Source organism: Thunnus thynnus, chromosome 2 (genome assembly GCF_963924715.1).
Source record: "Thunnus thynnus chromosome 2, fThuThy2.1, whole genome shotgun sequence".
Taxonomy (NCBI): Eukaryota; Metazoa; Chordata; class Actinopteri; order Scombriformes; family Scombridae; genus Thunnus; species Thunnus thynnus.
In genome coordinates, this window is record NC_089518.1 from 36,820,877 (window position 1) to 36,942,772 (window position 121,896).

The 121,896-nt window shown below is 39.4% G+C and overlaps 1 protein-coding gene and 1 long non-coding RNA gene across 5 annotated transcripts; one reads left to right on the forward strand and one right to left on the reverse strand.

Annotated features, from left to right (window-relative positions):
- Positions 1-34,875: 34,875 nt before the first annotated feature.
- LOC137169617 (spermatid perinuclear RNA-binding protein-like) lies at positions 34,876-118,304 on the reverse strand. 4 transcript variants are annotated; one of them, XM_067572892.1, is made up of 18 exons: positions 117,963-118,304; positions 86,362-86,489; positions 82,836-83,065; positions 80,949-81,114; positions 77,085-77,229; positions 70,128-70,285; positions 65,205-65,300; positions 64,818-64,929; positions 62,367-62,464; positions 57,650-57,743; positions 57,201-57,269; positions 46,170-46,378; positions 43,613-43,762; positions 41,395-41,529; positions 39,720-39,860; positions 39,425-39,548; positions 37,632-37,682; positions 34,876-37,522 (listed from the first exon to the last, which is right to left on the reverse strand). In XM_067572892.1, the coding sequence occupies exons 2-18, from the start codon at positions 86,362-86,364 to the stop codon at positions 37,437-37,439; spliced, it is 2,067 nt and encodes a 688-aa protein (XP_067428993.1). In that variant the 5' UTR covers positions 86,365-86,489; positions 117,963-118,304; the 3' UTR covers positions 34,876-37,436. The 4 variants fall into 4 exon arrangements, with proteins under 4 accessions (XP_067428993.1, XP_067429001.1, XP_067429002.1 ...); XM_067572900.1 differs by lacking the exon at positions 117,963-118,304 and adding an exon at positions 90,594-90,695; XM_067572901.1 differs by lacking the exon at positions 117,963-118,304 and adding an exon at positions 90,587-90,665.
- Positions 43,771-44,405, forward strand: LOC137169654 (uncharacterized). The gene is made up of 2 exons (XR_010924505.1): positions 43,771-44,101; positions 44,210-44,405. It is a non-coding gene; the product is annotated as an uncharacterized lncRNA (long non-coding RNA).
- Positions 118,305-121,896: the final 3,592 nt, after the last annotated feature.

The window sequence follows — 121,896 nt, forward strand, 5'->3', positions numbered from 1 at the left end:
AATAAGTAGGTGTGGAAGCATTTTATGTGTATTTTATTTATTGTTGCATTGTTGTTACATTGGTACAAATGTTTGGACTATGAATATAATATGTCAATGTTATGTGTTATATCTTTTTGTGGGAAATGTATAAACTGAAGCTAAATTACACAAGCAGATATTAAAGGACCGTACAAGCGTGTAAGAAATGGACTTACTATGGTTATTTTTTGCAGTGTGTGTGTGTCCTGTGAGTGGCTGTATTGTGTGTGTGCGTGTGTATGCGTGTGTTTTAACGCAGCGTGTTTGGGAACCTGAGCGATAAGAAGGTGGAGGTCCTATCTGTAATCAGAGAGAAGGGGGGGCTGGGGGGGGGGGAGTGAAAACAGCCTGTTCATGCTGCTGGTTATTCTTAGTGCCGAGGAAATGAGCCTGGAGCCAGGACGACTCACCTGACTGCTCACACACACACACAAAACACACACAGTCATATATCCATCACTTCAGAGGACATTACACTGACTTACATTCATTTCCCGGAGACTTATCGACTTTTTGTCTAACCCTAAGCTTTACCCTAATCTTTACATAAGCCTAAACTTACATTTAAACCAAGTCTTCACTCTAATATTAATAATTTACATTAAGGGGACTTGCTTTTTGTCCCCACAACATGAGGAATACCTCGTCCACACACACACATGCAGACACATGTGGACACAGCCAGATATATATGCACAGATAGGCATACACCACAGACATAAAGGCTGCACTTATATAAACAGCTCTGAGAGGCAGAAATAATAATATGAGTTGAGTTTAAGTTCAGGAGTTGCAGCCAAAGAATCGCAGTTTTTCAGGCTGAAGTGACACCACCCAAAATCTATCTTGACTTGAAAAGTCTGTAGTTTAATCATTCAGGGGAACAGAGGCTGCAGTCAGCTTGGATTTATGTTGCTGTAATTATGAATAATTAGCACTTTTTTTTTTTACAGTGGAAAAACATATCTATATGTTCCAAGAAGTGTTTTAGTGAGTAACACTTACTGTAAACCTACAGTAGTTTGTTTACAAGAAAAAGCTGCAGGAAACCTTTAATCAGGCTCTTATTTTAACTCCAGTCTGTTCCTAAATCTAACTGGTCTTTAACTATAGCGTCGTCTCATGGAAGGCACAGAAAAATGTCTTCCTGCCAGTGAGGCTGGAATTATGCGTAGCTGAAGATACACGTATACACTGAACTGACGCAGAGAAGGGTGTTATGGGTAACAGCAGGGAAGCTTTTTCTGTGGGAATAAATCGCTTCACAAAGTACTGTGGGGCTTCAGGGGACGCTGGACTGACTGGTGCATTAAGTTGCAAGTGAAAGCGGTTATACTGACAAAGTGGCTCGCTGGCGTCTGTGGAGGAGAAAATAAAAGTTGCTATATTTATACAAACTCTCCCTACAAGGACAAATGAAATGCAGTTTGGTATAAAGTAGCACAAACTGAGAGGGAAAGTGGTCAGTTGTTTATTTACACAATGTGTGCTAAGAAATGCTAACAAGCTAAAAACATAGCTCATATATTATTGTGAGGCTAATATCTCCTCGTCCTTGTCAGGCGGTTTCAACTTAGAGCGACAGGTGAGTATTAACGTATAACGGAGGCGATTTGTTCCACTGTCCTTGTTGTAAAACAGTTACTTTGCTAAAAATTTCCCTGAGTTTCTGTACAAAATGTTGTAGATTTTCTGAAATGCAGATGCTTTATATACAGTACTGTGCAAAGGTTTCAGGCATGTTAGATGTTTAGATTCTTCTTCTCCATAATGCAACACCATCAGGGAGGCGTCTGATCGTCCCAAATTCATTCTGCAGCACGACGACGAGTCCAAACATCCAGCCGGAGTCATGAAGAAGTATCTTCATCAACAAGAAGAACAAGGAGTCCTGCAGCAGATGGTTTGGTCCCCACAGAGTCCTGATCTCAACATCACGGAGTCAGTCTGGGATTAACATGAAGAGACAGAAGCAGCTGAGACGCTGAAATCCACAGAAGAAGATGCAGGAACAACCGAGCTGCCGAGTACCTGAAACACTGAGGAGAACTGCTGCTGTTTTAAAGGCAAAGCTGCTCACAGCAAATATTGATTTACTTAAAATTTCTGCTGTTTTCTGAATTTTGTATGAAGCTAATTGATGAATAAAAACCATTCATGGCATTACTTTTAGTGCCTAAAACGTTTGCACAGTAGTGTACAGACTGTATGTCCATCTTCACACAAGTTTGTAACTCCACTTCTATACTAATGAGGCCACAGATTAAACACTACCCTATAATCAATCCTAGTTTTTATCCATAAAACTGTGTTAAACCCTCAATAACGCCTTTTTAAAAAATGAAGTCCTGACAAAACTTGTCACTCTCTAGGTCAACTTGGTCCTCAGAAACCAAGTTAAAGAACACACACAGAGTCATTTCTTTCCCAAACCTTTTACAGTTTGAGTGCCGAACACGCAGTCGACAAAAAAAGAATTCATTAATAGCAGCATGATGTAATCTGGGTCCTTGTATTTATATATGTGTGTGTGACCCTGATAACCAGAAATAGAGACAATATAAACACTGATGATTATCACGGCCAAAGAACACTGCGCTGCAAAAAATATCAACTGGTATTGTTAATGTAGCTCCGTAACAGCCATAAATCTTAAATCATTACCACCATCAGGTTTAGACAACATAATGAAAAACTAAGAACAACATCCTTAAGCAAATTACATATTGTATTCTGTAAATATTTGATCTTTCAGTGGTACTTTAATGGTGTTTTGAGTAGAGTTCTTTATTTAGAAGAAATCTACAAGGATCAGTGAAGGAAGCAAAATAAATGTGTTTTTTCCATCGCGAACAACTTTTAAATTTTACAGGCTAATTTGCACCGTTGACTAAATGTAAACCAATCAGACAGTGGAGAGGTTTATGGGAATTAAATGTAGGTCTAAAAAAGAGGTAGATCACTTAGAGAGTTTGACAGTTAAGTTGATTTACAGGAGGTTTTATTAACCTGAAAAGTCATTTTTAGCAGTGTAGGGTCTGGAGCTCCCCATGTGCTTTGTTGGGAACCTCTGATACAGAAAGCTGAAATTCCTCCGCTTCCCTCTCTGTTCATTATCCCCACTTCCTGTCATTCTTCTCCAGCTCTCTCACTTACACTCTACGTGTGCCTTTCTGAGTGTTTGAGCACTTTTGTAACCTAAGATTGATTATTTTATTGCAGTAAGCTGGCTAGTTTTTAGCCATGCTAGCAGGAAGTAGGGAAGGCAGTGTTGGTCTGTTGGTCTGTCTGCCACTTTGGTCCAGACTGAAATATCTCAACTATTGGATGGAGTGACATGAAATTTACAACATATATTCAAAGTCCATAAAGGATACGTTCTAACCACTTTGGTGATCCTCTGACTTTTCTTTTAGCTCCACCAGCAGGTCAAAGTTTTAATTTATGCTGTGATATATCTCAACACCTACCTGATGGAGTGGAAGATCTTTGAAGATCCTCTGATTTTTACTCTAGTGCCACCATGAGGTCGACTTTTTAGTTCTTTATTAAATATCTCAACAACTAAAGGATGGTTCTCCAGAGAATAAAAATTTTGATCTCCTGACTTTTCATCTAGCGCCATCATCTGGTCAAAATTTAATAGTGTCTAATACTTTGATTTAGGACCAAATACCTGCAAAACTCTCAACATTTCCATCAGCCTCAGCTGTACTTTGTGTTTGGTGCTAATGTTAGCATGCTAAAAAGCTAAAACAACATGAACATGGTAAACGTTATACATGTCAAACATCAACATGCTAGCATGATCATTGTGAGCACGTTAGCATGCTAATATCAGCATTTTACAGCCTCTTAATCTTGTTGTACACATGTATGTGCCTGTATTAAGTGTAGTAAAGTAAACTTGTACCTAAACAACAAATCTTGTGACAAAAGACAGCCGTTTGCATCTTGCACCTCCTGCAAGTAGCATTTGTGGGGCGTCATGGTGGCCTCATGGTCTAAGAAGTGTACTCTACCGTGCAACCGCAACATCTCGGTTCAGATCCAGACAGGGTTCTTTGTTGCTGCTCTCACTCTCTGCCCTCACATTTCCTGTCTGACTCTTTATTGTACCAAATCAAATTATGACAAAATGACCCCAAACAATCTTTAAAAAGAGTTTTTCTGACCACATCTGAGCCATCAACATGCTAGCAAATAGTGAAGAATGTCCATAACAATTTCACAATTTCTCAAAGCCTGAGATGACGCCTTTTTAATTTCTTGTTTTGTCCTACCAGCGTTTCAACTCTCAAAGAGATTCGGTTTGTTATCATAGAGCATGTTTACACACTCTTTAGCATCCTGGTTTTTATCATATTTGGGATATGATGTTTATATAGTACTAGAGAAACCTTGATATTCATAATACTATCCAAGTTTCTGATCATCTGTGTGTAGATTATTCCTCAACATCTCAGCCATTCATTCCTTTACCAACAAACAAACCTGCATACGGTGTTTACACTGTCAGAGAACTCTTAAGTCTCTCAATACACGGTTTAAACCTTGTGTAAGTTCCTGAAAACAGGATAAGATGTTAAATGTGAAACACACACCCCAAAAACCTCATTATAACCAGAATACTCTTGTGCATGGAAACACACCAAACCAGCAAATTTGGTAAAAAAAAAGAAAAGAAAAGCAAAATAGCTGCCAATTAAGTTTCAGTCTATCCACTAATCAGTTAAGCAGCTAATGATTTCAGCTCCAATTTTAGAGTATAAATGGTTATAGGAGCCACCATTCATGTCTGACTCTGACTTTGAGACTCTACTGTGACTTGTCTCCAAACATTAACTGTGGCTGTTTGAAAATGTTGTATCTGCAAAACGTAAAGAGTCTCTGGATGTGCTCCAATACAGACTTTGTGTGTGAATGCAAACAAACATGACTGTCGACCGTCACGTCAGGCTGAAGCAGACAGAGGAATGTCTGCTGGGAGGTGTTGGGAGACACTGATGGTGATTACATCAGCAGGAACTCTGTGACCAGATCTGAGGGTGACTGAGTTGATTTACTGTGGAGGGACTTTCTGAAGGAGATTACATTACTGGACAATTTAGGCTACAGAGTGAAAGAAATCCTTGTAATCACACACACATACACACACACACACACGTTTGTATTGTACTGCTATACTCAGGCTCTAGCTTACTGCAACATCTTTTTTGCCCCCCTCTGATCCATCCTTATTTCAAGTTTTATTTATAATGAAACTGGCATAAAGATGAAGGTGCAAATGAACTATGAACAAACAAGAAATTACACACAATTATCACTATAAAGATTAAAACAGAAAGCTTTCGGTTATCATCATCGACTTCCAAACTCTCACCTCCTAGATTTTTCAGAAGCAAAGTCATCAGTGATGTCATCATAGGACAGCTGCTGGCCAATCAAGTTTGATACTGATCATGGCGGGACCACTGAGGTGTTGGTGCACATACATATGCTCTGTCTCAAATCGCTTCACTTCTGTACTTACACTTAACATTTTGAGTGCGTAAGTGCGTTCACACTGAGAAGTATGGAAAAATGCACTGTGAGTACCCGGATGGTGCACTCAAAACGGTCAAAAAGTTGAGTGTGGAACTATGGACGCTTCTCACCCTCAATGGTCGCCATCTTGGCTACGTAGCGGAAGGGGAGGGACCACTTTTCAAACTGGAAATGGCGGCCGGGTACGTTGTAACTACGGTGAACATCGCCACATTATACAAACATGTGTTTTTTAGCACTAAGCACCACTTTACTGTTGTCGGATATAAGCCATCAGTATGTTTTTTGGGTTAATTTAGCAGTCTGTAATGATTTGGTTGTGCGAACACTGACGCGAATGCTAACGCTAGGTAATGCTAACTTGCGATCGGCATTTCCAGTAAGTGCACAACGGCTGTGTTTGATTTGAGGCAACACTACCCTGTCAAAATTTGCACACTACACCAGTAAGTACACAGTGTACACAGTGTACTACATGAAAGTGTACTAACAGAAGTGATTTGAGACACAGCTAACATCTGCATATAGCAAGAAACAGCATTGGCTATACTTATGAGGACCCACATACAGGACCAGATTAACTTGTGTGGACAAGAACGTGAACTGTTCCCCCATGTTGGGTTGGTTATAATTTTATTGAAAACAAATGTGTTTATAAATACATTTGTGCTTGGTCCTCACAAAGATGGAAGTACAAGGTCACTCACAGTTAGTGCTGAAACAATTAGTTGATTAATCAATTAATTGGCTATTTTGGTAATTAATTAGTAATTTACATCGTTTTCACTATTCTCTTGTTCCAGCTTCTCAAATATGAAGATCTGCTGCTTTTCTTTGTCTTATGTGATGGTAAATTTAATATCAGTCATTTTTGGACTGTTGGTCAGATAAAGCAAACAACATAAAGATGTCAGATCAGATTGCCAGATTAAGTGATAGTGGAAATACAAACAGTACGGCTAAACTTTGGTCCAGTTTTGGAGTTGACCAATGACCCAGCTGACCAAAATACCAGTAACATCAGTAACATTTAATTCCCCCAGCTCACATTTTCAACACACTGCGGCTGTTTTGAGCCTCCAATGAGTCCTGTCAGTTACCAAACAGAGGAAAGACTGAACAAAAAGTGAAGTTAGGTTTCCCTGAAAAGCTCTGTTAGCATTCTTAACATTCAGAGTTCCCACATGTAGCAGCAGCTGCTTCTGGCTTTTGGTTTAAATGAGGCGTGTTAACAACGCTAACAAGCCATTTTAGGAAAACCGAAGGATGAATGTAGAAACTTTTAATGTTTATGTGTCATAAAAATATTCCAAACATCTGAGTGCTGTTTGATTTGCAGTTTTTATCGGGGCTGTTAACCACATCAAAGTGTCCCCGCTTGAGTGCACATGACGGCAGCTTTAAAGAGACGACAGAGACAAAGTGTTTCTCCTTCACTTTTCCTGTCAGCTTTCCAGTCATTCGCCTGCTTATTATCAAACTCATATCTCCAACATATCATCTTTCCAGGAATAAATAAGCAATTTATGGTTTTTGCTTGATGGCAATGCATTTTTTTTTCATCTTATCTGCCTTTTTATGAAGTTCGTAGAATTTTATCAGCTCATGGATGAAACACAAACATGAAAATAGCTAAAATACTTCTGTTAAGAGTATGTTTAACCTCAGAATTGTCACTGTGTTTGGTTAGTTTAGAGATGCACTGTGAGGATACTTTAGAGCAGATAGACACTCTTCTACAGGTCAAACAACAGTAGTGATGCAAGTGTTCATGAAAGGATATGATGGGTCAGTCATCGGAAGAAGATGCAGCGACCAAAATCCAACTGAAACTGATCTTAGAAACATAAAAACATGGAAAAATGGCCACACTATATATTTCTGTACATTTCTGCACCCATGTTGTAGTTTGGTGTATTGGTATTTTCTTTGGGTCTAGTTATGCACCCTAAATTCACACTAACTTAAGCCGAAATTAAAAGTCCTATACTGTAGTAATTGTGCCTTTACATAATGTCATGTGACTCTCTGTTGGAGCATTTCAACAATGTGATGGACGTGAAACTATCGTGGTTGAAAAATCAGTACAAACGATAAGATATTGAGCCGAGTTTCCATCCGAATGTAGCACAAATTTTAACTGAATTTCCAGAAAATTGGCACAAGAATATTGGAATTAATGCACTACTACTGTTATGTGAAAATTAGGAGTTGGTTCATCAAGATAAACGGTTGGTGGCGCAAGTTAATTAATTGTTACTGCAATTTCTGCTTCATTATCCCTCCAAAATATTAAGTGAAAGGCTTTTTTTTTTTTTACTTTACTTACTGTGATAATTGTGTTTATGCAACCAGTGTATTATTTTTCCAGTAAACAAACAAAAAAATACTACGTCGTTAGTTGTATCATGACAATAGCAGAAATAAGAAATTAACGTGAGCATATTAAACCACTATGCAAAACATTTATTTATTAAGACCAACAGTCACTAAAAGTAGAAAGATGTATCAATCAGTCCTCGCCCGCACTGCTTAAAGGTTCAGCTTTTTGTGATTTTCTGTTATTTATATACTGTCATAATGTCAGATGTTGAACATGGTCAAAGGTACAAAACTTGAAGTGAATGTGTGTAAAATGCTGCCTGCAAGTCAAAAAGCAGGGCTGCTCTGAATGCTTCGTTTGCAAAGTGACCTCTACTTCCTCCATCTCATATTTCAGATCAGATTTGAGCTTTAACATATATGGATGTATTTGAGAAATGTCCATTTTGAGTATAGAACAAGAAAAGGCAGAGATAACCTACTACTATAGTAGGATATTGTTTACGTAGCCTCCTGACCCAGCAGAAGTTGGCCAATCAGAGCAGAGTGGGCTCATCAGGAGGCGGGGCCTTAAAGAGACAGGAGCTAAAACCAGCCAATCAGAGCAGAGTGGGCTCATCAGGAGGCGGGGCCTTAAAGAGACAAGAGCTAAACTAGCCAATCAGAGCAGAGTGGGCTCATCAGGAGGCAGGGCCTTAAAGAGACAGGAGCTAAAACGGCCTGTTTCAGACAGAGGCTGAACTGAGGGGCTGCATAACGGACCAGTATAAGATAAATAAGGAGTTTTAAACTGTAAATCATGCAAAGATATTCCAGTAGAGTCCCAGAATATAAATATAGAGCTGGAAATGTGCATGAAATGTGCCCTTTGAAGCAAACTAAACATTATCACACAGTACTGAGTAAGTTTTTAATATAGTTTAAGGTTGTAATGCTTCCCTTTTGATTGCTGGCAGCTGTTGTGGTGATATATAAAAGCTGAGAAGGTGGGAGAATGCGAGAGCTTTTGTCAGTGTTGGGCTGTGTCGCCCAAGTATAAAGCTATGATGAAACCAGTGAAACTTGTCACTCCCCCGCTGCCAAGTGTGATTTATATTTATTGAATTTAAATTCCAGCCTAAGTGGGCATGGGTTTTATTGGACACACTTCAATGTTCACAAGCTATTTGATTAGAGGCAAACTAGGCATGAATGGATACAGCATTAAAGTAAATTACAAAACACTCTAACAAACCAACTGCCTGGATGTTAGTGGAAAAAACAAACAGATAATAAGGATTCAATTAAGAGGAAGAGCAGCAACATGATCTTTCATTTGGAGTCGTGTTTCTGTCCACCTGGTGAATATAAATCCAATATTCACTCACTTTTAGCTCTGTTTTTGCAACTCCTGAGGGAAATATCTGGCTCTTTAGCTGCTAAATGCTCCACTATGTTCACCAGCTAGTCTACAGCTAACTGTGTCTGTTTGCCATTTGGTGCTGAGCAGGTAGTGTACAGTGGCTTTTTAGAGCTTTTTCTCTGACAACAGCTGCCTTCTGCAGCCAAAAACGACGCTACGGAGTGCTGAGAGTGAACTGGAACAGTAAAGTTGCAGCTAAACAATGAGCCGAAACTCGTTATAAAGCTCCGTAAAGCCGAGAGGAGCTGCAGAGTCGACCAACACATCACACACTGACAGTTTTGTTGGCGTGTAGTACTTTTAAATAATCCAAAGTGTTTGTAGTTTGCATATGATGCTTGAAATTGACTAACTGCTAACGTTACAGGTCTGGGCCTAGTTTTGTTAAATCATGCATTTACTACTTGCCCAAGTAAGAAAAAAATCTCTGGCGCTGCCTGTGTGCTTTGTCAGTTTGTTGTCAAGAAACCTTCACACTACTGCCAGGATATAGAAACCCATTTGATTACATTTCTAAAACCTTATAAGCTTCAGAAGTCACTTACATGACGGTGGATTTTGTCCCATGTTTCTTACAGTCAGTCAGAAAGGGATCACTGGAGCAGAGGCATGTTCACAGCAAACAATAACTCTCTGAATGTACATACTGTATGAGTATTATATCAAGATAGACAGACATAAATAGACTCAAACTCAATCTGACCTCAGCGCAGCTACATGGGGGAAGTCTGATAAACACTCATTGACTTGATTGGATAATACACTGCCAAGATACAAACTCTGCAAATTAACAACCTACCATGGTACTCACACAGCCAAAAATAGCCGAGACAACTGCCCTTTAAGGGTTTCTCCACAGTTCATAATGAGATTCTTTTCATCACGGTTAAACTCACATTCCTTCTGCCAAGCCCGACAAACGAGATTGTTGTGCAGCTTTGGCAGAAGAAGACCGCAGCTGTCATGTTAAAAAAGCTGTTTTCACTTTGAATTGATTTGAATAAATGTTGTAATAACACTCGGCAGCATCCAAGTTCACTTCACGCTGCTCTTTTCTGCAGTGAAACCACATGAATCGCTCTGCTGTTTTGTTTTCTTTTTCTGACTCGAGCTGGAGATTTACACGAGGATGTAAAGTTGCTGAATGATTTTCAAGAATTTTGAGACCTCGAAACCTTCGCTAACACTCTTCACGAGGATCTGACACCTCGAACGCGTTCAACAAATAATCTCATCCTCGTTTCTCATAACGCTTCATTTTTCTCTCCCTGATAGCTGCGTATCATGAAACACTCAGCTGCCTGTTTGCTGCAGCTCTGCAGATTGTGTAACAATAAACCATTTCCAACTCAAACATTTAGATTTTATTATCATTAAAAAAAAATAAAGTTGATACTTGACTTGAGTGGATTATAACCATAAAAGTAAAAATAAAGGTCTAAAACCAAATTTGTGCCAATTTTCACAAAGATTGTCAAAATTTTCTGTAAAGAAAAATCTTTTGCCCGTCAGAATAATTTCAAAGATGCCACATTAACACTAACACGTACACACCAGAGGATTCTGCTGGTTTTCTACTGGTTTACTGGTCTACTGGTTTTCTACACAGAGAAAATGTGTATATGAATGGAGAGAGGAGAGTGTGAGTGTTCCAGAAATATAAGATTCTGAGCATTAAGTATTAATATTAATGGAATTTGTCGCTCCTGTTCTTCTTTGTTACTTTTTGTTACTGATCATTCTCTCAGTGTTGGAACTACAGTTCCGATGATGCTTTGGGGAAGTAAACAGGAAGTAAATGGTTGCTCGCTATGGTTGGATTTAATGAGTTAGATGTGGGCGAGAATCAAGCCCCCAGGAGCAGCACTAGGCTGTGAAACCAATTTGACATAGTGGCCAAACTGTGTAATCACAACCTCCGGGTTCGTCACGTGACGCACACGCGCCCAAAAAAACATTTTTCATGCACAGACAATCATTGGAAAAAGAGGCAGCTGTAAAATGGTGAATACGTTGTCACAGCCTCCACATCATGACTCGTTTTACTATCAGATGATGAGATGTTTGATACACACAACATCACGACATGATGAGATCACACAAGAATCCATCTTGTCAGGCTTCTTGCCACCGGTGGTTCGGATCAATCGGCGTCCAAATGAGGATTCTTGCGTGAACTCGTGAATCCAGCTGCCTTGTAAGGTAAGACGGTGATAGACAGACGGTTCATCCAATCACCTGCCAAGTATTTTTTTGAAAGTTCCTGCCCTTTTCCAAAATGGTTTCCAAGGACGACTTCTCAGATGGTTCCCGTGTGACAAACCATCAGGTTGTGAGATGTAAGTCACGTAACTGCAGGTTGTTGCAGTTCAACTCAAGCAGCAGCCCTTTGTTGTATGTCATAGTGTCGCCTCCCAACAAGTATACTGAAAAAAAATTCAAGCAGAGATAGCAAAGTTTCTAAATATATCAGACATGTTTGACTGTTTCAGTTTAAACGAGCAGACAGAGTAACGGTACATGTGTGATAATCTCACAAAGTGTGAAAAGTGTTTTTCAAAATTTGCAGAAATGGTGAAATTCGATGGCTGAAGAGCAAAACCTCCTATCTGAAAAATGCACTTTTTTGAGAAAACTTGTTTAAAATAACTTGTTTTCTTGCAGAATGCTATTTGTGCTATTACTATATTATGTGGTGTTGATTACAGTATCTTTGTATGGTTATTACGGTATTGTTAACACATAATATAGTAATATAGTCCAAAAACAGTGTGTTATATATTGGGTATCCTTAACAAATAGCAAGAAAACAAGTTTTTTTTTAGTTTTCTCAAAAAAGTGCATTTTTCAGATGGGAGATTTTACTCTTTGGCCATCGAATTACAGAAAAAAATGAAAAATTTGGAGTTGAAACAGCTGATAAAACTGAAGGTATCCGTGCTAAAAATGTTAAATGTTGTTCTGCCACCAAATTAAAACACGAGATTCCAACTCGAGACCTTAATTCGACTGATAAATATTTTGACAGATGATTTAATATAAGACACCAACTGAATCAGATAAGAGTTCAGAGTTATGTCTAAGTTCTTATTGCTTTTTGATGCTATTTAGAGTTTGTTTACTTCAGTCGTATTTGAAAATGATACGGATAAACAGGTTTCAGTTGTGATCAAGTAAACAAGCTTATTTTACATCATTGGATCAAACGTTTAATTCTATATTCTGATATAACTGTATGTGATGAAAACACATTACTGATTTGACTCTTCACCATAAAACAAGTCTAAAAGTTTTAGATGCTAACAAATCTCAGGTGACAAGCCTCTAAAAAAAGGGAGATCATGGGTTGTGGAACGTAGCTGAGGATCCTCTTAAAACAAATTTGATTTCAGGAATGACGAGAGGTCACACGGTCAGGAATTATATGAAGGCAACGGGGGTGATTTAATTTGAAGCAGTGTTCTCCTGTGGGCAATTAAGCTCGCATATTTGTTTTCTGTTTTCATTGAAACGCTATGACTCATCAGGCGTAAATCACACCATCTGACATTGTTTGAAATTGATATTAAACAGCCTGACACGGATTGAAACCCAAGAGTTTATTAGACCCACCTGCAAGATTTCTGTTATCTTACAGACTAGAAAAACACTTTTTGGGAGGAAAAGACGATTCTGCCCGGATTACGTCTTTTCTTGCTTTAATGTCCCAACGGGGCAATTTGGATTACAGTCACAACTCTATAATAATAAATACAAAAAAAACTTTTAACAATGAGTAAAACGAAAGAATATACAAGTGCAAGAAGAAGTCAAAGAAACCAGACAACACTGTGTCAAAGAGGATGAACTGAGCTTCTGAACTTCATACAAATAACAAATATTTACATTTACACCAGTGACTTAAAGCATGCAGCTATAATCAATATTTTTATACAAACACTATGAGCTGATAGTGGCTCGTAGTGATGAACCTACAGTGAACTATCAGCGACTCTGCAGCTCCTCTCGGCTTTACGGAGCTTTATAGTGAGTTTCAGCTCATTGTTTATCTGTCTGGCTGCAACTTAACTGTTTTATTTCACTCTCAGAGCTCTCATAGCGTCGTTTTTTCAGAGTAAAAGCTCTAAAAAGCCGCTGTACACTACCTGCTCAGCACCAAACAGACACAGTTAGCTGTAGACTAGCTGGTGAACATAGTGGAGCATTTAGCAGCTAAAGAGCCAGATATTTCCCTCAGGAGTTGGTAGAGAGTAAAAACAGAGCTAAAAGAGAGTGAATATTGGACTTACATTTACCAGGTGGACAGAAACACGACTCCACATGAATGATAATGTTGCTCCGTAACTGCTGGATGTGGAAATAAACAACTGTTTGCTAACAAGTTCAACAAATCAACTTAAAAGGCATATATCGATGTTGTGTACTTGTTTCTACTAAAGAAAACAAGTTGGACAATCAGTTACTGCAGGTTAAACGGCACACATTCACAATTTGTCCCAGCAAGTTTTGTCACACTGAGATTAAAAAAAACCCACCGACTCAATGAAATAAGTATAAACGACTTTCAGCAGACGTGCTTGTGTCATACAGTTCTCAGAAATATAAGGAAGTCGTGCAGGGCAGATACTTGAACTCTTGAATGAACTTAATGATTCAATTTCAGAGATGTCTCCACTTCCTGAGGCACATATTTTAAATGTATGAAAGTATGCAGATATAAATCAGTGACCTTAGCCTCCGGAGATCCTGTGCTTTCTGTGAGCTACTGCTGATAATATAAGAAAGGGTTACATTGTTGAAAGTGAAAGAAGATCCTTTGTGCCCTTACAGTTATCTAACCCGGAGTACATTAATGTATTTACACTACAGTATGTGTCACCTGAGGCTAAGATTGATCAGTGACACACACAAGTCCCATAACAGAAAGCTGTATACATACTGAAGCTCTGTGGACTCTTTAAGCTGTTTTAGTTGTGTGATAAAACTGATCATTTATCTTCAGACAGCTTTGACAAGCAACTACATTTAAAATCATCTCTCTGTCCAGTAAAAATGTTTGTTTTTGAAAAAATTGTTAATAGTTTTGTATTATGAGAATGAAGAAAAAAGGTCTTTGGGGGGTTTCAGTATCTGTGTTTGAATTACATTAGGTGGGGGGACGTGCTGGTGTCAGCGTTTGATTAACAGCAGATGGGGGACGTGTCTGTGTCTCTGTTTGATTGAAAGCAGCTGGTTGAGCGTGTCAGTGTAGGTGTTTGATAAACAGCAGCTGGAGGGGCATGTTGGTGTTTGATCAACAGCAGAAGGGGGTGTCTGTTTGATTGACAGGAGCTGGGGGGCGTGTCGGTGTCTGTGTTTGATTGACAGCACCTCGGGAGCGTGTCAGTGTCTGTGTTTGATTGACAGCAGCTGGGGGGCGTGTCGGTGTCTGTGTTTGATTAACAGCACCTTGGGAGCGTGTCAGTGTCTGTGTTTGATTAACAGCACCTTGGGAGCGTGTCAGTGTCTGTGTTTGATTAACAGCACCTCAGGAGTGTGTCGGCGTCTGTGTTTGATTGACAGCAGCTGGGGGACGTTTTCTCTGGACCCTCCATCCATCCCGACCTGCTCCCTGCGTCTTCAACATGATATATAAATGTGGCACTTCATCATATTCGGAAAAAACATCACTTGTCAACATAATCCAGGCAGCGAATGAGTTTGCCAACACAAGTCAGGTGGGAAAACAGTTTAGTTGAATATGAACATAATTTCTTGGAGACTCAGCTTTCACTGTCAGTGTAAATGAGTTCAGTTTGATTCTAACACTGCAGTAATGACAGCAGCGTTTGAGAACGCAACACATAAATCAGTCGCTGGATTCGCCTATAGAGGGAACATCACCTTTCCTTCGTCCGTTCCTAACTTGCTTCCTAGCTTCCTTCCTTCCCTCCTTCCAACCCGAGCCACCCCCTCTCTCACTCCCCTCCCTCCCCAAAAGCAGCAGCAGAGTCGGGGTTCAATCTATTATTCAGCGCTGCTTCTCTGCTGCACACAAACACGGCATCAATAATTGAACCAGAAGCTAATTAATCATTGAAAACAGCAGGAGTGTAATCTATGGACCACTATGGAGAATATGCAGTGTGTGTGTGTGTGTGTGTGTGTGTGTGTGTGTGTGTGTGTGTGTGGGTGCACTATATTTATCATGTTGTGGGGACAAAAATCTGTTCAGTTATTGTGGTGACAAGAAGCCGGCCTTAAGAGGGTATTTTAGGGTTAAGACTAGTGTGTGTGTGTGTGTGTGTGTGTGTGTGTTTGTGAAGGCAGGAGGGATTGGGGGGGGGTATTGGGGTGGGGGGTGGTGGGTGGTGGGGGGGGGGGGTTTGCGTGGGAGGCAGCTCTGCTTCCTGATGTTATAATCATCACATCACCATCTCCTCTCCTGCTGATGGAATGAGTCGGCTAAAACCATGTTTCTCCACATTAAGTAATTTTTTACATTTTCTGTTTCTGTTCAGCTCTGATTTAAAGCGACTATAATCAATATTTTCACCAAATGATTACCTGTATGTGAAAGGTGTCGCTTGTTCTGTTGAATCCACAGAGAGTTTTATCACCTTAATCTGCAGTTCCCTCAACTCTACAGAGCTTTTTAGCCTCTTTTTTACTAATTTCCTCGTCATAAAATCCTCACGCTACACAACCTGTCCAGCATCGAACGGCAACGTTAGACTAGCTGTTGAACACAGTGGAGCACCAGAGCTGGTGGAGACCAAACCAGAGCTAAAAGAGAGTGAATATTGGCCAGAAACACAACTTCAAATAAATGCTAATGTTGCTCCGTATCTTCCTGCACCGATATACACACTGTACTGTGTGCAGCCGAACTGAAAGATACTCTCACATTGTGTGAACACGTTCAGTGCTTGAAGGCTGCTGCTTGTGATGTGAAAGATGGGAGGGAATAAGATCTGTTTCTCAACATATCTATACAGTTAAAAAAAAAAACATTTAAAAAACATCAAACGAAATATCAGCAATTTTAGCTTATTTCCTCATAGATGATGTTGTATTTTCTACTTTTACCTTTTTACTGTCTTGTCTTTGACTGATCAATTCAATCAATTTCTAGATTTTTAGGACAATATAAACTGTAAATAAATAGAAATATTAACCTTCAAAAAAAAGCTGAAGGTCCTTTTTTCAGTCAGTCTGCAGATATTCCTTATACATACAGACAGAAACCTTCAGCAATAACGTAGAGCAGCCTGTATAAAACCTGAGAGTCAAAACTCAGGGCAAAAAAAGTCAGTGATACTTAATGTAGCACTCGCTGCTGATTGTTAAGCTAATTGCTGAGTTGATGTGGATTATGGTTGCAGGACAGTAAAAGAACAACTTTTACAAAAATCAACCAGGTTTATAACTTTAACTTTAGTGATTCACGGCCACTAACAGAAACATTCACATTAAAGTATATCGTAAAGAATGAAACACTGTCTTCTTCCAACCGTACAACTATTGTGCAGTCGACCTTCACATCTGTCCTCGACGGTGGAGATATTCTGTGTTGTTCAGCAGTTGTGTATCATAGAGCGTCACACTTTATCACAGATGATGACTCATCTCGTACTCATCATTGTTCTCTGTATCTCAAGGTTGGATTTTCTTACAGTGAAGAAGAAAAGAACATCTCATGTTATTCATCTATAAAAGTCGAAGCTTTCAAACTTCCTCACATAACTACTGAAGCTCAGATATCCTTCACTAACGTTGGCAGAATAGGTTTCAGGTATTTTGCACCTTTTAAATGAGTCTTACTTTCCTCTTAGAGATTTTAAAGCTTTATTATCTGATGTTTTTTTTAGGATTCTTGCAACTGTTTTTATTCATTTCTTATTGTGTAGTTGTGTCGTTTCTATCTGCTGACTGTGTTCTTGTCTTGTCTTGTTTCTCTCGGACAAGAGATCTGAATCTTAACGAGGCTGCTTATTAAATAAAGATTAAATAAAAAAACAGCTCATTGGTCATTGCAAAGGTCAGTTGATCTGATTACTTTTATGTTATAAAACTCGCAAATAACTAAGTTAAAGCTATTTTCTGTTTGTGATTCGCTGCCTCCTCCTCCTAAGGATCCTGTGCTGCCTCATGTAGTAGCTTGTTTTTCTGCTATAATGTGAAAGTAAATAACAACAGGAAACAGCTATTTACGCTAAGATAGCAACACATCATGCATACGCTGATGTTGTCCACTCCTTGCTTTGTAAACCCTTTAAAAATTAACAAAATTCACATTGAGTGCAGAGATACAATACAGCAGACTTTACTTCAGTGTGTCTGAAATGCAGATAAACTGTTGCCTCTTTGTCTACCTCCGTTGCCTTCTACTCTCTTATTGACATTTGTGCAATCAATCTCTCAGGAGGGAGTGAGAACGGGGCTGAAGTCTGTGTTACAGTCTGAAAATTCAATCATATTTCCCGACCGTTAATGAAATCAAACTGTTAAAGCTCCTGTACAGTGTTAGAGGCTCTCGGCTCCGAGGTTGCATTAATATTTCAGGCTGCAGGCTTCAGTTCTGGGTCGAATAGTGTGAAATGCATTTTTAATGTGTTGAATTTAGTCTCTATACACACACACACACACACACACACACACACACACACACACACACTTCAGCTTCCATTGACTGCGTTCGTTCCCTGGTGATGAACTAACCTGAGCGTTACCCCGAACACAACCCGGGACGACTCATCACCAGTTCATATCAAAGAGTTCAGATAACTGCTCTTTTATTTCTGTATTTCTAATTTACATTTCTCCTCCCTCTCAAACGAAAGCTACGGAGGCCCCCTGCAGTCATGTGATAGGACATAAATATTGACGAGGAAATCTGTGTGAACGGATTAATAAACTGTTCTCACGGATTAGTAAAATGTGCACGTCGGTACGCCGTTCAGGTTCCTGCTGCTCTCAGTGATCACCGACGCCGTGTTTTAATGAGGCCAAATTCATGATACAGTTGTTCTCATTTATATATTTTTCTGTTTCTGTTGTCAGAAAACGGAACAAGTATGAAATTTGATCAAAATCGTTACCAAGCTTCTGATTAACATTTAAAATGTAAACAGCATAAATACACATTTTCAGTTAATTTATGGTTATGTGGCAACAGCACAACTGCTGTCATTAGTTTGTATTTTAGTTTATTTTGTCTGACAAGGTTCTGATCATGAAATTACAATTAGAGCTGCAACTATTAACCGATTAGTCGATCGAAAGTAAATTACTATTTTGAGTAGTTTTGAGCAATTTTTTCAGAAAAAATGCCAAAATTTGTTGATTCCAGCTACTTAAATGTGAATATTTTCTGCTTTCTTAAAGCATTTTGATAATAAACTGAATATTTTTGGGTTGTAGACTGTTGGTCGGGACAAAACAAGACATTTTAAGTTTCATTATGGGTTTTGGGAAACAATGATCGTCATTTTTGACAATTTTTTTGATATTTTATAGACCAAATAACTTTGATTAATCGAGAAAGTCATTGATAGACAAATCAATAATGAATATAATTGTTAGTTTCAGCTCTAATTATCATCTTATCAGCAGCTTGGTAATGACTGCTGGTTAACATACAGTATTTATGAGCCGTGTTCAGATTTGACACTCGTTCCGTTATCTGACAACGGAAACAGAAAAATATGTAAATGTAAATAACTATATTGTGGATTTGGCCTCATTAAATCACAGTTCATGTATTCACAGAGAGCAGGAGAGGACAGAGTCTGCTCCCTTGGTTTATTAATCCGTTATCACTTCTGTTAGATTTCCATGTCAATATTTTATACGACCACACGACCCCTGGACGGCTCCATGAAAAGCTAAAATTCCTTCATGTTGAGCTTCGCCTGCTGTCGGTTCCAGTGGTGTTAAAATCCTTTGTGTTCAGTAGTATCAGCCTGACTCCAGACCTCTGAATTACTGCACTGCATCTTCTGTTTTTTAAGTGAAAATACATCTGCAATTCAGTCTGATTGTCAGGTTACAAAAGTACGTTTACACTGAAAAAATGCTAAGAAACAAAGTCCAACATGTCTGTTGGCACATAACTTTTGTCAGCACAAAATGTTCCTGTTCTGCTTTCTACAAGATCAATAAAATTAATAGTGAAATAGTATTATTGTGAATTTTATAGAAGTACTAAATTACAACAGTAAACATTTAAAACTCTTTCTAAAAGACGTTTCTCTTTCCTGTTTTATAATAATTCAGAACATATTAAATAGTTGTTATAGTCGTCTTTTTGGTCCATGACTTTTTTATTTTCACTCCTCCGGAGCTTCTCCAGGGGAGTCGGGATGATTTTGGACTCCGGATGGATCGATTAGCCTCTGGCTGCTTCACTACAATACGGCCCAGTGTTGAGGAGAGAGACAGCGGCTCTGTTATCAGTCTGGTCTCATGATCCGCAGGTGCAGCAGCCGCGCTGCAAAAAAAAAACACAAAGCGGACACACAGTCGGGCTGCGTTCACACTGCAGCTGATCTTTATATCAAGACTCAAGTCAGATTTAATGTTTTATGCTTTCTATTGGTGAGAAAAAGCAAAATATGTCACTAATACTTCAATCAAGAGTTTATTTATAGAGTTTGAACTCCAGTATTTGTCAGTTGGGGTTTTATTCTTATACCAGCTACTGTGTGCGAGCTCAAACCTCCTACAGCTTCCACTAATTAAAACTTCAGTTGAACACAAATCATCTCAGAAACTCCTCTGAGTCTGATTCACTCTGAGCCCTGCGTCTAGACTAAAACAGTTTTTTCATAGTTTCCAGAGTGTTTAAACTTTAAACTTGCTGACTCAGTGTTTCAGCTTGTAAAGGTGAGTCAGAGCTTTTGAGATGATGATGATGATGATGAAGGTGAAGGAGGGAGGTTAAAGGACGGGTTCACAGTTGTTCAAGTGTGTCTTAAACCAGCAGTCAGGTGTCCGTATGAACAGTGAAAGAGGTTTTCCTCGCTGTAATCATTCCTCCTGTTCATACTGGATATTAAAAGATCCTTCAAATGTGCTTTCAATGGAAGTGATGGAGGACAAAACCCACAATGTGTCCACACAGTCATTTAAAAGTTGATATGAAGCTTATATTCAGCTTCATCAGTCTGAGTTAGTCATATCAAGTGGATATCTGACACATTTACAGTCTTTTTAAGCATCAAATTCCCTCTTTGTGTTTCCTCAGACAGTGTTTCCCTGTTGAGCTGCAGGTGGAAGTATAGTAACAAAAAGAGGAACTTTGGCACTAAAAAGACTGTAACGTTGAAAGATATCTACTTGATTTAAAGCTTCAGATAAACTTTTAAATACACCCCCCCCCCAGTCAGGTGCCCAAAGTGCATTAAGGCTCCTGACTTGTTTTAAGACAGACTTGAAAAACTGTGAACTCGTCCTTTAAGCAGGGATTAACGTCGCCTTGAATCTTCTCTGTTCATTTAAAATGTCAACACAGTCAAACACGTAGCACAGTTTGATTTGATTTTGTCAGATGACTTTGCAACCATAAAATAATGATTGATGCAGTTTTGTTGTTTATCAACTGGAAAAAAAAGACAATGAAGAAGAGATTTGATCATTTTATGATGTCCAGGTGTTTGACGGTGGACAGAAGTCTCAAACTGAAACAACTGGTGCAGATAAAAATCATTTTCATACAAAAAAACTATTTTAAAAATGAGACGTAGTTTTTTTTTTTTTAAGGGAAAATGTCAAAAGTTTGCTTGTTGCAGACTCTCAGATGTGAGGACTTGAAGCTTTTATGTGTCATATATGGTAGTAAACTGAATATCAGACAGAAGACGACATTTCTGACATGTTTTGAACAGTAATCAATCAGCTGAGAACATAGTCGTCAGATTTATTGATAATCAAAGTAACTGTTCATTCCTTTGCTATGAAAGATGTTAAATTCAGTGTATTTGAAACATCTTTCAGGCCACCGTGACCTCGGATATGAATTATATCTTGTTATGTCGCTTTGATGAATGTCATCGGGGGTTTCGCAGAAAAGGAACATTTAAAAAAAACAACAAAAAAAACAAACAAAAACGGACTAAACAAATTTTTATCAGGCTCCTCGTGATGAACATGCAGAGCTGTTTACTGCTGGAGGTTAAACGCTGCAGCCTGAAGAGTTCACTGATACACTGAGGCTGTGATCAAAATAAAATAAAAAATAAAAAACCCCTGTGATAACGGCCTGTATGAAGTCAAATATCTGGCAGAGACAATAACATGTTTTGTTCATTTCAGAGTTTGTTCATTGTCTGATGCAGAAACACAAAGCAGCCAGTGTTTGTGATGTGAGTTCAGACTGACAGACGCCATCTAGTGGCTCAAAGTCTCCTAACAGCATCAAATATAATAAAAACTCTTCATTCATGACTTTATCATTCAGAACAGAGCTGCAGCAATTAGTTGACTGACAGCTAATCAATCTAAATGCTGATAAATTTGTGTTTTTTTTTTCTCCTGTGTGATTAAATGGAGTATTTGGAGGTTTTGAGAAGTCGCTGTGTGACACTTTTCACCATTTCCTGACATTTTATACACCAAACAACTCATGAATTGATTAGAAAAATAATCTGGAGATTAATGATTAGTTGCAGCCTGTATTTATAACTCATTATAATGTAATTGGAAGCAGATATAAGGACATTTCTAAGTGTTTATTGATGTATTTTTTCCCCAAAATTCTAACTTATGAAGCATCTATAACTGGTGTATGAACAGTTGATAAATTGTATTTGTTTGTACATCAGAAACACTTTTTGTCTTCATCTTTTACACAAACACACTCACATATTAAAGAACCCAAAGTTTTACCTGCATATATTCAGCTGAACTTTAAATCAAAGTGAACAAACGTTCATGCAGGAGACGAAGGAAACAAAAACTTCTCCTTAAAAAACTCAAACAGAAGTGTTAAAAGTCACCAGTGTTTGTTTAAGTCAACGTGAAAACAGCCTCTAAATGAAAATGTAACATAAAGACTGTCTAGTAAAATATGAAATAATGAAAAATAATGAAAAGTCTGAGGTACCAGTGAGCACTGAAATATATATATATATATTTGTAATAAATATACAAGTTTGCTGTTTATTGATACTGAAGATAGTGATGGTTGAAGCTTTTAATTGATTGCAAGAAGACTAGATTGATCAATTAGATGTGATTTTTTTCTAATAATATCAAGAGATCTCATTGTTTTGTCTGTAAAAACAAATATATGATTGCACAAATGATTTAACAATTTATACAGATGCATCGATCAGTCAGTCACAGCTGGATTTAAAACTGCTGATACATGTGTATAAAGAGCTTGAAGTTTCATTCTTGACCTTTTGAAATAGTAGTTTGATGAAACTCAAGGTCCACTTACTAGATTTCCTGCTGTCTGCAAAGTAGAAAATGTGCAAAGTGCTTCATTATTTAAAAAAAGGCTCCGTGTGTGTAAATGAAGCTGCTGCTGGTTTTCTAGACGTCACCTCGGGGGGGAAAGTTCACCAGCAGAGGAGGCTGTAAGCTCACTGCAGACACTCTGACAGCATCTCATCACACTGACTGAGCTTCACTTTAACAAAACCCTTTAACATCATCTTCTCACTGAAACCACTGAAACAACCTCACAGCTGGTTTATCTTCCTGCTGAACTTTGACTTTTAATTTGCTGCTGGAATGAAAAGTTCTGTTTGTTGTTTTTGTGTATTTTACTTTGCTTTATATATATTTTTTAAACATGACTACCTGATATTTTGATGCATCGTTTAGTATCTAAGTCTCCTTTTGTTATGTTGTTTAACTTAATTATGTGTATTTCAAGCTTTAAGTTCCACTATAATATCAAGGTGACACTTCACTGACTGTGATTTTTGATTTACAGTTAAAACATTCAGATTCGCCTTCAGAAAAGAACTTTAGGAGAAAAAAAAAAAGACTAGATGAGTATTTTATAAAGTAAATAAAGTCAAATATTTTTCGGTACGAGTCAAACACATCAGTGAAAAAGATGAAAAAAGTGTTTATTAATGTATTTGTCATCAACTGTAAAGGCTGCTGTATAAACAGATAATAAATGACAATGTAGTATAACACAGCTGTAATTATATAAAATATGTCTTCATATTAGAAGAAGTACTTAAAATAAAGTATTATAAACCATTTAAATGTTTGTATACTGCTTGTAAAAGGACTTAATTGTTAATTGTTACTGATGAATTATTGGATTTGTTCACTCATGGACGTCGCTTCACAAACAAAAGAAAAAAATACAAATAAAACAGAAAAAGCAAAATTACAGCAAATAAGGAAAATTACACTGAAAAAAGATTTATGGATTAAAGCTACAACTTTCATCTTCATCATTTAATTTACTGGGTTATATAACTGTTGTTAACGTCTGATGATGCTCCTGATTCTTCTGGGATGGATCCGCTGCTGCTTTGTGTCTTAGCAACAATAATAAATACGCACTAATACTACTACTAACAATAATACTCATGTAAAATAAACAGAATTGCGTGATATAAACAGTTTCCTCCTCCGTAACTCAGCATCCTCGCTGTTTGATGTCAGCGGTGTTTCTAAAAAGGTGAATAAAGTGCAGCTGAAGTGCGTCTCGGCTGCACTGCATCATGGTCCTGAGTGCTGATATAAGATGACAAACTGCCATCAGTGAGGGCGGCATGTGCCCGCGTTGCGTAATCCAACACCTTCTGGCTTCTCTCTCGACGCTAAAAATACCAGCAGGATCTGGACCTCCATCTGATACGATCCTCGCTGTCGGCGCTCGCATGTTTCTCCCTCACAGAAACACAAAACATCCCTACCGCTGATTTCATCTTACACAGAGGCGCCAGATTGTCTATTTTTTTTTTTTTTTTTCCAAAACAAGCGACAGAATAGTCTGCCAACAGAGTGAGGGAACTATAACTTTCCCAGACAGTTTCCCTCCAGCAACATCAAGAAGATGCTGCTTAGAGTTAGAAATATCTAAACAACAACTGGAAACAAATAATGATCTCTCCGTCGTCTGCAGGCCCGCTCAGGTCTGATGATGCCACCAGACTGCAGGATGCCATCGCAGGTCAGCAGCGGGACACACTGGAGGGGGGGGGTTGACGGGGGGGGGGTTTAAGAAGCAGCACTCAGACTGCTGACTGGATGTAAACAGCAGTATATAACCCTGTATCCACTGTCCAAACACTGCAGTCACTTTCAACACTGTCAACACCATAAACTGCTGTTGATGGACAAAAAAAACCAAAACATTTAGGCTCATAAAACTCTAAAAGGCAGCTGGGTAACGTCTAAATGGATCAACAATAAGCTGAAAATGAAGATATAAAGATACATTTAGTTTAACCTAAAAGACACAAAATGTTCTGTTCACTCTCAGTGATGAAAATGAGGAAAACATGAGTTTGTCTTGTTTTTAAGATGTAATATGATTGAAAACAGGAAAAGAGATGAAGTACAGCAGAGCAACTCTACTGTAGCTCTACTGACACTGTGACCAAACAGTAAATGAGCCATAAAAACAAAACTTCAATAAGCTAAAATAAGAATCAGATTTTTTTTTGTAAATGCTCATAAACCAAAACCACTGGTTGGGAACCACTCGTCGTTAAATAACCAGCTTCACTGGGATAGGATTACTCCAGTGTTAATCATTCGGGATGTTTTTACCCCCAGAGGTCTCCTCCTCTCCAGAACAAACGGCCCCGGAGATTACAGGTAAAAACACTGAATAAAGCTGTTTCACCTAAAAAAATCAATATTTCTCCGATGAAGTTTGGTGACCACCAGACTTCCTGGAGGGGCTGTTAGCCGAGCTGCTGCTAACGTTTGTCCAGTTTATTTCTCTGATAACTTAAGATCCAGACGTCCAATGACTAAAATCCTTCTTCTGGCTAAAAGATATAGTTAAAAGCGACCTAAATTTATCATGAAAATGTGGTTTAAAACTGAATAAAAGTCCATTTATAACAGTTTCTGTGGAACAACCACAACGCCGATGTATTATCTTGTATGTGTGTAAGTTACTCTTTGGTAGACGCCATTGTAGCAGACAAACACAGCACCGCTGTATGCATCTTGTGTGTGTTTACTCTTTGGTAGAGGAGGTATGACGCCATTGACATGCGACCAAATGAAACGGTCCGTTACTTTGATTAAATTACAGATTTCTCTGGGTTTGAAAATTGTTGGAAACATCTTGGATAATTTAAGTACACAACTCAACAACATATATAACATAGGTCTAGTTGTTTTTAGACATTTTAATGTGGAATTATTACATATTATACCTTTAAGGCCCGCCCCTGTGTTCTGATTGGTTGAATCCTGCTGGGTCGGAAGGCTGCGTAAACAAACAGTAGCAGGATTTCACTTCTTTTTTTTTCATTATTTACTTGAAACGGAAATTTCTCAAATCCAACCGTTCACATTTGAGTTGAAATCTGATCCGACTCGAGATTGGACGACGTGAACAACACATGGAAACACCTTAGCAACAACCTTAGCAACAAGGGCTACGAAACAGACGGCCATTCGTAGGCATGCAACAATCTGATGTCATCTGATGTAGAACAAACGGGCAGGTTGAAGCCCTGGGTTTTGTCTTACAGGCAGCATTTTTACATACGTTCACCTCAAGTTTTGGACCTTTGATCATGTTTAACATCTGACTTCATAACAGTATAAAAATAACAGATAATTACAAAAAGCTGAATATGTCCCCTTTAAAGTCACAGTGAAACAATAATCATATGACATATTTCTGATGGAAACAGAATATGCTGGCGGGGTTAAATTAGCAGAAAGATTTAAATAAACTCAGACAGGTGTGACATATGACTCAGAAGTGGGCGTGGTTTAGTGAATATGATGTCATACTTATGCCTCCCTCACCTGTGTTGTTAAATCAGGACAGAGAGGTTGATGATAAGAGAGGAATGAACACATTACCATATTCTTTTAAAATTTTTGCCAGCTTTTTATATGAAAGGCAGCGTTAATTAGTCTCCTCAAATCACATTTGATTAGATAATTTTATGCGAGATAAAAATGATCATCAAAATTATTTTTACTTTTTACAGGAAGAGAAACGAGAGGGATTTAGATATAAAAAACTCACATAATTATTTTTTTTGACATTTATTCAGCGTCTAACGAGATAAATGAACAATCAACACAGGATCAGAACCTGGAAAATGTATTTTTCACTCCACCTGTTCTTTAACAACGCGCCTCGTGCAAGAATCACTCATTCAAACAGATTAGTTCTGAAGCGACACGTTCGAGTGATTTAAGAGAATCATTCGTTTATTTTTCTCAAACGTACTCTGAGCTTCAGACAAAAAATCCACAAGTTCAGACGTGTCCTACGTCATGTCTTCATGAGGGCAGAAACACTCATTTGATCTGAGAACATAATGTCTTAATCTGAATGGATTTGGAGCATAAATATGAACCAATATTTGCTTCTGAATCACAGTGGAGTAGAAGTAGATGGTAGTAGTGTGCTTCAGTAAAGTACTTGAGTAAATGTTCTTATTTTCATGATTTTATTCAACATTTTTCATGGTTCAGACTAGGGCTGTAGAGAAAACCTTGGTCGACTGAAATTGTACATAATCTTCAACTAATCGATTAGTCGTGGGGGGGTCGGCTGTAACAGGAGAGAGTGCCTTTCCTGCCGCTCACTCTTTCCCGCTCGCTACGCAAATGTACTACGCAATACCATATTCTCCTACTGCGGAGTTACGCTACCAATAGTTTCCCAGACAACGACACAGAGGTTGACTCACGTACCGGAACAGCGCTGCACAGACACTCCCAAACACTATTGATTTCTGAATCAATGGATATTATAATGGATATTTTTTTGGCCTGGCGGGAGTTCTTGTTGTTATAATTATAGGAGAAACACTGATTCAGCAAACGTTCAGTAAACGTTGAGTACAGTTAGACCCAGCAGTCTCCATTAGGTTGGGCGAGTTCAAAGTTGTGAAAACAACGGGGGTGTTTTGAATACACCCCCGTTGTTTTCACAGGTAATTTGTTGGTCTGTCCCTCCCGCCGCAGGAAATAATGGATTAATCCTGGAAGGCTGTTGATGTCGCACTTTTCTCCTTCTGAAAGTAACACGGAGATTATTCAACCAATGAGAATTTAGTCGGATGAGAGCATATCGACCAACTAATCAACCAGTCGACCAGCAGACTACAGCTCTAGTTTCCACAAACTCCTGATCCAGAAAACCTTTAAAACATGTTTTTACCCCAAAAGAGAAACTGGTGACTGAAGTGTTGTAAAAAAAACTACTCAGGCCAAACGAACCGCTGCCTTAGAAGAAGTGAATGTTTATTTAACAGACATGAAGATTACAGTCATAAACCAACAGGTAAAAAACACTTAATCATGATGCAGTTTGAACAAATTTCTCTTGATGAAAAAACAAGCAACAATATGTGTTACTGGTTTCCCTCCAGTGGAAAATAATGTGTGTGTTACTTGTCATGTAGCAGTGAGGTGGGATTCTGGAGACAGAAGGAGCCTTTTTGCAGTGTTATAAACAGCCCTGCTTCACACATTTCTTCTTATTAAGTGCTACGGCTTGTCATATAAACAGCTGGTTGAAATGTCTTGTTTTGGGGCTGTTATTTGATTCTCTCTGAATGAAATGACACATTTCTGTCACTCTTTTTTTTTTTTTTGTTTGCTCAGAGATAATTAGCTCCGCAGCAGCTGAGCGTGACTGTAGGAAACACTCTGCAATGATGAAGAGAAGGCTAGCAACAAACACCAGGCACATTCTTACATTTTCTATTCCTGTTACACTTTTTTTTTTTTTTTTTAAAGCTTTGCATGACTGTCAGGGGACCGTTACAAATGACTAAAGCATTTCTGATTTCACACAGTAAAGAGAAGAATCCTGGTTTTGTTGCAGGAAACTGAATCCAATAGTTGAAGAGATCGGAGACGCTGTGCAGCATCGTCGGTACGGAAGTTCAGAAGTGTCAAAAATACTGAGTGAGAACAAAATAAATGTAAGCAGTAATCAATCTGCAACTTAATCTTCCTCTGCTCATGACTGTGTCTTCAGCTTCCTCGCTCTGTGTTTCAGGCCATATGAGGATATAAACCATTAAGTTATTCAGATGTGTCACTACTGCGTTTATGGTTGTTTTAGATCATTGAAGACAAAGTTACGAATCAGTGAGCGAGACAGTTTTTTCTTAACATCAGATTTACAGGATTTTAGCACCAATATGATGCAGAAAAGAGCTACAATTGTCAGATACGTAATTCAAAGGATTATCTCCTAAAAACAGACACGAGGGAGGCTGAGTGGACTAGCAGAGAAGACGAGCCTTTTAGAGGACTTCAGAGAGCGCACCGCTGGCTGTTCACATAGACGAGTACAACAGCACACTGCTGTCATTAGTCACTGATGGGTTGTAACCCACTAACTATGTGCAAAAACTACACAGACTGTCTTTTATGTGTGTTTGTGGGCTGCAGACGCCGTGGTGTTTATGCTGCTTATAGATCAAAGTGTTGTCGTCCATGGTGATGATTTATTTTGGTTATTATTCTCATAGAAGTGTCTTGATTTATGTATTTATACATATAGAGTTGTACAGTCTGAAGGGCTGCTGGTCCTGGAAATGTTTTTCTTTAAACAACAAGATATTTTCAATATTACTGAACATAGAAACTCTCGTGGATAACGTAACGATCCTGCAGGTTTATATTATGACCATAAGATTCAATGATTTCAACTTTGTTTCTGAGAAATAATAGTTTGTTTGTCTGTTTTGAGTGGACGGCTAAGAATACTAAACTCTTGTTTCATGTAAAATCCAATAGAGAATTTGTTTTATTATGACAAAACCTAGTTGCAGATTGATTACAGTTTTGAAGAATAAGGCTGGTGTTATTGTATATTTTTCTTACCGTCAATAATCTCCACAAAAGACCAAAACCAATAATATGTTAGTCCATCTGTCAATACTTTCTGACTCTGTATATGACTCAGCTCCAGGCACACTGGTTCCCACTGAAGACGTAAATCTTTAAAAAAAAAAAAAAAAGCTCACAAATATATAGTTAAGTTTAAAAATGCTCAGCAGTTTAGTGTTGTGAGCTCATGGTGATGAATGTGATGTTGTCATGTGTTTTTAATATTAATATTTTGTCTACAGCACAGAGGAATAAGATATACCAGGCTTTGGATAAACACACAATACTTGTTAGTAGATCAATTAATTGCTACTTTTGATCTTTTTTATGGGATTTGTGGACAAAAAGAAAAAAATCTGAATAATGCCAGACTTAAACTTTTACTTAAGTTTGTTTTGCGCTCACTTGATCGTTCTGCCATTGATTAATTTCCATATATTGAGAGGCTTAAAACCATAATTATTAAAATTATCATTTATTTTAGGTCCATGTTTTTCCACTGGAATGAATTGTCTGTAAAGCATTTAAACAGAAATTGGACCCTAAAATTTTCATTTAATTTACTAAAGAAAATTCAAAAAAAAAAGAACAAACTGTATGTCGGACTCTACGACTCTAAACGTCCTCACTCTGCACCTCCTGAGGCTTTATAATATTTGGCCCTGGTTTAGCTTATGCAGAAGCAGTATAATGTGGTTATACTGTACATTCAACCAGAGACATTCGTTAACAGTTTAAGGTTTTACATTGGTTATTTTAAATATCACATTCTATTAAATCATCTACAGAAGCAGCTTACACACGTTTTCTTTTCTTCCACTTGTTTGTCTGCACATCGTGTATGAGATTAAGTTTCCCGCCATGTGGTTTTTATGGTTTGAAGGTTCCTGAGTGGAATATTGCTTCAGACGTTTGTGCTTCCAGTCAGGCTGTGACGAGGAATAATTCATCAAAAAAAACATCTCAACAGGTCATTTAATCTGAATCTGGTGTCGCTTCATCAAACTTAATCATTGCTTTGAATCAAATATTTTATTTTACCTTTTTTTTTTTTTAAGGGCTGTCCTGTGTGAAGTGATGTACTAATGCTACTAATGCTTTATTTCAACAGTATCTGTTTTACATTACATGTAAAACTTACATTAATAAATTTTACATTTGTATATTTATACATTTATAAATGTTACATTTGTAAATTTTACATTTTACATTTGTAAAATTTACATTTATACATTTTACAATTATAAAGTTTGTTAATTGATAAATTAAGCTTGATAAATTGTTTTTATAATAATTTCCCATAAAGAAAAAACCCACTGATTTTTTCCAAACAGGCTAATTTAAGCAATTTTTCTTTTCTAATATTAATTTTCAGTCGTTTTGTGAGTTTAGCATCAGTGGCTGAAAATCTGAAAATGATGAAAACGTAAGACTTATGAAAAGCTACTCAACCTCCAAGCTAGCCTCTGTTCTACTAGCATCTTTCACTTCATTTACATACTGTAGCTGAAACATGATACTCAGGTTTTCTGTCCATATTCTAAGATAAATAAATACAGAACAGTAAAATCTGAGCACCTTGTCATTTTAACCAAGAGAAAATTATTATTTTGTTAGCATTCAACTACTACAGGTCACATTAGTATTAAATGTACTATATGTAAATGTGCTGTAGTTCTTGAATGCTAAAAAGGAAATCTGCTTACAGTAAATGTTCGTAGAGATATAAATCTTATTCAACTTCCATATTAGTATTACTAACAAATAAAAAAAACTACTGGCTGTGGATAAAATGTTAACATGGATGTGGTGTTATGACAATACATACATTGAGATGATATACATTTGTCAGCTGATTTTTGCATGTAGTTTATAACAAGATATCCATCCCTTTAATATCTCTGCGTGTATTAGACCGTTGTTAGCAAATATTGCAAATACAATCAGCAGAACTGCTTTGTCGCAATATTGTAATGTTGGTTTTTTATGATTTTTGCATCAGTGTAATGAAATGACTGACTCGTCAGGTGTTTATTCAGCTAAATCGGGCAAAAACAAACATTCCTGTCTCTTTAAAAAAATCTATTTACTATATCACTCTATATATTGAGATATTACGATATAAAATATACCGTGATAAAGGATTTCATCCATAAATAGGATAAAAGTTGTTATATTTCTTAATTAGGATTGCTAACAAGCCTGTCCTCCCAAGAAAAACGACAGGATCAGTCATTAATGCAAGTTCCCCCGAAACGACATGTGACAGCGTCCTCTAGTGGTCGTTATGACGGGAACGAAGGAGGAAATCAGGTGTCGCTCTAAGTTATTATAGAACGACCACATAGGGAGGAGGTCGGGGTGGACGGATGGCTCAACAGAACATTGGACTTTAATATGGGAGATCAATTTTGATTTTCCATTTCCAACAGCGGATCAACACCGTTTCTTAAAAAACCATGATCCAAGACGGTCCCCTAACCATAAACATGCCCTTATTATTGTAACCTTGACAACAAAGGTCCCCTAACCTTAAGGAAGTAGTAAATTGAACCCGAACCACAATGTTTCCTAAACCTTAACAAAATTGCTTATTGTGACCTCAAACCATCATCTTTTCCTAAAACTAACCATGTAGTTTTCAACCAGTGATTTTTACTGGTTTTAGAAGGCACAGACAAATGATGTCAGGTCATTCTGGAGTTCATGGACCAATGACATATTTTGTCGTTTAATTTGGAGGACTCGTTCTAAAACCCTGCACCTGGTCTTTGATAAACATCCACAACCATTTAAACCAGTGGTTCCCAACCTTTTGAAATGAAGACATGACTTGTTATATTTGAACAATTTTTGAGGTAAAATTATCCAGTAATTCACCAGGAAAACGATTGGATGGAAGTATCTCGTGGCTGGTCGGGAACTACTGATTTAAACCAAAAAAAAAAGACATTTAACAGCAAGAGAGTTTACAACAGATGATGATAAACTTCAAATTAAAGAGCTTGGACGAGTTGGACAACAATTAATTTGAAATAATTTTTTCAAATTACTGTCTGGTGTTTGTTTTGGTGCTTTGGATTGTAAAATTACTACTTAGTCTACGATATGTGATAATGTTTAATTAGGGATTATATATCATCAACATACCAATACAGTGTTATAGACAATCTGTAAAATGTAACTCTTAATATTTATAGATAGCATATCTGAGAGTGCTTTAAATACAAAGCTACTTCAGTTACTGATGTATTTACATTCAGAGATATATTATAAATATCTTTACCCGTCGTTGGGTTTAACATAATCAAACCTATTAACATGTATATATTTAAAACTCACACACATCCATATATACAGATAGTAAATATCATATTTACATACAGTAGGTCACATTGTCGTGAATGTGACGGCGCTGATGGTCTGTTTGAATTAAGCAACTTCACTGACAAAGTGTTTCAACCTCCAGTCGAGTCGCTTCAGAATATGAAATTTCCGAAGGCAGAAGAAGTATTGCTTTGTGTTTTATTGACATATTCTGAGCGAACTGGGTGAAACAGAAAAGACACAGCCGCTGCCTCTTCTTCTGTTCCCAACTACAACCCAACCTGGTGTGGCGGAGCGTCGCCCCGAGGTGCTTCCTCCTCCATATTGCTTTCAATATTGCTGCTGTGCCTCGTGTGGAAGGAGAAACCCGGGGGGAGCGCTGCTGCAGCGGTAATTGAGAGGCGCTGACAGAGTTTAATAAGGGTGAGGGATTAAACAGGAGGTTGAGTCTGTTGCCGAGTGTGGTCCTGCGGTTCCTCGGCGGGGTCAGAAAAGATCCTGAGGGCCCAGGTGGATGATGATAGGTGTGGCTATGGTCTGCGGCTGGTAATAGGCACTGTCAATGTACAGGCCGCCTACAGACAAGAGACACGAGCAGCCAGGGTTAAAAGGAGCAGAAACCATTATCAGTTAATAATATAGCATCTCCTTTCTCTTTACTCTGAAGTGATAAACAGGAATGGATGTGGGACGTGATTTCAGTGCTCGCTCCATGTGTGTGATGACTGAGAACCAGTTTGAAGCCATTCTATCGATTTGTCCGTTTGCTAAACCCCCTTCACCCTCGTTACTGTTGATACATCTGTGAAGCTTTCTCATCTCCCACAGCACAGATGTAGTTTTATAATGATGAAATTCATAGTAATTTTTTAAACAATAGGTTTGTGATTTCAGTTAGAAGCAAACTTATGATTCAGCTGTCACTGGCACCGTCTGTTTGAAACCAAAACCTTGTAAAGGGGTCTTAAATATTTACTTGATAGTTAGATAGATCACATTGTACTGAAAACTGAGGCAAAAGCTGCATGTGTAACAAACTGTTGATGATTGTTGGCTTTGGAAGTAACGCTTGGTTACTTCTGTAGGTAGTTCGCTAGTTAGCTGGGCATGCTAACAATTGCATGATGTGTCAGTACATATAAACACAGCTTGATCCAGTCCTTACACTGTTGTTCATGTGTGTTTTGGTTTTGGAAAAAAAGACACCACCCTCTAAAGCTACAGTGCCTAGTTATGGTTGTTTAACTGTAATTGGATAATCACTGTTTGGGGGAGGGGTTTAGCTAACAGTCAGTTATTATAACCTCTCACTCCAGAAACATGTGCAACATCGCTGAAAAGTCAGACAGGGCAACAAATACAAGCAGTCAGATAATCAGACAGGTTGTAAACAAACCAACCACTAAAACTGAATGAGTGCAAATGTCAGTAATAATCCCTCATTGTGCAGGAAAACTGTGTTCACACAACTACAGGAAGTACAGTAGGTCAAAGCTGAAGCACATTTGGCTAACCTGTTTTTATAACCTGATCTGTTTGTGTTTCTTGACTTCTTTATAGTCATGTTGCCACATTCCCAAACACAATGTTATTATTATTGATACAAATTATGGCCAAAGCATAAGTGTGTGTATATTTATGCATGTTTACGTGTACATATTTGCACTACGTGTCTGACTATTGATTGGTTCCAACTGACAAAGCCTTTTTGTTTTCACACGTTTAATAATTTTATTTATTTATTCTCTCTAATTTGTTTATTTTTTGGGTGTCCAGGGAGGATGGGGGATGTGCTTTAATGTAGTTTAGTCTTTCAAGTGTCATTGTAAATAAGAAACTGTTGTTAATGTCTTGCCTGACAAGATAAAGGTAAAATGCTTTGAGAGCTTTCAGTGGAAACATGAATCTTTTCAATACTGACAACTAAAATCTGAGTGATGAATCAGGGCTGATTAATGTTTAAATGACTAATAACAGGAAGTGGAACAGAAGAAGACTTGATGGGTGACTGACAGCGGTTCAGGTTATAGAAACAACCTCATATTACACAGATTATGGCTGGCACTTTATCTAGGATCTGAAAGTACAAAGATTACTGAGGTCAAGTAATGTAAAATACTATTTTATGATAAGAGGTAATAAAATTTCTTTTGGAAAATTAAGTAACTGCACATCTGCACTTACCTGAATGTGTAGATAAAATTCAAGAAGCATGAAAACATTACGAATGACAAGTTACTCAGCTGTTGACAAAAATATTCATTTATTTAAAAAGAATATTACTTACAAACAGGTCAAAATAAAACCTCTCTGAAAAGACAGCATTTTAACTCAACACAAAATGGCTCATACTCAACAGTAACTGTAATAATGTAAACTCGGACATTCAAAATCCAAAGAGAAGGAAAAGGTTTCTCAGTGCAACCGATTATTGTAAACCTGTTTTTTCTCTCTCCACAGGAACTTAAAACATTAGAAAACAAGAGAAATTAAAATACAAAACAACGTTCACATCCATCAGTGACCGTTAAAGGAATAATTAACTTTTTGACAATGAAGCTGTCTGATCTGTTACCGTAAGTCTCTATGTCATCAGTTTTCTATCTGCATATTTGGTGTATATTTAGTTCCCTGCACTGGCTTTTGCTTTAGTTCCCTAAAGAAGATATTTTCCTCCTTACAGTGGATAATTATTTAATTCCCAGTTGGTTATTTAGTAGTCAGTGTTTGGTTGGTGGTGTATTTTGTTCCCTATAGTGGCTGTTTCTCAAGTTCCCAACAGAGGATGTTACGTCCTTACAGTGGATATTTAGTAGTTGTGTTTTTAGTTCCCTACAATAACTTTTAACCACTGTAGGGAACTCATTATCCACCACAGTGAAGTAAATAAAAATACCACTGTAGGGAACTAAAGAAATTGTAGGGTTAAGTTGCTTATGTTCTCAAAAGAGTATGTTCATTTCTTTACAGTGTCTAATTTTTTTAGTTCGCTCTGGTGAATATGCAGTTAGCCACCACAGGGAACTAATTATCCAAATACAAGAAAACAACTGTACACCAAGTACTAAATATCCACATTAAGGTTCTAACAAAACTGTAGAGGAATCATTTATTTTAGTTCCTTGCAGATGATGTTTGATTGGTGGTGGGGTTTTTTGTTCCCTATTATGGCTGTTTATTTAGTTAGCTGCGTTGAACGTTTAGTTCCCTACAGTCGATATTTAGTAGTTGTTGTATTGTAAAGTTGTTTGATCCTTCCTTTTTTGTTTTTCTTTGTAGAAGTAACTATTGTAAGGGATCCTAATAAATATAACAGTATAACATATATATATATATTTTTAGTAGTTGTAATTTTAATTTAGTTTTCTTTGGTGGATTTTTAGTTAGCCACTGTAGGGAATGAAAAGCAAACTCGGTAAACCTAAATATTCAATGTAGGGGACTAAATAAATATCCACTGTAAGGAACTGACCATCCTCTGGGGAACTTATAAAAACAGCCACTGTATAAGTCGTTACTTTAGTTTGAAACAGAGGTAAGTTTCCTACATGGGATATGTTCTTGTTTTTGTACTTAAGTGGCTTTTTTTGTTCCCTACAGTGACTGTATATTTAGTTCTCTATGGTGGATGTTTAGTTCCCTTAATAGTTGGTCTACAGTTGATGATTCTTTACTTCTCTTTAGCTCCTTGCAGTTTATTTAGTTCACTACTTTGTATATTTAGTGTTTGTGTATGGTTGGTGGTCTTGTTAGTTCCATACACAAGATGTTACACTTATTACAAGTTTATATTTATTTTGTTCCCTGTATTTTATATTACTAGTTGGTGTATGGTAGGCCTTTCTTTAGTTCCCAAAAGAGTATGTTAAGTTTCTTAGAGTGGATATTATTTTCTCTTCCCTACAATTGCTGTTAATTTAGTTTGCTATGATGGCTGTTTCTTTAGTTCCCTTACAGAGGATGACTTTCACTGTAAGGAACTAAACATCCCATTGGGAACTAAAACAGCCACTGTAGGGGAACCGTTCCTTTAGTTCCTATCAGAGTATAGTCCTATTATTTAGTAGTTGGCGTACAGTTGATGTTTTCTTTTAGTTCCCTATAGTGACTATCTATTTTGCTTGCTTAATCCGCTACAGTGGATGTTGAGTTAGTTCCCTGACACAGTATGTTTATTTACTCACAGCAGATATTTAGTAGTCAGTGTATTGGTTGGCGCTTTTTGGAGTTCATTTCAGTGTTTCTTCTTGTTTTTTTGGGGGGGAGGGGTGTTACTATGGGGGGTGGTTAATTAGTTCCCTACAGTAGATTTTCATTTAGTTCCTTATACAGTAGGTAATGTTTATTCAGTCTCCTACAGTAGATGATCAGCTCCCTGGTGTAATATTAACCTGAGCAGTCTTTCACACACTGCAGCTCACTAAACGCTGAAGTCAGTTTTTCAATGTATAACGGTTTGATGATCAAAGAGCTTATTTGTCAAACTGTGTTCACACAGCTTGTAGCAACATAGACGCACAACTTTCTAATGGCCAATTTAATCTAGCTGGTTGCTGTCCAGAGGGAACATGCTATGATTTGATGCTAATGGGGGAGTTAGGTTAGGCTAAACTGATATCCATCCTTTATATCTGACTCGGTAAGACTAGGAAAGATTTCCCTATTTATAGAAACACACAGTAAGGCTATATGTTGGTTTTACTATTTGAAGCTTGTGTCGTGAACACACAGTCAAAGTCAGGATATTCCTTTAACAAGTGATTTTCCTGCGAGGTGAGGAGGGTGAGGTGAGGGAGAGTAGGAGGTCCTAATAGGGGTAGAGGTGGGTGACGGGGTATGTTGTGGGGACTCTGATGACTGGGACAACTACTGAGGGCAATCTGGAGGGAAAACCTGAGGAAGAACAAAGAAAAAACAAAAAAAAAGAACTCAAATGTTGGGATGTGGTGATGAGCAAATCAAATGGATGGATTATTGATCAGATACAGTGACTGCAACTTACCATAGGCAGGTAGGGCGCCTGCAGGGCTGTAACCATAAGGAGCACCAAAACCTGCCAGGAAAAAAGAAAGTATTATAAGCTGTAATTACTGCTTAGAATATTTACACCGTGTTAATATCTGAAGGATTTTATTTTACAATACTATTTTTGGTTTTAACATATATGGAAAAAGTTGGTTCGTGTGATTAGACAGTAAAGGTGCTTTCAGACGAGGAGCGGTAGGCCGCCACAGCTGCCGGCTACCTTCAGTCCTACCAGCCTGTACTCTACGGCCCTGTTTACACCTGGCACTAACATCTGTCTACGGTGATCCGATCACAAGTGGACAGCTCTAAATACAGGTGTAAACGCACCCAAGACGCATTGAGGACGGATTGAGATCCAATCACTCAGACCACATTCGGAGGTGGTCTGGGCCGCATGTGGCCACATTCTTTCCGTAGTGTAAACGCAACGAGTCCTGGACCACATTGAAGGACCGTCTACTCAACTGACGTCCTCTATTTTCCGGCAAATTAGACACAGGACCCTCCGTCCAAAGCTGTTCAACTTGTCTGATAACAGGATAAACAAGTTATTTAGTTTGTCATGTGAATTAAAAACATAATCCACCTCCCGTTTTTGTCGTTTCCCTCTTCAAATCAACACTTAGAATAGAAATTAAATCATTAATTTTTCACTTGTCCGTCTAAAAAGATATTTCACAAGTTTAGATTTGTTGAGCTGCGAAACATAATGGGCTCAGGATTTATCAGGAGGACGACTGCTTTACTCCAAACAGTTGTACTGTATGTAACAGCTGATCTGTTGGATGTGTAGAACAACACAAAACATTGATTAACATTAGACCAACCCCCCCCCCCCCCCGGAGATTTAAATAATCAATGAAGTTATGCTCAAATGTGCACGGTTCTCTCTCTCTCTGTCTGTCTCGATGCGGCATATTTATTTATATCCTGAATATTTATCCTGTTATCAAACAAGTTGAACACAGCTTTAGACGAATAACGAACGAATTTGGTTTTTGAAAACAGAAATGATGTTCGTGTTTATTTGCATAAAGAGCGGGGAAGTGAGATCTGATCACATGTGGTCACTGAGGACGCATGTAAAGACGCATGTTAACACCAGGTGTGAACGGGGCCTCCATCAGACTGCTGCTATCCACCTATGTAGTATAATCTCATCACACCTAAACAGAACAGGTTGTAGTCTAACATAGAGGATGTGCTGAGCAATATAAAGTATGTTTTACCAACTACTATCATTAACGTTTATTGTGTCAGACCAGATAATCAGACTTTGATGTAGCTCCAGCACAGTTTCTCTTCACGGATGTGTCTGTTCCCTGCTGGTGGAGAGACGAATCATTCAGGAAACTCAGACATCAGTAAACTCCTGCATCGTTTCCCCTCACTGTGGTTTCTGTGGTTGCCATGGTCACATGATGAGCACCACAGCATCAAACTGAAAAACCGACCTCTGCTGTCGTGTTTACATTGAAAACAACGCAGGTGGTAACGGCGACCGCTCGCCGTCTGAAAGCTGTTTGAAAACGTTGCTTACAGATGAATCTAACGGTAATATCCACCGCTTTTATGATTCAAGTTTATGTTTTCAGTTCTGCTTGTTAGTTATCTAAACACACTGAGACACAATATAAGTTGTTTCCTCGCCAATATTGTGCTAATAAATCATGTAGAAAGAAAAAGACTTGCTGATGTGTTTTTTTATATGATATTTGGAGCTGCAATGTGAGATGTGTGCAGGTAGATTAGTGTCATGTGACTCACCTGGGGGGATGTATCCATGTGTGGGCGGGGTGCTGATGTAAGGAGCTCTGGGGATGACGGGGACTCGTGGAGGTCTGGCAGCGAGAGCCGGGAGCGTCAGCACCGAGGCCACGGGTCGCTTCGGCTGCACAAAAACACAGAAGTACACACAAATACACGGAGGGATGTTCAGAGTCTGTGGGAAATCTGATCCTCACATCAATCAGTTCTGACCCTCCAAAGTCGTCCATATCATAGAAATACACATCACCGCACTACAGCGTGTCAGTCAGTCGTATCCCGGGTCTTTACTCACCGGAGGATTGGGTCGTTTCTTCTTGTTGGTCGTGGATTTGGAGCCGGAGAACAGGCTGTTCAGGGCGGCCAGTGCAGCGCTGGCTTTAGCTACTTTCTTATTGGGACCAGTCCCCCGAAAAACCTGCTTGTCCACCTCCACCTGTTACACAGCACAAAACACAGGACTGAGTACTTCAATAGGTATATAAGTTGTATATGTATTTGTCTTCCTTTTTTTTCTTTTTTTTTAGCAGGATTACTGTCAGAATCAGATTACACAGTATTATCGGGTGATCATGAAGTCATCAAACTCCAGCTGTGACTTGGCTGAGAGACATGGCAGACTACCAATCACAGCTCGCCTTGATCAATGAGGTGCCAATAAACTTCACTGTTCCACCTGACAGCACCGACATCATCATTCCTCCTTCGCTCTGCTATGTGTACAGTTGTGTGTGGTGTTGTGCTGCTGTTGGTTAACATCACTGAACACGTCATAGAAGAGACGTCACATCTTACACTCTGTCTACTAGGGATGTGCCCGAATTCAAATACATTATTCGGCAAAGCACAAATAGTGGGTTTTATATGAATAAAAAAAAAAAAAAGTGCTCCCAACAGACTCTCCATAACCTGTTGTTCCACTTCTCCTTTCCACAAAGTTAGGTTGTAAAAACTAAGCAATAAATGAAAAGTACAAAGCAATAATCGCCTTTGAAGTTCCTTCTACACGTTACATGCTGTGCTGTCTGTGTGTTATGGGTGTATAAATAGGTAGAGGTCTGTCTGCAATGAGGTGATGAGTAAAGTTTTATCTCAGTAATCAGTTGTCTATGATCTGGGAGACTCCAGTTCAAGACCCAGTGTGGGGACCTCCTTCATAAAGTAGTTTATTCACGAACACTTCTTGTAACACTTACAGATACAAATAATTTTGCTGCCTCAACAAATACAAATACAAACACAAATACAGGATCTCTGCACATCCCTGCTGTCTACACAGGAGACATTTTCAGTCGTCTGTATCTCACGGACAGATTTGTTATTGAAATCAATTCCAAATTTTTATTATAATCTGATCGGTTTGCTCTTCAACTCTTTTTCAAGTCTATTTTTTCTGGGTTTTTTTGCTCTAACTGCAGTGACTTTGTACTGAGCTCTGATCGCTGCCCAAACGCAGGTGAACACACGGCGGGACTGTGATTAAAGCCTCCATGTTGGACTGAAGCTGCTGTTTTCACTTCACAGCTTGTGAAGAGACGACGTTACTGCACCTCCCAGATGTTCAAGAAAAAGGCTTCTTACTCTTTCTATAAATACACAGTTCTTATTTAAACTAGAAACCCTCCACACGCAATGTGTTGACATTTATCATCATGATTATTACAGGAAAATAATCCTCAAAGAAAACATTGATCTTAGTTCATTATGCTGCTGTGACATTTCCTGTGAAACAACACAGAAAACAAACTGCTTCTGTCTGATTTCATGGGATGAAATTGGTTTCATGTTCAGCTTTATTTCCTGGTGTTTTTGAGAAGTGTGAAGATGTTTTGATATGGAGGAAGCGTCCGACATCAAACATCTTCCCTCTCTCATCAATTCCTAATAAAAGCCTCTGAAAGGAAGACAGGAAATCTATAAAATGGAGTAGTGTGTACGAGTGTGTGTGTGTGTGTGTGTGCTTTGGTAACCTCTATGATGAAGCGTTTGTCGTAGCTGCTGCCGCTCTCTGATATCAGCTCGTATTTGAGGCCGCGGCGTTTCTCATTCAGCTCCATCACCGGGTTTTTACCTCCCGCCGTCAGGATGGGACCCGGAGCTCTGGACTACAGACAGACAGAGGGAGAGAGAGAGAGGAGAGAAAATACATTTATCATATATTCCTTTCATGTTTCCCCCAAAGTAGGACAAGCCTGTAACATCATTTATTCCTCCTGCATGTTGGAGGTCAGGAAACAGAGAGACAATCTGACAGAATAGGACCTTCCATCCCATCATACAGAATGAGTACAGACTGCATCGATGCTGGCAGTAAACTTATTATCAATATTACAATATGTACTGCAGATATCTTCACACTGTCCACACTAGTATAAACATCGATGCTGCTGGATGTCTGACCGTCCTTATCGACAGAATGAATCTGACAGAACGTGAATCACTGATTGATACTTGAACTGTTAGTTTGTCTGCAAAATTAGCAGCAGCCACCAGTCAGACGCTGGTAAAATATAAACATTTATTAGCTGTTTGGCACCTTGTTAATCTGTATTAAAGCTGCTGATAACCAGCATTCAATATACAGTACATCCAGGTGATATAAGCAAGCAATTATATAGAATTCAATAACAATACATGTATAAAAAAGGCACATAAATATCATTTTAATGACTATCAGGGCTCTTTACAGCTACATGTCTGCATTGACACTGAAGCTCAATCAATACAAACTATCAAGAGTTTATTTTAGAGAGATATCAAACATTTTGATGAGGATCCCTTATATTTTATTTAAGACGTACTGAGCAACATTTTACAGTGTAAAAGTCGACTCAACTGTATTTATTGTTACTTGCAGGTCAACATGTAGAAATACAGATCTATCTGCTGACATCAGCTGATAATATTGATCTAATTTACAGTCTCTGATTGGCTGAAAGATCATTTTATAAACATATTAAACTATCAAAGTTTCACCAGTTAGAACAAAGAAGAACAAAGTGACCCCAGTTTCATCACACTGGTTCCCAGTCTGTAAAACTGATTTTAAAATACTTTTAAAAAGGTTCCCAACATGGGGTTCTGGGCCCCAAAAAGGGGTCTTGAGATTAATCTAAAGAGTCATCAGATCTCTATAAATAATACATAAAAACAAAACAATTCTGCTACACAAAACTGTTTATTTTTTGGGCTTCATAGTGTTTCTCCTATTGTGTATTTATCCTATTTTTATATATGTTTTATTTATAGAATTATGTTGTATTATGCATTACTTTTTGACCAGTTTGTAAACTTATTTTTCTTTATAAGTTCTATACACTTTATAAGTTCTATACACAAAAGGAGTTATTATATTATTATAATAATATAGTATTATTATTATTAACTTCTTCAACCAAATATACTGACATGAGCAGGATTATATTGGTCAGTGGACATTATTGTTTTCAGTTTATTTAATACTTTATTTATTGATTTATCACTGATAACACACATCAATCAATCAGTATGTTGGATCATCAGCGGTCACTGTGCAGGTTGATGTTAAATATTAAAAGAAACGAAGAAGACGAACAAAAAGCAGAAAAAACAACATCAGAGTGAATGTAAGAGGAGATTATGTTCTTCTTCTTGTTCTTTGAAGTTGGGTGTTTGTTCTTCTTCTCTGTTTCTCTGAGTTCACCTTAAATCTCAGTTTAACATGAGTTTACCTACGAGCAGGATTTGTGACATCACAACCAGTCTGGAGCCAATCGTGGTCCAGTATGTAACTTATACAAGTGTGATGTGGAAACTTGAAGCTTCCAGTTCACAAACACTGAGAATGAACTTTACAGTGAAGGAGGAGACATCTGGTGTCCAGCAGGAGAATTTGTGAAATAAAAAAAATGTCAATAAGGGAGAAGAAGATGTATTTAAGGATTCCTGCTGAATATTATAATATTATATTTTACATTAACTTGCTTTACTGGATAATTTTGAATTGACCTCACTGACGAGTTTACTGAAGTCTTTATCACATCGCAGGTTGGAAACACTGACGTTTCACAAAAGGCTGCTGTCCGTCTGTGCATCAGTCTAGACCTCATGTGTACTTGTTATGAATCCAACTGTTTTTCTGTGTGTGTGTGTGTGTGTGATTGTGATTGTGTGTGTGTGTGTGTGTGTGTGTGTGTGTGTGTTCCCCACCTCCTGTGTGTCTGTGGAGGAGGTGATGGAGGTGGAGCTGGAGCTGGTGGACATCCTGTCATTCTTGCCTTCGCCATCTGACTTCTCGTCAGCGCTCAGCGAGTCCACGTCTCCGTCGCTGCCGAGCACGTAGCCCAGAGCCTGCAGCGCCTGAGGAGACGAGACACACACACACACACACACACACACACACACACACACACACACACACACACAGAATCCATTTAATTAACATTTCAATAAGCTCTAAAGGTTTCAAACAATCTGGATTTGACTACGTCTAATATTGAAAGTAACAAACGTTCTCTCATCTAAAGTTCCCTGATGGTCCCTGAACGCCTCACAGGAAGTGAATCACATCTATGAGTCTTGAGGAGGACTGTCAACCCGACCGACTGCTGCTGAAAGTGGCCAACGACACCAACAACACCACAGACTGGGCTGAACTGGGCAGCTCCTAAGTGTGAACGTGTCGATGAATGAATAAACGTGTGTGAAGTTGGATAAAAACTGTCACAAAAAGAACATTTATTGTTCTCTGATCGACGACGTGAGAAGAGTTGGATGATTTCATTTGTCTTCTTTTGTCTGCTTCAGTGTTCAGATCTGACTCTGTGAGAACAGACAGTGAAGAAACAGGACGACTGCTGACGTGGGTGTTTTTAACTCTTTGAACCCTCAGCTGTTCAGTTTTTTTTTCCTCCTTTCATTTACAGGCTCATGACACAGTCGGTACATGTTGTAGTGAAGCCTGCCGTATATTTATATCGTCAGTAATGACCTGTCGGAGGAGCTCAGCGTCGCCATTCATCTTCTTATTTGACATTTTTATCTTAAGTCTGTTTTATGATTGTTTTTTATTCCCGCTTTATATTTTTGTTTGTTTTTGTGTAAAGCATTTTGTAGTGACATACAAATAAACTTTACTATTATTATTATTATTATTATCATTATTATCAATGCCATTAGTTAGCACTTTATGTCCTAGAAGAATGAAAAAAAACAGACAATTTGAAATCGTATTTTTGCCTGTATATCTGAAGGGTTTTAATACAGATAATATGTATATAAGTACTGTATATGTACTGTGCAAAAGTTTTAGTTTAGATGTTTAGATTCTTCTCAATAATGCAGCGACATCAGGGAGGCGTCCCATCATCTGCAGCACGACAACGAGCCCAAACATGCATCCAGAGTCATAAAGAACTATCTTCATCAACAGGAAGATCAAGGAGACCTGCAGCAGATGGTCTCTGATCTCAACATCATGGAGTCAGTCTGAGATTAACATAAAGAGACAGAAACAGCAGAAGAAGAAACTGCGGCAACTTCTCCGAGATGCAGGAACAACCGACCTGCTGAGAACCTGAAACACTGAGAACTGCTGCTGGTTTAAAGGTAAAACTGCTCACAGCAACATATTGATTTACTTTAACTTTCTGCTGTTTATTGAACTTTGTATCATGTTTATAGATAAAAACTATTCATGGTGTTGTTTTTTAAATCATCCTCACTTTATTTTCAGTGTTTAAAACCTTTGTACAGTACATTAAATGCATATGAGCCTCAGTGATGTCAAAACATGTGCTGACAGGAAACAGATCAGCTGATTTTCATGTATTTTATCCAAGCGGCAACCTCCGGGGCTGTAAAATGAATCCAATGTGGAAGTGCCAAAAACTGCAGTTCCTTGAATGACCACTTGAGGCTCCAAACGCGAGTCAATCCCCATAGACCCCCATGTTAAAATGCCCAACTTTACAGCAGAAATAAACATGTTTACAGCCTGGTACAAACAACGGTTTAGGTCTCTGTAGCTAATTTCCTCTTTCATGACAACTGTACGGGGGGTGAATGTTTTTATAACTCACCCGTTCAAGTTTTATTAAGCCGTAAAGTTCTGAATAATGAAGGACATGGCTGCTTTGAGTGACAGGTCCGCCAGCCGCTAGGTGGCTTGTTTCAGCCATTCGGCCCGCCTCTTTGCCCATTTTTGATTGGCTGGGAGTTAGGCAGCATCACGCACTGCCAAGATGGCGACGACCGGAGCGGCTCACTTTGAGCCTCAAAACCGCTCTTCAGAAACCAACGGGTGACGTCACGGTAACTACGTCCATATTATTATACAGTCTATGGTTTTATCACTGTTATTTATTTTTTTTAATAACACAAAAGTAGCTGTTTCCAAATTCCATATAACAGTAATACTAAGCAACTTGTGATTATTTTTTATTATCGATTGATCTGCTGATTATTTTCTTGATTAATCGATTAGTTTGTCAATAAAATGTCAGAACATGGTGAAAAATGTTGATCACATATTTCCCAAAGATCAAGGTGATGTTCTCGAACAGTCCACAACCCAAAGATATTCAGTTTACTGTCATAAACGACTAAAGAAACCAGAAAATATTCACTTTGAGAAGCTGGAATCAGAGAATTTGGACTTTTTCTTCTTAAAAAATGACTAACCGATTAATCAACTAATGGTTGCAGCTCTAGTTTTGAGTATGTGGTGTGTTCACACTTGAAGAGGTGACTAGTTCTGTTTAAATACCTTGAGGGCTACTTGCAGCTTGGCGGTTCTCTTGGAGTTCCCGGTGGCCTGGTAGGTGGTTCCCTGGATGTCTACAGACATGGTGAAGACCGGAGCGTGGACCGGGCCGGACTGGGACAGCAGGCGGTACTGGAGCCCCGGCTGGATCTGGTTCAGACGCATCAGGGCGTTCATGGGGTGATTGGGATCCGTCATCCTCCAGTCCAAGACTAAAAAAAGAGGGAGGAGGGACATACTGGTTTCTGCTGTGGTCACTGTTTATCATATTTCATGTAGGCGAGATCATCAGAATTCAATAAGTTAGTAGTTTAATTTTCCCTCATCGACACATTAATCAACAACAACAACAACAAAAACCTGATATGTTTACCCACCAGCCTACATACAACTAAACTAAACACATGCACACAGTTCTGCAAGTATAAATACAACACAAATTCATACAAACTTCACCCAAACAAAACCAAATCTACATTTATGCATCAGTTCATGTCAGTAGAAACATTGTATGTCTGATTTAGTTCCTGGATAAATAGATCATCACAGATCCCCTCATCTTCATCTTCATCCTACAGTTATCGCCAACATGTTTTTCTTTCTTTAAATAAATAATCAAAGTTCTCAGTTTTGTCTCTTGTTTGTTTGCGTTTAGTTCTGACATCGTCTCTGAACTCTTTCGCCTACACATTTGTTTTCTGTAGATAATTTTCCTCGAGTCCACATTTCTGTAATAAATCCAACAATTCAGATGTTCATACACCTCCGACGGATACAATCCCAGTAAGATATTTTACTGGTAAACCTACTGGTAGCTCACCACGCTGTGAGAAAGAGCTGCACAGACGTCTTTCCTCTGGACAGATTAAGGTTAAAGGAACAACTGTTTTGGACACATATAAAGAAATAAATCACTGAATACTTTGTGCTTACATAAACTCTGCAGCATCACAGTGTGAACGCAATAAAGACACAATCTGAGATGAATTTCAGTCAGGTCACATACGCTCACTTGCCAGTTTATTAGATACACCCACATAAAAATAAGGCAGTATAATAACTTCATGAAGGTTAAAATGTTTTTTTATTTCATCTTTTTTAGAGAGATGTTGATTTATTTCATGGAGGCTGTAGTTTGTGGTGCTGTTGAAGTAAACTGGGGCTTTTATGGAGAGGTTCTTGTACAATATTTTAGATATAAAGTAGCCAAAATATTAGTATTTTATTTCCTTAACCCTCCTGTTGTCCTCGGGTCAAATTTGACCCGTTTTTATATCAGAAATATGGATTTATTTCATCTAATTGCCTGAAAATCACATGGATGGTTTCACACACACTTTGCGAGTACAAGTAATGATTTTCATTCAATTCTGGATGTTTTATTTAAATTTATAGCATCTGTGGACTTTTGTCCTCTCGGGTCAAAATTGACCCGGGAGGATAAAAGCTGCACGGTCGACGGGAAGACAACAAGAGGGTTAAAAAGTTTGATTGTTTGATTGAAACTTACTAGTTTGGCTCAAACTGCAGGTTGCTTTTACACACTTTAGAAATGTATAATTGTTTTATAACCTCTCAACAAATTAACGTAATATTTCAGTCACATACCACTCGCTATTTAATTTAAACTCATGAACTTGGATGATTTGAAGGACAGCAACGTTCAGGAGCGGTCTAAAGTCAGTGTTGACCAAAAGAGCACAAGCTGTTCACAGTGATCACACAGTCTTCTGTAAAGTAGAAATTCATAAAAACAACAACTAATGTTCCTGCTATTTAAGATTTTTCAAGACCTGCAGAGAAACCTGTGAAGTCATCACTTCAAACCTAAAACAAACAGCCTGAGCTCTGGTACACATGTACTCCGTCGACGGTTAGTTTCCATCAGAGTAATGAGTATTAAGACAGATTGCTCACTTCACACATGATTACAGAACCAGGAAGTCTCAGAGGCCGTTTCATTTGCTCTCGCTGTTAATAGGCAGTTGATGGGATTGAGATCCGGCTTCCTCTGGTGTTACACTGACGACACACTCAAGAGTCGAAGCCACTTCACACCTCCAGACTGAGCGGAGATGAGGAGGACTCGCTCTGCTTCCCTTGAGCTTCTGAGCAGTAATATCTCACAGATGAATTGAAATGAAACCGTGACATTTGGCGACTTCTATTATGACAAAACTGCCGACTGTCTCCATAATAAATGCTTTTTTTCTCCCCCCGTTTGCATTAAGTCCAACTTTGTCAACTGTGCTTTCAAGCTACAAAGGATTCGCTTCACTTTAGAAAAACAAACAGGGGAAATGAATTAAAACGAGCCCTGATAGCTGCCGACAGTCCTCGCCTTCCTCTTCCTTTAACTAAACTGGATAAACCAGATTTTTGCTTCCAGAGACTTATTTAAGCTTCAAAGGTCAAATGTTGTATAAGCCTTCTGTTGCTGCTGTGAGGTTAAAGGTTAATGGATATCAGACGTTACTGCTAATCCTTTGTATGTTTTATTTAACATAATTATTTAGTAGAAAGGGGGTTGTCCATGCATCTTCCGAGCTGTACGCGGCTGAATCAGGAGCTTCTCGGGTCAGGGACAGCAAAGTTCAAATGAGAAAAGAGCACACTGATTGATTTGCAGCCTTTAATAGTGCAAATTGCTCTGCAGCCTCATTAAAGTTCAAGGGAACAGAGAAAATAGAAAAGATTTCCCGCTCATCTAGAGGTGGTGAAATAGTTAAGTCATATTGGATTCATGGTCTCAACACAGTTGAACCCTTTGGCCTCAATGAACAGCTGAGTCGTCTTTTTTCTGTCTTGTTTTTGATGTATAGCTCTTCACCTTTGTATTTATTATCCAATAGGGTTGAATTCTTGTTCCACCTTCAACCCAATGACAAACCAACACATATCCTTGGTTGACTACATACTTTATGTGTTTGTCCTCTTTGACTCTAACGTTGGTCTGTTTTCTCTCCTTTGTACAGCAGACAGAACAGAAATGTTTTCTTATAATTTCCTAGATATGTGACTGTAAATTCACAGGAACAAACTATGTAATTTGGTACCAATTAATAGAAAAAAATGGAGGTCATGTTCCATTGGTGCACTTCCAATTAATTAATTTCATTCATTGCCGCCATAATCTAGTCAGTCAGTGTCTGCAGGCAGTTGAACATCTACTGTATGAAAAATTATTCTTCCAACAATTAATGAATAGTGAATTAATGTTTGTGTGAGTTTAAATGGAGCACTTCTTTCAAGGATATTTCTCTGGAAATCAACAACCGCTTAGGAGAATTTCTAGGAAATTATGAAAAAAGGGGAAATAAATGTCAAATAAACCTTTATTTTTATTTAATTTTGTGTTATTTTATAATCCCCCAGAGAGAGAGAAACCTGTCCATGAGGGGTTAACTGTCCTTGTACACTCACTGGTTTTGTGATTTCATTACATTTAAACTCTACTATCAGTTTCAGAACTTTGTCTCTATTTCATTGTAATTTGTACCAAATCTTTGGAAATGATTTGGAAAGTAATAATAAAGCGTTACCACACTGTGGAGGAACACGAGGTCACTGTCAAAACTGAACATACTGTACAGCAGAAATGTTTCATCTCCTTCTCTTTCAATACTTTCTGTTACACTGATGTGGGAAAAAAACACACAAACACAAAGAATTGTATTATTCTGCTTATTCTCCTTGAGATGTGTTCAGCTTTAATAGGTTTGCTGAACTCGAGGCCTTTGAAACATGCAAACAGGAGAATAAATTTTGTGGACAACAAGCTTCCAACAGTACGACTATGTTCCTCTGTGAATCATGTAGAGAGTATTTTGAAGATTTCAAAGAGGGAAGGGTTTACAATTATTCAAACCTGTCTTAAAACAACTGTCAGGAGCCCAAATGAACATTGAAACATGTTTTTCTTGCTGTTATCATTCCTCCTGTTCATACTGACCATTAGAAGACAATAATGCTTCATAATGCACTTACAATGTAAGAGAGGTAACCAAGAACTAAATGGTCACGCTGGCTGAGCTCCAGAGATCCTGTGAGGAGATGTGAGAAACTTCCAGAAGGACAAACATCACTGCAACGCTGCACTGATCTGGGTTTTCTGGCCAGACGGAGGCCTCTCCTAGCACCTAAAGGACTCTCAGACTGTGAGAAACAAGATTCTCTGGTCTGATGAAATCAAGCGTCTATTCTAAGCGTCATGTCTGCTCATCACCTGCCCAGTATCATCCCGACGGTGGAGCCTGGTGGTGGCAGCATCAGCGTCAGGGACTGGGAGACTGGTCAGGGTTGAGGGAAAGCTGAACGAAGCGAAGTACAGAGATATCCTCAATGAAAACCTGGTTCAGAGAGCTCAGGACCTCAGACTGGGCCGAAGGTTCACCTTGACCCTAAACACACAGCTTAGGGTCAACTCTGTGAATGTTCTTGAGCGACCGAGCCAAAGCTCTGACTTGAACCCAAGCAGCAACCTCTGGGGCTGTAAAATGAAGCCAATGCGGAAGTGCCAAAAACTGCAGTTCCTTGAATGGCCACTAGAGGCTCCAAAAACGAGTCAATCCCCATAGACCCCCATGTTAAAATGCCCAACTTTACAGCAGAAATAAACATGTTTACAGCCTGGTACAAACAACGGTTTTGGTCTCTGTAGCTAATTTCCTCTTTCATGACAACTGTACGGGGGTGAATGTTTTTATAACTCACCCGTTTAAGTTTTATTAAGCCGTAAAGTTATGCATAATGAAGGACATGGCTGCTTTGAGTGACAGGTCCGCCAGCCGCTAGGTGGCTTGTTTCAGCCATTCGGCCCCGCCTCTTCGCCCATTTTTGATTGGCTGGGAGTTAGGCAGCGTCACGCACTGCCAAGATGGTGACGGCCGGAGCGGCTCGCTTTGAGCTTCAAAACCACTCTTCAGAAACCGACGGGTGACGTCACGGTAACTACGTCCATATTTTTATACAGTCTATGCTTGAACCAACAGTCCCCATCCAACCTGACAGAGGCAGGAAATCTCTGAACGCAGATGTGCAAAGCTTGTCGCGTCGTGCCCGAGAAGACTCGAGGCTGCACGGGTGCTTCAACTAAGTACAGCTTTTACTTTTTAATGAATTTGCAAAAAAATCTAAAGTCCTGTTTTGGCTTTATCATTTTGGGGTATTGAGTGTAGATTGATGAGGGAAAAAAATGAATTTAAATGATTTTAGCTTAAGGCTGCAACAAAACTGAAGGTGTCTGACAACTTTCTGAATGTTCTGTACCTAAATAATACTGTGATAATTACCTTAATATTGATTCTGTTCATATTACCACCCACAGATATCACCGATTACATAACCGATGTCACTGAAGGAATACTTTACTTCCTGCTTGTCAAGTGTACAGCAGCTCCTTCACACACTCGTCTTTTGACCTGCGGTGACAGCGTGTAATGACTGCGAGGCTCTGACAGCCACTTCAAGTGCAGTTCAGTATGAATATGGATGGAGAACCTATGAGATGAGATACGAATGTGAAGATGCTGATGGACAGGTGCAGGGAGGAAGAGAGGGGGAGTTGTTAATGCACTCTGTTTGTGTGTGTTTGTGTGTGTGTGTGTGTGTGTGTGTGTGTGTGTGTGTGTGTGTGTGTGTGGTGAGAGGTGGTGAGATAATTGCGTGGCAGCAGCCTGCAGTATTAATCCCTCTCTATCTCTGCCTCCCGTCACCTCCTTTGAACTGGAAGCAGATGAGAGTTGCCGGGGACGATCGTCCCAGTGAGGGCAGATTTAATTACTGTGACACCGACAGACAGGACGGAGAGAGAGAGAGAGAGAGAGAGAGAGAGAGAGAGAGAGAGAGAGGAGTAAAGGCTAGTTTATGGTCAATCAGAGCTGCTTCATACGTTGGAAATTAAGTGTTTACAGCTGTTCCTAATGGCTACACTGGAAGGCAGACAGAAAAGCCAGCGGTCGTAGAGAGGGGGGAGATGTGATATCATTTAAACTGTGCATATTTTTAGACAACTGCTGTGTCTCAAATCACATACTTGTGTACTTACACTTAACATTTTGAGTGCATAAGTGCACATAAATGCAGTGCACTGTGAGAACCCGGATGGTGCACTCAATCGGTCAAAAAGTTGAGTGTGGAACTATGGACACTTCTCGCCCTCAATGGTCGCCATCTTGGCTATGTAGCAGAAGGGGAGGGACCACTTTTCAAACTGGAAATGGCGGCCGGGTAAGTTGTAACTACGGTGAACATCACCACATTATACAAATGTAAGTTATACATGTGTTTTTTAGCACTAATCACCACTATACTGTTGTCGGATATAAGCCATCAGTATGTTTTTTGGGTTAATTTAGCAGTCTGTAATGATTTGGTAGGGCGAACGATAACGCGAATGCTAACGCTAGCTAATGCTAATTAGCGATCGTCATTTCCGGTAAGTACACAACGGCTGTGTTTGATTTGAGACAACACTACCCTGTAGAAATTCACGCACTATGCCAGTAATATATAGTGTACACAGTGTACTACATGAAAGTGTACTAACAGAAGTGATTTGAGACACAGCTAACGTCTTTCCCGGAAGATATTCATAGTGTTGCACGCAGCTGTTCACATTACAGGATATGTTTGTGTTTTTTCAAGTTAAAGGATAAGTCTGGCGATTTTCTATATTTTTCTTATTGTCGACAAATCTCAGAGCCAAACCAACAATGAACTGATCTACTAACGAGTATTGTGTGTGTAGCCTGATCTTATCTTATTCCTCCGTTGTCGTCTAAAAACTGTTAAAAACACTTCAGTGAGTCACATCGCTGCACTGGGTGACATGTTCCTTCATTATGAAGAGTTTGGTCGCTTTAGTTTGTTTGTTTGTGTTTGTTTAGAAACGGCTCCAAAGACTAATAACAGCGGTTTTCAGTCTCAGGAGAGTAGTTCTGTGTGAGGCAGACACCACTGAGCATGTGCAGGGATGCGATTCGTTTACAGCTTCACTAGCTTGTTGTAAAACACTTTAGCAAACACTATATTTATGTCCATTCTGACTGTGTTAGCCACAACTCGCTCCTTTTGAGCATTTGCTCATCGCTCGTCTCTTTCAGAACACCACATAAATACAGACTGAAATATATTTCATGTCTTATTAGACACAGAGGCAGAGCGAGTCGAGGAGGTCTGGAGTTCAAAAACAACAGCTGAAAACACAAGACTGCAAAAATACTCAAATCTGCAAAGAATAAAATCCACTTTGAAGTTCCCTCTGAGTCTCGAGTGGTAAAAGCCGGATAACGGAAACAAAAAGAGGGAATTTTGTACTAAACAGACTGAAAATCGAGGGCTGCCGATTTTATCCCCTATTTCTTACAGTGTAGTCGCGTTCAGAGAGAACAGCTTAAGAGTCCGTACGGAGAGCAGGAAGTGTTTAACGTACATACCGGCATGTCAGATAAAACATTCATACGTGTATTTTGCCGACCAGGAAGTAGATATCAAAATCCAATCCTAGTTGTCCACTGCACAAAATATTAAAAAGGACAGACTGTGCTGAATCTTTATTATTAAAGAGGAGTGTAATGCAACAGAAAAAAACATTCAAATATAGCCTCCCAACTGGAGCAGCCTCACTACTTTTACCTCACACTCGTTCTGAATTTCACAGAGAGAGAGAGAGAGAGAGAGAGAGAGAGAGAGAGAGAGAGAGAGAGAGAGAGAGAGAGAGAGAGAGAGAGAGAGAGAGAGAGAGCCGGGATAACAAAGCCTCCTCCAGCGCGGCTGATCTGTAGCATCGGATAAGATTTATCAAGTTTTGATCAGACTCCTCTGTTCTGTTGTGAGACATCAGTGAAAAAAAAAAAAAGATGAAAATGATCTGTTTCTGTTTCTTCTAAAGTTTTGATGATCTCTTCAATCTCTTCAATCCTCATACAGCAGGACTCTAAAAGTGGAAGATGGATACTGAGAGAATAAATAAACAAAAGTTCACTGCTCTCTCGGCGTCTGTATATATATATATATGAGATGTATTATCATCATCGTTTGGGTCTGAACTCCTGCAACCGGCAGACAAAACATCTCTACAGAGCAGCAACTTGTGAGATAATCAGCTGAAGATGAATGAACGCTGAGGGCACTCAGAGACCAGCAGAGACTTGCTGATTTGAAGAGGAGGGAGGAGGAGGGGGGGGGGGGCGAGGAAGATGCCTACGTGTCCTGGAGAGACGTGAAATTTAAAGGGAAACTTCTCATCTGAGTACGATCAATGTTTCAGCATCAATACATGTATTTCGGAGGAGAAAGGAAGCCAGTATTCAGCTTTACTTTCTCACATGTGATCACTTTTTCTCCTCCAATAGGAATCTTTCATCACTGGGCAAAAACATAAATGTTACCTGACGACGTTACGACCTGGAGAAACCTTCTCTGTCGTGTCCTGATGAAGCTGGACGGTGAGCGGACAGTTTGATGTTCACAGTTACTGACTGGTGAATCTCGCTGACATTAAGACGCTGACTCGCAGACCTTTTTCTAACCCGAACGCAGGGGCAGAAAGATTCCAGATATCCTCCTTTTATGTTTCTTTCAGCTCCGGCGGCTTTGTTTTTTCCACCTTCTTTCAGTCTGTTTAGAAAATCTGATAACTTTTACACAATTTTCTGCTTCAAGGATACATTTCACTTAAAAAATCTGGCACCTCAACGGCTCCTTTTTTAACCTGTTCCTGTTGCATTTGATACAGGCCGAGCTGGTGACACAATTCAATGCGCTAAATTGGATTCCTGATACGATCCTGCGGAGGATTCAGACGTGACGGCTGAATTTCAAACACTGGCCGACAAAGGATCACATCCAGGCGGGGGTCAGGGTATCTCCTCTCCTTTGATACAAAGATTGAAAACAGTCTGACAGCAGGTTTCCTTTTGTAGAAAAAAAAAAAAACCTGACAGGCCGTTTTTTTTTTTTTTGATCCTTCAGAGCTTCTGGATTTCTAAGAAAAGCTTCACTTCTTTCAGATTCGCTTTTCCACCTTTTACACAAATCCTGTCAGGAACCGCTGTGTTTACACCGGCGAGCATCAGAACTCTTTATCATTAACTACGAATGAGCAACAAAGTCCTCAATCAATATCCACTTATCTGCTGTTGTGAGAGAAACACTGACTCCGTCTTCTCATGGCCGACCGACACAGGTTTCTAATATTTTGCACCTTATATTTGATATTAATGCATCTCTGTGATAAAATGTCTCCAGAACTTAAAGTTTTTACTCTCATCATGATGGACGGACGTCTTAAAGAGCTTCTACAGGAACACAAAAGATGTGTTCAGACTGAACAAGAAGCTAAATTCTCACCTTGTATTATTTAAATGAGACCAGTGGTTTGTTGTTTCAGTCCATGTTCATTCACCGGGTGTCAACGTAGCTTAAAGGTTAACATCTGCACAATGAACCACTACTACTACTATTATCTGTAATAAAGGCTAAAAATACACAAAGAATACGACACGTCCATGTTTATTTGCCTCCAACAGCCAAAACACACAGTACACACTGTGCTATTAGCTGTTAGCTAGCTAGCTGACTGTGTGTGTTTGTGTTCTGACAGCTCAGACTCAACTTTTCTTCAGATTTCTCTCTTTTTTTCTCGTCTCTGGATGTCCGTAGAGGTAAAGTCATAAAGCCTTGAGTTAAGTGTAAATTTGTTGTAACAGTAGAAGCGTTTTAAACTCATGAGGTCTTCGCCTCGGTTCGCACCGTCCAGGATGAATTCCACGCGTGTCTTTGCTCTGACATTACATGCGGCCGCTCAAATTCACTTCACGTTCGATGCAGTTTAGTTTAGTTTAGCAGCTGAGCTAAAACACACTGCGTGATGCAACTGATGTCTTGAATTTTGCAGCTTTTGAATTTATTTTCTCGTATTTGTGGTGAGTTTGTAAGAAATCTTCCATTCAAACCATCCAGAAACACTAAGTGCACTGGTCCTTTATATTATGAAACTACAACAGAAACTTCCATATCATCTCCAACATGGATACGAGAATCATGCAGATACACTGGTAACTCTGACCTTATATAACGTTAGAGCTGAAACGGATATCAGCCCCTCAGATGCAGAGTGGATTCAGACAGGACTCATGATGGGCTGTAAACTGATCGTATGTGAATGGAAAGCCTGAGAGTCAGCCTCTGTCAACCGCTGGTCCAGTCAGATCGGTCACTTGGCAGCTTTGGAGAAACTGACGTTCAGACTTATGAATAAAGGAGACGTTTATATGTTGAAATGGAATAAATGGAAAACCCACATCGAGGGCTCGGACGGAGGATCAACTCATGCGTAACTCTTATCCCCAACCTTACTGTTTATCATTAGTGTTATTTTATTTATTTTATGTTTCTCGCTGTTTTTTGTCTTTTTCGTTGCTGCTGTTTTGTTTTTGTTCTGTCTTTTCTCTTTCGGTTACATTCAGTCCTGCCTGAGTTCATTTGATGCATTATTTCTGTCTCACTGTTCATGTTTGTCTTTATGATGTGTTGATGAAGATGAAAATAAAACTATAAATCTCAAAAAAACCCAAAACAAAACAAAACATTAGAGCTGAAATGATTAGTTGAATAATTAATTGGTCCATTGACAGATAATATATTGGCAAATATTTTAATAATAAGTTGAATCATTGAAGTCATTTCTTAAGCAGAAATGCCAAATATTATTCAGCTACAGATGTCAAATATGAGGATTTGTTGTTTATATTTGTTTTATATTGTTATAAACTGTCATATTCTTGGGTTTCTCTCTGCTGTGATGACATTTTACTGTAATTATTAAGAAAATCATCATGACTTTCAGCCCTGATCAGGTTCTTTTAATCATACAGCCCTCCACAAAGGACTGAATTGAAATCAATACTTTGCCTTTCGCTCCTCCACCGTAGTGTTTCATGTGTTTCAGAGGTGAGAGGAAGAGAAGGAGGAGGAGGAAGAGGAGGATAATCTGAGAAACCCTGAAAGAAGGTAGTTGATGGTCAAAGTCACCTTTCATCCTCTTGATGAAGTCTCTGTCATCTGACCCGACGTCCTCCCGATGCCTCTTCTGACAGCCGCCTGCAGAGCGGGAACAAAAAAAACACACACATCACACATCCTACACAGACTCACAGAGGAGAACACACGAGTCAAACATATTATTATCATTACTTTTATTATTATTATTATGTTTCTCTATATTGTATCAAGAAAGAAGAGTATGCAAACTGTTTTATGAGGAGGCAGAAAAACAATAACAGTCAAATATAGCTGAGAGATAAAAATAAACCAAACACAGACGACAACAGACAAAACACACAAATAAACACACAAACACACACACACACACACACAAATAAACACACAAACACACACACACACACACACACACACAAATAAACACACACACACACACACACACACAAACACAATTTACAGACATGCATGAACACACACACCTTCTAACAGCCCTGCTGAGGGCTTGCTGGCGGGGAGAGGATCCATATTCAAGACCTTGTAAAGCTGTCCAAAGGCTAAGAGGCGTAACGCGTGCTGAAAACACACACACAATAACACACACACACACACACACACACACACACACACACACACACACACACACACACACACACACACAGCAGACAGAATAAGGGCACATCAGTGTATCAGAGAGAAGAGAGAAAAGAAACACACATTTATTTTCTGATCAATAGGATTTAATTATTGAGGGACTGTGAGCAGACTGACGTTTATGTAAAACCGACTGACTCTTCTGGGAGAAACTTCATGCATAAACACTCTGTGGGCAACAAACGATGCAGGAAAAAGAAAAGAAAAATAATCCCAGACTGTAATTTGGGTATTTTTCATCTAACTCCAGCCACCAAAACAAAAAAATTGAAGATGTCTTCATATTTCTCAGCGCTGAGCCTTCATTTTCCGCCCCGGGGGCAGTTTTTGTTGTTTCATGTGCGTTGCAGCAGCAGCAGCGGCGGCGGCGGCGGCAGCGGTGGTGTTAGTGGTGGTGGTGTTAGTGGTAGCGTTGATGTGGGTGTAAAACAGGGAAGAGTGTTCCCACGCTCATTAGGTGGCTAATTAGGCTGCCAGTTCGTCAAGCCTCCGCAGCACTGAGGGGCTGCTTAACGGAGGTCAGCGTCCGGCCTTCAGTAGCCACTCAGCTATTTATAGTGCTGATGTGAGCTTCGTGGCGGCGATGGCGGCTTTAAATAACCCTCCTTCGATCAGCGTCGCAGGAGGGAGCGTTGTTACTCGTCAGGTTTCCTGGATGAAACGCTGACTCCGGTGCAGCGGGGGCGGTGTGGAGGAACACCCTGGTGGGATGTTTCAAGGTCTCAGGAGTTGTTTTTTTTTTGATTTTCCAGCCGAGTTAATGATTACGCCGAGTTAAGTAAGCGTCTGCAGCAGCTGAGTTTACTGCAGGAAAACAGGAAGAGAAGTTTTATAAACGCTCTGAGGGATACGTGTGAAGACGACGCCCAGCCTAAAGTAAATATTTAACCTCAATCATCTACAAACCCGCTCTTCATCACGATAAATGCTCTGACATTTAAGAAAAAAACTATTATTGAAGACGAATGAAAAACTTCACTGTATCATAACAAAGGGAGTTAATGTATCGAACAACTGTAGTGAAGAAAAACTAATCTTTAACAATAATATTGAACAGATTATAGAATGAATGAACACAGAGGTGGCTTGTGTTGTGTTGTTTTTGTTTGTTGTTATTGTTATATTTATTCTCTTGTGTTGTTTTGAATGTTTTTTGGCTTCGACTTGATCGATAAAGTATAAAAAACAAAAAGGGAGGGGGTTCTTTACTTCATCCTTCGCCCTTTTCGAACATTGAAAGGTTATTATTTGTGTTGTTTACTAAAAGTTCGCTGCCTCAATATATTATTTTGTTATTTTAACATGTTTGAAATAAAACTAATGTAATCTAATCTACTTTGTCTGCACTCTGACCTTAATAACATAATGTTAGAGCTGAAACAAGACTTTTGTTAATCAGTTGAATCATTTCTGAAGCAAAAACATCAAACATGACTTAGTTCCAGACGTCATTCAGGAGGATTTGTTGTTTTTCTGTTTTATATCATTATTAATTGTCATTTCTTTGGGTTTTAAATTGCTGGACATTTCATGACCTGGTCTGTGGGAAACTGTAAAAGGTATTTTAGACTATTTTCTGACATTTTAAAGACCAAATGCATAACTGATTAATCACTAATGATATTAATCATGAGTTTCTGTCCTAATAATGAACTGTTAACCATACAGCCCTCCACAAAGTACTGAATTAAAGTCAATAACTTTAGTTCTCAGTCTTCTAACACCATCACTGTTCTGACTGTAGTGTTTCCTGTAGTTGTGTTGACTTACTGTTGTTATAGAGAAAACACACTGCAGACTTTGCACTTTGGATGAACTCACATCGTATAAACTTGGACATGTAGCCACTTCACATGTATGGTCATTATTGTTCTTCTTGTGTTAGTGGGGAGCAGCTTCGCCTTCAACATGTAATCAGTTCCTCTTGACAGGCTGAAAGCTTTGATGACACATGAACCACACACACACACACACCCCGACGCTGCCTCCCCGTCTATAAAACACATATATACACTCTGTAACCGACATCAGTCTGTAATTACACTCTGTTGAGACTGTAGACTGATGACTTGCAAGGTTCTCATTAAAAGACAACTTGGTTATTTGTCAGATTTCCACCACGCTGTCTTTATCACTTTATGAACTATCATAAGTCTAAAATCAGAACTCTGATGGTTTAAAAGCATCGACTCTCCTCCAGGGAGCAGCTCTGCTTCTAAACCACATTCAGTAGAGTCTGGATCATAACGATCTCTGAAACTTGTCTTTCAATCTCAGATCACATAAGAACTCTCTTAATGACTTTTCACACAGGTTGAATTTATCTTTTCACAAATCTTTCTTCTGTTTACTAGAAGCCAAAGTTTTAAAGTCGTTTTTCTCCCAGAACTGATTGAATTCAGGTCGACTTTCTATTCGCTGTGTTGACTGCCTTCATCACATTTGGGGACAGTTAAAACCTGGGCAGCTTTGGCCCAGAGGTTGTAGACAAGGGCCTGTTAATGGAAGCTTTTAAGGTTCATGTCCCTGGAGCGGACGGGATAATGTGGACGGGAAATGTTCCTATCTTTGGTAACAGCTACTTACAAAGTGCCCTTGAGCAGAGCATTAAACCTTCGACTGCTCCGGTGGGACGCACGTAAATGTGAGAGTGCCTTTTACACCTGAATAAAAAAAGAGGCAGTTTTTACTGGAACATTGTTCTCGCTACGTTCAACTCACTTATTGTTGTGCAACTGCTGAAATAGTTGGAGGAGGAGCTAAACTACGTCAGCATGACAAACTGATATTCACTCAGTTCCTCGTTCTGCCGCCGCCGCAGTAATACTAACAAACAAGACCATCATTAGTACTATATATTGTTGTATTGTTATTATTATCATTATTATAATATTATTAGTGCTCTCACTTTTATTCACTCTCCCCCCTTCCCTTTTCCCTATCACCTATAATCAAACCATATTGCTTAGTTGCTCTTTATGTTTATTATCTTTTTCGTTGTAATATGATGATGTCATTGTTGTTGTTTGTTTGTTTATTTGCTTGATTTGTCTTTTATTTATTATTATTTTTTTCCTTTCCACTATGTCTTGTTCACAGTATCACCGATTAAAAAAACCCCCCCAAAAAAACATGAAAACTTTCAAGTCAAGTTGCATTGTGGGTAATGTAGTTGCCAACAGAGCAAGGTCTACTTTAAAGCTAACCGACCCAACCAACCAGTAGGACTGGGTGTAGGACATCAATACAGTTTTAGTACAGTCTTGATAACTGTCAGGTACAAATAAAAGTCACTGGTGCAGCGTCAAAAACGTGATCCCTAACTGGCTTCCCATCAATGGCCAGTTGTGTTTGATGGGAGGCACAACTGTGCTGGAAGTATCACCATCAGTAACAGAACCTAAAGTCTCTGCTGCTGTTCACTGTCAATTATGTGATATAAGTCGGTGATGTGAGTTAGCTTCATGCTACTAATGACTAACACTTAATATTTTGAGTTCATAAGTGCGTTCACACTTAGAAGTATGGAAAAATGCACTGTGAGAACCCGAATGGTGCACTCAAAACGGTCAAAAAGTTGAGTGTGAAATTACTTCTCGTCCTCAATGGTCGCCATCTTGGCTACGTAGCGGAAGGGGAGGGACCACTTTTCAAACTGGAAATGGCGGCCGAGTACGTTGTAACTACGGTGAACATCGTCACATTATACAAATGTAAGTTATACATGTGTTTTTTTAGCACTGAGCATCACTATACTGTTGTTGGATATCAGCCATCAGTATGTTTTTTGGGTTAATTTAGCAGTCTGATGATGATTTGGTAGCGCGAACGATAACGCGAATGCTAACGCTAGCTAATGCTAATTTGCGATCGTCATTTCCGGTAAGTGCACAATGGCTGTGTTTGATTTGAGACAACACTGCCCTGTCAAAATTCGAGCACTACACCAGTAAGTACATAGTGTACACAGTGTACTACATGAAAGTGTACTAACAGAAGTGATTTGAGACACAGCTAACGTCTATATTTTTATTCTGTGTTTTAGCTCCTGTCTCTTTAAGGTCTCCTTCCGATGAGGCTCATTTTAGACTTCAAATGTCAACTTCTCAAATACATTCGTACATGTTAGAGGCCAAATCAGATCTGAAATATGAGAGTGGAGAATGAGAACAACCTCAGCTGCAAAGATTACGGAAAAGACGGCTGTTTATGGAGCTAGCATCATCTCATCGGGGAAGTAAAAAAGCATTTTCACACAAATTCACCTCAAGTTTTGGAAGTTTGACCGTGTTTAACATCCAACGTCATAACAGTATCTACTGTAAATAACAGAAAATCACAAAAAGCCTGATATGTCCTGTTTAGAGACTAACTGATTGAGAAAATGATCGTCAGATTAAGCAATAATGAAGATGATCGTTAGTTGCTGCCCTCGTATTGTGTAACATTAGTGATGTAAATGCTGACAGAACCAAAAATTCATATTCAATTGTCTTCTGGTTGAAGATTTACGTGACTGCAGAAGAAGAAGTCAAGCGGACCAACCTGTGCGCTGTGTGTGACGGCGTCGGCCTGCTGGGCGTTGAGGTCGGACAGGGCGTCCGTAGGTTCCCTCTCACAGGGGTCGTGAACTCCTGGACCTCCTGTAAAGAAAAAAACCGCGTCAGACACAAGAGGCCTCCAAACAGGAACAAACACTTTGAACTCAGCTTTATTTCCCTCGACGGGAAAACATACACAAAAATAATCTACTGGCTCCTGCTGTTTATAATCTGAATGCACCAGTAACTCATCAATGATTCAGGGCGTACGGGGAACAACCTGCCATTTCAATGCTGACAAAACTATACCATTTTATTTAAAAAATCCAATCATATCATCAGGCTGCTGCTCTGCATTGATCAAATGATGGAGGCAAAGGTTTCCTATATAAAAGAAAAGGAAACTGATTCATTTTTCTCTGAATATAAACGGTTACGTGATCTAGAAAACCTGTGAAAGTGGTGAAAGTTATAATATTCTACCAACAACTTTTACTGACTGAATTACAAATTATAATCAAAATAAATCCCCTTTTATGTGGCTTCAAACCCAGTGGGGCTCCCTTAAAAACTCCAAATTGAATTTGAATTCTAATTTTGGGTTTTAGTAACACTACAATATATCACAATTGACACTACACAGTCTGTTAGATGTTAGACATGCCGTGAATCTTAAGGACGCCCTTTGTGTAGAAAGGTTATAGCCAGAAAACAGAGTTTTCTTAAAATACATTCATTAAACCATTTATAAAAGTTTCTTCTGACAGAATACATAAAATTAAAACTGTTCCCAGTCTATCTGCTTGCTTAGTTTTAAGATCGTTTCCAATCCCTGAGCTGATTTGCATTTTAAACATTACAAATATGCTTTTTCTTTGATATGAGGGGGATGTAAGTGTTGCAGAGTGAACATGGAAGAAGGAGTAGAGGTGCCTCATGTTGCCCTCAAACAGGAGACGTCTTTTGTGGTCTCTTTCACTCCAATGTGAGTGAAAAAGCACAATTTCTACAAGTCAACTGCCAAGAATGCAACTGAATATCAGGAAACACTTACTGCATTTTACTCTTTGGACTTTGACTGAAGATGGTTGGAAATGCAAACATCCAGAAACAAGACCAAGAGTCTGTATTTGAGCTAAACGCTAGCATCAGCATGCTAACATGCTCCCAATGATGAACGTTAACATGCTGATGTTTAGCAGGTAACGTTTACAATGTTCACCATCTCAGCATGTTAACATGTGGTTGCAAGCCAAGCCTGCTCCTTTAAGAAGGTGGCTTTGTGGGTAATGTGTGTGCGTGTGACGTAGTAGTGTAAGCGGCGGTAGTCTGAAGTATGTGTGTGTCTAGCCGCAGCCACGGAGAATAAGTGTATGCCAGTAGAAGAGAAATAAGTTACCACTGTTAGTGAAGCAAGAGTCAAATGCATCACAGAGAGGCTGTGTATGAAGTCGCTGCTATGCTGGAATAAAGTTCCCCGTCCTCCCCCGCGGAGTTGGTCCAGACTACGAGCCAGGCTAAGCTAAGTGAGCTAGCGTCATACCAGTGGGCGCCCAACTACGGTTCGGGGCCTGGGACTGGAGAGGTAACAATTTGCTAACTGGTACTAAACATGAAGTGCAGCAGTTGTTTGGTCATAAACCATTAAGTATCGGACAAATCTGAAATTTGACCTGATGGTGGCGCTAGAGGAGAAGGTCAAAGGATCATCATAGTTATTACAGATCATCCTGAGAAGGACATGAATGTCTGAACCGTATCTCATAGCAATCCATCCAATATCTAATATATAATAGAGGTAAATATTTCAGTCTGGACCGAAGAGTCAACAGAGAGCAAGTTTTCTTAAACGGTTCAACTGCTGCTGCTCCACTTCAGGAATAAACAAACAAACATGTTGTATTTCTTTGGCAAAGTGATCTTGAAGTAAAGACGCACTGATCAATCAGTCACAGATCACAATCACTGGATAATCGTATTAAATGTTCAGTCAAATCACAATCCTACAAACAACAGAAGACGCCATGTTGTTGTTCTTCAAGTGTCCTTCTTTCTAATTTCAATTCACTTCTCTCTGATTACTGGATTCAATCACTTGGATCGATTTTTACCACTGACCGCTCACATGTTGTAACGTCTGGCTGAACGAATTTCATCATCTACAAGATTAAAACTTTTTTTTATTTTATTATATATTGGACAGAGGGCAGAGCTGCCATACTAATATTACTGATTAAGAGTCAAAGAAAATGACTCTTAACCTGCTTAACTTGAAAAATGTTCATATTCACCTCTGTTCATCTCTCTAGAAACTCTGTCTGTGTACGAGCTGTCTTTAAACAACGTTAAGCTAGCCCCGTATGTTCTGCAGCCTCGTGTTTAGAAGACAAAAATAAATATAAGTGTAAAATGCAAACAACAGCTGTGAGGTTGCTGTGAAGGACTGATCACTGACCTGGCAGGAGAATCCCTGAGGCGACGCACTCCATGACGCGACGCAGCGCCTCACCTGGCCCCAGCGGCCGGTTACAGGTGGCGATGGCCTTTTCACAGATCAGCTCCAGAGGCTGGAGAGGGTGGAGAGAGAGAGCACACTCAACACAGCATAAACTATAACCCTCTAAGTCATGATTCTGATCCTAGAACAGAGTTTAATACACATCCAGCAAAGAAATCAGTTTTAAAGTCTAGGACATAAACTTAAAATAGCTGTTTTCTATTCTGTCTGAGAGTACAACCAATACTTTACTATTTATTTTCTTCCATTGAATGTGCAGTCTTGTCCCTGTACGATGCACATGCAGAGAAAACAAGCTATTCTGATTCTGTGGCTGTCACCTACCCATCCTTTGAGAGGCTGCCACACAGGCAGTCTGTTGCACATGTCTCTGAGAATCCTCAAGACGATGACGCAGGACTTGAGATCTGTGACTCTGGCCTGAGGGGACAGACAGGCAGAACTTACTGACTGCATGAGGAGCATTTCAACAAGACAGCAGTCTGCCTGAGCAGCAGAAATGCCAAAAATATATACAGATGGGGGTGGAGGAAAAACATAACAAATGCAGATGCTTCCACGCAGGTGCGTCGCATGGTACAATTAAGTAATTAACATCCAATCATTCTCTGTATAACTAGCCGCCGCGTAGTTGTGTGCCAACCAGTCAAGTTGCAGTTTACATCCATGTCTGTCCAGACTCATACAGATGTTGCTGCACAGATCCTACAAATACTAAGACGTGGATGTTTCACACACATCTTCGACTCAGCAGCACAGTAGATCTTTACAATCACCACAGTTTCAAGGTGGGAACCAAGATTAGTGTCACCGATTCAGCATCCGACCAAATGTGAAATATGGTCACAATCTTCTGTTCCTGAGTTATGGTGTTGAATAACGGCCAGAAACGTGTTTTTGCAGAACATTGTGATGTCACAGTGAAGTTGACCTTTCGGATATGAAATGTTATCACCTCATTGTTTTATCCTATTTGACGTTTGTGTGAAACTTTGATATAATTAGTTATGAATTCTTGAGTTAAGGCCAAAAACGGGTTTTGTGAGGTGACATTTGACATTTGACCACCAAATTCTAATCAGTTCATCCTTGAGTCAGATTGGATGTTTGCGCCAGATGTAATGAAACTGCCTCCAGGCGTTTCTGAGACACTGCGTTCACGAGAATGGGACTGACGTGAGGTGACCTTGACCTTTGACCACCAAATTCTAATTAGTTCATCATTGAGTCCAAGTGGACGTTTGTGCCAAATTTGAAGAAATTCCCTGAAGGCGTTCCTGGGATATCACGTTCCTGAGAACGGGACGGGCGGATGGACGGAAGGACAACTCGAAAACATAACGCCTCCGGCCACAGCTGTCGCTGGCGTAGAGGCGTGAAAATGCTGAGCAGTTGATTGTGATTTTGTATCAAGATGGCAAGAGGAAAAGATCTCAGTGACTTTGAAAGAGGGTTGATTGTTGGGACACGGATGACTGCTCAACTGGCTGCTGTTTCAATGGGAATAATGACTAAAGTGACATCTGTATTTAGATCTATGGCAGTAAGTAAATAGAGTCGGAAATTGCGGTCGACAGCGCACATTTGATGACCGCGGTGCTCGTGCATTAGTGCGATATTAAAGGAAACACATAAGAGCGACTCTTGTCGATGCAAGGACGTGACCGGACTGTGTCAGCGAGAACGGTCCGTCGACAATTACATAGCGAGGGATATTATAGTAGGGTGGCAGTGCATAAACCCCTCATTACAAAGATGAATGCACATTTGAGAGTTCAGCGGTGCAAAAACCACAAGCACTGGTCTGCAGAGATGTGGAAAAAGTGATAAGGTCAGATGAGTCATCCTTCTTCGCCATGTTCTCGACAAGTGGGCGAGTGTTTGAGTGGCGTTCGCCGAGAGAACGGTACAGGCCTGAATGCTTGACCCCTACAGTGAGGGGGATCCGGTGGCTCTGTTATGCTTTTAGGGGTATTTTGCTGGCATGGTTTGAGTCCCCTTAGAGGGAAGGATCACTGCAAATCAATACAAAGTAGTTGAAATTGAACAATTGGGAGATTTTGGTCCGACGTGTTAGACAGCGCTCTCCACCACCATCATCAAAACACCAAATAAGGGAATATCTTTTTGAAGAATGGCGTTCTGGTGGCCCAACTCATTACTAAGACACTTTTTCCTTCAATTTGTCACCCATCAGTGTGTCCCTATGATACTTTCCAGTCTCAGAGATGTGGGATCTTCAGCAGTAAGTAGAGGCATTTTCATGAGCCCAGAAATTTAAATATGCTGCTAATACAATCATGAGAGAATGATGCTGATATTTAACTCGATTAATGTTCAATTCTGTTCCATAATTTCATCTGCAGGCAGAAGTTCTCGTTAACTTTAGACTCTCAGGGAGATAAATATGCAGTCTGGGACAGTTAAAGTGATATTCCATCCAAAATATTTTTCTTGAGAATTGAATATTAGTGCCAAGAACATCATCTAACTGAAGACAATGAAAGACAAGTTCTCTCAGACATCAGTGTAGTTTTACTCAGGTTACTGATACATATGTTGCCTTGTTCTCTGTTAATTGATGTCAATCGACAGGAAATTAAGTGCCGACAATTATCATAATCAATTATCCTTTAAAGTGCCTGGTGGAGTTTTCTTGAAAACAAATAAAAGTCATGTTTAGATTCAGTCTGTGAGTTGTGTGTGTATCCTTGAGCTCTAACAAAAATGGTTAAATGCATTTTCTTCCTCGTGAAACATCTTCAAAGCCAACTTTCTGGAACATTTTCAGTCCTGCACTGTTTACTGAAATTCCAAATATTTACTAAGTTTCTAAAATGTGAAGATTCGGCTATTTTCTCTGTTTTATACCACTATAAATGGATAAAACAAGCAATTTGTGGGCGTCACCTCGGGTTCTGGGAAGTTGTCATGGGTGCTTTAAACAATTAATAATGAAAATAATGATTATTAGTATCTGATATCAATGGATCTTCCATGACTGTGTATTGTTTTGTGTATGTTTCATGTATGTTTGGATTATGCATGTCTTAAGTATTGTTTCTGTCTTTTGAGTTCATGTATAGTAATTACATAACATTTGTGATGTACAGTGTAAAATGTATTTACTGTATTAATTCCCCCTTTGTGAAAACAGCAATTTCTAAAGTCATGACACTAGTACTCCTCTGCTTTTAGTGAAATAAATATGCATGACTTAACAAAACCAGCAGTGAATTTAACAAATGTTGTTTACAACCTTCCTCTCGATGTTCTGCCAAAGTTAAAACAAAGTGCTGGAGGAACGTAGAAGGAGAAACTGGATGTCTAGAAGAACATGATGATGAAATTACACCAAAAACAAATTATACTGGAGATTATTGACGTTTCAATTTGCAGAGGATGACTATTCACAAGATAAAGCGGGTAATTTAATTCAGCTGCTTACATTTACACCTTACAGACATGGAAGAGCGTCACTAATTGTATCTGTGGTTATTACAAATCAGTGGAGGGTCATATTAACCTTGTCTAAATACCATGAAAAAAAAAAAAAATCCTTCCTGCACTGCTTCACCTGCAGTCCACAGTGCAGCACTTCACTCTGATACTACTTGGCATTAAGCTTTCCTTCCCTGAGGGAAGCTGCTCAGTGCTTCACCTGACCTTGACTCTCTGCTCAGCGGTGGAATAACTCTCTCGCTTCAGTCAGGACGACAGAGTTGCAGCTCATCTGAAAACTGATTTGGTGCAGGATCTCTTCATGACCCTGCATCCTTCAGAGTTATCCCACTCTGCCTTGTTTTTCGTCTTTTTGCTCTGTTTATTCTTTCCCTAATGTTTTTCTAAGCCCAGTGGAGTGTCCGTTCAAAACGACGTGCCTGTTCGGAACGGGCCAGATGCTTATTATTTCTAAAGAACTGCATATATATGTATAAACTGACAAACGTATCGATTAAAATGATGGTGAATTAATAAATTAAATGGTTTTAATCCAGACAGAAACTTCACCTGTGAGACTAAATTGAACCATAGAAGCAGTTTACAGCCTTCCATTGTTTGATTCTGCTGCCAATCAAACGTTTCTGCGCTCCTATTGGCCGCATGCCTTTGCTCGTTTTTTATTAAAAGTTTAACGTGTCGCGTGTCCAAACAACTTCACACTCGACACTGAACTTCCTTGGGTCCTCAGCAGAACACCCGCCAACTATGAAGTCAAGTCAGAGTCCCGAAGCACGAGCTGAAGTCTCTTAAACTCTTTCAAGTCATTAAGACTACGGTTGTAATCTCTTCTCCGACTACAATGTATGTTGCCATAGCAGAGTTGAGCTGGCTGTATTTCTGCTCATTGGCTCTACAGTAACGTGGTTTATGAGGTATTTGTATATATTTCTCGAGAATCTCTCATCCAAACAACTTCACACTACACTCCACTGGGTCACCAGCCACACACCCGCCAAGTCTGGAGTTGATCGGATGAACATTTCTTGAGATATGCAAAGGACATACATACATACATACAGAGATTCATCCTTCCTTTAGTAGAGAGATAAACCATCATTCAACTATGTGGTTTTAATTCTGGCACAGCTTATTACTGGATGTTTGTGATGTTGACAAAGTTATTCTTATCCTGTCCAGCTAAACATTATGTCTATATATGACTCAAAGATTTAACGAAATACGTTTTGAATGAAACGTATACTGGCAACGTTGTTTCCAGTCCAGGAAGTTTTACATTCTTGTACCAAGAAGGACTCACAGGGACATGATTGAGGTGGATGGTTGAGATACAAAAGCAGGACTTTGATAGCGAGTTTTGACAAGAGTTTAGGCTACTAAAGCACTTTGGTTAAAGTTGGGGAAGGATTGTAGTTTTGTTTAAATATTAAAACATAAATACCTCCTTTTTTGTGCTTTAAGTCACTGTTCCAACACCACAATCCTTCAGTAAACTTAAACCATTTCTGAAGTGATGATAAAAATGTTTACCATGCTCTAGCTGCTGAAAGAGGAAACTAGGGAAGACATGCAAAACGTCACTGAAGTTTCTGCAGTTATGTAGACTATGAAGAAGCGACTGCAGGTTCATTAAAAATGTTCTTTCATTATGTTCCAGGCAGGATTATTAAGTTTCTTTGACAGACATTAAACATGACATGACAAATGAACATAATGTAGGAGACACAGTTCATAGTACGACTGGCTGCCAGACTGTAAAAGTGTCATCAGCCCAGCTGTGCTCACCTGGAACCACTTGGCGTGTCGGAGCGAAGCCAGCGCAGCCTGGCACTTCTGCCTGTCCAAGACATCCTCCTCCTCCTCCCCCTCCTCCTCCTCCTCCTCCTCCTCCTCATCTCGTTTGTCCTCCTGTCTCTCCTTGTCGTCCTCCTGCTCGCCCTCCTCTGGAGAGAGGGACAGGATGAGATGGGACAGACTGAGCGTGAGCGCACTGACCTCACACACTCACACACAGACACACAGGCAGCAGGGTTGGTTGGACGGCTAATTATTAGGCAAACCCACTGATCTGACCGAATGAGCTAGGGGGGGGGGGGGGAATTTGAGAGATTCCGTGATTTTTTTTTCTGGGAGAAGGGAGTTTCTCATGCACAAGGCAGGATCTTTCACAACATTGACAGGAGGAACCGGAGTAGATGTGAGCGCATGCGTCTTGCTGCCCGGCCGGAGTCTCACTCTAGATGCAGATCAGTGGCTGAAGGCGATGGAACACGCCAGATTAGTGTGTTATCAATTACAACGCAGGACGAAAATGAGAGCATGGCAATGACTCAGGACCAAAAAGCCAGATTAGAGATTTAAATCTTTAAAAACTTTATATACAAGGAAAAAATAAATACTGGCTCAGGAATGCCTGAGATTGCAGTAAGGCGGAGAACAGTGCAGACACATTAGCAATTCTATTTCAATAAAAAAGTCATCCCAGCTTGCTCTGCAGTTTTCTGGGGTGCCATGCTAGTATTTTCACTCTTGCGGGGTTGGTCAGATGTTTATGTTTGACTGAAACAGTCTCTCCACACCGGGTTCCTGTGGGGAGCACTCCTGCCATGACTGGAGGCCGAGCCATGGGAGAACGACAGCAGAAGAAGAGTGACAGCAGATGACAACGACAACATAAACATCTGAGAGTGAGAACGCCACCCTGGAAAGAAAGTGAAGGCTGTTTGTTCTCAGGAGCAGCTAAGGGGTGCCCACTGTGGGACAGTCAAGCAGACGAACAAAAAAAAGGGGGGAGAGAGGGGGGAACAGACTGCAGACCACACTGCAGTGCTCACAGGTTATCATATGATCTCACTGAGGAATTAAGATAGGGACTGCAACTTGAAAACGTTATCTTTATTCTCCAGCTTGCCAAGTTGCAAATATTAGACCTTGATAAATGCCCCATCACACTGGAATCAGCGCTATTATGGTGCAAAGATCTCGTCCAATGAGCAACAGCGGCCAGCAGAGATTAAATCATAGTTCTTTTCCACAAAGCTGACAGTAATGCTGACACGGAGCATCAAAAAAAAAAAAAAAAAAAAGCTGCTGGAGTTAACAGTGTAGTCTCCAATTCTGCAGTATTCAAATTCCAATTTATTGGCCTGCGTGTGAAACATCCACAGTAACGTGAGCTGCAGAGCGACGTGTGTGGTTTAGCAGTCTGTTGCTGTAGAGACCGCAGTGAAAGCTTGAACAGGATGGAAGAGGTGGAAGACAAATGAAAGGAGCTGATGAGAGACACAGGGCTCGTCCCGTGTCGCTCCTCCTCGAAGACCAAGGACTGAGGACCTTCATGTTCTGCCTCAGGGACTTCTGGGTAATGTGGTACTCTGACAGGGAAAACTGCAGCTAATTGAAGGATTTATCAAAGTGAGCTGCAGGTGTTCGACTTTATTAATCCGGCACTTTTGGGTTTTGCTTGCTTGGTGCACCTGGAGACCTCTAAACAAATGAAAATGGGAATTGAAGTGAAACCTGACAAAAAGCTATTAAATGATTTTTCTTTCTATTAAAAAAATTCATAGTGGCTTGAAACTATAGTAACACTAATAAGTACAGAAGTGATTCCTGGGATCACTTGTTATTTAAAGACACTGACGGTCCTACGGATTAATAATAATGATAATAATAATAATAATAATAATAATAATAATAATAATAATAATAAGGATGCACTCATACTAATGCAACATTAAGCATATTTTCATGTGCTGTCATACCTGAAAATTTTTTCCAATATGATAAACACAAACTATCAGGGGATTATATATTGAAAAAAATAACACAATTCTGTAAGTGAAATGTACGGAGTCTCAAGTGTGCCGCAATAATAATTTTTTTAGTGTTTAATAATAATCAAATAACAAACCGAAACACTTAAAAACACAATTATAATAATAAAAATCTGCATCTAAGCTATGTGAGGAATTTAAAATAATTTAAAAAATATAAAATCTAAATTTTATATTATTATCATTATATTAAATCATTAACACAATAATAATTTCTTCAGTGTTTAATAATAATCAAATAATAAACTGAAACACTTAAAAATGCAATTAAATTTTTTTTTAAAATCTGCATTTAAGCTACGTGAGGAATTTAAAATGATTTAAAAAAATAAATAAATAAAATAAAATAATGAATAAAAAGATCATTATATTTGCCAGATTTCCTCATTCTGTCATTAAATAATTAATTAATTAGAAAGTTCTCTACTTAATTACTGTAGTATTGCACTTTCATAAAGTTACGAGAGACAAGTCCCCAAAACGCTAGATACTACACTTCCCATAATGCAACTCATAGTGTCTTTCATTAGACCCTCCCTGTCTGCTTGTGACTTTCAAACACTCATAACACTGATGACATCATCAGAGCCACAGAAGACTTTATATTATTTCTTTTTACAGACTGAGTCGTACTTTTCATAGCAAAACCACTAAACTTGATGTGTAAAATCAATGAGAGTGCCCCTTTAATAATAATAAAATGTTTAATGGAATCGTAAAAACAATTTTAAAAGAGGATATTAATTTTACATTTCTTATTTTATTCCATCTCACAATTAATTTGTCTCCCGCCTTAACATTTAATGTTAATGCACAGCTCGCTTTAATTTTAAGACGTAGTTAAAATTTAAAAATCTGTGTGTAAATATCTAATAATTCTGGTGGCACACTGCAGCCTCCATAGAAATATCCCGTACAAAAAATATTAACTGGGACAAAAAAATACATGAAACAAGAAAGTTTTTCTCAGCTCTTGTGTGAAAGACCCAGAATTTAGCGTGAAGTTATTGTATCGTCATGTCTTTAATTCCCAGAAGTCTTCCCAGTTTTCCTGCTTTTGTCCGGATGGATCGTGGAACCGGTTTCCCAGAGGCAGACCATGAAGGAACCATCACTCACAGGTCAAGACCACATACAGATAAGGACAACCCCCACTTAAATTCTCCTTGACATCATCAGCTTAGGGGAATTTTGATTAGAGACCAGGACATCAGATCAATTCAATTAACACAGTTTTTACAACATGAAATTATGGATGAATGTCATTGTGAGCCAATAAAAACTGATCAACAGAGAGGGGTCAGCCCTGTTAATTACAGCGCTGAAGCACCTGGACATAGACTGCTGGGTACTGTAGTCGTTTTGTCCTTTTAGTCTGTGTGCTCGGCAGTAAGACATGGACCAGAATTTCATGGTGACCCAGAGAGAAGTCCAGTCAACAGAGGGAGGAAGGGGGGGGGAGGGGAGGAGGAGGGGTAGAGGAGCATGTCTGAGGCAGAGAGTGAGTGGGTTGGTTTGATTTGGTTGGTCGGGGAAGCCCCTTGTACCCGGGGTTTCCTGCTGCTGGGTGGGGGGGCGCCTCGTCGGCAGCGGGGGCCGCAGAGATGTGTCAATCCACACAGCGTGCTGACCTGCGGAGCTACGGCAACAAAACCAACAGTCAGTGAGCAGAGGACGAGGTTAAAAAACTCTAAAAACCAGGGGTGTCTAAGATCCAACCAGGTTACTCACCAGTTAAATACACCTCAACAGCTTCCTTGAAGAACCCTCATATGCAACACGTTCACTGACAGGGTTGAGCTTTGACAGCATTAAATACACCTGTTCAATCTGCATTGATCTGGATCTATTCAAATCTCATTAGCTTTCTATATTTGTAAGTAACTTAAAGGGGATATACTGTGATTTATACACGGTTATGATGTCGGATATCTTTGCTAAACATGGACAAAGCTCCTAAACTTTGTCGGAATAAATCTTTGGATCTCAGTTGAGAAAAAGTTTCAGATCAGCTCAAGGACAAAACTTTTCTTTGATGTTGAAAAAAGGACGAATCATCAGGAGTCAGAGTTCTGAGCAGCAAAAAAGGAGAACAATATAAAGGCTCATCACATATGTTCCTAGCCTTAGGCCGTGGTCTTTTATACCATTTGGGTCTCCATGGGTCACACCTTTTGTCCAACCTCTTTATACCATTGCACCATTATAATGTCTTCACATCATCTGTTGCAGACCCAAAATCTCTAAACTAGGTTTTGGTTCTATCCAGTCACTCTTTTCCTTTTTTATAACTGTTTAGGGTCACTTTACACCATCATGGCTTATTACTCTTGCCATTTTACACCCTTATTTCTTGATCCTTTCTTGAGGTTTTTTTTGTTTTTTTAAAAGTGAAGTTTAATACAAAAGGTGACGTTAAATATAAACACACTTATATTTTGTCCGGTGCTCTTGGTGTCATTACTTTTAACATATTCTTTGCCCATATATTAATCACAAGTTTTTCTGTGATGTATACATACAATATAATAATAATAATTCAACACACTTCTACTTAATGCTTATCATCTTAACAGTAATCATTTGCATTGTGTCTTTCTCTCAGCACATTATAGGTCTTGAGGTGAACGTATATGTTCCCTGCAAGTCAAAATCCAGGGCTTCAACATGTTCTGAATGAGTTTTTTTGTGCAGACAAGCTGACATCAGATTGTCATGCATGCCCATAAACAGCTGTCTGTTCTGTAGCCTTTGTCGCTAAGGTTGTTGCTAAGGTGAAGGTATTTCTGATCATATGTTGTCTCGGACATGTACGGATGTATTTGAGAAGTAAAGGCCCATTATGGAGATACATAAGGAGTTTTTTTGAGCTGTAAATCAAGCAAAAAATATTCCAGTGGAGCCCCAGATGAAAAATATAGACCTGTAAATGTGCAGAATATAAAGAATAAATAAATACAACTGAAATATTCAGTTGAGATGGTGACTGAGGTATGTGGACAGGTATGTAAAAGAAAAGACATTCCTGAAGAGCCGCGTTTGTGTTTTCTGTGCTGAGTTTCAATTCATTTACAGTGAAGGAATGTACCGCTGAACAATCTGTTAATTGGAAGAAGAAATGTAAAAAAGAAGATCCTGATTGGTTCTGGTTGTCTGAACGTTGAGGAGAACATTCTTGTTTTGGTGAGATGAACAGGAAATGCCTTTGTGGGGTTTCTGCAATGTTTTATTTTGAAATTCTGTACATAATAATTATCATGTGATCATCTCAGCTGTTGTTGCTGTCTAGTGTCGATCAGTCTGAAAGCCTGAGACGCTACAGTTTATAGAGGAAGATTAAAATGCTAAAAAACATCTTTCTAAAGTTCTCCATGAGTAATATGAAGGCGGTCGAGGGATGAGACAGTCAGTGAGATATTAGAGGAGAGAATATTACAGCCTACAGTAGGCGACGACTGAAATATAGAAGCTGCTGCACCAAAATATAAATCATAAAATCTAAAAAAAAAACAACCTCTCAGCCATAATTATGGTGATACGTTGAACTGACTATTCATTTTGGATTACTGTAAATTACATATCTGTCTCATATTTAAAACAACAAAGTCATTCAGATTATATATTTCAGCCAAACAAATGTTTCTCCTCTTGTGAAGGAAGGCGAGACTTTATGTTTATTAATCATACGACGGGTCTAAAATCACTGGTACGAGCCGGTTTGCAGAGGACGTATTAACTAGACAAGAGTTCCAACATCTGGGCGTTCGGACGAGTTGCAGAACATTAATTAGTGAGAATTAAATGAGAAGCTGCTGTCTGAGTGTTTAATTCATTGCTAAGTACAGATTCAAGACTTAATTAGATATTCCTTTAATGAATGTGGGTATTTTTCCAACCTGGAAGTGAATCCAGTGTTACGAGAGGATTCTTCAAGGAACCGATCCTAAAAAATCTGAATAATCCATTTATTTTGACTCTTGTTTTGTGTAAGTATACAGGAGAGAGTTGTTTATGGGATTTCACACTGTCAATGAGACAAAAACACACCTTCCTGTCCTTGTTTCTGCTGACAGGATGTTAAACCTTCTTTGTTGTGACTCTTCACTCAACAGCTGCTCTCCTGTTTTTCGGCAGAATCCGTTTCTCTACCTCTTTTATGACGGCTCGACTCAATCTCTCTCTCTCTCCGGGGACCACGATTGGGACTCGCTGTTCCTGTAATGGCGGCTCTTTACTTCTGACTCTTAAATTTCGTTCCCGTTTGAGGGAATGAAAACAAAACACGGTAGAAGCGCTGATGCTGAACGTTGCCCTCTTGACTTAAATCGATGTTTGGTCAATCGAGGTCAAAAAGTGATAAAATAAGCTCATTGGTTTGAGGGATTACTTTAAATAAACTACATCTCTTCATGTGAAGGGGATTAAATTCCTGAAAAATAGATCTATTTCTTAACAAGTCAAGCCAAAAGGAACAGCTTCTCTACTCTAATTTTGGATCGCTGAATCCTTTCTTGCAGGATGATACAAAAAAGACACCTGATTTTTTTTTTTTTCGTAAATCCCCAAACTCAACACGTCCCCCTGTGGAAATCATCCTTCACTGGCCATCTGCTATTTTCACCACACTTGACCCAGATCCATATCATCCCTGCTACTTGTTTTTTACCCTCTCAGCTTTCAGCCTTCCTCTCGGTGTATCATCCTTCCCATTTCCCCCCCCAGATTGTCTCCAGTTTCTAGCTCAGATTTCATTCTACTTCCTGTCCTCTTCTTCCTCTCTCTCCGCCTTCTGTTGTTTGCATAAAAAGGTCAAATAAAAACAAGGGGAAGCATCCTCTCAGGTAGGAGGCGCAGGAGGAAAAGGGGGTTGGAGGAAGAGGAGGAGGAGTAAGAGAGGTGGTAATACCTTCTTCTGTGGTGCTGTGCTCCTCCCTCATGGCTAAGGAGGAGAGGGTGATCTTCAGCGTGAGTCGGGGGTCTTTGGTGCTGCAGACCTGGATGGCTGCCTCGGGCACGCACGACCGCACCTCGTATTTGTCCTCCGTCATTGTCTGCAAGGCAGGAGCTGCACCATTAATTAAAAATCGAATATCACAGTCGCCACACTGACTGTTGCTGCTGTGCTACATTATTGGGAAAATGTGTTGAGGACAAAACTCTGTGAACAACATGAAGAATCACACAATACACAAATCATATGAATCAGAGCTCAGAGCTCAAATATATTTAAATAGATGTCATTTATTTACCCTCACAGGCTTTCATTCTTTGTTTTCTTTGTGTTTAGATCTGAAACTAACAATTATTTTCATTATTGATCAGTCTGACAATCATTTTCTTGATTAATCGATTCGTTTTTTTGGCCTATACAACATCAGAAAATGGGGAAAAAGCCCAAGATGCAACCTGAAACCCAAAAGATATTCAGTTTACTGTCATAGAAGATTAAAGAAACCAAAGAAAAATGATCAAAATAGTTGCCAATTAACTTTCAGTCATTCTACTAATGGTCTAGTTGTTGCAGCTCTACTTGTTTTAGAGATATGTTTCCTCATAGTTTAGTAAGAAGCGTCCATGTTGTCTGATCTGCTGGTTGAATATGTAACATCGACGGCTTCATCGGGCTGTTAGGATGATGTTTATTTGACTTTCCTGTTCCTTGTTTAGACATGACAGGACAGATTTTGCAGCTTGTGCGCGAGAGGAAGCTCTATTACTGCTGGAAAACTGACATGAGTTGAAAATAAATATAATATGAAGGAAGAAATACAGCAGAAATACTTCGTTAACGATGCTCACCTCCACTTCTCTCTCACCTGTTTCATCATTTATTAGATACAGTTAGTACAGACAGAACCGCTTTTATTTCCTTTGAGGTGGGAGATGATGAGACGTGTGTGTTAGTTCTCTCTGTACGTTTAACCTTTTACTGCTGCTGCTGTTATATTCACATTAATCTCACACAATTCAGTGTCGAAAAGCGTTACGGGAATGTTTCAGGTACGACGAAGTACTGATCCCTCCCTTTCCTGGAGGGATTTTAATTTGAAATGTAAACAGGAAGTGCTGCATTTTTGGACAATAGCCTAACATTAATAAATTGGAGATAATTAAGGACTGAGAATCTGTTGTACTGGCATCAGTTTTATCAGTATATGAGTCATTATAGTGCAGGTAATCAGCCTTTATTTGTTTAGCACATTATTAATTGAGACTCGCTTTTATTTGAGAAGTTCCAGTTTGCTTACAAAAATCATGTTTTTTAGCTGTTGAGAGAAATAATGACAAAAACTGCGTTTTCTTGCCACTAGTAAACAAGCCTATCATAACAACAAGCGGCACCGACACTTTGTGTTTACATGCAGCTTTCCTCCACATCTCATTCAGAGTTTCTCCCCCCTCCGTGTTGTTATTGCCAGCCAATTCCCAGCACGCCAAACTCTCTTGTTTTTTTTTTTTCCCCCCCTCAAGATTCGTTGTTGCCTTCAGTGACATGTTTTCGAGTGCGTTCTCTCTCTCTCTATCTCATCCCCTGCGAGAAATGACCCCATCCATCAGCACTCTGCCTGTCAATCTCTCCCAGTTTGGTCCAGGAAATGAGAGCTTCAAACGCTTTCCTCCCTTGATGATGAAGCACGCGCAGCAGCTATGGCAGGTAATTAACTGAGATGGTGAGGTGGGGGGGGGGCACAGGAAGCACATTTAGGCTCTGTGTATGCCGGCACTGCTTTGTTCGTTAGCTAGATGCTTTAGGGAGGTTGTGCGGGGGGGGGACTGTGGAAACCCATTTGAAGGCTTCGATAAAAATTGACATGTTTGTACGACTGTGGAACTGGGAATGTGGGATTTAAAAAGAAAAGCCTGGGTGTTGTTGGGATGCATCATCTCCAGTGGAAATAAGGAAGAAAGAAAGAATCCCAGCAGTTAGAAGTCTGGCTGTGAAGATTATTCTGCAGTCTGGAGCTTTAGACATCTCAAGGAGACACGACGGCAGAGATAAATGGAGTATTGTCTCAGCAGCACAGGCTACTTCCTTCTCATATCATATCCACTTCACATCACCCCCCCCCCACTAAAAATAATCCTTTCATCTGGTTTAAGAAGGAAAAAACACTCCCTGCCCCTTGAGAAATTACTTATTTCCCCCAAACATTTCTATAAAACATCATAATTCTGAGGATAAATTAATGTTTTTCCCCATTCAGGTTTTCTGTACTGGTTTGTACTGGTAATTATCATCTGATCTTCTTGGAGTATTTTATCTCCACTCAATGAGTTTGTTAATCAGTCCTGGACAAAATATCATAGACTGTATAAAAATATGGACGTAGTTACCGTGACGTCACGCGTTGGTTTCTGAAGAGCGGTTTTGAAGCTCAAAGTGAGCCACCTAGCGGCTGGTGGACCTGTCACTCAAAGCAGCCATGTCCTTTATTACGCAGAACTTTAAGGCTTAATAAAGTTTAAAGGGGTGAGTTATATAAAATTCACCCCCCGTACAGTTGTCATGAAAGAGGAAATTAGCTACAGAGACCAAAACCGTTGTTTGTACCAGGCTGTAAACATGTTTATTTCTGCTGTAAAGTTGGACATTTTAACATGGGGGTCTATGGGGATTGACTCGCTTTTGGAGCCTCAAGTGGTCGTTCAAGGAACTGCAGTTTTTGGCTTCATTTTTCAGCCCTGGAGGTTGCCGCTTGTAAAATATCAATAAATGAATATATATGTGTGCAATAGTTTTACTGGAGATGAAACAGGAAGTGTCATATATGTGGTATATTAGACTAGACTAGATGCTGAGTGTAGGAAGCGTCCGATCATGAGTGCACTCATCGCTCTTCCACTGCTAAGTGATGGCAGCTGTTAATGGGAACCAGTTCATAACTGGGAGAGAAAAACCAGGTGGATTTGATTTTCTAAATCTGTCATTTCTTTACATACATGTTATATATTGTTATTGCTTCATATGTGATGTTATGATCTGCAGCTCTGAATACTTTAACTGTATTTCAAACTAGAGCTGCAACAACTAGTCACTTAATCGATTATATGATTGACAAAATTATGATTGTCAATTACTTTGTGGTTTATTCATCATTTTAGCATTTTTTTTTTAAAGCAAAAGCACCAAAAATATGTTGATTCCAGCTTTTCAAATGTGAGAATTTGATGCTTTTATATGTGCAGTTATGTATGAATCTTTTTAACTGTTGGTCGAATAAAATGCAATTTGAACACCTGCATTTATTAGCTTATTGATTTTTGAGGATTTTTTATTTTGTCTACACATTTGTCAGAATTTCAACTGTATAACTGACATGTTGATATCTGATGGCTACTGAGAGTAAATTATGATTCTGATTGAAAAATGTCTTTTAATTAAGACGCACCGTGTGTTTTAAACTTTTTCAAATTTCTTTTTAATTCAAAGGTCAATGTATATAAAATGCAAAATTCTGAATGTGCTGTATATATAATATATTATCTGTATTTAAATACTGTCCACTACTTCTATTATTATTATTATGATGTTCTGCTTGACTTCAGGGTGTCAGCACGTCTCTTCTCAATGTCACAAACTTTTATCTCTCATATGAAGCTCCTCTAGTCGTGCTCTCTGTGGACGAGAGTCTCTACTGAAGCTCAGATCACATAGATGTTTTTTTTAATGCCTCCCCACCCCGAGGTTGCTTCCTCAGCGGTGCTTTCATGGCTCATTCTGGATGCAGAGTGCTGAACGCCGCAGTGCTGGAGGTGTGGCTCACTGTACCTGGATCTGCAGGGGGAGGTTGGCGCTGATGGTGTACAGCAGCAGCTTGGTGGGTTTCTCTCTACACATCAGCACCAGTTCCAGGTCCATGTCCCCTTTGATCAGCAGGCCTTTGGCCACCAGGCCGACACGCGTCACCCCGCACAGCACCGACGTCCCGTCCGGCCTGCGGGGAGCAGACCAATGAGAGGCGGCGTCAGAGAGATCAGAGGAGGTTAAACACACACACAGGTCCTCAGATACTCAGATACTGGACAGCAGCGTCTGTCAACGGTTCAGATCAGTCTGTCAGGATTCACATGACATATGTACTGTACACTGACAGACTTACTGGTTCCAGTAATGAACTCTCCTGTCTATACTGGCTGTGAAGTGATTCCTTCCTAATGCATAGACACTGTCAGACATGATGCAGAATCCACAGTCTTTGTTCTGTGCAGAAACACATTTTAAAGTTCAGCTGAAGCAAATATGACGTCTCAGCTGTTGGTTGTGCAAAAGTTGTTTTTTAAGATTATCTTTTGCAACACAGATCCCTCGGCCAGTAGTTGAACCGTGGGCGTCGTGGTTATGTGGTGTGTGCTTTAACCGTCAGGCCATCAGGGCATGTAAAAGTTTAACCAGAAGGTCAACTGGACTCGTCTTCAAGAGCGAGAAAACAATTTCTCAAAGATGACGTTGATGTCTGAGAATCTGCACAGATGTTCAAAGTTTATTGCTCATATTTTTTCACACCGACAAACTTTTATGTGCCTCTCCAAACACCTCCCTGAGAGACACACATTAGTAAAAAAGATTTGGCAAACTGCCGCAGCTTCAGCTGAACTCTGGGACAAGGACTGTGGATTTTGTCCCCTTTTTCTTACACTGAAGACAAGTTATGAAGAGATGAGAGTAGTTAGTGATCTAACATAGCAAAGGTTACTGTCACATCCTCGTAGTCCGTCTATCTGATCTGTAGTTCTACACCTCTACTGGTATCTAATCATACAGATGAGTTTTGGTTTTATTTTTCCCGGTTTGGAGATTCTCTCTCATTTCTGTCTCCACTACAGTACATCTGAAAGTACTGAAAACTTTCAACAGCAGCATCATCTTTCAGGAAAGTGTTTGTGTTGCTCCAGATGAAACCTCGCTGTCAACATTTTTTCACTCAAACTACTTTCTACTAAAGAAACAGTGTCTTTAACACCTGTTGACAGCGAGGTCTGCGGGGACTCGGTTCCTGGGAAGACACGCTGCTGTTGAATTGTTTATATCCAAAAATTTTCCGCTCTGAGGAGCAAAAAGCTGAATTCTGCTCACATCCGTCGTGCTGTAGTGGAAACAGAAATCTCACAGACGGACATGTCTTTAAAACTATCTGCGCAGAGAAACTACAAGATGTGAATGAAAACCTTGATATGCTGCTAAATGGACTGACGGTGCACTCGGCTCTGTTTATACGCTGACGTGTTCACATGTGACCGTTTAATCGACTGATCCTCGCAGCTCCAGTCTCGACCTTCACCCACAAATCAACAGTATGCATTCTCTTCTTCAGTCCTGCTCGTGTGCGCTAGCAGCTCCTCCCTGAACCACCACAAGAGATGTCTTGTTAATACACAGATGTTTGGGCCAGCAGCCAAATGTTGGCGATTTATGAGTGTTTGTTGAGCGAGTTTAATCATCCAATCATCACATGAATTGTCCCCGATGAAGATATACTGCAGAACCTGGTTTTTATGGAGGGAAACGATCTGGCAGCAGAGTCTGAAACTAAACTGGAACAAGCAATAAATTCACTTCATCTTATATTTTTCCCTATAAGCTTAAAACGCCCACTGAGCAGTGAGATGAAAAACTGAAGTGTTTGTATGAAAAGGATGAAAAGCAGCAGGGACCTACTTTGTATCGGCGGCGTCTTCCTCTGCTTTGTCATCGGCAGCTTCGCTGTTGGTCGAGGTCTTCCCTGAGGGTTTGTTGAGGCCGTCCATCCAATCGGAGACTTTCTTCAGGGCACCCTCCACGGTGGACACCAGCGCCTGGACGGCCTCCAGCTCCTCCGGCGTCGGATAAACGCCGGCGTGCTTGGCCATGACGTGGCGGTCGTCGTTTGCGAACGATCGGAACGACCTCTGGTTTCAGACGAGTGGGGAGAAAAGAGAGAGAGAGACGTTATTGTTTTTATTTTAGTCAGCTGATCCTCACATCCAGCGTGAATCAGAGCAGACGGAGAGTCAGAGAGGAAACACAGCTGCTGATGGACGTTAACGGGCCTCTGAAGGAATCAAACCTGTGACCTTTGACACAGTCTGTCTGCATCATCATTGTATTAATGAATGACTGATGTTTCTTATATTAAAGCAGCCTGGTTTCAAATCAAGTATTTCTCTGTAATATCAAACATTTTTGATTAAGAAAAGAAACTATTCTGAAGTGATAAATTAATAGTTTACCACCTAAAAACTTTATCAGAGTAGTTTGATCAGAGTTGATTGAGAGCAGCGTTTCCCTTCCAACATCAACAAACCGTCCAAAAACTGTCATCAGATTCTTTGATTCTTTGGTCGTTTTCATGAAACATTTTAAGGCTGAAAGGAAAGTGGCACCAAACTGGGTGAGCCAGGATAAATGTCTAAAAATAGGGTGAATGTCAGTCACAACTTTAAGACTCTTAAGATTTTGATCTTGAATAATTTAATAATTTATGAAGCATTTTAGCACTAAAAGTAACTTGTGATGTCTGAGAGAAGTTAGATGACGTCCAGAGGACTCCGAAGTCTGGAAAACCTGCTCACAGTCATGTCCTCATCTCATTAGAGGTCAAAACACTGGAAATCAAGCTTTTCATCACTTCTGCAGCGCTGAAGTCAACATTGTTCTACAGTTCAGTATAAGGACGTGAATGTCCACATACTGCAGTGTTCTTGACTGAGGCTGTTTATCATGGTTCTTAATGCTAACATACAGCATACAGTTAGAATTTAAACTTCCCAGTTTGGTGTGGAAGAACTTGACTGGTCTGGTCCAACACCTTTAGGATGAACTGGATCTAAAGATACTTCTCATCTTCTACGATTCTCAATTGATTCACAAATTGCAAACTTACTAAACTGACTAAAGTTATGTTGACAGAATGAAAAACAAAATTTATATTTAAAAAAAAAAAAGGATTATCATTGTCATCAAAGCAGCTGGCTCTGGGTAATTATAGACAAACTAATCTAGAAATGTTGACTGTTAACTTGCTGGAGGAAGCTGAATAAATTCACAGCAAAATAAAATGTCTTTGAACTTAAACAAACTGTTTTTAATTCGGCGTCTGGTGTTTTTCCCTTCATCATCATCCTCCTCTTCCTCCTCCTCAGACGGGTCAGTGAGAACTCAGGAGCTTTATTTTTTTTTTTTTTTGGCGTTGGCCGGCTCTGGTGTCAGAAACACCCGTCACAGTCTGTGCGGTGACAGCAAAACCTGAAGCGACCTGAGCTGCTGCCAATCTGTGCGTGACCTAGTTACAGCCGCCGTTACTTAACATTAACATTTATGACATGTACTTAGGGATGGAGCCCGTCTCTCTGAGGCGAGAGAGAGAGAGAGAGAGAGAGAGAAGAAAAAAGGGCTGATGTGCAAAATTAGCTCGGTGCTCGTTTTTACCAAGCCTGAGCGCGTCCGTCCGCCGGGCCCGGCATCACGCCGAGCATCAGTCCAAGGTCAAACTGCTATCTCTCTCTCAATCATCTCTTCCTCCTCAGCTACCAAACCTCTCTTCCCTCTCTCTCTCTCTCTCTCTCTCCCTCCCTCCTGCCTGCAGCGTGTAAGCACCCCTCATTACGTTGAGTTATTTATGATGGTGCTTTAATAATTCATGGCCACGAGTCTTGGGGGCTTGTGCTGGAGTTGTGAGGGTCATTCATCACGACCTAGCTAATCTCTCGCTGAACTGCCGGGAGGGGAAAGGGGGGGAGGTGAGGGGTGGGGGGGGCATCCGAGGTTGTGTAGCAGCAAGTGTGGGCAGCGTCAACAACCGTAAACACACAAACGTACACACAAACATTAACAAGATCTAAATGAAAGATTACGACTTTCACAGCGAGGATCCTGGATGCGTGCCCGGCCCGGTATCAGGCTGGCTCTTTTTATTTGTTACCTACAAGACAGCTGGGAGTTCGGCTACGTGCCGCAATTAGAAGATAATGACATTCGCTGCTTTAATTAATTGCACTGCAGGGTTTTGACGGTGGATGCCGTTTACTTACATCTGACGCACACGTCAGAAACGATTCCTTTAACGTTTTGGTTTCTATGTGATATAACTCTGGAGGATGACACATCTGACACATGCAGGGTTGATGAAGACTAGCGAGCATCTGTGAAGCCCTTCTCTAAAGAATATTGATCTCTACCTGTGATTGACAGTCTGTTATTGAGTGAAAACAGTTTCTATAATAAACTAACTGCTCCAAACACTTCTACACACTGAGATAGATAATCATTAGTGTTGTTATGACTGGCTGTGTTTTCATGATACATTGATTTAGTCTCAAAAAACCTTTTCAGCTAACTGTGTGTGTTTGCTGTTTGGTGTTGAGCAGGTAGTGTACGGTGGAGCTTCTTCTCTGAAAACAGCTGCCTGCTGCAACCAAAACAACGCTATGAGAGCAATGAGAGTGAACAAAACAGTAAAGTCGCAGCCGGACAGATAAACAATGAGCTGAAACTCACTATAAAGCTCCGTAAAGCCGAGAGGAGCTGCAGAGTCTCTGTAGGTTCATCACTACGAGCCACGACCAACATATTACACACTGACATGTATGAATATGTTGATAATTAACAGTTAGCTGTAGCTGAAAAACTGTTTGTAAGTCTCTAAAAGCCCAGAGTGATGTCATCAAATTGCCTGTTTTGTTCAACCAACTGTCCAAATTCCAGATATATTGAATTTATTATCATAAAAAGACCAAAAACTGCAGCAAATCCTCACAAATAACAAGCTGGAAGTGGGAAACATTTGGCACCTTCTGCTTTAAAAATGACTGAAACAATTAACCGACAATAAAAATAGTTTGATTATTTTTCTGCTGATCGACTCATCAGTTGACTAACTGTTGCAGCTCTACTAAAGTTCAACATATCATCATAAAAGGTGATGATACTTCAGTGTTATGCTCACAATTTATCTTCACTGCCCTCAAGTGGCTTTACTTTATAAAAACAGTCAGCAGGATTTATCCTCCCTCACAGCGTTTAAATGATTAATAAGATGCGAAAGCTATCAGCGGGTTCCCTCACGCCCACAACGCTCATTAATTAAGACCGCTCTCCCTCCTCTGTGCACCAGGTATCACCGAGAGGAACATTAAAGTCTCCATCACTGCAACGGATAAAAGAAGTCGGCATTGTTACAGGAGTGAAACGACGTGAACAGACTCACCATGTCCAGGCGGTGTGGAGGTGGTGGGAGGGGTCTAAGAGAGGACCAGGGTCCCGTCACTCAACCTCTTCATGCAGTCCGACGTCTCTCGGCTGTCGGCCCCTCGCTCCAGTGTCTTCACAGTCTTACTGCAGGAAGAAAAAATATATATATATAACATATAATTCCAACCAGCTGACATTCCTGTTATACAAACAAACAAACAGAGGACACAAGTTTCTCCATCTGATGCCTCAGAGATGCAGCTTTAACCCTTGTATTGTGCTATTTGTTACTTATAATGTGGGTGATCCAGGATTTACAGCTTATTCTAAGCTGCTCTGAAAAAAGGCATCAGCTAAATGCTTCAAATGAAGGGCTGCATTATCAAAGCTGAAATGATAATCCCAAATGTCATATTTCTAACCGCTGTGCTCCATATGTGACGACTATTAATAACAAAACATTTTTTTTTTATCAACATCTGCATAACAACTTTGGATTTAAAAAAAAAAACTCAAGAAACCAAAACTGATAAATTATTCAGAAATATTAGATTTGGGCTTAAATGGCTTTCAGCAGACTGAAGGAGTTGAACTTTTTTCCTTGTTTAAACTTAAAACTTTCTGCTACATCAGATCCATACTGATTCTACAGAAACTCTTCTGGTTGCAGGTGGAGCTGCAATGATCAGTCCATTAATTTATTAGTTGATCGACAGATTGACAAATGTGATGATTACAGGCTTTACTTTGTCACACATGATATCAAACTGAATGTTTGGATTTTGGACTGTTGATCAAACACAACAAGACATTTGAAATGTAATAAAACGAGCATTTTTCACTATTTTCTGATATTTTATAGACAAAACAATAATTGATAATGAAACCTAAAGTTATCTGCAGCTCTAGTTTCAGACTTTCTACTAGATGTTGGAACCTGACTGAAGGGATTTCCTCCCATTCAGACACAAGAGCATTAGTGAGTTTTGGGTGATACCATCTGGCTCACATTCTAGTTCCAGTTCATCCTAAAGGTGTTGGACCAGACCAGTCAAGTTCTTCCACACTAAACTGGGAAAATAATTACTTTATGGAGCTGGATCTGTGCACAGTGGGCTTTGTCATGTTGAAACAGGAAAGGGATGAACACAAACTCTAAAGTCTAAATTCTAACTGTATGCTGTGTGTTAGCATTAAGAACCATGATAAACAGCTTCAGACAAGAACACTGCAGTATGTGGACACACGCGTCCTTATAATGAACTGTAGAACAATGTTGACTTCAGCGCTGCAGAAGTGATGAAAAGCTTGATTTCCAGTGTTTTGACCTCTAATGAGATGAGGACATGACTGTGAGCAGGTTTTCCAGACTTTGGAGTCGTCTGGACGTCATCTAACTTCTCTGAGACATCACAAGTTACTTTTAGTGCTAAAATGCTTCATAAATTATTAAATTATTCAAGATCAAAATCTTAAGAGTCTTAAAGTTGTGACTGACATTCACCCTATTTTTAGACATTTATCCTGGCTCACCCAGTTTGGTGCCACTTTCCTTTCAGCTTTAAAATGTTTCTTGAAAACGACAAAAGAAAGAATCAAAGAATCTGATGACAGTTGTTGGACGGTTTGTTGATGTTGGAAGGGAAACGCTGCTCTCAATCAACTCTGATCAAACTACTCTGATAAAGTTTTTAGGTGGTAAACTATTAATTTATCCCTCAAGAATAGTTTCTTTTCTTGTCCAAAAATGTTTGATATTACAGAGAAATACTTGATTTGAAACCAGGCTGCTTTAATATAAGAAACATCAGTCATTCATTAATACGATGATGATGCAGATACTGTAAACTGTGTCAAAGGTCACGAGTTATAAAAGTTTTTCCACACAAAACTGGAGCTTTGTCATGTTGAAACAGGAAAGGGACAAAAACAAGCTGTTGACACAAAGATGGAGATAAAACTATTGTCTAACATATTATTGTATATTATAGCATTAAGGTTTCTCTTCATTAGAACTACGAGGACCAAACTGAACGTATGTGGAAGGATGTTTCCACTTTATGACTTTATATTACAGAAAAAACCATCAAAAGACAGCAGTGATGCAGGCTGTATCTACTTCACGCAGCAGAAAACATTTACATAACTTTAATAGTTTCACTGCAGTACTATACTGATAAGTGCGGCTGTATTATGTATGAAAAAAATAATGATATAGAGAATAAATATCAGGGTGTTGGAGACTAGTTCATGTCTGATACATTTGTTCCACAAAAAAGTGGAAAATTCTCTCGTTAAGAATTCTTAAAACTACATCTCCTCCTTCTCCCTCGTGTAAAGATCCAGAATCTATGAATATGTAAATATATTTAATTTGTAACTGCTGGATACAAGATGTCTCCTACTTCACTGTAAAGTTCATTCACAGTGTTTGTGCACTGGAGGCTTCAAGTCTCCGCATCACACTTGTATAAGTTGCATACTGGACCACGATTGGCTCCAAACTAGCTGTGATGTCACAGATCCTGCTCGTAGGATCATGTGTTAAACTGAGATTTAAGGTGAGAAACTTTCCTCCTTCAGCAGATGAATGTGAACATACATCATTCAGCACAGAGAGAACATCCAACTGTATGAACAAGAAAAAGACTTAAAGAGTCACTCGGACTCATAACTGCACTCTCATATTTTAATACAGTGCATTTCTACCTCACAAAACAACTATTTAAACCAAACAGTTTCTTTCTGATGTCCTCAGTTATGTTAAAATGTTCCTGCAGCTTTTCTTCTTCTTGTCATCTACAGCACACGGTGTCATCTGGCCCAGACTGCAAAGGTTTCCAGTAAAACCAGTCGATTTATTTACACTGAATAAACTTCCCTCCTGCCTCTGGTACACATCTCCTGCATTAAAGTGGATCTGTCACCATTAGGATGACTATTTATGCTCTTCTGTGATGAGTTCATGGTTTTACAGAACAGATGATTCATATTTAATATGGTAAACTCTAAAAACTTGCTTGTTATTATGATTAAAAATAAACTGGCCTTTAACAATAGTTTTTTTTTTTAATTCTGATACTGTTGTGCAATTGTTTTAATTTCATCTGGCCACAGACTCAAACTAACACATTAATTAAATTAAGCAGAATATTTTCTCACCACTAAATGTATTAGGTGAAGCTGCAGCTTTGCCCACGCGGTCAAACACTAATGAGATGTGAGCTGAAGCCTGTGGTGTAGCCATGTGGTGGGGAGAGAGAGAGAGAGAGAGAGAGAGAGAGAGAGAGAGAGAGAGAGAGAGAGAGAGAGAGAGAGAGAGAGAGAGAGAGAGAGAGAGAGAGAGAGAGAGAGAGAGAGAGAGAGAGAGAGAGTGAGCACTGCTGCTGCTGCTGCTGCTGTATAACCTCTCGGGGGGAATCAGTGGGGTCGAGCCGAGCGTCAATTAGATTCTCCGTCACCTTGACCTTGTTTTCAATGACGGAGCAGAGCAAGCTGACGATGTTCACTGCTACAGCTCTGCCTTTACTCACTGAAAGTCTCTTTTTTGTAGTAGGGTCGTTTTAACCACAAAATAAACAGACTACTATTGTCTGAAGAGAAATATCAGTAAAAGGGGATATCGATCGATACCACACAACAATTACTCTGCGAGCTGCTGAGATTTTCTGCCTTTGAAAAGCCGCACGTTCCAGCTCATTTTGGAACAAAAACTCCCCAAACACCCAAAACTTCAAAGCATTTACAACTGCTCAATAATGGAGGACGCTGGTGTGAGAGCAGGAACGCAACACATGAATGCAAACAAGTCTTATTCTCACTATGAGAACGAGAAGAGAAAGAATACACAGTCGTGTTTCTTCCACACGGTTCAGTTCGATAATAAATCACCTCTTCACTCCACATTTCTGCTGCATCAACACACTAAGCTGGTTAAGACGTCTCTGATGAGAACATGTAACTTAATTGACTGTTGATGACAGGTGATGGGGAGGAGGACGAAGGAGAGATGATGTATTTACTAGGGCGGGGGTCAGCTGTAACGGGAGAGAGAGCACAGTGAACTCTGCAGTCACACATTTCTCCGCGTCGGTTAGGCTAACCCATTGTTGCTAACTTTGGAGCTAATCCCCTTCACTTTTCCAGCACTTGAGGAAACAACAGACTTGACTTTTTAGCATTTATTAACTGTTACACACTGGAGTCTGTACTGTACATTTACTGCCAGACTGACAACTTACTGCTAACCTTTTCCTCTGCTCCGCTCGTATCCACCGTCACTTTCCTGCCGCTCACTCTTTCCCGCTTGCTACGCAAACGTACTACGTACTACAATACCGTATTCCTTAACGGAGTTACGCTACCAATAGTTTCCCAGGCAACGACACAGAGGTTGACTCACGTACCGGAACAACGCTGCACAGACACTCCCAAACACTATTGATTTCCGAATCAATAGATATTTGGCGTTATTTTTGACATTAAAAAATATTTTTTTTGGCCTGGCGGGAGTTCTTGTTGTTATGATTATAGGAGAAACACTGATTCAGTAAACGTTGAGTACAGTTAGACCCAGCAGTCTCCATTAGGTTGGGCGAGTTCAAAGTTGTGAAAACAACGGGGGTGTTTTCAGGTAATTTGTTAGTCTGTCCCTCCCCCCGCAGGAAATAATGGATTAATCCTGGAAGGCTGTTGATGTCGCACTTTTCTCCTTATGAAAGTAACACGGAGATTATTCGACCAATGAGAATTTGGTCGGACGAGAGCATATCGACCAACTAATCGACCAGGACACTACAGCCCTAGTATTTACAACTACTTCCGGTGGCAGATATTTCATAGATTATACCAATTCGAGTGACCAGTTTAGATGCAAAACAATTCAGAAATTATAAATTGTGAACTAAGTTGTAGGTAAAATGTATGAAATGTCACTTGTACATCAACAGAATATCAATGTTGTGTATGTAAAGGACTTTTTAACTTTTTATTCCTGTAGAATCTGTTAACTGTTGAAAATATTGTGCTGTTAAAATCAAGGTTAAACACTGACTGCACTGTGCCGTTATCAGCTGCTCCAACAATCAACTTCAGCTTTGGGGGGAAAAAAAGCAAAATCTGCAAACCCTCTGTTCAATGCATTCAATTTTACTTTAATTAATCTCCATTAAATCCTCATGTACTGTGTTAAATGTTTGCATTCTCAGCAGCATTCTGACAAAGGAGCAACCAGGGATCTGGTCTGCCTACACACGGCCGATGATGAGCCACTAGATATGTTTCATGGCTGAAATTCCAATTTCACGTTTCACATTTTTCTCAAATGATGAATTTAATCTGATTACAATGCAGGAAATCATGTTTTTTTGATTTATAGTCAGATGCTAGCATGTAGAGCCGATGGGTTACAGACTGTCAATGTTGGACAAAAGTGGTATTTTTTTCCAAAGCTTGTGTCATAACCATTTCACACTAGAGATCCAGACTTGTTTTTAACATAGGGAGAAAGAGAAGGGAATGAAATGCTGGCTGAGGAAACTCTTCAACAGATTAGACTTCAACAATACTTAAACGCTCCCTGTTTCTGTTCTGGGTTAAACACAATGTTTTGTATCTTCTTGCAAATCTTTAGAACAAGATGTGGAAGTTGTCAGGCTTGCACCGTCATCCAAAATCTATCACAGACCAGACGTAATTTAGGTGGAAAGTGCAAACAATCAGAACATGATGAGCAGGGAGAACAGGAGAAAGTAATTTAGACATAATACTGCCAGACAAACACCAGACAGTTGAGTGTGGACACGACGACGGCACCTGATCTCACATTTCAGCCAAAATTTCATAAAAAAAACAGTAAGTACTGACACATATGGCACAAGAACAACAGCAACTACAGTAGCGTCCATGCTTCTATATACTAGCATACAGTATTCTGCTGCAGTTTTAATACATTCCCCACGCAGGCTCATTTTCTAATAACCTTTCATCTCCCTGAAGAGGGGATGTGATTAAACGAAGATAATTAAGAATACAGCAATGACTTTTTAAGGACGTTGACAGTGCTGCAGTAGCGGCAGATGGTGAGCTCAGCATGTGACAAAAAGACAATGCTGATTAAAAAAAAAAAAAAAAAAAAGCAGGCCAGAGAGAGAGAGAGAGAGAGCACATGTAATCAAAAGGACTTTCCTACACAACTCTTAGAGTAGTACTCACATGATTTACATAAATAAAATCCAGCACAGCGAACGATTAAAAACACTGGGTGCTTTAAACACATCTACTCCCTATGTGTCAAGTTTATTTGCATAACCCTTAATAACAGTTACAGTCTCAAAGGGCTTCACAACGCCCACACTATGAAACAATAAATGAAAACGACACACTCCAACCTCAGATCTTCAATGGAGAACAAAAACCCTGCGAGATTTTATTTTTTACTAAACTGCAATTGACATCATTAAACTCCAGTTAAAGACAAATGTTTGCAATGATTATGCGATGAGAGCTGAATTAGGTTCATGGTGTAGTGATATGTTACAAATGTAGTGGTTGTTAATGTAGAACTGAAGGGGGGGTTGAGCCGGGCACCGACTCTGCTACGATTAAAAGGTTGAATTTCAAGAGAGAGAAAAGCCAATTTCACGCAGGGCTTTCTGGTGGGGATGTGTTCTGATTCCTGGTCCAGTTCCAGGTTGGCAAAATAGCCGGATTCGTTAAAGGATAAGGCTGGCGCTTTTCTATATATATATATATATATATATATATATATATATATTTTTTTTTTTTTATTGTCGATGAATCTCATGTGCAGAGCCAAACCAACAATGAATTGATCTAGTAACAAGTGTTGTGTGTGTATCCAAAGCCTGATATATCTTATTCCTCTGTGCTGTAAACCTCAGTTCAAGGGTTCCTTCATATGAAGAGTTTGGTCACATTAGTTTGTTTGGAACGACTCCAAAGACTAATAACAGCGATCATGTTTTGAGTCTCTGGAGAGTAGAGCTGCATCTCAAATCACATACAATAACACTAATGCTAACGCTAGCTAATGCTAATTTGCGATCGTCATTTCCGGTAAGTGCACAACGGCTGCGTTTGATTTGAGACAACACTACCCTGTAGAAATTCACACACTACGCCAGTAAGTACATAGTGTACACAGTGTACTACATGAAAGTGTACTAACAGAAGCATGTGATTTGAGACACAGCTTTACATTTGTATAATGCGGTGATGTTCACCGTAGTTACAACGTATTCGGCCGCCATTTCCAGTTTGAAAAGTGGTCCCTCCCCTTCCGCTACGTAGCCAAGATGGCGACCATTGAGGGCGAGAAGTGTCCATAGTTTCACACTCAACTTTTTTCTCAGTGTGAACGCACTTATGAACTCAAAATGTTAAGTGTAAGTACAGAAGTATGCGATTTGAGACACAGCATTGTTCTCATTAGTTCATTTGTCCATCTTTCACTTTATTATTTAGTGTATAGTTCTCATTTTCAAAGGTGACTTTTTTTTTGTCTTGTTTTCGTCGGGGAAAAACAAATATTTTTCGTCATAATTTTCATTTGCAGTAAGACAAAATCATTTTCAGGAATACTGGTTTCATTCCCAGTGAGACTCTGTGACAGAGTCGGAGGTCAGACTGCACCTTTGCTAAAAATGCAACCACTCATGCCGCTGTAATGCACTATGGACAAAAACATCCACCAAATGGCAGCGCTCTGGTACTCCAAACCATCACATCCCTCAGGTATTCTCTCCCTAATGCCTCCTCCAGCCTCTCCTGTTCCCCCGTTCCTCCATTTTGAGGGAGGTTAGATGAACCCGGGGAAGGGGATTATTTTAGGGCTGTGTTTATTTAGGTCGTTTTCACTGCGGGGAACTTTTATGAGCAGGCTTTTATGTTCACACAAGACTTCAAATAATATCCTGTGCAATCCTGCGAGCTTGCAGCAGGCGGGAGGGGAAGTTAAAAAAAAAAAAAAAAAAAATAGCAGCCTTGTTCTCTCATACAAAGCTTTTGTGACTAACATTTGATCTGACAACAAAAGGCAAGACAGACTCTCTCATAATAATCCAAGTGCTGGGATCACACATTCTCCAACACTTGGGAGAGTTTTGTTCCAAAATTATCTATCCAAACTAAAAGTACGACTGCACCAAATCCCCAAAACTAATGAAGACAAAACAATAATGTATTAGTAGGAGTATATGAAATCGAAAGTTGTAAATAGGACAGTATGTAAGAGGAGATCCTCTCAGTATGACCTTCAGGTAATGAGATCTTCTTTTCCCGAAATGGACACACATTTTTGTAAATTACCTAATTTATTTGCAGTATGAAGCCTCGCCTCACACATTAAGGCTTTACGTTACGTTGTGTAGGAACATGAACGCTGGCCTTTATGAATGTTAACAGCAGAGAACATTTTCCATTGTGTGTGCAGATCTGGTAAATTAGATTTCGATGCTGTTTAGAGCAGGATGTGTGTCATATTGCTGCAGAGCCGGGATGTTGTACAGTGTTTGGTAACTGATTTTACTTTACGACATTTCGCTTCTGTAATCCTTTGTTTTCATTAAATTAATTTAACGGACTCTTATAAAAAAGTAGTGGTAGACGCTAGAACCGATACATCTTGTACCAACTATCACCTCAAGTTTAAGGTCATTTGCTTTGCTTCATTATAACTGATGATAGAAATGTTTTACACCACAAACTGCAGTCAGGTGATAAATGTCTTGCTGGAATTTACAAGTAGTGGAAATGTGGAGGATGAACCGAATCAGAGCTGCAACAAATTATCATTCTCATTATCAGCTCATCTCTTGATTATTGATTAAACACATACAGTAGTTTAGTAAATGGCAGAAAATAGTCCGTCACAGTTCCCCGGAGCCCAAGGTGACACAGATTTTATATCATTATTAATTGACAATATTCCCTCTTTATAACTTACCCGACCAAGATGTAATAGGCAAGACTCTGAGGTCCATATTTCATATGTTGAACAATCAATCGACTCAGTGGCTCGTATTTTTAACACTAATATTCTGTGTATCAAAAGTCTATTGATACAGCCCAAAACCAGAGAGTTTTAAAATACATAGAGCATGAGACACCTTCTATCCCTAAAGACTTGACTGAAAAGAAAAAAGAAAGCAAACAAAAACACTACGACACACCTCTGCGGATGTAAACTTGAAAAAAAAAAAAAGCATCACCTCATCCAACACAGTAAACGAGGATGATAAATGAAGCTGCGCTCACACTTGGCCACATGTGACCTTTTTTTTTTTACCACCAACCCAACAGTTCTCTTTGGAGTGCAGCTCAGTTAAGAGTTTTAAGAGTCGAGCACAGGTACGGTGGAGGATGTGAAGGTAGGTCAGGAACATAAGAGCTACTTCTTGTGCACTTAATTTCAAGAACAATGTGAGTCTTGACCCGATAACCTCGACGAGAGACGCATTCTCTCCGGCGTTCTTTCTCCAAACACACAGGCGGTTCGTCCGGGTGCCTGCAGAGCAGCGAGCAGATCATATTATAATGTATTTCAGTGCAGGTACTATAACCCCGGAACATTAGCGCTGCGCACAGCACACAGGACATATTTCATCGCTGTACAAATTCAATGTGATCTTGTTGCAGAGCTGGAGATGTCTAACTGCTGCAGAGCCAATAAAACCGACTACAAACGTTATATAAGCAAGCCACAGCTGGCAGAGGGAGGAGGAGGAGGAGGAGGAGGAGGGGGGGGGGCTGCAGAGGAAACAACACTTGGCAACACAAAAACACACACACAGACAGGAAGACTGCTGCTTATTAGGACAAAGTTGCGTTTACCTTTTAAAAATACCATAGTAATATACCAGCATGCTCCGATCCTGAGCAGGAGATGATGAGGAAAAAAAAAAAACATGCATTACATTTTATATATATTTCGCTGACTACCTAAAAATGAGTGCAAAAGGTTCAATTCTTACATTATTAGCATGCAAAGCAGGATTCAAAAGAAGGGTCAAAGGTCAGCGCCACATCAAGCAGATAACACGGAGAGCAAAAATAATCCTAATGGAGTGTCAGGGAAGTTTTTTTAGAGCGGCTAAAATTCAGAACATGTGACAGGAGGATGTGATTTAGTACACTGGTTGCCAACTTGTCTGCTCTGAGGTTGTCTAAATTAGATTTGCGCATGTTAAATAAAATCATAACAACACACCTCAGGGTCTGACGCAACCGATGGCCCGGACCAGTAGGGTCTTTCCTGCTCTAGCGTCTTTCATCCATCATCATACCCGCTGTCATACTTAGCGGTGAAAGAAACATACAAGGCTAAAAAAAGAAAGTGTTTCTACTTTCATGGAAGCAACGATACCCCTGTTGTACAGTTTGCTGGCGATTCCCTGCGAAGGACAATCGAAGGGTTTTTTTTGGGGGGGGGGTTTAAAAAAGGGACTGACAATTACTGAAAACATGCTCTCAAGCGGATGGCGGACCAGCCGTCATCAGGCTCGCTTAACATCTGGGCGAGACGGGCGATTACTGCGAGTCACCAGCAGATGCAGAAGCTTATTAACACAACCCAACACGTCGTAAAGACTTAACAGCCGTTCACCACTCATGAAAAGACGGTTTCTCTCCTAAAAGAGGAACAGAGTGGACGTGGGATCCCAGTATATCACGGATGTGGTGTGTTGAAGTTCAGAACTGCTCTAAATCTGCTCATATATTATAGCGTTTAGACCGAAATGGCCCTTTAGAGAGCGAGAGAGTGTGTGAGCGAGTGAGCAGTTGTAATTAGTCTGTTAGGTTACATTTGCAGGCCACTCAACAATGTCTTGAAAACAAGCTGTCCTAATTAGTCCTCTTTTTTTATTTTTCAGGTTCATGAATGTCATATTTGACGAGCTGCTGGAGGACTGTGCAGCAAAAATTAAAGCAGCTCATTTTATAAGCGTGGCAGCAGCAGAGATCTTGAGGGGGTCTACGTCCGGATCCTGAGCAGTGGAAAACCCAAAAACATGTTCATTGCAGTAGAGCAGCTCCAGCAAGCCGGTGGAAAGAGAAGATTGTAGGCTTTTGATGTGATGGGGCTGCTGTGATGGCGGGGAGGCTCGGGGGTGTCACCACTCTCCTCCTACGTGCTGAAGCTCTGCATCTGATAACATCTGAACAACCAGCGCCTGGGACACGGCCTGGAGTTGGCGGCAATGGATGCCATAAAAGGCAATGACTAACAGTAAAGATTAAGCCGACCTACAGCAGTGTTTACTTCTACATTGAAGACTAGTCTGTTAGGAAAAAAATCATATTCTACATAAACCAAACTCTTTCTGGGATACCTGTACAGACAAGTCCAGACAAGAATCCTAATCATAATGTGCATAATCAATATGCTGTGGAGATAATGGTAAGAGTAATGATTTGATTTATTACGCTACCTAATCACCTGACTATACCAGTTCTAGGAGGGCTGGTTGTGTAAAAACTAGTGTTAAAATTTCAAAAGTGATATTAGAACATGTTTTGTTGTTTAAGACGTATTACATTGTTTAATTCACTCACTCTTAAAATTCTATTTCAGGTGATGGATGTTCTGAAAGGGCTGTACAAACAGCATCATTATTCCCTGAAGGCATGGAGAGAACTTACAGATCTGGCTCCACCAAAAGATCTGGAAGCCAACGAACCTTTGGGGAACAAGGTGGCTCCAACAGTTGGAGAGGGCACTCAGGAAACTTTTGAGAAATGATCCAGTGATGTTTGCACAGATGGAGAACACCATGGAAACAAGGCAAGCAATCAATTCCTATTGCCTACTTAATCATACTGTCTTCTAATCGATCCCCTACGTCGACTTTGTTTTTCTGTGCTTCTGTAAATCAAACAGATCTGCAAGTGTTGAAAACGTTGGAAGAGCGAAGCAGCACCTCCAGCTGTTGAAGGACTTCTAACATCTGCTCTTTTTTGTTCTTGCGCATGACATCCTTCAAGTCTTGAGTTGGTAGGTTTCTTTTAAATGTATCTGTCAGATGTGTTTATTATGAATGTCATTTGAAGTGTAGAGTCAATGGAAATGATGTTTTTAGAGGTTGCAGTCTGAGTCTCAAGCTGCAAGAAGATGGGCTCAACCTGCCAGAGGCACTGAATGCCTTTCAAGCTGCGGTGCTGAGGCTGACGTGCATGGAGGCAGAGGCAGGAGAGCATGTTGAGGGCCTTTCTAGTACAAACTCCAGAGGGAAGCTTTCACATGTGCCGCTGCTGAGGTTCAGTGAAAGCAGAGATGAGTTCAACAGGTAGATTTGTGAACATGATGAGGGAACTTTTCTTAATTTTGGTTTCATTTTCCACCCATCTCATGAAGAAATTGTCCTGCTGACCATCAGGAGCTGCCCAGCTATAGAAGTGACCATGTCATCATAGTCACCAAGCTGAGGAGAAGTCCAACGCATAGAGTGGAAGGTCGTCATCAAGTCCCTACCACAAGACGTTCAATAGAATGCCTGGAAGGACTTTTTTGTGAATGGCGACTGAAGAAAAAAAAACTTCTGCGACCTTCTCCTCATCTTAGAGCTCATCCTGGTCCTGACTCTGGAGACCAGAGGAGCAACCTCAGTGTAAACACACTGAAAAGGCTGCTCTTCATTAGCCTGGAGGGTCCAGACATGGAGCAGTTCAACGTGCACACAAACAAATGCCATTATGTCTAACGAGTACATTTCTGCAGATCTCTCAACATTGTCTCAGTTCTTGACACAAGAGTTTATTATCAAGGTCGTCCATACTCACTGAAATGTTATTATCATAAACTCTGGTCTCTTCTCCCTATGTATTCCATACTCTCTGGCTTTAAACAAACCTGGAGAAACCTGCATTCATACACGTGCCTTTTCATATATGTGTAATATATCAACATTACCGTACATCCACAAATTAAGGAAAACAATAGATCTAAAGGGAACTTCACTGTTGTTAGTATCATGAATAAATTGCCAAAATTATGAAAACATTTTCTTCATCTTCTTGCTGCCAGGACATTGAGAATATACAAGATGCCAGTAAAACTCTACTGATCTACTGACCAGTGAGCCAGTGGGGAAAAAATGTTCCATTAGACACTTACTGGATAATTTATACAAAAGCTGTTGCAACATCAGACAACTCGATCAACAACATCACCAGCAGTCCGTTAATTTCACACAGAGCTGAGAAACAGAGACGTCCGTCTGAAGTTTCAATAAACCATTAGCTCATCTATGTCATTGGTGTCAGCTGCTCGTAACTCAGCCTTGAGATGAAACTGGTTACAGGAAGGGTTAAAGCTGAACTGGCTGTAATATAACTAATCGATTACAATGTTCTTCCAATAGTAACAGTCACAACATCCCTCAAGTCGACAGTAACAAATAACAGTCAGGAGACTCAAAGGCTTGTACAGCTGCAGATCATCTCTTTCATGTAATTTCAGCTCCTTGCACTGCCCACAACCAATCAGAGCAGAGCGACACATGAAGCAGCAGGTGGTATATATGTGTATTGGTGTGTGGACGGGGCAGGCAGGTATGACAGGTCTCTCAGCCAGGTAATGGAGACATCATGTGGTCGTGCACGGCTGATCGCTCAGAGGAGAGCGTTCAAAGTACACCCTGCTGCCTCTCATCACACTTTACATCTGTGAAGATGTTATGTTTGGGGGAATGACGCCTGTTTATACAATGTTTACTCTTCTACACTAACAATCTGACATTTGGAGAAATGCCTCTTTCAGGTTTTTTGCAATTTGGTGTTTTAAAGCTCTACAGCAGCGAGATGTAACCGAGGAGCCTTTAGTCAGACTGCTGAACGCAGCGTTAACATCCATCACAATAACACAAATTCATACTAATGGATTGTGACAAATTTAAGTGTGCAAAGTATCACAGAGAATACAGAAATACAAAACATCATTTTAAAATATATTTCAAACATCATGTCACTGATCAACAGAAGGCTGTATCATACTGCAGCTGCATATTATTCTGAACAGGACGCATCTAAGGATTATTTTCATTATTGATTAATCTTTCTGTCTTTTCTCAATTAACTGTTTTGTCCACAAAATGTCGGTTAATTGTGAAAAATCAAAATTCTGTAAAATTTGCCAGAATTAAAAGGTGACGTTTTCAACCAACAGTAAAAAACTCAAAGCCTCGTTTTAAACTTCATCTGTGACAAATACAAGTATTCAGTTATCACGTCTAAGAAGCTGAAACCTTTTTTGAAGTTTTTTTTCTTAAAAACTGACTAAAACAATTGATTATCAAAACAGCTGCCCATTAATAATCTGTTCATTGACTCACTGATGAATCAACTGGTTGTTGCAGCTCTAATTATGAACAACAAACATCTAAACATCAAAACACAGATAACGTAATTAAGACTTCATTTCTTTTAAATCTTTTTGATTTGATGTTAGCTGCATTTTTATGCTTTAAGTCAGACGTCCCCAACCTTTTTTTGCGCCACCGACCGGTTTAATGTCAGACTGTATTTTCACAGACCAGCCTTTGAGGTGCGGCGGATAAATACAACAAACTAAAATGATATGACCGGCATAAAAACTGTGGTATTCTCTAAATATAATAATAAACCTGAATCCACCGTGTACTCGTAACATCTTCTCTACCCCCCTAACGCTCTCTGGTCACTATGGTAACGTTTAAACATGCCTTCAAAATAAGATACACCACAAAAACAATTATAAAGTGCATGAAAAATACAAATCGACATAACGCTGATATCAGCGGGAGCCCTGAGCTTGTTTCTCTACAACGAGACGGTCCCATCGAGGGGTAACGGGAGACGATGACACCCGAAGTGTGTTGCTTATGTCCGGTCTACTCCGTAATTTTGTTTCGGTTGCTGTCACTGCAGAAAACCCCGCTTCACACAGATAGGATGTTGGAAATGCAGCCTGGTACCAAATGACCTACGGACCGGCACCGGTCCGCGGCCCGGGGGTTGGGGACCACTGCTTTAAGTTTAAATTCAGTTTAAATATTCCTACAGGGAATGTCATCCTCTAAATCTTTATAATTTTTTTCAGTCTAGTTTAATGTTGAGTCACTTTGTAAAAATCCATTGTTTGAGGAAGTTTGTGCCTGACTGAAATTTTATACCTTAAGCATTAAAGAAAGTGTAAAGATTAATCAATAATCAATAAACAAGGCCCAGCAGTCTCCAGTGAAAAGGAGCTTCCATATTGATGTGAAATTTTTGGGGTATTTAGTTCATAATCCTTGAAACCAAAAAAAGGGGGAAAATATTGATTATTTATGTAACTACTGCTAATCAAAATGCTTTATTTAAAATACATCAAATCCTTCATCAATCGTCTCTTTTCCAGGATTCTACAACGTTTGCTGCAACAACCCAGTTTCCAACCAGATCCATGAAGAAGTTGAACATAAAAATCTCGACCATGGAAACAGTAGTTTGACACAAAAACAGAAATAAATCTTTCTTCAAGGTCCATTTTATAGTTTTTCCAGGGCTTTCAACCACATTTCACAGCAGATGAAACACAACAACTGAACAAACTGGTAAAGTGGACCTTAAATTAAGACGTTTTAAATAAAAACCCATTAAGTTTGTCATTGGCTTAACCTTCATGCCTCTTTTTTTAACATAGGATTTACATTCTTTTTTTAGGGCAACCGAACATATTTTTTGTGAACAGAGTGAAATTCCTTTCCCAGACTTTGCCTCGGAGCCCCACGTGAACTCTGAATAAAGTCCCAGCGTAAGAAGCTAATTATAATATACAGCAGTGTAGTATTGGGCATCGGTCCAGGCAGCCTTCATGGGCCGAGGCCAATTCTCTGCATCCATTCACCTCATACAACCCACAGCTGGGGAGAAGAGTTATCACAGCACCAGACTTTTCACCTCACAGTGCTCCGGCAGACCTGCTGCCACAAAAAACCTGAGGTATCAAATAAAGCTGTGAACTGCACTTCTAAATCCACTTCTAAGTGCGGAGCGGGCAGAAGAAACCTGCTCTCCAGTTTACAGGCTGCTTCTGTCTTTATCCTCTAAAATACAGATGACTGGACGCTGACTCTTTGTTAATTATTAATTCTCCCATCACAAGGTGCTCTCCTGTTATTTTGATACCGTACTTTTTGACATTTGACAGTTTTCTGGCATCAAAACACGCGACTAAAGAAGCAGCTACTTTTGAATTTATGTGTTGTTGCTGTGGCACGAAATCCTTTCCATCCGTCGCTCGCAAAAAACCTTTTTAGTTTTGGTGATTCTCTAAATGTAAAGTGATGGAGAAAGATTTTACACCACCAATCTGTGCTTATATAACTCTTACATAACTCCTCTGGATAAACACAAATGTACGGTTGTCAAGATAAAAACCAAAGCAGTTTTTCCTCTTGAAACATTTTGGAGATAAAAAAAAGTTCAGTCATTTGATAACAATGCTGCTGACTGGAAATACTGTGTTATAGATGCCAAAAGCAAACATCAAAGAAACATGACTGTGAATCTTTATGTGGCCAGTAAAGCTACGGTCCAATGACCATCATGTTGCTCCCGAAATCTTCACAAACAAAAAGGCGATATCACCGAACAACACACATAAAGACACGTTCTGATGTCTTCATTTGACAACAACCACCAGCATAAACCCCCAACTGCCACTACACATTAAAACCTGCTCATTTACTTCCAAAAGATTATCTCTGGGGGGTTTCTGCCTTTTCTTAGCAGCTGAAAGCACAGACTGAAAATAGAAGAGAAGATGAAGATGACATGGGAATGTCGGACTGAAACGCTGGACATTAACTTCAAAAACCAAATTAAATATAATTCAGATGTGCTGGAAAGCTGATTTTTTTGATAGTGATCTCTTTGTGCACCAGTACAATGAATCCATCTTTTTTGACGTTTTTAACAACCAAAACCAGATTTCAAAAACTCTCTCCAGCATGAATAAACCTAAAAACACTGACCACACAAAGATATTCAGTTTACTATCATGTATGAGTTTAAACCAGCAAATGTTTGGCATCGATTGATCAATTATAAAAATAGTTGGTGATTAACTTTCTGTTGATCAGCTAATCGATTAATTTATTAGCTCTAGTTGTGATTTTATAGAGGGTTGTGTTGCTGACTATTTCTTGGTGTGGACCAATATCAATATAGTAAATCAGACCACACACGTGTTTCATTAACTTGTATTTTTGACAAAGACTTTTGTGATAATAAAACAGTGATTTGATTAACTCTTCACCTGGTCAACAGGTAGCATTTATGTGCCACAATCACAGAACTGTTTTATATTTGTTTGGTTGTCTGACAACAGAAACAGAAAATAATGTAAATGAGAGTAAATAAACTGTGTGTTCAGCTGATCAGATGTTCAGCCAGTTTACTGTAGACCCGCAACGGTTATGGGATTAGCTGCCATCTATTAAAATAATCACCAATTATTTTGATAATCGATTAATTGTTTTGAGTCATTTTTTTAAGAAGTAAAGTTCCAAATTCTCTGATTCCAGCTTCTCAAATGTGAATGTTTTCTGGTTTCTTTAGTCCTCTATGATAATACACTAAATATCTTTTGGGTTGTTGACTGTTGCTTGGGACAAAACAGGACGTGAAGATGTCAGCTTGGGTTGTGGGAAACAGTTTGACATTTTTCACCTAAAATTAGGGGTGTGTGATCTAACGATCTTAGACTGTGAATTGTGAAAAATGTCTCTGCAATGTGTCTTTACAGAGAGATCATTAGTATCACGCTACAGTGCACGTTGTATCAGTTTAGCTTCGTGACGGACTGCAGTCTGCTGGAGAAAACGACCTCATGCGACAAAGATAAAAATGATCTGCACACTTCACATCAGGAGCCCAAACTGTTTGTTTTTTATCAAATGCTACGATTTGATGCTTGGTAGTGTGTTTGTGAAATCTACAGCAAGTTTTAATGTTCACCTGCTGCACATCATGTTAAACTGACAGCTGGGTTGCAGGTAAACGCTGCCGTTTAGCGGTTAGCTTGTCTGCTAACTGGTAGCATTAACTTCTGTCATGCTGCAAGCTAGCATGATGTCAGCTCAGGTGTAATGTGTTGGTTGTTTTTCCAGCAGTGATATTAGTTTGGTTGTACTGTTCCCACTGTGATATCCATTTTAAACAAGGACAAATAAACTGTCACTACTTTTTAATGCAGCTGTGAACACCTGCTCTTATTTATTTATTTGTGTTTTAATGTGATTTTATGAGTCTCACATGGGTGTACGTGTTTATGTTGTTTGTGAGCCTCTAACCTAAGACAAATTTCTATCATTATGTGATAGACAATTAAGTTTTTTGTTCAGTAACTTGCAACATAGTCTTAAAAACCAACATGAAAAAGAATCGTGATAAGATCATGGGTTGTAATCCTGCTATATCGCCTACCACTAACCTAAATACACCATGAAAAACACAAAGAAAGTCAAGGTTTTCTCTTCTCAGCTGAAGAGATATAAAAGCTCAAACCCCCGGCAGTCTTTGCAGCTCGTGACGCAATTCCTCGACTCCACTGAGCTCAGGTGAAGCTGCAGGAGCAGCTCGTCCGAGGCAGCACAGTCAACTAATGGCTTTCATTAGTGCGGCTCTGGATGCACAGCACTCCTTCCTGGAGTCCAACCTCATCGCTCTCACAGCTCACGTACAGCTTCACAGCTCTCCTGCTACCAAGTGGAAAACAAGGGGGGAAAAATCATGTGGTGCTTAACTGGGCTTACCACTAAGAAAAAAAAACTACTCACTCACAGAAGAATCACAGTTCATCTCTTCTACAATTCTGAACTGATTCACAAATGCTAAAAATGGACAAAGTGAAAAAGGGCAACAAGCTGGTTCTGCCTGAGCAGCTGGTTAAAAGAACAGCTGACTTTATGAACTGGTTGACTCCAGTCACACGAGTTCACAATGTTTGAAGTAATCTTATTCAACTAAGAGCATCTCTTCAAAGACACTACGGCATTCAGTTTCTTAAATAGGCCTGCAAACAAGCTGTTTACATTCACCTTGTAGCAGATGTTACTTTATAACTGTTCTTTATGTGTTTTTCTGTTAATTAAGTCTGCAATTCATTAGCATTTCATTATGCATGTTGTGGGCAATGCCAAGCGTTCCCTCAGACTTTTTTTTTTTTTTACTCAGCAAATTAACAGATTCTTATTCAGAAATCATCAAAACTAAGCCGAGATGTTATAAAAATAATAATAAAAACAAAAATCTGCATTTCTTTATCCCAACACCACACATGGATTCATTTTATCTCCCCCCAAAATACTAATTTTAAACGTGTGATTGATAATGATTAATCACAGCCTATTTAGGCGATTAATTTGATTGATATACAGTATAATATATGTATTTATACTTTCAGGTGAAAAATCCTCTGAGACATAATGAGACACTGAAACAGACTTAATGAAATGTTTTTGCTCTTTAAGGAGACCCAACCATCATCATCGTCAACTCTTATTGAACACATGAAGGACTCTGAGATACATTTTACTCTATAAATCAGCATTATCTGATTATGCATATTGCAGAATAATAAAATGATCAAAAAAACTATACTGTAAAATAAAAAAAATCTTCTGTCATGTAGTTGTGTTCAGGGAGCGTTGGTAATAGACGACATTATACGGAATAAAAGACCGATTTTAGCTCAATATATCAGTCCTAACCCTAAAATCCATTTCTCATGCTTTTTCAGACTTCTGAGCTTCGTGTTGGAGCTGCGTCCTTCACCTGGGGGAGTCGGCTGACTGTGGCGGCGCAGAGGAGGATGTGAAAACCGTCCTTTCATGCTGTCGGAGCAGAAACGCCTGCGTGAATATTTCAGTCTCTGTGAGATTACTGGCAAAGCGCTCTGGTTCTCTGTGGGCAGTGTCTGAAATTAACTTTTTGACTCACCAGCCAAGGTGGCTGCTGGATGAGAAAATCCACCAGCCAAGCATATTTTTTTAACCGGACGAAATAATAAATTGCCTTTTTGTGTCATATATGTATTTGTTTCAGTACATTTCATTGAGATAATGAGGTATTACGCTGGATACAAACTTAAAGAAGAGGCCAGTGCAAAATTTACAGCAAAATTATTTTAATATGTTGATCAACGGTTAATCAATTCAAGCCTGAATACAACTCAAGAAGTCAACTCTACTAAGGAATTTGCTTTAAAATGTACTTAAGGATCAAACATAAAAGTAAATTTGAACTTTTGTAAACCTATCGGATGCTTAATCCATTTAATCAACATAAACCTCCATGAAGTTCTGGCCTCCTGATCCTCCAGGATCATACTCCCTGATCTCTGGAGAGGACAGCTGGACCATAAGGAGACCTGACAGTGTGTCAGGACCTTAGGTTGGACCACCAATCGGTTTTCACCTGTTTCATGGTATTAAAACCTCTTTCACACTCAGCTCTGGAGGCAGAGGGACAGGACCAGGTCAACCAGTGCCAGCTAATCAGGGCAGGAATGCTGATGGGTCCTGTTGACACTGAACCAGAACATCTTCTGCAGGGACTGGGGCTCCTGGTACATCAGCGCCTTCAGGACAGTCCACTGGTCAGGGATCCTTTCAACATGGATGCCAGAGATCTCCAGGACAGGCTTGAAGTGGTTCAGTGTCACCAAAATCTAAAATAATTGCATTAATACATTACAACAAGCAGTTTTAATCTTCAAACTATAAAAACATGATCATTAATCTGAACCTAACCTGACTGTCCTGTAATACAAAACATACAGAAACAACCTGCTGCTGCGTCTCCTGACTCTGGTCAGTTGGTGAAGCTGACCAGCGTGGTGACACACAGGACCCCTACGCTGGCGTCCTGGAACCTGTCAGTCATACTCTCGTCTAGCCTGTCAATCATCCTGTGAGGTGACGAGGGTCCTGCTGTCACCTCTGGTCAGTGAAATTCCCTCATAGCTTCATCGTGGGCCCTTCTCTGATGATAAAAGGCTCATTTTTACCATCCTTTCAGAATTTACCTTTACAACACACTCTCTCTCTTCTTCTCTTGTTGACATAATCCTTTCTTTAATTCTCTTAAGGTAATTATTTCTTATTGCAGCTTAAACATACCTGCTTTTGTACTTCTTAAGGCCTCTGCTGTGGTGATGGTGGGGCCTCTGCAGACAGACTGTTCAGACGTGTGAGTGTGTCATGCAGGAAACCACAGAGACGGACAACATCCTCCCTGACAGTACAGTAGCATTTCCTGGCCTTGGCCTGCTGGACACTTCCGACACTTTGGGAATCAGGAGATTGAATCTGAAACACATAAAAGAACAAAGACACACAAATAAATAATTAATTGTTGTCCAAAAAAACTATATTAGTGCATAAAACACTGACACATGATGTTACTTATTGTAACTGTGTTATTTACTGGACATTACATATTGATGATGACTTTTGGAGTACTTTGCATAGCAGTCTAGAGCCACTACCTGTTCCAAGTGCTGGACAATCCGCTGGTAACCTCACAGGAAGTGGTCCAAGGCACACAATAGGATTCAGGTGGGCATCAGTGGTGGGTGCTCAAGAGCCTGGAGGCTGTTTACCAGGTTTGCCTTGTTCCGTGGACTGGTGTGGTAGAAGGTGTAAAGCCCACTGAGGAGGTCTTCTACTTTCTGGAACATCACGCTGGACCGGATGGCACCAGTTCAAGGCGGTGTGACATACAGGAGATACCGACAATGTAAGCCTTGTCCCTCTTCGGCCGGCTGACCATCCATCTGTTCCCAGAGCGACAGACTTGCTCCTTCACTAATCACACATTCTCTCCATGACGACACTGATGGCGTTTCTCACGTGTGCCGCGTCCGCCTTCTCCACTGACTTGATGCCAACAAACTTAAGACCGGATCTCGCCCCTTGTGACAGCATCAGACATAAACTTCCTCTTTCACAGAACTGTCTGTGCAGCCGTGTGACAAGATGGAGACACATTTGGTGTTTTTCAGATTCTCTCTGATGTTGTTTCTCTCCACCTCTGAAATATAGTGCATGAACGCTTTGGCCTGCTTCTCATCTCTATATGTTGAGCCCACAGCGATTCCCTTTTTTCATCCAAACTGCAAAAATGAAACATCAAATTAATTCAATATATGTACATGTTATCCAATACATAACATTACTGTATGATGTATTGTATATACACAACACTAACTGTTAAAGGTGGTCACTGATTATTGAATTTTAATTTCCATTGTGGGATTGCATTTTCATTTGAATTAAGTTAAACATACACTTTCTAACAGGTTACATATGGTGACTAATTTCAAAGGAGCAAAATTTTCACTTACTCACACATCCACTTGAGGTCAGAAAGTCTCGCCTTCTTGCCAACGGTATGTACAGTCTTAAACAGTATCTTCACCTTCGTGCTGGTCCGCTCTGATGTTGCCATGAGCGCCGTTAACAGACGGTGTTGAAAGGAGAGGCTCCGACGAGACGCTTGCTGTGTTCACGGTCACGAATGTTCTCAAGCTTCATCGTTTTATTTCAGATGACAAATGAGTTGTATGTGTTTTTGTCTTTAGCGCGGTGGCGACACACAGAATTCATCAGCACTGTAGCCAGACTCTTGAAACTCTCCATTTCTCACAAAACTTTCTTTTTGTATGTGCTTCCGCTGCTTCGTCCTCCTTTTCATCGGTGGGTTTACGCTTTGAAAGGTTGGCTTATTCCTTGTAAATATCCCCACTTAATAACCATTTAATTAGCCTGATGGTAGCTAGCAGCAGACTGGCAGGAAGTGACATTGTGTGTCTGTGTCGATGTGTGTGTGCAGGAACTCAGCCACACCAGCCGTGAAACTCCGACACAGACACAGGACACAAGCTCCAGCAGGCAGAGACTCTCCGCATAGTTTTTTATTACATACGTTATGACAGATATATGAGGGAGATGTAGTGAAACGGTGAGTGGATTCAAATTTTACCAGCCACTGATTGTGTTTTTGGAAGGTGAGTGAAGCAAATCTATCAGCCGCTTGTATATTCTACCAGCATGTGGCTGGTGTTAATTCTGGGAGGGTGCTGGGGTTTCGTTTGTGGACTGACAACCATCATCCCTACCGGCCTGAAGGAAAAACAACCTGCAGGAGAAAAACACTGAACTGAGATGTACCGACCCAAAGCGAGACTGAAACCGTTAATCCAAAACCACAATAAGGTTAAATAAATTAAATATTGCTCTATTTATATCACAATCCAGTATATTTAAAATAACAGTGTGTGTTGTCGTCCTGCCTGCAGACACTCAGCAGGTGTTTAGTTGCAACTTTCTGAGTCTCAGTTGAGACGTAAAAGCAGCACAGCTGAAAAAACACCAGGAAATAAATAAATTCTGTTTTATGTGCTTATAATTGCTATTTCTTCTGCAAGTTTAGTGAATGTTTCATTTGACTGAAAAGACTTTCTTTTTCCACCAGACAGCTGCACAGAACAGTAAACACATCACAACTGGACCGATGATCTTACTGAACCCATCTGACAGTAAGACAGTAAACTTTATGCTGATATCTTAATGCAGATGCAAGGTCAGCACAAACTGATTTAAAACAGTGACCGGACCTGAATGTACAGACTAAAACATCTTCATTCATTATTAAAAACGGAGCATTAGGAGTAGAGAAACTCTGCGGTTGCTACTGCTGCATTGTAAGAATGAATCAGGACACATTAGTCAGTGGAGTCAAATGGAGTTCAGACTGACATCAGTAGCTTCCTCATTGTCTTCAATGAGAACAGTGCAGAGACAGAACACGGCTGCTAACGAAGAAAAACACACTATCATCCAGAAATGAAGTCAACTTTTCCCAGAATGCAAAGTCTCAAACTTTTTTGTATATTACTGAAATGTCTCGACTAGTAAGTTGGATGGATTGCTGTGAACATGTTCCTCAGTGGAACAACTGTAATAAAGTTTATCTTCTGACTTTTCATCTAGCGCCATCAATACCTGATAAGCTAATGCAGTTCCCTCCAGCCTCAAATGTACTTTGTGTTTAGTGCTAATCAGTATGTTAGCATGCTAACACACTAAACCAACACAGTGAACATGGTTATAGCGGCTAAACATCAACATGCTAACATTATCATTGTGAGGGAAGGACATGCAACAAAAGGTCTGCTGCGGTTATGTTGCATGCATCTTAACCAGTAGGCTGCTGCCTCATTTTTAAAGAAGAAAATGTCAAAATTCTCTGGTTTCACCTTATTAAACGTGAAGATTTTCTGGTTTCTTTAGGTCTCTATGGCAGCAGACTGAATATCTTTGAGTTGTGGACTGTTGCTCTTGAAAAAACAAGAGATTTTAAGTTGCATCTTGGGCTTTGGGAGACAGTGATCTGACATTTTATAAACCAAACTACTAACAGATTAATCAATAATGAAAATAACTGTTGTAGTTGCAGCCCTAGTTAGCGAGTACAGCCTCTCAGAGCTGCTAGCATGGCTGTAAACTCTTAGTCTCGTTAGTAAATGACAACTGCAGTAACTTAACAGTTAACAGAAAGCTCATATAGGAATTTAATTGTGTTCTGTGGTATGAGAGTCCCCTACACATGTCTAAAACAGTAAATATAATGTAAGCTGATGGCCCTGTGATGGAGGTCCATGTGGGGTTTGGTAAACGAGTCCCGTTGCTGGCAGAAGCAGCCGACTGGCAGCAACCACAATTCACACATCCAGAGTGCTGCAGGCTTTCTGTTTTCAGAGCACATCAAACGGCTCAGGAGAAGAGACGTCCTCGGGGACTCTCATAAAAAAAAAAAAAAAAAAAAAAAATTTAAAAACCTGCTGTGTCCCGGATGATGAGGTATTTATTTCAGTCTGGTTCAGATCTTTCTCTTGTTTCATCAGCAGGGCCTCTCAAATGAAGCTTTTTCTGGAGGTTTATAGCGCAGGGTTAGCTGAGCTCTCCAGGCTCTTTGGGTTGGTGAAATAAGGATGAAGGATGAGCTGAAATGAGAGAGGAGGGAGCTGATGGCAGCAGAAGACTCACTGCTCAGATTTCACTGTTTTACCTCAACAGACTTGTTCAGAGATGCAGCTACTGCAGCCGAGCCAGAGTTTGATGTTCAGTCTTGGCAATGGGATGAGAAAACAATATGCTGATGTAGTCTTCACTAAATATTAATATCAAGTCATTATTAATGTGGCTACGATGTCCTACGGGGTCGATGTTGTGCAGTTATGTGGTCAAACGCTGATGGTGGAACTTCTTTGATAACTACAAGCTACACAAAAACTGTTTGTACACATGAAACTGTGTCGGTTTTATTGTCTTTGTACGTTTTATTCGTTAATTCAACTATGTCTTTACATAAAGCAAGCTTTCGTTTAAAGGTGTGGTGGGTGCAGTGTAGCACTGAGTATAAAAAAACGTGAAATATCTAAAGCTGGCATCGAATGCACAGCAGGACTTGAAGGCTTTTTTAAGTTTTTCTTTGATCAGATAGTCATTGATTTAAATCAGTAAACTTAAAGTCATTGGAAAAGTTTTTTTATTTTTTATATAAAAGAAAGGGATGAAATTTGTTTATATTCCCCAGGATAAAGTATTGCTTTGGTTTGAAACTCATATTGCTTTGGCACCAATACTGAAGATTTTCAAACACAGATCCATACATGAGTCACTCTTAAAACCTGCAACACCAATGAGTTTTAGGCTCTTGTTTCCACATCCAGCAGTTATGGAGCAACATTATCATTCATTTTGAGTCGTGTTTCTGTCCGCCTGGTGAATATAAGTCCAATATTCACTGTCTTTTAGCTGTTTCTGCTCTCTACCAACTCCTGAGGGAAATATCTGGCTCTTTAGCTGCTAAATGCTCCACTATGTTCACCAGCTAGTCTACAGCTAACTGTGTCTGTTTGCTGTTGAGCAGGTAGCGTACAGTGGCTTTTACTCTGAAAGCAGATGCCTGCTTTGGCCAAAAACGACACAATGAGAGCGCTGAGAGTTAACGAAAACAGTAAAGCAGCAAAACAATGAGCTGAAAGAAGCTAAAACGTAACCATAGAGCTGAAGGGAACGGCAGAGTCGGGTGATAATTCTCTGTGGGTTTGTTATTACAAGGCACAACTTTTATATCCTCACGTAGTCATTTGATCTGTTGTTAATAAAAAAATATTAATTTGTGCAACTTTAACATTTATTATACAGTCATAAATGGAAGAGTTACCATCAGTGAGCTTATGTACCTACTGACAAACATCACATTAAAATCTTGTGCATTTTCAGTCTCCTAACATCAATACATTTATAGACATTTTATTAAATTACTTTTAAGAAGTATCTCCCTGAACACAGCTGCACATATAAGACTGTAATCTGCAATTAAGTTTGGTTTTCTTCTGCTGTTTTATTTTTTCTTATATTTATTTATTCTATATCTTTTATATTTTTTGGCAAATGAATTCTTCATTTAAAATATATATTTCTGTCTTTGAATTGGTGCGGTGGGTCACTCTGCATCAAAGAGCCTCTAACATGTGGTTACCATGGAGAGCTTTTGTTTCCCATGATCCTTGAAATATGTTTTCACAGACTCTCTGTGCTGAAAAGAAAAAAAAATTTATACTGTATGGAGAAATTCAAAATATGTTTTTCATCATGAAATCTACAGGGAATATAAGAACACCCTGAGACAGAGATAGCTCTGCCATGAATACGCTGTGTGATACTGCTGAGAGGGCGAATCAAAGGACAGTGCAACAGTCTTCGCTGCACGGACTGCAGAGCCAGAAGTAATCCTCAGCGGCCGGGGGGTTCATTTAAAAAACTATGTGATGGTGCTCCAGAACAGCCTGTCACAGCAGATATGTTGGGGAAAACGATACAGCTTCACCAACAACACGGGAAGCAGAGCCACAAAAACAGAGATTTTCATTGTTTTGACTCCTGATTGGATGAGCACCAGTGATATATCACAGACAGGATAAAGGTGTCTGTACATTCAGGCTGCAATTAACAATTATTTTCATTATGGTTTAATCGTTTAGTCTGTAAAACACCAAAAAAAACAATGAAAAGTCACAATAGTGATTTCCTACGGCCCAACGTGATGCCTTCAAATGTCTTGTTTCGTCTGACCGAGAGTCCAAAACCCTAAAAAGATGAATTTACTATAATGTAAAATACAAATTCTCACATCTGAGAAAACCTGGAGCCTTCAAATATTTGGTATTTTTGCTTAAACAATAAAAAAAAACAAAAACGATTAACTGATTATCAGAATTCATTTTCTCTTTTGTCTTCTATGATAGTAAACTGAATATCTTTGGTTTGTTGACTGTATAAAACAAAACATTTGAGGATCAAACAGCGATCAACATTTTTCACCATTTTCTGTAATTTTTATAGACCAAAGGGTTAATCGATTAATCAAGAAAATAATTAATCGACAATGAACATAATCGCTAGTTGCAGCCCTAGTAAAATGTTGATTCTGTATACAAATATTTTGTTTTGGTATTAAAGGCTGCAACATATATCATAGATTTTATACTGTAATATTTTCATTATAAACTTAGCAACCCAATTTAATTAAATAACATCTATCAAAAAGTGTCAAAAATAATGACACAAACATTCATTACAAGCAGGATCTGAAATTAACACCCGCCAAGCGCCAGACGCTGGTTGACTTTTTGGCGAGTAAACCTTAGAAGGAGGTTAAATGTTTGTACCAAAATAGTGACGTGTTGCAGCCACAGACTCAGACTGTCGCTGGGCTGCAGTAGAACTTTATTTACGCACTTTAAAACCACAGAAGCTGTATATGTTATTTATAGTCTGCCAGTATATATTTCCTCTGCTGCTAAAAATCCACTAGCTTTGTGTGAACTACTGCAACATAAAACAGCAACAACAACAGAGGAAGTTCTTCTTCTTCTTCTACTGCTAATTCTGTTTCAAAACTCTCACGTTATTCAAAGGCAGAACCGGGTGACAGCCTCCGACACATCAACAAACATTAATACTGCATAAAGAACGCTGGATCCTGGAAAAAATGTTGGATCAGGAATATAAACATTACCCGCCCAGAAATGAATTTCAAATTAACACCTTAAGTGAATTAAATTGAATTATACTCAAAAATAAATTGTGGGGTCCCTGATAACCAAAACAAACAAGTTAACAGAAGGAAATACCCAAAATAATAAACATAAACAACCTTGTAAATATCAATTGACCTCTCACACATGTAACTAAATATCTGGCATGATGACTCACAGGAAATTACTCATGTTTGTCCCAACACAGCGTAGACACGTACACCTTAGTGTTCTTTACGCGCGTCAACAACCCGCAGGATTCTGATGTGAAGTACTTGATTTACTTTGAGCATGATTACACTCCTGGACACTAATTACAAGTTACCTCGGTCCACACTAATGCCATTAAATTTGAGGTGAGAAAAAGTCCAGAAATCTTTATTCGTTATTGTATATTATTTATTTATTTGTCTGTTTTGATTGATAAACTATGGGGTTGGCTAACAACAGTCTGCTCTTATCAATGAAGCTGATGTAACTCCACTTTGATCTAACAGCCTAATCAATACTGGAGAGAAGAGCGCCGTTGTGTAACATTCACTACACACATATATATCATATTATGGTGATTAAGTTTTCATTGTCCACCTGTCGTTCACAGCTGGTTAACATCTGTCAGCTGGTTAACATGATTTACTGATTATAGCTTAACATGTAGATTTATCAACTTCTGAATTTTACATGGATACCACATGTGTGGATGCTACTGTAAAATATTACGTTTTATAGGGCTAACGGTTATTTTAATGATTGATTAATTTGCTGATTATTTTTTCGATTAATCAGTTAGTTGTTTAGTCTACAAAATGTCAGAAAGTAGTGAAAAAAATGAAAAATATATTCAGTTTACTGTCATATATGACAAAGAAAAACATTTACTCATCACATTTCAGAAGTGTACAACAGCAGTTTCAGCATTTTAGCATAAAAAAATCACAATTAATCAATTAGCAAAATAGCTGACGATTAATTTTCCGTTGATTGACTAATTGATTAATCAATTAATCGTTGCTGCTATGTTAATCTCTACATTGGAAGCTACTTCAGCAGAGACAGGAGGGAAACACTGGAGTTAAATTTATACATAACAAGAAATATTGATTGATTGACTTGTCATCCACTGAGATTTTATTTACATGACTGTGTTGTTTTTCTACTGATTCTACTGATTTTCAAAGCATCAAAAGTTCAGATTTTGGGAGTTTTTCTTGGCTGAGGTGTTACTGGGACATCTGGGCTGAGTTGCTGCCTCAGCTGCCGTTAGCCTGAACACATTTGGGCAGTGAATTTACTGTTAAGAAAACATTTGTGTATTCCTTACACACAGGACAACTCTAATTGAAAACCAAATGTCACGCACACACTTGATCCTCATTTACAAGAGCAGCGCTGAGTCCTCGTCAACACTTTTAGCTGCAGTCGGTCTCAGAGGAGCCGCAGTCGAACATAAAGCTCGAGTTACCGTTTCTATTTACATTCCTCGGGCTCTGAGGAGCCACCTGCTCCGGCCGGTGTTCTCTCTGCTTAGCGAGCACAAACACACACACACACACCGGGGCTTGACTGAAACCTGAACCGCTGACGTACAACGACGTGTTTATCAGGTTCAGGCAAATGTGGGAAATGCAAATGCAGAAGCAGCTTTAACGGACAGCCAGCACTGAGCTGTCTTTTGTTCCCACAGAGAATACTTTCAGTCTTTTAGCTCATGAGCTCAAACACAGAGACGTTACAGAAGCAGGTTGTGGTGGGAGGGTCAGTGTGTTGCTCAAGAACACTTCAGCAGGGCACATGAACCACCAACCACCGCTGTCAACCTGTGTCACCTGCATATAGGGCTGCAAATAACAATTATTTTCACTATCGATTATATGTTGATTACATTTCTTGATTAATCTATTAGTTGTTTGGTCTATAAAATGTCAGACAATGGTGAAAACGTGTCGATCACTGTTTCCAAAAGCCCAAGATGACGTCTTCAAATGTCTTGTTTTGCCCACAATCCAAAGATATTCAGTTTATTGTCATAGACGACTAAAGAAAGCAGAAAATATTCATATTTAAGAAGCTGGAATTAGAGAATTTTGGCTCAAAACAATCAATCAATTACCAAAATAGTTGTGACTTAACATTCTTTTGATCAACTAATTGATTAATTGTTGTGTGTCTACTTCATGTCTGACAGCGTAGCCATGTTGGGAAAGGACCTTGTCACAACCAGTATAAACAGAAGAAATGATTACAGAAACCAGTAACTCTTTCAAGCAGAGCTGCAGCTAACGATTACTGTCGTTATCGATTCATTTGTCTATTATTTTTCTCGGTTCATGGATTTCCCAAAGATCAAAGTAATGACCTCAAATGTCTCGATCAACAGTCCACAACCCAGAGATATTAAGTTTACTGCCATACAAGACTAAAGAAAGCAGAAAATATTGACATTTAAGAAGTCAGAACCAGAGAATTTGGGCTTTTTTTTTCCTTTAAAAATGACTCAAAACAGTCGCCAATTAATTTTGTGTCAATCAACTAATCAACTAACTAGCCAATGTACATATATACATGCAAATTTTGTTTGAGGCAGACTTGAAAAATGTAAACCTACACTTGAATAAATCTGAAACTATCCTTTACAGACAGTTCAGTGACAGAAATTTGATCTCATCTCGTAACTGATGTTATCATTACAATCTATAATGTTATTCTCTCACATATTTCTGGTGTGTAAATGTGTCCCGAATGTCTGAATACACCAATAACCATCCTTAAACTAATCAGTGTGTATTAATTGTGTCCAAAAAAATATGATTTTTAACCCTCATTGGCTTTATAATGCAAACTGCTCCATATTTATAGTAGTAAACGCAACCAAGCTAAAACTTGAAGCAAGCCTAGAAAGGTTAAGGCTGTTAAGTATTGATTATGTTAGGTGGAAAGACAATATGTGATAAAATATTCAGTGTACAGGTGCACCAGCACTGCGTGTGATCACCTGTGCTTCTCCTACAAACAAACAGGTGCTGTTTTAATTGGTCACACCTTAAAATCAACACAAAAACAACTTAACAGTTAGTAACAGGTAGATACTCGGGTTACCTGTAACTGCAGCTTTCACCTCTAGAAAAATGATATGTTGTCTTTTAGCGGGAAAAACGATTTAAAAAAAAAAAAGTATTTCCCTTTAAATGTGCATTAAACCACGTTTAGGACGGGCAGGGAGCTCCACGCGGTGCGGACGGTTAACGGGCGGCAGGAGGAAAACTTGCCGTTATTCTGGCCATCTCGTTAACAAACGGACAAACAGTTAATTCATACATTTAACAACAGAGACACAGTCCTGAAGCTGAGCTGAAGGCAGGCTGAAGTTAGCCGAGCCGAGCCGGGACAGCAGCACGGCAGCAGCGGCCGCCCGTCCATCCCTCTCTCTTCCTCCGCACCGAAAACTGTCACAAAAAGCGGACACTTACCTTCACCGACTGTCCGCTCACCACCGGCAGGAGGACGGGGAGAAGGAGAGGAGAAAGCTCGGCGGTGTCCGAAGCCTCCCGAAAACACTTTGTCGCTTTTTTTTTTTTTTTTGTTTCCGTGGAAAAAATTAAGTCCCGTTCTGGTGTCAGTTTGTATCCGGACAGCAGGTCACAACGTGGAGTGGAAGCTGGCGGCGACGGAAGCGGCAACAACAACACGGCGGCGGCAGCAGCAGCAGCAGCAGCAGCAACGGTCTCCGGCCAGCCTGCTGTCAGCGCCGAGCGCGGGGGGAGCGGAGGTTGCGTCCGCGCATGCGCATAACGACTGCTACTGCGAAACAAAGATCGTCTAATGACAAGATGTCTCGCTCCTATTTAATGGGAAATATGTGACATTTTTTTCTGTTCTTCAGCTTTTTGAAGATCCTCTGCAGACATGGTTTAAGACAATTACTCTGATGTTTTTCCACAAAAAAGTTCAGTGACCTAATTCTTGAAATGACATCTACTCCCTCTCCCTCTTTAAATGTCCAGAAGCTATGAAAATGTAAATAATTTTCAATTTAAAAAGTTTAATTGTTGGACACTTCACTGTAAAGTCCATTCTCAGTGTTTGTGCACTGGAGGCTTCGAGTATCCACATCACACATGTCTAAGTTGAATATTAGACCAGGATCAGCCTCCAAAATAGTTGTGTTTAACTCAGATTTTCAGTGAGCAACTGTCCTCCTTCTGCAGATAAATGTGAAAACAAACTCTGCACATATATCATTCTGCACAAACATCAAACTAGGAACAAGAAGAAAAACACATTTTTGAGTGGAGGGGGGGCTTTAAGGCTGATTCTGATGTTTAGTTTTGTTTTCTACATAAACTTGCTTGTAATCATTTGGATTTTTTTCCCATTTTATGTGGTCAGTTACCTGTTCTTTTCATAAAAAAAAATTAACCTTTGTTTAGTCAAGTTTATTTATGGAGCACAACATTCTGAGTTTGCCAAAGTGCTGAACAAATTACAAAGAAATGCACAACAGTAGAGAAATGACATCAGTACGAATTGAAAGTTCATGATAAAATACAAGGTAATATCAAAACATCAGAATCAAAAACAGGTTTTGCTTTGCTTTGCTCCATTTGCTTTGGTGTTGTGGTGCACAACAGAGCTGTGGAACATCACTGAGGTTAGCAACCCATTTTTCAATGGTTAAAGTCAAGAAAATAAAACATCAGGCACACAAATAAAACAGGATGACAGTATATTTAGATGAGGTGTAGATTTCAACATTAAAGGGCAAGTTCACAATTTTTCAAGTCTGTCTTAAATCAACAGTCAGGAGCCCAAATGAACATCAAAACATGTTTTTCTTGCTGTAATCATTCCTCCTGTTCATACTGAACATTAGAAGATCCCTTCATAATGTCCTCCTTCTGTGCAAAAATGTATTTAAAAGTTTATCCAAAGCTAATATGAAGCTTCAGCATCCAAATGAGTCAAATCTAGTAGATATCTTTCAACGTTACAGTCTTGTCCGAGGAAACACAAAGAGGGAATTTGATGCTAAAAAGACTGTAAAAAGAAAATATAATACATTTGTGGCAAATAGATGTAAAATATATATATTGTTCAGGAACTCCTTGCCAATATATATTCTGACTTTTAATTTACCAAAGATATATTTATGGTAGATATCTTTAAATGCGATGGCTTGCGATTGTTTATACGATCAATAGAAAAACCCATCATACATCATTGCATCAAACATAATTGACACAAAAAAAAACAGCCCATCCACAAACCAAAATTAGCATTTAAATCCGCAAACAGTGAAGCACAAATGATTAAGGCTACAACTAACAATTATTTTTCATATCTGTTAGTCTGCTGATTATTTTCTCAATTCTATATGTTACAATGTGTCGTGAAGGGCCATATCATTAAAATATCTTGCTTTGTCAGACTAACAGTGTGAAAACAGAAGATATTCAGTTTATTATCATAAAAGACTCAAAAAAACAGAAAATTGTGCACATTTCAGAAGCAAAAAACTGTGATTTTTTTTGGCATTTTTGCTTGAAAACTTGATTAACTAAATGCGTCAGCTTTACAATTATAGCAATCTACAGTATAAACTGCATATTCTGCTCACTTTTAGTAAACCACACTACACAGACATTAGTGTACTTGTATTCTCCACAAGGTTTTTCTGAACATTATAGCAAAGTACAAAATGAGTACAAATACTTTCCTGATTGCAACCTGCAGACGTGAGTTTCCTGCTGATGAGGCGGTAAAAGGTAAGGTTTCTTTTGGCGGACGTTTGTCTAAAAATAGACCTCTTATGACAAAACTATAACTTTAATGTGTCTATATCAAGAATGCCGGTAAAGCAGTCTCCGAGCTCGGTGATTAATGGATCCACAACCGTTTCTACCGTGTATACAGGCCTTCCCTTTCAGCTGATTGAATCCCTGCAGCTATCTGACAGATATGTATGTTCCATCTGAAGGCTCTAATTTGAAAAGTGCTGTTTCAAAGTGCAGAGCCGGTACACTGAGCTCTTGTGTTTACTTTTAAATCACGGTGAAACCAATACCCAGCTGCTGCAAAATAACCTCACAAACGTCAAACGGCTGTGAGCAAACCAGACTGATTTATTTTCAAGGTTCAGTGTCCTTTACACAGTTCGCAGCGGAGAACCTTGAGACTGATTTTATTGTAGCCTGCAATTATTGTGCAAATCACTGTATTGTAAAATTACAATATGCAAAATTATGCATGGAAATAAGACATGACTATAAAAAGAAATTCAACTATGTAAACTATCATGTCTTATGGAGCACATTTGCAATGCTGTATATTCATGTTTTGCCACTCTGAACCTCCCTATCGCTCCCACTTAGAAAGTGTGACTGGCCAACCTTGTTTACTAAAGCAACATGTTTATATAATACTGAATGGAGACTGACTTTGTGACTTGTCTGTGGTATCGCAGTTGACTTTTACCTTTCTATATTTATATTCTGGGGCTCTACTGGAATATTTTTGCATGATTTCCAGTTAAAAACTCCTTATTTATCTTATACTGGTCCTTTATGCAGCCCCTCAGTTCAGCCTTTGTCTGAAACAGGCCGTTTTAGCTCCTGTCTCTTTAAGGCCCACCCACTCTGTTCTGATTGGTCAGCTTCAGGAAGCTTCCTCCGGCTCCGGAGGCTACGTAAACAAACTATAGTAGCAGGATTTCACTACTTTTTCTCAGTATTTTCTCGAAATATCAACTTCTCAAATCCATCCGTACATGTTGTAGCCTGAATCAGATCTGACATACACGAGTGGACGTGAACAACCTCAGCAACAAAGATTATGGAACGGATGGCTGTTTGTGGGCATGTGCGAACGATCTGATGTCATCACGAGGAGGAAGTAGATGAAACTTTTCAAACGGAGCGTTCACAGCAGGTTGACGCCCTGACTTTTGACTTACAGGAAGCATTTTTAAATACATTAACCTCAAGTTTTGGAACTTTGACCATATTTAACATAAACATCCAACATTATAACTATAGAAATGACAGAAAAACATAAAAAACCATGATATGCCTCCTTTAAATACTTAAACCTGCAATAATGGATTTTTTTGGCCAACTTGGGGCAGCAGAAACAAGTAGTGAACACAACTCTGACATATCATCAGCTTTTAAGTTGATTTGTTGAACTCTTTTAGCTCTGTTTTAGTTCTCCACCAACTCCTGAGGGAAATATCTGGCTCTTTAGCTGCTAAATGCTCCACTATGTTCACTAGCTAGTCTACAGATAACTGTGTCTGTTTGCAGTTTGGTGCTGAGAGCCAAACTGAGAGCTTTTTAGAGCTTTTTCTCTGAAAACAGCTGCCTGTTGCGGCCTAAAACAAAGCTATGAGAGCACTGAGAGTGAAAT

Coding starts and splice junctions, on each gene's coding strand:
- LOC137169617 (XM_067572892.1), bottom strand. Junction 64,930..65,204: donor GGCAGCCTCTCAAAGGATGG/GTAGGTGACAGC, acceptor CACCCTCTCCAG/CCTCTGGAGCTGATCTGTGA. Junction 62,465..64,817: donor CTCAGGGATTCTCCTGCCAG/GTCAGTGATCAG, acceptor TTTTCTTTACAG/GAGGTCCAGGAGTTCACGAC.